A 136,285-nucleotide genomic window follows, 5' to 3' on the forward strand; every position below is an offset into this window, starting at 1 on the left:
AGGTGTGCTGGCCATCCTTGAGGTCTGTGCTCCTCAGTGTACACCAGCCCACGTGTGAACAGGAAATGGGAGGACTGCAAGTCTTAACCCCACAAACCTCTGACCTCCCAGTCATGAAATTTTGAGTCCCCTACAAACAGTTGCCACTTAGGGTGATAAAAATAAGCAGGTGTTCTATGCCCTGACCCTGGAGAAGAAAGGCAATGTGTTGGGACACTATGGGAAGTTGACAGAATTGATTTAGAGATTCTGGAGGAAGTCCCTGGGAAAAGTGGACAAGAGGCCTCAGGTGTGTCAGGTGGACCAGGAAACTGAAGGGCTAACATTCACTTGAGGATCCTCAAGTCTATTTACTTTGCTTAACTTTATTCCTTGCTCACCAGAAAGGTCTTTCTTCTAGATCAGGCTTTCATAGTGAAGGGCACAATAGAAGTCTTCTGTTCCTTGTGGATATTGGTCCTCATTAACCCCTAAGTACCTGACATTCATGTGCAGGTAGCCTTGGCATCTCTAAATCCCCCTCATTGTAGATCTGCTGCTCTTTGGTGTAAGATGTAAGACATAAGACTGCACAGGAATAATTCTTACAGTACACAGATATAAAGCAATAAAGCCCATGAGTTAGTTAGTTGATATATTTATTATGTTAATGAAGTCATCATTATCTTCTTGTAGGCTATTACATTTACAGTCCTCCCTCACTATATCATAGTTCACTTTTTGCGGCTGCACTGTATCGCAGGTTTTAAAAAGCCCGTGATAGATGGAGAAGATAGCGGTGGAGTAGGACAAAGGATTTTGCTTCCCCCTGCGCATGGGGAAAAAAACAGCTGTTCTGCGGAGGAACACAGCAAACAGCCAACAGTGACCCAGCATATAGGAAAATAGCAGAAGTCCAGTAATTGTATCGGACCCTGAATGACCAGACAGTAAGGAGACTGCTGCAGGTCCATAAGGTCTGAGGGAACAGCGCAGAGGGTCGCAGGCCCAGGCTGCAGCCTCTGCTGGCCTGGGCTGGGTCTGCCCCGAACTCTTTGGGAGCCGAGGGCTGGCAGCAAGGTCCTTGGTAGACAGCCATATCATCAGCTCCCCTCCTCCCTCCCCTGCCGGGCACAGATTGAAAAAACATCAGGAGAGATCTGTTTGCTTAAAGTGTCAGAGAGAGGAAAGGGCACAAGGGAAGCAAACAAGGGGGCTTTAATCACCCGTGGAGTCTATGGTCCCTGGCTTGGGAGAATTGCGAGTCGCCCTTGTGTTCTCCCACAACACTGGAAAAGGATGGTGTTCATGCCTGAGGAACCAGGGAAGCCTGGCCAGGATTGGCACCGCACCCCTAGCCCTGGACTATGATTCCTGGGGAAAGCCTGCTCTCAGTGGGGCGCTGGGGAGAGGCGCCGGTCTGTAGGTAGAGTGCTTGTGAGACCGGCTGAGTACACCAAGAAGGGAGAAAGGCCACACCAATCACCCCTCAGACTGCTGCAGCCAGTGACACCAGAAAAAATGGTTTGGCTAGCTGGAAACCAACAAGAGAGTTTTTTTAATAATCTTTCATTTTTTAACTTTATTATTGTTTTATCTTTCAATACTTTTACCCTCTCTCTTCTTATTTCTTGTTTTAGTCCTTCTTTCTTTCTTCCCAAACTTACTGCTTTTTCCTTTCTTCTACTGGCTTTTTTTTTCTTTTCACCCACCCCCCCACAAGAGAGACAAAAAACTTGGAACAGTGAAAAGACCAGAGTTGGACCCAAAAAGGGGGCATTCAAACAGTAGAGACAGAGAGACAAATTTTACTTTGCTATAGCAGAAAAACTATAAGTTACTTCTAATTTGTATTATTTTTTATCATTATTTTTTCATTATTCTTACATCTTTTATTTTAATAGTATTTCTGTATTCCTCCTCTTTCTGTATAGTCTTCTTTGCCTTGGCTGGATATATTGTATCACTTGACAGGTTCCCCCTGTCTCCTCATTCATAGTGTATTACTAATTTACTGTCCCTTACTTCACCTGTGTTCCATTAGCACACTGTTGAAGGTCCAACACTCCCTAATCTTAGTATCTCATAGATTCTGTCATATGATTGTTGCTCTAATATTATTGTAAGTGATAGCTGTTACATACTATTGTAAATACTACATAACACCCCCCCCCAAGATCTTAGCCCACTTCACTGTTGTCTGAACTATAATACTGTAGTGGTTAACTCTATTCTCTCTCACACTACACCTATTTACCATCCTATATTCTCACCTTATCTCAGAATCTGACCTCCCTCAAACTCACTCCTTTCTAAATCAAACTCACAAACCTTCCCTCTCCAATGAGAGCCTTATATTCTTTCCATCGTTTCTAAAAAGGGCTAGTTGGGTTGAAGATTACAGTTATCGCTGTACATAGCCAGGGGATCTCCCATCTCTTCTCTACCGGCTGCTACTGTAAATATCATAGAATACTCTCCAGCTATCATAAACCATTTTGCCTTCCCCTCCAACTGATCACAAAAAAAAAAGAGTAGGTGGAAGCAGTGAACACCAGGATACCCGCTGGAAGAGGAGACCACCCAAAAAAGGAACCACCAACAGATAACAACAGAAGAAGGTGAAGGAGAGAGTGGAAAGCACACAAACCTCAACCGAAGACATATCTCGAAATGCAAATAAACAGTGGAGAAACTACCCAGGGCAAACAACTGAACAAAAGTAAAAGAGAATCCTCAAAACCCTGTACAGGCAGAAGAACTACCTTTAACTCAACCCACCTTCAACAGCACAACAAATTAAAATGGGTAGTGAAGCCATCAGCTTACCAGCTGGTGGGAAGGACCCACAATAAAAAGAACCAGAAACAACAAAACCCCAGAAAAGAACTCAGAGCCAACGTTAAGGACAACCCAAGACCAGGGAGCTGGAGAGATCAAGGAGACTACATCACTGAATCTCACAGGTATTATACCACAGAAGTTCACACCATAAATCCAGGAAGCCAGAACAAATCAATTCAATAAGCAGAAGCTAACAAGAAGAGTCTCACAAATAATGGGAACACAAAGAAACAATCCTCCAATGAAAAAAAAGGAGGAAGTCTCAGAAAGAATGCTAGATGAAATAGAGACAAGTCAACTATCAGATATTGAATTCAAAGCACTGGTTATCAGGAAGTTCAAAGAGCTCACAATGAGCTACCAGAAACTACAGGGGAGCTACAATGAACTCATTGTAAACTATATCCACATAAAAAAAAATAGAAACTATAAGCAAGGGCCAAGAGGAAATGAAGAATACAATTTCAGAGCTGAAGAACACAGTAGAAGGAATCAAAAACAGGATGGATGAAGCAGAAGATCAGATCAGCGAGTTGGAGGACAAAGTAGAAAAAAACTGCCAGAAAAAGCAAGAAAAGGAATAGAGGCTCAGAAAGGATGAAGAGGGATTCATAGAAATGCAAGACGATATGAAACATAATAAAATCCAAATAATAGAGTTACCAGAAGGAGAAAAAGAAGAGCAAGGGATAGAAAATATATTTCAAAAAGTAATGATGGAAAACTTTCCTAATTTGATGAGAGAAAAAGTCACACAAATCCAGGAAACACAGAGAGTCCCAATCAACAGGAACCCAAGGAGGCCCACTTCAAGACACATCATCATCAAAATGGCAAAATTCCAAGACAAAGAGAGACTCTTAAACGCAGCAAGGGGAGAAAAAGGAAGTCACATACAAGGGAGCCCCAGTAAGGTTAGGTGTTGACTTCGCAATGGAAACACTCCAAGCAACATGAGAAGTGCAAGAGATATTTCTAGTAATGAGAACCAGAGGCCTTCAACCAAGGTTACTTTATCTGGCAAGGGTCTCAATCAAGATAAAAGGCCAAATAAAGAGCTTCCAAGACAAAAGAAGTCTAAAAGAATACACCTCCACCAAACCAGCTCCCCCAGAAATACTAAAAGTTCTGCTTTAAGGAAAGAAAGGAAAAGAGGGAGACAATGAGAAGCACAGGTATAAAAATGACAATGAATAAGTACCTCTCAATAATAACTTTAAACGTAAATGGATTAAATGCTCCAATCAAAAGACATAGAATAGCTGAATAGATAATAAAGCATGACCCACACATTTGCCGCCTACAAGAGACCCACCTCAGGACATAAGACCTATAAAGACTAAGAGTGAGGGGCTAGAAACAAATTTTCCAAGCAAACGGCCAGGAAAAAAAAGCCAGGGTAGCAATACTCATATCAGACAAAATAGTCTTCAAAAAAGGGGCCATAAAAAGAGACCCAGAAGGTCACTTCATAATACTCAAGGGAAGAATCCACCAAGAAGACATAAACATTGTAAATATATATGCACCCAACATAGGACCACCCAAATACATAAAGAAAATTTTAGAGGACTTCAAGAAAGATATTGACAGCAACACAATTATACTAGGGGATTTTAATACCCCCCACTGTCAAAAATAGATCTTCCAAACAAAATATCAACAAAGATATTGTGGAATTGAACAACATCCTAGATGAAATGGACTTAACTAATATATATATATAAAACCCTTCATCCCAAAGGAGCTAAATACACATTCTTTTCAAATGTGCAGGGAACATTTTCAAACATAGACCACATGATAGGACACAAAATGAGTCTCAACAAATTTAAGAAAATTTAAATCATCCTGAGCACTTTCTCCAATCACAAGGAACTGAAACTGGAAAACAACCATAAGAGAAAAGACCCAAAACATTCAAAATCATGGAGATTGATCGATTGATTAAACAATGAGTGGGTCAAGAATGAAATTAGAGAAGAAATCAGTTTCTGGAAATAAATGAAAATGCACTAACAACAACCCAAAATTTATGGGACACAGTGAAGGCAGTCCTGAGAGGAAAAATTATAGCAATACAGGCCTACCTAAAAAAGAGTGAAACATTTCAAACAAACAACCTAACCCTATGCATACAAGAACTTGAGGGAAACAACAAAGACAGCCCAGAGCAAGTAGAAGGAAGCAAAAAGCCAAAATCAGAGCAGAATTAAATGACGTAGAGACTAAAAGCACAATTCTTAGAATCAATAAATACAGGAGCTGGGTTTTTTAGAAGATAAACAAAATAGACAAGACTTTTAGGCAGGCTCATCAAGAAAAAAAAGAGAGAGAACCCAAATAAACACGATCAGAAATGAAAGAGGAGAGATTATGACTGGCACCACAGAAATACAAAGGATTGTAAGAAATTACTATGAAGAACTGTATGCCAAGAAATTTGAAAACTTAGGTGAAATGGACAAATTTCTAGAAAAATATAATCTTCCAAAACAAAATGAAGAAGCAGAAAGCCTGAATAGACCAATAACAGCGAATGAAATTGAAGCAGTAATCAAAAATTTCCCATCACACAAAAGGCCTGGAACAGATGGTTTCACAGGAGAATTCTACAAAGCATTTAAGGAAGAGCTAACCCCTATTCTTCACAGGCTATTCCAAAAAATCCCAAACTCTTTTTATGAAGCCAGCATCATCCTAATCCCAAAACAAGATAAAAATACAACAAAGAAAGGAAATTTTAGGCCAATATGGCTGATGAATATAGATGCTAAGATCCTCAATAAAATATTGGCAAATCGCATCCAGCAATACATTAAAAAGATCATACACCATGACCAAGTGGGATTCATCCCAGGGATGCAAGGATGGTTTAATATTCACAAATCAGTAAATGTAATATATCACACAAACAAAAGCAAAGACAAAAATCACATGATCATATCAATAGATGCAGAAAAAGCTTTCGATAAGGTACAACACCCATTTATGATAAAAACACTCAGCAAAGTGAGAATAGAGGGAGCATTTCTCAAAATAATAAAGTCCATATATAAGAGACCTACAGACAACATCATACTCAATGGGCAAAAACTAAAAGCTTTTCCACTGAGATCAGGAACAAGACAAGGTGGTCTGTCCACTTTCACCACTTGTATTCACTATAGTATTGGAAGTTTTAGCCACAGCGATCAGGCAAGAAAAGGAAATAAAAGGCATCCAAATAGGAAAGGAGGAAGCAAAACTGTCACTGTTTGCAGATGACATGATGGTGTACATGGAAAATCCTATAGACTCTACCCAAAAACTGCTCGAACTAATTAATGAATTTGGCAAAACAGCTGGTTACAAAGTCAATATCCAGAAATCAAAGGCATTTTTGTATACCAACAGTGAATCAGCAGAAGCAGAAATAAAGAAAAAATCCCACTTGATATAGCAAAAAGAAAAATAAAATATCTGGGAATAAACCTAACTAAGGAGGTAAAAAACCTGTATGCAGAAAACTACACAGCCCTGAAGAAAGAAATCAAGGAATACACAAACAAATAGAAGCATATACCATGTTCATGGATTGAAAGAATTAACATCATCAAAATGTCCATACTACACAAAGCAATATACAGATTCAATGCAATACCTATTAAAGTACCAATGACATATTTCACAGACATTGAACAAGCACTTCAAAAATTTATATGGAACCATGAACAACCCCGAATAGTAGCTGCAATTTTGAGAAAGAAGAACAAAGTTGGAGGGATCACAGTACCTGATACCAAACTGTATCACAAGGCCACTGTAATCAAAACAGCCTGTTACTGGCATAAAAACAGGCACATAGACCAATGGAACAGAACAGAGAGCCCAGAAATAAACCCAAATCTCTAAGGCCAATTAATGTTCAACAAAAGGGTCAGTGACATAAAATAGCCACTTCAGCAAATGGTGTTGGGAGAAATGGACAGCTACTTGCAAAAAAATGAAACTTGAGCACAGACTTACACCATACACCAAAATAAATTCAAGGTGGATAAAGGACTTAAATATAAGCTGTGACACCATTAAAGTCCTAGAGGAGAACATTGGGAAAAAATCTCAGATATTTCACACTGCAATATTCTTTACTGATATGTCCCCTAGAGCAAGGGACATAAAAGAAAGAATAAACAAATGGGATCTCATCAAAATTAAAAGCTTCTGCATGACTAAAGAAAACAGTATTAAAATAAAAAGAGAGTCACCTGGATGGGAAAACGTACTTACCAATCATACCTCAGACAAGGGTTTAATCTCCAAAATATATAAAGAAATTACATGACTCCACTCTAAGAAGTCAAGCAACCCAATTAAAAAGTGGGAAAAGGACTTGAACAGACATTTTCCAAGGAGGACATACAGAAGATCCAGAGACACATGAAAAGATGCTCAATATCAATAGCTAAGAGAGATGCATATTAAAACCACAATGAGATACCACTTTAAATCAGTCAGAATAGCCATCATAAACAAAGCAACAAACAAGTGTTGGAGAGGTTGTGGAGAAGAGGGGATCCTAATCTATTGGTGGAATTGCAGACTGGCTACAAACACTGTGGAAAACAGTATGGAATCTTCTTGGGAAACTAAAAATAGACCTGCCTTTTGACCCAGCAATTTCACTGCTGGGAACCCTGAAGAACCCTGAAGAACCTGAAATCCCATCCCCACGAACCCCGAAACACCAATCCAAAAGAACCTATGCACCCCAATGTTCATAGCAGCACATTTTACAATAGCCAAGAGTTGAAAGCAACTTAAGTGCCCCTCAGTAAATGAATGGATCAAAAAATTATGGTACATATACACAATGGAATTTCATGCAGCTGAGAGAAAGAAGAGCTACTACCCTTGCAACAACATGGATGGAACTGGAAAGCATTATGCTGAGTGAAATAAGCCATGTGGTGAAAGACAGATACCATATGATCTCACCTTTAACAGGAAGCTAAACAACAAAGCAAACAAGCAAGCAAAATATAACCAAAGACAATAACATAGAGAACAGGGGGATAGTGACCAGAGGGGAGAGGGGAGGGAATTTCAGGGGAAACAGGGAAGGATTTACACTTTTGGATTTTTGGAACAGTCTGTGAAGAAGGGGTTAGCTCTTCCCAAATGCTTTGTAGTCTCCTGTGAATCCATCTGGTCCAGGGTTTTGTGTGATGGGAGTTTTTGATTACTGCTCTGTAATTTTTTGCTGTTATTGGTCTATTCAGGTGTTCTACTTTTTCATTGAGTTTTGGGGAGATTATATTTTAGAAATATGGTCCATTTCCCCTAGGTTCTCAAATTTCTTGGCATTTCTTCATAGTAATTCTCTTACAATCCCTTCTATTTCTGTGGTATCAGTTGTAATCTCTCCTCTTTCATTTCCTGATTGTGTTTATTTGTGTCCTTTTTTCTTGATGAGCTACTTAAAGGCTTGTCTATTTTGTTTATCTTCTCTCAAAGAACCAAGTCTGGATTCATTGATCCTTAGAATTCTGCTTTTGGTTTCTATGTCATTTGATCTGTCTAATCTCCTCGTTATTTTCTTCCTTCTGCTTGCTCTGGGCTGTCTTTGTTGTTGTTCCTCGAGTGTTGCAGGTTGGTGGTTTGTTTGAAATGTTTCTATCTTCTTTAGTTAGGCCAGTATTGCCATAAACTCTCTCAGGACTGCTCTGTCTCATAAGTTTTGGGTTGTTGTGAAATCATTTTCATTTGTTTCCAGAAACGTTTTGATTTCTTCCTAATTTCATTCTTGACCCATTCATTGTTTAATAGCATACCATTCAGTCTCCATGTTTTTGGGTGCTTTTGGGGTTTTTTCTTTGGGGTTGGTTTCTAATTTCAGTCTTGTGGTCAGAGAAGATGCTTGGTATGATTTCACTTTTCTTGGATTTTTTGAAGCTGGTTTTTTGTCCTATCATGTGGTCATCTTTGAAAATGTTCCGTGCATTTGAAAAGAATGTGTATTTAGCTTTGGGATGAAGGGCTCTATATAGAGATAAGTCCATTTCATCCAGGGTGTTGTTTAATGCCACAATATCTTTGTTGATAATTTGTTTGGTAGATCTGTCCATTTTTGAGGGTGGGGTGTTAAAATCCCTACATGATTGTGTTGCTGTCAATATTTTCTTGAAGTCCTCTAAGATTTTCTTGATATATTTGAGTGCCCCCATGTTTGGTCATATACGTTTACAATGGTAATGTTTCTTGGTGGACTCTGCCCTTGAGTATACGAAGTGACTTCTGGGTCTCCCTTTATGGCCTTTCTTTGAAGTCTATTTTGTCTAATATGAGAATTGCTACCCTAGCTTTTTCTTCTTGTCCATTTGCTTGGAAAACTTGTTTCCAGCTTTCACTTTTAGTCTGTGATGGTCTTTTGTCCTGAGGTGGGTGTCGTGTAGGCAGATTGTGTGGGTCATGTTTTTATCCATTAGCTATTCTGTGTCTTTTGATTGGAGTATTTAATCCATTTACATTTAAGTTATTATTGATAGGTACTTATTCATTGCCATTTTTGTACCTGTGTTCCTCTCTGTCTCCCTCTTAACCTTCCTTCCCTTAAAGCAGTCCTTTTAGTATTTCTTGTAGAGCTGGTTTGGTGGAGGCATATTTTTAGACTTTTTTGTCGTGGAAGCTCTTTATTTGGCCATCTATCTTGATTGAGAGCCTTGCTGGGTAAAGTAGCCTTGGTTGTAGTCCTCTGGTTCTCATAACTTGGAATATTTCTTGCCATTCTCTTCTTGTTGAAGTATTTCCATTGAGAAGTCAGTAGCTAACCTTATTGGGGCTCCCTTGTACGTTATTTCTTTTTCTCCCTTGCTGCCTTTAAGATTCTTTCTTTGTCTTGGAATTTTGCCATTTTGATGATGATGTGTCTTGAAGTGGGCCCCCTTGGGTTTCTCTTGATTGGGACTCTCTGTGATTCCTGGATTTGTGAGACTTTTTCTCTTATCAAATTAGGAAAATTTTCTCTCCTTCCTCGTTCAAATATGTTTTCTATCCCTTCTTCTTCTTCTTCTCCTTCTGGTATTCCTATTATTCGGATATTATTATGTTTCATATTGTCTTGCATTTCTCTTAATCCCTCTTCATTCTTTCTGAGCCTCTTTTCATTTTCTTGCTCTTTCTGTGAGATGCTTTCTACCTTGTCCTCCAACTCACTCATCCTATCCTCCACTTCACCTATCCTACTTTGGAAACTTTCTACTGTGTTCTTCAATTCGGAAATTGTATTCTTCATTTCCTCTTGTCCTTGCTGACAGTTTCCATTTCCTTTTTCATGTTGCTGTAGTTTGCAGAGAGATCATTGTAGTTCCCCTGTAGTTTCTGGTAGTTCACTGTGAGCTTTTTGAACTTTGTAATAACCAGTGCTTTGAATTCACTTTCTTTTTTTTATATAAATTTATTTATTTTTTTGAATTGATTATGCTGTTACAGTTGTTCTATTCCCCCCTTCATTCCCCTCCACCCTGCCCCCCCAACCCCACCATTACCCCCCTTTAGTTTATGTCCATGTGTCTCAAGTCCTTTTGGTTCTATATTTCCATACTATTCTTGCCCCCCCATCTATTTTCTATCTACTGTCTATGCTACTTGTTTTCTGTACCTCTCCCCCGCCCTCCTCCCACTCCCCTGTTGCTAACCCTCCTTGAGATCTTCATTTCTATGTTTCCACTCCTGATCTAGCTGTCCTTTTAGTTTGCTTTCATTTTAGGTGTGGTTGTTAATAACTGTGAGTTTGTTGTCCTTTCACTGTTCATGTTTCTTTAACCTTTTTCTTAGATAAGTCCCTTTAACATTTCATATAATAAGGGCTTGGTGATGATGAACTCCTTGAATTTGGTCTTATCTGAGAAGCACCTTTATCTGTCCTTCCGTTCTAAATGAAAGTTTTGCTGGAAGAGCAACTTGGTTGTAGGTCTTTAGATTTCATGACTTGAAATATTTCTTTCCAGCCCCTTCTTGCCTGTAAGGTCTCTTTTGAGAAATCTGCTGACAGCCTGATGGGGACCCTTGTAGGTGATTGTCCCTTAGCTCTTGCTGCTTCCAGGATTCTTTCCTTCATTTTAATTTTGGCTAATGTAATTATGATATGCCTTGGTGTGTTTCTTCTTGAGTCCAACTTTTTTGGTACTCTCTGGGCTTCTTGGATTTCTTTGAAGTCTATTTCCTTTGCCAGATTGGGGAAATTTTCTTTTATTATTTGTTCAAATAGTTTTTCCACTGGTGGTTGTGTCTTTCCCCTTCTGGTACCCCTATAATTCGGATATTGGAGCGTTTATAGATGTCCTGGAGGTTCCTAAGCTTCTCCTCATTTTTCTGAATTCTTATTTCTTCATTCCTTTCTGTTTGATGATTTTTTTCTTCTTCCTTCTGGTCCACTCCATTGATTTGAGTCCCAGTTTTTTTTTCATCTTTATGGTTTTCCTGTGGAATTCCATTCATTTCCCTTAGTTTAGCCTTCATATGTTTCTCTAATTTGTGGCTATTGTCCACCAGATCTGTGAGGAAGCTGATGACCAGTGTTTTAAACTGTGCGTCTGAGAGATTTGCTATTTCTTCGTCATTTAGATTTATCTCTGGGACTTTGAGGTCTCCCTGCGACATTTTTGGTCTGTTCTGGCCCTTTAAGTGGGAGGAGCGGCGCCTTGGATTCCCAGGTCGCTGGGTTGTGACGCTGTATGTGGGGGCGTGGTCAGAGTGGGAAATGGTGCCTTCGCCGCCGGTCCAAGCGCTCACTCCCTCACCCGCGTGCAACCAGGCAACCACAGTCAACTCGCTGCCACCGCCTCCCCACTGACTCCTCCGTAGTCGCTCGGTCGCTCACTAGGTCCAATCCTAGGTTTGGAACCCGTGCGACTGGATTCGCGCATCTGGATTCCGCGCCCGGGTCGATCGAGTCCTCCTTTGTAACTCCTCACCCTACGCCGGTTTCGCCCCTTACCGGTCGGGCCGAAGAATTTGTTGTTAGCGGACTTCCGAAAAGTTCAGTTTTCTGTGTTCTGGTTGTGTTTTCTGATGCTAATATTTAGTTGTCCCTAAACTTGGTTGTATGAGGAGGCACGGCATATCCACCTTAAACCTCCATCTTCGCGGAAGTACCTGAATTCACTTTCTGATAGTTGATCAGCCTCTATTTCATCTAACATTCTTTCTGAAGTTTCTGCTTTTTCTTTCATTTGGGGATTGTTTCTTTGTCTTCCCATTGTTTGAGACTCTTCTTGTTAGTCTCTGCTTCTAAAATTGATCTGTTCTGAAACCCTGGTTTTATGGTGTAAACTTCTGTTGTATGATCCTTGTGAAGTTCAGTGGTGTAGACTCCTTGAATTTTCTTGATGTTCTTCATCTCCACCTACACTCACGCTGGTCCTCGCGCTGGTCCCTGTGTTGGTCGCCTACCACTGCTGAATGTCCCAGCTCTAGTAGTCGCCTCCTCAAGCACCCAGGCCCATTACTACGGCAGCGGCACAGAGGCTGGGAATGTCCCGGCTCCTGTAGCTGGCTCCTCTGCCACCCAGGGCCATCACAGGGGTTTGGAGTGTCCTGGTTTCCGTACCTGACTCCCCAGCATTTAGTCCTGCCTCTATGGCAGTGGCACAGAGGCTTAGAATGTCCCAACTCCCATACCTGATTCCCCAGTGTCCAGTCCCGTCGCTATGGCAGCGGTGCAGGGTCTGAGAACTTCCTGGCTCCCATAGCTGGCTCCTCTGCTGCTTCACAGGGGTTTGGAGAGTCCCGGCCTCCGTACGGACTCCCAAGCGTCCAGTCCTGTCGCTATGGCAGCAACACAGGATCTGAGAACATCCCGGCTCCTGTAGCTGGCTCCTCAGGGCCCAGGCCCGTCTCTATGGCAGCGTCTCAGGGGCCTTTGGTGTCCCAGCTCCTGCAACTGACCCTTCCATTGCCCAGGCCGGTAGCTATGGCATCGGCAGGAGGGCGGAAAATGTCCCCACTCTGGTTCCTGACTCCTCTGTCTCCCAGGACCGTCACAGGGGCTTGGAGTGTCTGGCTCCCGTACCTGACTCCCCAGCTCCCAGGCCTGTTGCTCTGGCGGCAGCACAGTGGCCGCGTGAGATCCAGCTCCAGTAGCTGACTCTGCTGCCGTCTGGTGTTTCAGCGTCGGTCACAATCTCTAGTCTTTTAATTTCGTAAATGCTGGGTAACCGATGGTTTATTGTGCTGTTTCTCTATAGTTCTGCCAGGATTTTCACCCATGAGTACAGGAGCTAGTATCAGCTCCATCTTACTCCATTGCCATCTTCCCAGCGCCCTGAATTTGAATGTATTTTACACTAACTTTTCCTGATACAGTCACCTTGAAAGCAAAAAAGAAAGTTCACAAGATTTTACTGTGTACATTTACTGAGGTAAAAACGTCAATTAAAGCCTTAGAAGTGGAGAAGCACACATGCACCTGGAATCCACTCCATACATTTAACTTTTTAAGGCCAGTCTGCTTTCTGGCCTTTGCCTAATTGGCACACAGCACAAATGTCACCATACACACACACACACACTTACATGCCACTGCTGATGGGACCCTCCGACCAGGGAGTCAGGCACAAAACTACTTTAATAAGAACATTAAAGTTTATGTTTCCAGGTAACTGCCATTCCCTCACAAGCGTTTGGAAAAATTTCCCAGAAACTACCTGAGATGTGATACTGCAACAGAGTGAAGAGTGAAGCAAATATGTGAATACACCTGTCCTCCACTGAGCCTGACATTAAGAGACTTGGGCAGATCTAAACAGTGCTACTCTCCCCATTGAAAATATACATTTGAATAAAGACCAAAAAACCCTGACCAGTGTGACTCAGTTGGTTGGGCATCATCCTGTGAAGCAAAAGGTCACTGGTTAGAGTCCTGGTCAGGGCACATGGTTGTGTGCATGTTCAGTCCCAGCTGGGGCACAGTTGCCTCCAACCAATCTATTTTTTCTCTTACATTGATGTGTCTCTTTCTTTCTTACTCTCTTCCTTCCACTTCCTATGAAAATAAATAAATTCTTTTTTTTAAAAAGACCAAACCAAGGGAATTTGAGAAAAGAATGAAACAGGATTGAAGCTCTGCTGTACACCTCATATGCAACCAAAAATAACTACTTCAAATACATTAGTCATTGTATTTTGGAAACATGCTGCTCAGATTCAGAACCAAGGGGCAATCCATTCAATTTGTTGTGTGCATTCCTCTGAGTCCCTGATCTTCCTTTTCCTCCAGAACACTCATCTATCATCATCTCACTATGCTTCTCCTTGCATTGCATTAAAAAATAGTGCCTTATCATTCTGACATCTGGGTGCAGTGCAGAGGCCAGCAGAGGGGACATGCTGCAGGATGTGCTGAGGTCTGAGGGTGGGGCAGTGGTAGTGCCTAAGGGGTGTGGACAATGAAGGGTGCATTGTCTGTGGAGAACTGAGAAATGATAATAAAATGGAAATAATTCCACTGCCTTTGATTATCCCCATGGTCCAGTGTTCTCAACAGTATCACCAATGACACAGTTCTCTGTGATGGACACTCTGAACAACTGTTGCCTTGACCTGGAGTCTACAGCTCCCACACAACTATCCAGGACACATCCTGACCTCAAGGGTTTGTTGGGGCCCAGGCTTCTCCCACTGAGTGGCTGCAGCATCTCCCAGGCCCTTAGGGCTTACAATGGGGAGACATTGCAATGTCAGACATTGGGAAAGGTCAAAGCCATGGAGACATTGAAAGATTCCTCAGGGGTCTCCAGTGGTTGGAGAGAGAGAGGGAAGAGAGGCAGGGCACAGGGACTGGAGGGCAGGAAAACTCTCTGCACTGTGAGGGCGGGTACCCATCATTGTAAACTTCACTAAGCACATGGAATGTGCAACACAAGTGCAAATGATAATGGGCCACAGGTGGTGCCGATGTGTCAATAGTGGTTCGTCAGTTTGACACATGTCCCTGTCTGGTGGGGCTATAGATGGGGGTAGGCAGGTTGTGCATGGTCATGAGTGGGATGCATGTGGAAGTCTGCACTTGCTGCTCAATATCTCTGTGAACCTAAACTGCTCTAAAAATTGTCTATTAAAAAAGAACAGTAGGATACTGTAAAAAACATTCTCTTCACACAAGGAAAAACTCTCTATAAAAACATATGAGCCCTAGCCAATGTGGCTCAGAGGGTTGGAGGGACATCACATAAACACAAAGGTCCCACGTTTGATTCCTGGTCAGGACATGGGACAATGCAGCCAATCAATGTTGTTTGGTCATATTCAAGTTTTTCACCCTTTCTCTTTCCCTGCCACCTGCTCTCTCTAAATTCAGTATGCACTTCATCAAGTGAGGATTTCTCCAGAGTGAATTGATTTGGGATCATGGACTTGGGCAATGGAGAGGCAATTGCTGGGGGGAGATGGGTGTAAGGGGACCTAAAGGTAATGGGAAAAATACAATAAAATTTTAATTAAAAAATTAGTTGGTGCATTAAACGTTTAAGATAATCTACTAAAGACAACTATTGAAACTGATAAGAATTCCTAACATTAGCTGAACACGTGCTCAGCAGAGAACAAGTGACTCCTCTCCTGTAGCTCAGCTGTTCCCATCACACAAGGTTGTGGGAAAAGCGGGACTGTGGCAACAGAAGCAGTGCCAGCAGCATGATACTGAAATGGACCTGCAGAAATCCACAGTGTGTTCAGGAAAAATTCTGAAACTTTACTTACAGAGCCACACACCTTGTCTTTCAAGAAAACATTTACAGTTTTACAGGTGTCCACTCTTCTCAAATAATTCTACAGACTCAATGCTGCCCCCCTCCAGAGCCATAGTAGGACAGGTGTGCTCTGTTTTGAATTCTAAAGTGTGGTTTGCATAGCTCAAAAATTAGAATGTTTGCATTTTTTTGTTAGTGAGGAGAAGCCTGAGTCTGGGCCTAGACTAGTGGATTCAAGGTCAGCTCGGGGATATTCTATCCATGGGTCTTCAGCTGGTACTGACCCTCTTAGTCCCACTTTCCTCACCTGTAAAGTACAAGTGATATCTTAGTACCAATTTCAGAGGACTTGTGTTGAGATGAATGGATCAATAGAGAAAATGTGCTGCACTCAGTGTCTGGGGATCAGTGTCAGCTCTTACACTTACGTCAGGGAGGAACAAGTGTAAACACTAAGTCACACAGAATAAATCACCTCATTTTCAAATCAAACAGCAGATTGAGTCTAACTGACTCTTCCAACAGGAACGTTTGTTTCTCCTAAGTGATGACAGAGTGTGCTTCTGAATTTGGCTCTGGCCCCACTGAGATTTCTATCAGTTAAGATAAGATCATTATTTCTCAATCACTCCACTTACTGTTTCATGATCACCTCTGAGTCACTGTTACTGTGATGTTAAAACCTAATAAGGGATATTGGAACTCAGGGTAGAGGTGGGTGGCAGGTGGGGATGGGTGTTACTTACCCAGGGCACACAGGGTCTTTGGCCTCTGCCCTCACCAGGATGCACAGGCACACATGTCCCTCCGGTCTCAGGATGGCATCCACGGATAGCCGAGGGTTTTGGTCTTCAAACTGGTAAACACACAACTGGGGGGCGAAAAGTTCTAAGGGACAGGGATATTACTGTGTCTTGTTCCCCACAGCTGGTCAGGGGGGCATTCTCTGTCCCAGACCCAAGGTGCCAGGAGGGGAACTGAGCCAGTGAGAGAGGTGACTCAGACAAAGCAGGGCCACATCCTCTCTTAATTCTGAAAGTTCGTATATGACATTTATTTTGATTTTGAACAACATCTCACACAAAAAAACTGCTATCACTGGGATGATTGGTGACCCCTTAATCTGTGTGACTCTCCCTGCAAGTAGCAATTGGCCTGTTTTCTTGCTCCCACCATGACCTACAGGCAGTGAGGGCTGATGGACACAGGTGTGTTTCACAGGAAGAAAGCAAAGCAGCAGATGTTGAGATTGAACCTGAGCCCTCCTCCCTTCGTCAGTTTCCACAGTCCTATGAAAACAAATTCATGAACACCCTCCTGCTTACACCACTGTGGGTCCCTCTTTCTTCCCAGGTTATTTTCTCACCCAGAATAACCCCTGACCTTTCTCTGGACAATTCAGCTCCCTCCAGGGCTGACTCTTTCACCAGGCAAAACCCAAACAGGGCATTAGGCAATCAATTCTTTTAGGTTCCACAAGAAAAGTATAATTTCTTCAAAAATGACAACCCAAAGTGACTATAGTAATAATGAATGTATATCAATGAATCTTGTGGGGTCTATTGTTAAATTACATTTTATTGATTATGCTATCACAGTTGCCCCATTGTTCCTTTCTCCCCTTTATCCTCCTCTGCCTGGTACCCTATTTCCTCCAGCATTTCCCCCACTTTAGTTCAGGTCCATGAGCCATACATATAAGTTCTTTGGCTTCTCCATTTCCTATGCTAATCTTACTATCCCCCTGTCTATTTTGTACATACCATTTATGCTTCTTAATCCCTGTACCTTTTCCCATTCTCCCTCCTCTCCCCCCTGCTGATTACCCTCCAGGTGATCTTCATTTCTGTGATTTTGTTCCTGCTCTGGTTATTTGCTTAGTTTGTTCTGGGTTTTGGGTTGGTTTTTTTTTTAGGTTCAGTTGTTTACAGTTGTGAGTTTGTTGTCATTTTGCTGTCCATAGTTTTGATCTTCTTCTTTTTCTTATTAAGTCCCATTAACATTTTATATAATAAGAACTTGGTGATGATGAATCCTTTAATCTGACATTATCTGGGAAGCACTTTATCTGTCTGTTGTCAGTGAGAATTTTGCTGGATAGAGTAATCTATGTTGTAGGTCCTTACTTTTCATGACTTTGAATACTTCTTCCCAGTCTCTTTTTTCCTGCAAGATTTCTTTGAGAGATCAGTTGACAGTCTTATGGGAACTCTTTGTAGGTAACTCCCTTTTCTTCCCTTACTGCTTTTAAGGTTCTTTCCTTATCTTTAACCTTGGGCAATGTGTCTTGATGTGGTCCTCTTTGGATCCAAGTTGTTGGATCCAAAGCTTCCAGCACTCTCTGAGCTTCCTGGACTTGTATGTCTATTTCCTTCACTAGACTGAAAAAAAAATTTCTTTCTTTATTTTTTCAAATAAGTTTTAAATTTCTTGCTCCTTCCTCTTCTGGCATCTCTATGATTTGGATGTTGGCACATTTGGAGATGTCCCAGAGTTTTGTGTTCTTTCCTCATTTTTTTTTAATTCTTGTTTCTTCATTCTGCTCTGGTTGATGTTTCCTGCTTCCTTTTGTTCCAAATGATTAAATGAGTCCTGGTTTCTTTATTTCACTGTGGGTTTCCTGTATAGTTTTCTTTATTTCACTTTTGATAGCCTTCACTTCTTTCTTTATTTTGGAGCTGTACTCAATCCTTTCTGTGAACATCTTGATTACTAGTGTTTTGGACTCTGCATGTGATAGGCGCTATCCCCTAGTCATTTAGTTCTATTCCTAGAGTTCAGATGGGTTCTTTAACCTGGCCCATATTTCTTTTTTAAGTATATGTTACTGATTATGCTATTACAGTTTTCCCAATTTTCCTTCTTTATCTCTCCTCTGCCATGTACCCCACAACCCTCCAGCATTTCCCCCCTTAGTTCATGTCCATGAATTGTACACAATAGTTCTTTGCTTCTCTGTTTCCTGTAACATTCTTAGCCTCTTCTCCTCTATTTTATGCCTATCAATTATGCTTCTTATTCCTTATAACACCCCCATTATTCCCCTCCTCATCCCCGCTGAAAACCCTTCATGTCACATGCATTTCTCGAATTCTGTTCCTATTCTACTTGTCTGCTTAGTTCTTGTTCTTTCAGGTTCAGTTGTTAATAGCTGTGAGTTTGTTGTAATTTTAGTGTTCATGGTATTTTATCTTTTGGGGCCTATATGTCTTTCTCTAGGCACACCTGTTATGTTTTAATGGATAGAGCCCTAGGTATTCTCCATGGTGGGGCAACCCACATGGCTGCATTGTGGAGCTGTATGTGGAGGAGTGGACAGAGAGGAAACAATGCCATTTGCTAGTCTTTCACCACTCTGTCACAGGACTGGCAGTTTCTCCCAGTGCCACAGCCCCCACAGGTATTAACAGCCAGAGGCTCTGAGGGTTTATTTTGCCCACTCTGGAACCCAGGGTTGTGCCGTCTGTCTCACTCCTCAATTGTTTCCCCAGTTTATCCACATGCCAGTGTGGCACTGCCTGGTCCACCAGTGGCCACCATGCCATGGGTCCTCAGTGCCCCATATGCTCCTCTCTGTTGCTCCCACCAGTCTAGTTGATTGTTGTTTCTTTGTATCCTTGGTTGTCGGACTTCCATTCAGTTCAATTTTCTGGTAGTTCTGCTTGATCTTTGTTTTTTAATTGGTTGTTTTTTTTTTCTGGTGTGTGAGGAGGTGAAGCATATCTACCTGTGACTCCATCTTGGCCAGAACTTCTATTTTTCTTTATATTGATGCATAAAGAAGAGGCCGAAAGTACGTAAGACTCATTAGGTCATAATAAGGAACGTCCTCCCACTTTTTTTTTCAAGATTTTATTTATTTATCTTTAGGGGAGGAGAGAGGGAGAGAAATACCATGTATGGTTTCTTCTCGTGTGTCCCCTGCTGGGAACTGGCCTGCAACCCAGGCATGTGCCCTGACTGGGAATTGAACCACGATCCTGGTTCACAGGCCTGCGCTCAATCCACTGAGCTATATCAGCCAGGGCCGTCCTCCTACTTCTTCACAGTACCTCTATGTTGGTGTCATTATTAGGCCCACACAAAAGGACCATGTCCCTGTACCCACACCTCACATTTTAATATTTTGCTTATCACACCCCCTACACACACGCTTGTTTGTTATGGACTCATGTTCTCTGCTGAGTCTTGGTGCTTTGAATACACATGCAGAAGTTGCCCTTTGCCCACTGGTTGATGCGGTCCACTTGGAGAGTAGTCCACATGTCTGCACTTGGAGTGGACATGTGGAGGGAGCAACAAAAGGTCTGTGATGGGGAATGAGAAGGAGAAAAATGACTGCAGTTGCTGAAATAGCCATGCTCTCATTGGAGTGGTCACTGGCTTGAAAAGGAGGAGAGGCCTCAGGACTCTGAGCAAAGCAGCTTCAAGGAGCCCCAGAGCAAGAGTACAGAACCAGAGGTGAGTCTCTGGATCAGGTGGCCAGAGAAAAAACCCAACTCCCCAGACTGGGCTCCTGGGCCACGTTGGCCCTACCTGTTTCAGGTCAAGCCTGAGCTGCCCCAGTGCAGTTAGGGGGGCAGTTGATGTGTTCACATGTTTCCCAGGTGCCCATCTTGTCTCTATAGCTGGGGAAGTCAGACAGAGGGCATTGCCTGCATTAATTACAAAAGTTTCTATGTACCATGTTCATTGTGACTACAGCGTCAGCAAATACCAGAGGATTATGTCACTCGAAGGATTGGAAGTAATGTTGGAGATGGGCTCAGGGAAGCACCAGTTCCAGTGCCTGTGCCAAGTGGCAAGCATGTAAGGAGCCAAGGAGGGTGGGGCAATAGGCTCACAAAAATTTGTCCATGGCCAAATATGTCCAATTCATGCCAGTGAAAATGCACCAGGCCAAAAGGAAGCAAAGCACCTAAAAGCTACTGAAATGAACCAGGGAATGAATGTTTTTGTGAAAGGGATCGAAGTAACATGGGGAGGATGGTAAGGTATGAAAGTATCTTTGAGGCACAAGCTGTCCAATGGCACCCTGCCTGATGTCCCCTGGGAAGCTCACCAGTAATTTGTGGAGGCAGGATGAGTGGGGGCACACGCTCCAGGGGGTAAATAAGAGGAAACACAGGAGCCACCACTTGGCTTAGGGTGGCCATCACAGATGCCTAACTGTCCCAGGGGAAAACCCAACATAGTCAGAACTCAAGTGTGAAAAGTGGACATTCAGGCAGGGTTCAGTACCTTGTCAGGGGGAGGCGATGACATTCATTTGCTGTTTGGGGAAAGTTTATCTCATAGGGTTCACTTGTGGGGTGAGAATTGATGGTGAGGATCTTCGTCAGCACTGGGTGGAGGTTTCATGCACGTAGATGATGAGGGTGTTTATTAGCACTGGGTGGAGACCTGGGGTCCAGGACAATGAATACCCAGAGTGGAGCCCAGCCATGATGAGAGGGCACAGCATCAAAGTGAGACCTGCCATGGACCCAGGAACCTGAGAAGGCCACCAACACCAGGACCTGAGAGCCTGAAAGTGCCCAGATGGACCTGGGGGTGGGGGATGAGGGAGGACAGTCATATGCCAGAGTCAGGATCAGTGTTTGGCTGTGGGTGGTGGGGACAGCATGACTTTCAGATTCTCAGCACTTCACCCTTGAGTTCTGTAAAGAATAATTGTGCACCGATGGGTGTGCATGTGCATGTGTGTGAGAAACACATGTGTGATGTGAGCCTCCCCAAAGCCTCCATTCTATTTAATCACCAAGAAACAACTTTTATCTTGCAGATGCTTTATTGAAATGGAAATGTATGTGAGGTTTCAACAAATATCTTGCATCTGTAGACCCAAAGACAAAGAAGGAATGCTAGGCTGCGGCTTCTACTCCTGAACAGTCAGTTTCTGGACAACCTCTGAGCTCACGTGGAAGTTAGTACCGAGCACACCAAAAGCTACTGTATATTTGTTGCTGGAAAACAAAAGCAGAGACATCACTTATACCTCACTTGTTCTTTCCAAGGAACATCCTGAAGAACAAACATGCATTTTCATTGTTTTCCTGGATTGGTCCACATGCACTGACAGGAAGCTGGTGCTGGAAGAGAAGCTGGAAGTATCGCGTTAGTTCTGTCTCAGGTGACCATGAGTGATGACAAAGGCTTCTGGTGCTGTCTAATCTTGTCCCCCCAGGGTTTGTTCCCTTGGTCAGGTTACCTGCATGTTTCTTCCTCTTTGAAATAACATAGTGAATAATATGCTGTGTTTCAGTTTTCAGTACCTCAGTCCAAAAATGAGGGAATGTGAAATTCTGAGTTCCTTCACCTTAGAAGAAGAACCAACAGCCCCATGTCCCCCACCCACAGCTTCTGTGAGCAACAAAACTCTGCAGGTGTGAGCTCCTTATGATTTGTCTACTGAGGATTTAAAGAACATTCCCATCATCTTGAAATAAAGGGGTGAATAATTTAATGATTTTTAAATTATAGTAAACACACATACAAATGTTACTCTTCTACGATTTTCAATGCACAGCTAATTGTGTGAAGAACATTTGGTTGGCAAATGTGCGGCACCCTGTGCCACGGTCTAGCCACAGTGGGTCAAGGGGTCCAACAGGTGAGGGTAGGCGTCGGCGCTGGGTAACAGATGACTTCACGCCTCAAAGGACAGTGAAGCTCTGTTCCATTTACTGCAAGTACAAGCAGATTTTTTTACTTTCATTTTAGGTAGTGACTAACATTTGCAGGTGTATAGCATGATCAGTTAAGCAGAAAAAAATCAATGCAAAGGTAACCAGGAAAAATATGAAAGTTCCCATAGATTCGGTTATAATAAACAAAGATTATTTTGACCAGGAGAGTCATTAATCAGACAATTAGAAGTTGCTGTATGTACAGAATTTGAATGTCTTAATTGTATATTAAAGTTTCTCAGAATTTATCATGGAGCAAAAGGATACACTAGATTGAGTAAAGGTAATAGGAAATTTATTATAAGGCCTTTGTGATGTCTAACTTAGCTATCTATCTTTTTCTGTCTAAAATGTTTCTCTTTGTACTATAAACTGACTCTCTAGTAACTGTTTCTACGTGTTTAGCTTGTAATAGTTAACCAGCCCCTTTTTTAATTTCTTTGCCTGTCCAATTGATGTATATTCTTATTCAAGGTAAAGGAGGGGCTGTTACTTCAACAACTTTTAAACATTCAGGGACTATTTTATTAGAGGGAACTTTGTTCTCTGGTCAAGAAATTATTTTGTACAACTTCACTGGAATTATGTGAATCAATGAACCTGAAATATAAATGTCTAACAATTCCACCACCTTTTGATTACCCAAACAAACATGTAACTTGTTTTTCTTATTTCTGGTACACTATGGCGGTCCTGATCGCCTTAAGTTGCTCAAACCAGGGTAATTTATACAACTTGACATGTTTTCCCTTGTGGTTAGCAATTATATTACCTTGGCTGTTATACTCCCCTGTATAAGGGAGAGGGGAATCTGTGGGGATTTTTCCATCCTTTCAGGCAGTTTCATGGGGAATACTAATGTTTTCCCCTGAACTGTTCCCTCCTCTTTGGTGATTTTCACAGGAATAAATAAGTACAGTACAATGTCCATACTCAGTAGCAAGAGTAAAATAATTAAAATAAAACAGCCAATTGTTAACTCATTTTGGATGCCACGTTCTCCTCCGGGGAGGCGAATTCCTTGAACTCAAATACTCCATGCCCGGACTTTGTCAGACAGCATGGTTGGAAGAGGACGTGGCACACCTGACCTCCAGGACCTTCTCATCCTGCTGACATGCAGCCGCAGACCCTTCCCATCTGCCAACTTCCTCCCCACCTGCCCTGGAAACCACTCTTCAACCTCTGTGTCTATGAGATTGGCTACTCCACAAAGGGTGATATTTGTCTTTTGGTGACTGGCTCACTTTTTTCCTCATAGTAACTCAAGGTTCATACGTGCCATCCCCTGTGTCAGGAATTTCTTAATGATCTGCACTTCCTCTTTGTGCTGTGTGCTGTGGGAGTATATCCAGGTGGTCACCCTCGAATGCTGCAAATGGTATATTAAGGCAGGAAATGAGCACTGGAAAATGAGCACAACATGGGTCATACGTGGAAAGACTGCTGAATGTGAAACTACTGACTTCTGTTTTCTTCTCTCCCACCACCCAGGGGGGGATTCATAGCCATGGTTTCCACGTGTCACTCTGAGGCCTTTAATCCACAATCAAGGAACCCAAGCACTGCTGCTAGCACACCTAGGTTGCTTGACAGTAAACTGAAGGTTGAGGTGTAAGATGGAAGGAATCTCCCTGACAAGCATGACCATCACGTGCTTCAAAAGAGTTGTCACAAACAGGAACTGTGTGTCCTTTCCCACAGCTTAAATGCAGCTAAAGAGATAGCAAAATTACCTGCATCTCTTCAAACTTCTCCAGAGTTTCATCACTTTGATGGAGAAAGGCCTCTTTAAAGAATATTACGGCCTTTTTAGTTTCTTCACCTGGTATGAACTCTTTAACCATACTGAGATATTCAGGTACGCTCACATTACGATCAAGTGTTAGATCGATCACTTTCTCCAGAAGTTCACAGCCAGACCCTGGGTTGAAAGCATGCAAACACAGGCTCAGTGACGGAGGCATGACCCCCGTATAGAGCCTAACTGTGATGCTGTCATCTTACCTCCACACTGGGACACACACTCAGAGAGGCGGTGGGTCAGGTCTGAGTCCTCAGTTCCGAGGAGACTCAACTCAGGACCTGGGATTTTCTTTTAGCCCTAAGGCATTTGCCTCCGTGTCCTTGCTCCTTTCACCACCAGCCCCATATACACAACGCTGACACTAGAGAAATGGGCTGCTCTGCATGGGGACAGGGGAGCTTGGGGAGCAGCAGCACTCGCACAGGGGCCTGAGCACAGCCCTCCTGCAAAGCCCGCACCGTCCCCGTGCTCACCTGCATAGCAGTACAGGGGGAGGGCAGTCAGCATGAGGACTGTCATCAGCTTCATTTTTCAGGCAGCTGCTGTGGGCTGGTCACTCTGGCGTGGCAGGAAGAAAGAGCTCCAGTTGGAGATGATTGTCCAGAACCAAGCCTTTTATTACCCTGGTGGCTGCCCTAATCCCTCCCAGGGATGACAGGATGAGTCACAGGGTAAACCTGGCCCTAGGCCAGGAAGGGACTGAGAGAATCTCTTAGGCCCAGACCACATGCCCTTTGTTCATATATCCTGAGGGGACAGAGTTTTGAAAACCCTCAAAGTCTAGGAACTTCAAATAATGGTGAGGATGTTAGATGAAGTTAACATCAAAATGCTTGCAAAATAATAAGGCAAATGACAACACTGTGAGTCTGTATTGCCATCCCTGTTGCTTTCTTATTGTTGTTGTCCTCATTATGTATTCCCCCTTCCCTATATCTTTCTCCCCAACCCTCTCCTGCTCCTTCTTCATCTTCAGCTCTTCCTCCTCCACCACCACCATCCTCCCCTCCTCTTCTTCCTGCACCCTGCTACTCCTCTTATTTCTCTTTTACCTCTTGAGGGTACAACACACTTCACATTCAGTCTGTTTCTCCTTATTCTCCAAACACTTGGGTTGGGTGCAATACCACATGCTATGGGAAAGGACAGACTCTCCTCTCCCATAGACTCCAATGCAGGTGCCTTTGAAGTAGAATATAGAAACAATTTCTCACCTTCTTTGAAGGCTGTTTTCACAAAACACTCTCATTTAGTTAATTCAATGTTATAAAATTAGTTTTGAATTTAGAATTAAGTTTAGTTTTTGTTAGTTCCTTAGGGTTTTGGGTCCACTGATTCAAAGGATGATGTGAGAAGTACGATCAGAGATCATTGGTGGGGGGGGGGGGGCAGGTAGTGCTGAAAGGTGAGAGGGTTGGAACCGGGGCTCATGCAGCTGTGGATTTGAATCTCAGATGCAGCCCCTAGTCATGATGTGTTCTTGGGCAAGTTACAGTGCTGTTGTCCTGAGCTTCCTTTTCTTCATGTCTGAAATGAGCACACAAGATTCCATGCCTGGCTTTGTAAGGTGGCTGACATTTATGTCAAGAGCCTATCACGGGGCTGAAAACAGAGTTGTTAGGACTAAGTCAGAGGTTCCATTTTCCATTCATCCTTCCACCCATCCATCTATCCATGTATTCATCCATCTATCCATCTATATATCCACACATTCATGTATCCACCCATGCTCCTAACAACCATGAATCTCCTAGGATGGGCCCTATGCTATGTGTCACAGATTCCATTGTGGGAAGAAGTCAAGCAGGACCTTGAACTTATGCAGCTTCCCCCTAATTGGAAGTAATAAACAAGACTGCAATTGGATAGGAGAGAAAGGGAAAGTAACTGTGTCAAGAACAACAAAACGACCACTAGGGCAGCATTCTCTTGGAGGTCCAGGCAGGCTATTGGACTGGAACTTTTTAGCTTGCCTGAGTGAACGGTGAAACAAAAGGGACCTTCTGGGAAGAGTTGTCTAGGCAGAGGGGAGCAAATACAAGGGCCCTGAGTGCAGGAGGCACTTGGCCAGCTGAGGAAAGCAGTTGACATGTCCCTCTTGGTGTCAGTGAGGGACAGGGCAGCCTCCCAGGACAGAAACACCACATCAGTGTAAATAGGGTTGGTATGGAGGGACAAGAGAAACAAAGTTGGAGGAGAGAAAAGAAAAAAAATGGGTGAGAGGTCCTGAGAGATGTGTCAGGGGTCAATGACCTGTATATGCATTTGCTCTGTTGGGATTGTTGGAGACTCATGTCTTTTCATCATTCTCCTGATCCAAAGTCACCAAGAACAATATTGATTTAGGAACAAGCTGGAAATGAAAAGAAAGTTATGTTCTTACATGTGTACTTTCTCCCTGCTGACCATTGGTGGCGATCTTCATTCCAAAGGCAAGGGAAAGACTTTCGTAAGGAAATGGAGCCTGACTGGTTGAACAGGTGATTTTGAGGGCTCTGCCAGGTGCCCAGTGGTTATGGACCTGCCCTCCTGTCTGCTGCAACACCAGACCCTGCCCAGGTTTTGTCCTCAGCAAAAGAAATCACAGGTCATGTACAATGACGTGTGTGTCTTTTCATCCCTGTGTCCTCTTTACAGCACACGGTGACCATTCCTGGTGTGTGAAAGGACTAGGACTATAACTTTGCTCTCAAAAGACTCATTTAAAAGCAAGCATTCTTAAGAAAAAATAGAAGAATCTAAGAGGTGTGAATGCTGGTATTGCTGGCCTGCTGTTTTGTCCTCCCAAAAGTATGTTGACTCAATTGCCCAAATTAAATTCAGAACTGGAGGAGTGAGGTATCCTTTGGTTTCCATGTTGGTATGACATTTACTGATCACCTGCTGTGGCAAACCATGCTGAGAAGGAGAACTACTCAGATTTTACTCTGGATAGCTTGGGTCATGCAAGACAGGTACATGTGCAGTAAGTAGGAATTATATTGATCATGTCCCCAAGGTCATTGAGAACCTGAGATATACTCACACTTATATTTTAGTCATCTCAGGTCTTAGGTTGAATAAAAGTAATGACATTCAGTGAAAGCTATTTTTTCTTAGTGATTCATGCATCAGCACCAAGCCCATAAAAGAGTTCTGAAGATGACATGATACCAGACTTCTGTTCATTGTAAGTTAGTCCTAGAAGTCAGCCCCACAATCTGTGGGCACAACATACTTCATCCTTTTGTTTTTCACTCATTCTCTAAAGCTGGTTCTGCCCCTCACTTCCAGGGCTGACATTAGCCTCCATGATGGTCTTTAGGTGGGAATCACTCCTACTTTCTGATCACACCAAGGTCTAGAAGTTGGGTGGGGTAGTACTTTCCCAGGCCAGAAACTTCAGAAATGGCCCTAGTCTTGGACCCATCTTTATGGCAGCCAGATGTTTACTGATCATGGTACTCTGGCCACTCCTGGACCAGGTGCTTTCCAGGCCTCAGGCCAGTGCTGCTGTGGAGCTGTCTCAGCTGGGTCTCCTCATACAATGGGAATCATTCTGGGGTTGTGCTGAGGCCAGAGTGAGTTACAGTGGGTGATTCCTCACAATGGGCTGGGCAAAGAGCAGGGATTGCCTCCACGCCAGCTGCCAGGGATTAATTTGTAACACTGAGGAAGATGTTCTCACCTGTGGAGGACTGTTTAGACCCCTAGAGACCCCTGAAACTTGCTGCTATTTTACATTCTCTATAAGATTTAGAGATAATCCAATACCGTTAGGAGGAAAACCCCAGAGTTAAAAATAAGCCCTATATTTTGATTCATTCCTATTGATATTTGCCTGACTCTTTCTGGAAGTGTTTTATTAAGGTGTGATTTACCAGTAACTATTGCTTTTGAACATATTCTACCTCCTGGTGCCCTGTTAATTCTTCTCAGAATCTGGCTCCTAGCACGTTGGAAGTGCTACTTACTTGCAAATTTAGCAAAACACACATGGCAAACCATTATAGAGCACTTAGTCAATGCAGGGCTCTGTGACCACCACTTTTAATCTTCACAAAAACCCATTAGGCAGAGTGATGAAGAGGTTATTGGCCAAACTGGGGGGAAATCCAGAAGGTAGAAGAGGTCACAGAAAGGATGGAATGCCAGGACACTAGCACACACCAGGTCTCTGGTGAGCAAAGGAAGATGTGTGGTTTCCAGCCCATGAGGCAGGCATATCATTTCCCCCCATATGAACGCAGTGGGACAGAGAGGCCAAGTAACCTGACCAAGGGCGCAAAGTTAGCGGATGTCAGAGCCACCAAGGAGCCAGGTGTTCTGGCATCAGAGACCCCTCTCAACACTATTGACTGCCTTAGTCTGACCCCTACGGTCCTTCATTTTATGAGTCAGGTGGACTCTTGTGACCCTGACTTGCACAACTGCTCTTGTGGACACCAGGTAGATGTCTGTGCAGGACCCACAGTTTTCTGCTGAGGCCATTGCTCCATCTGAAGTCTTCTCCTCCACTGTCCTTGCCTCAGTCCCTTTAGGTTAAAAGTTCTTGTATATTCTTGATGCCACATCAGAGACAGCCTGCTAATTGTGTCCCATCATGGCCTTGATCTCTGGGGATCTCCTTTCCAAGACCCCATGGCCCTCTGTGTGCACCTTATCCCTATTGAGTGGAACCTTACACACCATGGCTCTTCCCTGCCTGTGAAGCTCCTATAAAGCATGACCTATAGTCTTCTGCTCTTTGTGTGACAAAGGTGATACAGTAGGCATCTAATTAGTTGTTGTATAACCAGTTTTGGGGACAGATTTTGAGATTCTACAAAAAAATTCTGATTATATAACACGTGTCATTATTGGGTGTTTTTAGAAAGAGAAACTCATTTAAAATAGAAACTTGAATAAAGGCAAGATTCCCACCCAAGTCTAAGCCTGGGCACCAGCCTGACATCTTGGCACTAACACCACGTTCTTTGTGTTTCTGGAGAGATCTGTGAACTCAGCCACCACAGGCAGGGCCAGGTGAGGAGAGAAGAAGTTGGAGCCCTGACATTCAGGGACTGGGCCACCTCATCTCTTCTGTTCCCCACAGGTAAACATTCACTTGGTCCAACCTATCCCGGATCCATCCAATAATTGGGACAAGAAACTGGATTTGGAAGGTGATTCAGGATCAGGTGTCACCTGTAGCTATTCTTCTTGGCTCAGGCACCAAAACCTGATCTTTACACAAGTTGACATTTCTACAAAATGTGTGGTTTAAATATTTAATCTGCACACACTCATGACATTCACTGGTTTGTTAGATTTCTACACCAAATCTTCTCTGCTCAGTTATTTATTTTTCCCTCTGCTTATGCTCACATATTTTTGCTCACTGAAGGCCTCCGAAGTGTGCCCTTCTGGTCCTTATGAGCATTAATATAGAGAATACGGAAGATCTAACAATTCATTTCTGTACTGCTAGAAGCACATTTCTCTACTGGAGTGGATCTTTTCACTCCTTGCGTCCATCCCTGGTCCATGTCCAGAGATATATTGGTGTCCCCACAGGGTGGGTGTTGTGCTATTGGCATCAAGTGGGTGAGACCAGGTGTGCCGCTAAACAACCTGCGATGTTCAGGGATTCCATTACAAAGAGACTCTTCAAGTCCAATGGCACTAAAGCCATGGTGGAGACTCCCAGTGATAGAGAAATCTCCACTGACTTTGTGGCCAAAGATGAGGAGTATGAGGGGCCCTCAGTGAACACTCAGTGGACAGTGAGTGGAACCATAGGGAAAACTGATACCTCAGCCCTGTCAATACCTATGGCTAATACCATAACTATGAAAAATTAACTCCTGTTGTTTTAAGCTCCCCAGCTTGTGGTAGTTTGTTACAGCAGCTGTAGGAAACGAATACACAAAACCATCTCTTACCTTAACCTCCCTTCTCGTCACCTCGATCTGTTTCATTTTCCTCCCAGCAATTACTACTTGTCCTCTGGTGGGTCCAGCACCATTCTTGTATCCTCCCCCTGCTGGACCTCAAATCCCATCAGAGTCATCCCTAGGTCTGTCTCATCCACTCCTACATTTCCAGTGCCTTGCACCACAGCTGACACACAACATAGATAAATACATGAGTTAATTAGCTACTTAAATGGTGTTCTTTCCTTCCATATTTCTTATCATTATTGTCTCCAGGCAACCATAAAAAGAAGAAGAAGAAAATTCTTCTCCTCTGACGTCCTTTTAACAAATACAGCATGTGTGGTGCATGGTAAATTCCAAGTTGACCTGAGATGATTTGTAGCATCTTAACCTGTTTTTGCCAAACTTTATCTCCACAAATTTCAATCCCATCCTTCCCTGCTACTTGTGTCTTACAACTTTCTTTAACTTTTAACATTTTCACTTTAAAGATAATGATATAGGAGCACTGTTCTCAAAAGGAAATATTGAGAAAGAACTTCTAGTGAGAAGCACTAGACGCCTCTCCAATCTGGTCCACATGTGCTGCCCATGTGTGGCCTGCAGCTTCTTTCAGTGCATCTCCTGGTGTTGAGTGTGGGGATATATTTTACTCCTCTCTGTGGATTCATTTTTAAACACTTATGTTCTGTCCTGTGTTGACCAGATTGCATGCCTCGTTGTTCTTCATCTAAGCCTTTTTGGAGAGCATATTCTCCCCTGCCTTCTGAAAGGATCATTGGTGAGAAAACTTTTGAAGACTTGCAAGTCTGAAACATATTTATATTCATGCTTAAAGGCTAGCTGACTGTCTAAGAATTCTAGTTGTATACAATTATAGGTCAGAGCCTCTGAATTTTCAGTATTACTTTGCATTTTTCAGTCTTGTGTTGATTCAATCGCTATTGTACACCATTTCCTATGACTTAGTGTTTCTGATACAGATGGATCTGTAAGAGACCTGGCTAGAAGAAGGGGCTGAGTGAGGAAGGATTTGCAGGAAACACCATCAGTGGAAAGCGTGAAGCCACTAGTGTGGCATGTGACAGATTTCCTGCCCCACAGGCTGAGACTTGATGAGAAGGAGACCCTGCCTGGAGTCGGCAGAGGCTGGACATGGTGTCTCATGGAGGCAAAAGCCTTCCTCCTAATCCTTTCTAAAATATGGTGGCAGAGGAAAGTGATGACCTGCCAGTCTCGCTTGGGGAAAGGATGGAATTGGATGGGTGAGCAGAATCCTTCCAGACTTCTCAAAATTTTTGGTCCAGAGATGTAAAACAAGATGAGTAGAAACACACAGGTTTTCTTCCACTTGCTCGCTGTGTTGAGAGGTTGGAGTTGTTGTGGATCAATGGGCACTGCAATTCATGTGGCCAGGGAACAGGACCCATCCCCTGTCCCCAGTGCAGGAAGGGGAAGCTGAGCTGGTGACTGATGCTGCACTGTCCTAATCCTCTGGTTCCACCGATGTGCCAGCAAGCTGACAGCCAGAGGGATGGGGCACAGGTGCTGAGCCTAGGGGCACCAAGTGGAAGGAAGGGCAGTGCACTGCATGCAGGATGCTGACTACCTGCAGACTCCAGGAGAAGCCTGAGGCCCAAAAGTGAAGGGGAAAGAAGCCAAGTGGCCTGGATGATTGTGCAGTGGCCACCTCCAGTCTCCCAAATGACAGTATTTTTTCTGAAGATTGCTATTCGTGTACTTTTTAATTTTGTTTTTTATTGTTGTTCAAGTACAATTTTCAGCCTTTTCCCACCACCTCAGCCCTTCTTACCTCCTACACCTATTTCCACTGCCCCCTTGTTATTGTCCATGTGTCCTTTATAATTAATCCTGCAAACCCTTCACCCTTTTCCCTCTTTATTCCCTCTACTCTCCCCTCTGGTCACTGTCAGCCTATTCTCAGTTTCAATGTCTTTTGTTATATTTTGCTTGCTTGTGTGTTTTGTTGACAGTTTCCAGTTAAAGGTGAGTTCATATGGTATTTGTCTTTCACCACCTGGCTTATTTCACTTAGCATAATTTTCTCAAGTTCCACCCATGCTGTCACAAAGGGTAGGAGCTCCTTCTTTCTTTCTGCTGCATAGAATTCCATTGTGTAAATGTACCATAGTTTTTTTTTATCCATTCATTTACTGACAGGCACCTAGGTTGCTTCTAGCACTTGGCTATTGTAAATCATGCTGCTATGAATATTGGGGTTCATAGGTTCTTTTGGATTGGTGTTTCAGAGTTCTTAGGATATAATCGTAGCAGTAGAATTGCCGGGTCAAAAAGCAGTTCCCTTTTTAGTTTTCTGAGGAAATTCCATACCGTTTTACATAGTGATTGCACCAGTCTGCAATCCCATCAACCATGCACTAGAGTTCCCTTTTCTCCACAACCTCTCCAATACTTGCTGTTTGTTGCTTTGTTTATGATGACTATTTTGACTGGTGTGAAGTGGTATCTCATTGTGGTTTTAATTTGCATCTCTCTGGAGGCTAGTGATACTGAGCATCTTTCCATATGTCTCTGGACCCTCTCTATGTCCTGCTTGGAGGAGTGTCTATTTAAGTTCTTTGCCCATTTTCGAGAACTTCCGCCAAGATAGAGGCGTAGGTGGAAGCACTGCACCTTCTCACACAACCAAGTTTAAAAACAACAAAGTTTTAGCAACAAAAATGCAGCCAAACCACAGAAAATTGAACTACATGGAAGTCTGACACCAACAAACCCTTAAGCCAAACCGGTAAGAGGGGCAGAGCCAGGAGTAGAGCGGGGTCAGGCAGGAAAGATCCACCGAACCTACCCGGGCGCACAACCCAGGTGTGCAAGTAGCCATGGGCGGATCCCAGGTGTGGAGTAGCGGGCGAACCCACTGAGGGCTAACCAAAGTCACACAGTTGAGCGCAGATAAACCAGTAAAGGAGTGAAGCGGTGAGACAGACTGTGCAGGCCCCAGTGGCAGAAAGTGGCAGAGGGGACCACCATTGTCCTTCTCTGGCCCCGCCCCCACATAAAGCATCATAAACCAGCCACCTGGGTGGCCCTGCCCTGGTGAACACCCCCTCGTACGTAACAGGCACGAACAGATCAAAACATGGCTCAAGAACAACTCAGAGCCCCAGAGCCCATAAATCTAAGTGATGAAGAAATAGCCAAACTTTCAGATGCACAGTTCAAAACACTGGTGATCAGGATGCTCACAGAACTGGTTGATTATAGTCACAAATTAGAGGAACATATGAAGGCTAAACTAATTGAAATGAAGGGAAACGCACAGGAAACCAATAGTGATGGAAAGGAAACTGGGGCTCAAATCAAAGGAGTGAATCAGAAAGAGGAAAAAAATGACCAAACAGAAAAGGATGAAGAAACAGGAATTCAAAAAAATGAGGAGAGGCTTAGGAACCTCCAGGACATCTTGAAACGTTCCCACATCTGAATTATAGGGGTACCAGAAGGGGAAGAGGAACAGCAACAAGTGGAAGACTTATTTGAACAAATAATAAAGGAGAACTTCCCCAATCTGGCAAAGGCAATAGACTGCCAGGAAATCCAGGAAGCTCAGAGAGTCCCAAAGAAGTTGGACCCAAGAAGGAACACAGCGAGACACATCATAATTACATTAGCCAAGATTAAAATGAAGAAGAGAATCCTAGAAACAGCAAGAGATAAGGAGACAGTCACCTACAAAGGAGTCCCCATCAGACTGTCAGCAGATTTCTCAAAAGAGACCTTACAGGCAAGAAGGGGCTGGAAAGAAATATTCCAAGTCATGAAATCCAAAGACCTACATCCAAGATTGCTCTATCCAGCAAAGCTTTCATTTAGAATGGAAGGACAGATAAAGTGCTTCTCAGATAAGATCAAATTCAAGGAGTTCATCATCACCAAGCCCTTATTATATGAAATGTTAAAAGGACTTATCTAAGAAGAAGAAGATAAAAAACATAAAAACTGAAAGGACAGCAAACTCAGTTATTAAGAACCATACCTAAAACAAAAACAAAGAGGACAGTTAGATCAGGAGCAAAACCATAGAAATGAAGATCACATGGAGGGTTAGCAACAGGGGAGTGGGAGAAGGAGAAGGGGGGAGAAGGTACAGGAAATAAGTAGCATAGATGGTAGGTAGAAAATACATGGGGGGATGGCAAGAATAGTATGGGAAATATAGAATCTAAAGAACTTGAGACAGGTGGTCATAAACTAAAGGGGGAGAATGGGGGGAGGGGTGTACAGGGGGGAGGGGAATAAAGGGGGGAAATAGAACTGTAATGGCATAATCAACAAAATATATTTAAAAAATAAAACTTAGAAAAGGGAAACAAAAGTTCTTTGCCCATTTTCTAATTGGGTTGCTTGTCTTCCTGGAATGGAGTCGTATGAGTTCCTTATGTATTTTGGAGATCAAACCCTTGTCTGAGGTATCATCAGCAAATATGTTTTTCCATATGGTTGGTTCTCTTTTCATTTTAATGCTGTTTTCTTTAGCCATGCAGAAGCTTTCAATTTTGATGAGATCCCACTTGTTTATTCTTTCCTTTATATTCATTGTTCTAGGGGACATATCAGTAAAAATATTGCTGCATGGAATATCTGAGATTTTCCGGCCTGTGTCCTCTTCTATGACTTTTATGGTGTCATGACTTATATTTAAGTCTTTTATCCACCTTAAATTTATTTTCATTTAGGGTGCAAGTTAGTGACTGAGGTTTTTTTTTTTTTTCATGTAGCTGTCTAGGTCTCCCAACCCCATTTGTTGAAGAGGCTATTTTTGCTCCATTTTCTGCTGCTGCCCCCTTTGTCAAATATTAATTGACCATAGAGATTGGGTTTATTTCTGGGGTCTCTATTTTTTTCCATTAGTCCATGTGTCTGTTCTTATGCCAGTACCAAGCTGTTTTGATTACAGTGACCTTGTGATACAGTTTGATATCAGGTATTGTGATCCCTCCTGCTTTGCTCTTCTTTCTCAAAATTGCTGCAGCTATTTGCAGTGCTCTATGGTCCCATATAAATTTTTGAAGTGTTTGTTCTATGTCTGTGAAATATGCTATTGGTACTTTAATAGGTATTGTGTTGAATCTATAAATTGCTTTGGGAAGTATGGACATTTTGATGATGTTAATTCTTCTGATTCATGAACACGATACATATTTCCATTTACTTGTGTCTTTCTTAACTTCTTTCTTCAGTGTTGTGTAGTTTTCTGAGTATAGGTCTTTTACCCCTTGGTTAGGTTTATTCCTAAGTATTTCGTTTTTCTTTTTGCTCTATTAAATGGCATTTTTGCTGATTTCTGTTTCTGGTATTTCATTGCTGTTATACAAAAGTGCCCTTGATTTCGGAATATTGACTTTGTATTCCACTGTTTTGCCAAATTCATTTATTAGGTTGAGCAGTTTTTTGGTGGAGTCTATACGATTTTCTATGTACACTATCATTTCATCTGCAAACAATGACAGTTTTGTTTCTTCTTTTTCAATTTGAATGCCTTTTATTTCCTATTCTTGTCTAATTGCTGTGACTAAGACTTCCAATACTATGTTGAATAGAAGTGGTGAAAGTGGACAACCTTGTCTTGTTCCTGATCTTCATGGGAAAGTTTTAGTTTTTGCCCATTGAGTATGATGTTGGCTGTAGGTCTCTCATATATGGCCTTTATTATATTGAAGAATTGTCTCTGTATTCCACTTTGCTGAGTGTTTTTATCATGAATGGGTGTTGTACCTTATCAAAAAGCTTTTTCCGAATCTATTGATGTGATCATGTGATTTTTGTCTTTGCTTTTGTTTATGTGATATATTACATTTATTGACTCGTGAATATTGTACCATCCCAAAGGATGGTATTTTTAAATGGAAGAAGGAACTCAGGGTGCACCTTGTCTCCATCTGGCAGTGTATGGTAGAGTTTTCTTTGGGTACTCTAGAGGAAATAGGCCCTGAGGTGGAAGCTTGTCATTCTTTCAAAATTGTACAGCTTTTGAATAAATGACCTCTTCCCGTTTTCACCAAACCTCTGCCTCTAGATTTTCACCTAGATGGTGGCAGCATACAGCAGAACTCCTGTTAATATTCAGTGACATTTCTTCTTGAAAGAGTCATTTTTCTTTAGGGTGATATAGCAAAAAGTCACAAAAATGTGTGGGAAGTGAGTGAGCTACTCCATTTCATATTTTTCACTGTGAGGAAATTTTCTTAATACATTTATAGGTGCCTTACTTCCTACCACAATCGCTCTCATTTCTGAATTTTTTTAGTTGGACTTGTTTTTCTTTTCTCTCATATTCTTATCTTTTATATAAATGAACCCAGACAAGCCGGTGTCATGCTACCTGTCACCTACCAGTCCCAGTAACAGAGACAGTGATTGAATCTCTATGGACAGATGCCAATGAACTGAGAAGATGGTACATTTGCTACCCTAACAGACTATATTAAATTCCACTTTCAAGCAATCCTTTTAATAAGAAAAAAGTATAATTAAAGGGATTGAAACTCAGGGGGAAAGTTCATCAGATATAAAGCTGCAGCATTCTTTCATTTGTGTCTTGGGCAGGGGGCATCTTGCCCTGGAGCACAATGGCTCAGATACCATCTTCATTGCTTGCAGTCCTCCTGAGGCACAACAGTGCAATTTCTTATGGTCTCCTGAAGTTGAGGTGGATCCTATCTTCAGTTCCTATAATCAATAGCTTTTTACATACATTGATTGTTAAGCTTATGAACTAACATCTCAAACTAAGATTTTTCAACTTTTGAGTTTCCCATCATATATACTTGTACATGCTTTTGCTGCCCAATTTTTCTTTGTCTTCCAAATCCATTAATGACATTTTCTTGCTGTCATATTTTTAACTTTTCCAGAACACCTTGTTTTAATGTAAGTGTTTATTAACCATGAGACAAAAACAGATAGATCACTGTAATATGATCTTTCTGAAGACCCACGAGAGAAAGTTCTGTCTGGACCAGAGAGCTTGGAACAGACTTAAAGGAGTATGTGTTATGGGGGTTAAGGGCAGAAAACTGTACTTGAACAATAATTAAATTTTTTTTAAAAAGGAGCATGTGTTGATTAAAATCTTCTTTGGCTCTCTCTTCCTCACCTCTCCAAGGCTCTTCTCTCCCAACTCTCCAAGGCCAAGGTCGGGAGACCAGGGTAAGAAGCCAGACGAGGTTGAGAGGCAAGCTGATGGCCATAACCTCAACTGCCATAACCCTGCCAGCCTCATCTGCAAAGACGGAAAGGAATATATAAACTTTAGTGTTTGGCTTGCAGACCAGAAAACCAGACACTACAAGATTGAAATCACAGTAATTTAAGCAACATCCACAGCAGTGACTGCCCCATGTTATTTGAAAGGTATCTCATAGGTGTTAGCTGTCCTTTCAAGATTCAAGATCAACAAGCGGCAATTGACTGGCTTCTTGGATTAGCTGTTAGACTTAAATATGGACATAATGCTGAATAATACAAAGACTCAGTATCTGAAAATACAAAGGAGACTGATGGTGCAACTAAAAATGTGAAACCACTCATCATTTTGCATGTAGATACTTCTGATTTTAAGGCCAACATAACAACGTTGGCTGACCTTCAGATTCTAAGTCATCAAGATCACCTAGAAATGCTGAAGGCCACATGCTGTTCTGTCCAGGGTCACCTGAAACATGTGGCAGTTACTAAAGCAAACTAGACAACAGAAGCATTGATTGCCTGTTGCTTTACAGGAGCACAGCCTTAGTTTGACACAAGAGATGTGGTTCTTGACAAAATCGAGATCAAATTCTGCGATTGTTGCAAATAGAAGAGATCAGAGAGACACAGACCAGAATTGTTGCAGCCACTGTAGCTGTTCAAGCAATTGCTGCTGATCCAAAGACAGACCAGAGCCTGGGGAAAGTTGCAAGGTGAACACTTTAGGATTCCAGCCTCTCACTGACCCAGCACAATTGGGAACCACGTATGCCCTGGCATGTGTTTGGAAATCAAACTTCACACTTGCAAGGAAAGTATCCCAGAAAACTGACTATGTTTTAGAGATTTACCATCCTTGCTTTTTCTTTAACAAACACTGGGAAAGTTCTTTCTTGTCTCCTCATCTCTCCCAATCTTTATGCCCTAATATGTTAGAAGGGAAGGTTAGTGTCTGGGAGAGAAAAGGTGGAATTAAAGCAGAGAGAGGAAAAAGTGTTTGTTTGCACCCAAGGTGAAGTTTGAGGATCACACAGGCCTGAATACACTAATTTCTCAGTGGAGATATGAATCTCATGTCATTGAAGTGGAGAGCCACTGAACATTTGCATGAAGTAAGCTTGTATGACAAAGCACAGCTTTGGATTTTGTTGCAGAGCGAAAGATGGTGCAGAAAGCAGATGTTTGAGGAGCAGAGTGTAGGCAGGGAGGATAACGTGTTTCCAAGGGAACAGTTAGGATGCTTGTTTCTGGGGAATTAGGGAGGACTGGAGGAAGGAAGAGATACCAAGTGTGGTGAGCAATGCAAGTGTACAGAGAGCAAAGAGTTTCCTGAAGGCTGAGCCCTGAGATTCACTACAAAGTGAGAAGTGGGCAGAAAACAAATTACCCTGGGTCTTCCCAGCATGGAAACACAGCAATGAGTGAGGCAGGCTGTCTGAGCTTCTAATGGGGATGGAATGGCAGTGGGACTGCAGCTTGGGAACCATGTGACATGTCAGGGAGGTGGCAGTTCCCTCAGCAAAGCCTAGGGCCAGGATCCCTTGGAGTGATTTTGACCCTTCACCCTGCTTTTCTCTCTTGGCCATATGACTGGGCATTTGTGCAGGGATGAACGATGGCTCCTGAGCTAGCATTCTCTCTGGGATTTTTCCCTTAGGCCACCATGGTCACTGGATCATGTGTCTCTAGAATGTACTATGGACACCACCCAATGGCTACTTCATGATGAGAACCACCACAACTCCAGGGAGAGACTCTTAAACAAAAACAAGACAGGTAGAGAAGTGTAGGCAAGTACTTTATTGCAGCAAGACGTTGAAACCTTCACATTTTTAAGGGATAACCAGGCCATCCTTGAATGACAGAGGCTCTCGTGTATAGGATATTTAAAGTCTATTTGTTACACACAGCAAATACATTTTTCTGAAAGAGAAAAAGAGAGACAGGAATGTCAGTCATGCTGCCCCTGGAGATGACACATTCACAGGGACTTCTGTTCACACCAACATGTGAAGGACATTGCACACAGCAAAGGCACATGAAACCACCAGGCAGGAGAGCCAAGCAGGTGGGGAATTCAATAGTCCTTTTGCAGCCATGACAAACCATGCAGGACAAGGAAGAACATGTTCAGGCCCAACAGATAAACCCTGAGTGACCAAGGCTTGGGACTTGGGTGTTGAATGGAGACAGGAGAGGGTCAAGGGTTGGGCCTAACAGCCCAAGGTTTCCTTCCTCCAAATTCCAGGACCTAGGGCTTTACATTTTCACTGCAAAGCGGACACAGGGTGAGGAAACAGGATGGGGAAGGGAGGAGATGTGGGACATTCAGCTTGCAGATGTCCTGTCTTCTGTGTGGAAATCAATCTGATAGCACATGGACATTCCCACATGGAGCATCCAGCTAGTGTGAGAATTTGTGCCAAAACCCAACCTCATTCCAGGGGTGGACCAGCTGAGAAATTATTGTAAATATCTGATTTCTTCCCCAACACACAACAGAAGTGTCTCTGCTCCAGGCAAGGCTGCAGAGGATGTAACAGGAAGGGTCTCTGCCCCCTGCCTATGATAGGTGAGAGCTGGGGAAGTGGGGCAGAGGGACAGGAAAGGGCAAGCTCTGTGAGAGCTGGCAGAGCCCCCACCCAGGCACAACTCTATTCTGACAGAGGGTCTGGGCCAGCACCACCCCCACCCACTATCTCCCCTCCAACACTCCCCACCCTCCCTGAGACTCCACAGGGACTGTGCCAATGGGCTAGAGAACAGGCCCTTCAACCTCTGAAACCTCCCAGGCAGGGAGGCAGCAGTCTCTGCACTCCAGCATCACCACCTGGGGCCTGCGTGTCCTCCCCTGGACATTGAGGATACAGGTGCCCAAATAGGTGGCTTGAGAAGGAGGAACATGCTGCATGTACTGTGCAGCCTTAGTCTAGCTCAGCAGGTGTCATATCATCATCTACCCTGTGGCCACAGGCCACTGTGTCAGAGGTGAGAAGAGGTGCAGGCACCTCCCCTCATTCCGTGCCCACAATGCAGCACCATGATCCCCCTCTTGGCCATGCGGCTGAGCAGAAACCCCTACAGAGGAAGGAGGAACAATTTACCAGAGCACTGAAAACTTTCATTCTGCCCTTTAAGGGCATAAGATCTATCCATTTCTTCACTTTTATCTTGGCCTCAGCAGCTTCTCTAGATGGAAGAAATTTCTGAATATGGATATTGTAGAGCTCTTCAGGTTCCAAAAAGAAGCTTCTAAGTTCAGACGCAAAAGCTGGACAGACTCTTGCATTTGCTGGAGCAGAAGAAATACAATTGATTTAAGGAAGTCACTTTCCCTCCATGGCCCTCTGACCTTAGACAGGGACACCAGGGCCATTATGATCCCATCCATAATGGGACAAATAACAATGTAAAACCCTAGAAGTCATGACATGCTCAAATCACAGAGCAGCAGCAGACCTGGTCCTATAAAACAGGTTCACTGAGCCCCAGTCAGCAGTTCTCCTGTGTGAGTACATGCACGCATTTCCAAAACTCTCCTGCTTTGCTGAAACTCACTTTCCCTGGATTTCAGAAATCAAGGTTTGGCCTGTCCTTACAGTGACATATTCTTTGGTCTTGGACATCAGGGGAGAAAAGCTCTTAGTAATCAGTCTTTCCAGCAGAGTGGGAGACGACAATCTCACAGAGATCAGAACATGGAACAAGTCTGGAGAGGAGCAGGGACAACAATGGAATGTTGACAGATGCTCTTTTGAGAGCAAATTAAACAGTAGAATTATGTCATTGGGTGAAGACAGCTAAGAAGCTTAGAAAGGAATCTGAGGCTTACACACAAACCACAGCTAGCTCTTCTGAGAGGTGGCTACTGGGGCCTTCATTTGGCTCCATGGAGATTGTGCTGAGACCTGAAGTCACCACTCTTCCTGGTCTGGATTTTCCATCCCACACCTCACTCTGCCCCCATGTCTTTACAAATACCTGCAGCAGGGCATGTGCAGCAGGGCATGGGGAAAGAGGAGGAGTTCAGAAAGTCAGAGGATAGAGTCAAAAACACTTGGGTCAGAGTTGAGGGCAAGACGATACACTAAAGTACTGTTGGATGAGTGACTAGAAAACACCTAGAATCGCAGCCAGTGTGCCCTAAGATTGGACTGGTTCTTCCAATCCTGGGAAGACTCTCAGAAAAGGAGCAGGGCGTGTGAGGGTGCGTATTGAGTGAGGGTGCTCCTGACTGATTCCTGAGAGATCCAGACCACGATGGCTCTTCTTGAAGTGAGAACTCTCCTAAAACCCTCCCATCTTGAACATTCTGTGAGTCTGAAAGACAGAGTTTGAGAGCTGTGGAATCAACTGGCACCAAAGTCTCTGGGAAGAAGAATGACTGATGAGACCCAGAGCTGGCCCCTGACACTCTTTTTCTCACTCCACAGGCAGAGCTACTCTTGCTGGTGGCTTTGAAAACAAAGAATGAGAGGAGACTTGGGAGGTTGAGCATTTGTTCAAGTCACAGTGCTGCTGAGTGACAGAGCTGTGATGCACATCCAAATCTTATTGCGTCCTGCTGCTTCTCAACATAGATCCTAGATGAGAAGTGAGGCTTCAGATGAGAAGCTCTTCAAAATGGCCTGGAAGGGTTTTATGGAAAGTTCTAAGGTATTGGGAATTGATACAGGAGCCCTCAGCATTCAGGAGCCTGGTCCACAAGTAGAGGGGCTGGTTTAGATTCTGATTCATTCACCGCTCCTCCCCAAATAAGTTACCTACTTCATAGAAGGTTAATTATCTGGGCTGGTGGTAGTCTGATTAGGAGTGATACTTACCCTCATAGCAGGAAAGGGCCAGAGTAACCAGCAGGACACACAGGGAAAGTCTCATGGTTGATGTTGCTTTGAGTTCAGCTTTAGCAAACAAGGAGCAGTTAGCAGCTGGACTCAGCAGCCTGAGGAGCCCAGGACTATTTGTACCCAGTGAGCCTCACAGGTCCTGCCCACTCTGATGTGGCAGGACACAAGGCCTGCCTTCCAGCCCTCCCTTCCTCACTGAGGCCTGATGCCAACCATCATGGGCACAGCCCCAGTGACTTGGTCAACCATAGACATTGCTGGCACCATGGACATCTCCTTTCTGGAAAAAAGCAAGGATGGAATTTTATAAAACTATAATCAGTTGATTGGTGTGTGTTCCCCAAAGGTTAGCTTCTTAACTGGAGTTTTAGAAATGTACTATCAGTTGATTGAAGGGAGCCTCCTTAGAATTTAGCTCCTTAATTGTGTGCAGCAACTGGTTTTACTCATCTGTTTCAGCCTAGTGCCTGGCACAGAGAAGAGATAAGATGGAAATAAGATACACAGCTTTGGGTGCATCTTCAGTGCAAAAGGATGCCTGCTAGACGAGGGTCACTTTGGGCAGTTGAGGGAGAAAGGTCAGTGGCGTGTGGACACTTGTGAAGATATCAGTGATTTGGGTCATGAGAGATCACTGTGCCAAGAGGAAGACTACCTCCACAGCTCTGACCCTCTGACTCTAATCTAATGTTTGTAAAATGGTGTACCAAGAATTCCATCAAATCAAGCAGAAAACCGTCCTTACGGATGGTTCCCTTCTCAGTAAGCAGGGTGGCACCTGATGGGTCCTGAGGGTCTCAGCAGCAGCAGTGCCCATAGGGCCCATCCTTCTGTCCCCAGCCATGCACAGACACCCTGTGGAAGGCTGGGGGCACGGACCATTCTGAGGAAAAACATTAGGAAGCAGCCTTAGTACAGAGGAGCATGCTTGAGAGCCTCTCAGAAGAGATAGGATTTGACATGAAGTGGTGTTGGGAGGAGGGATTTCGTGGGAACAGCATGAGGGAAGACCAGACACCATGAACCAGGTGGCTGGTAGGGAACACAGAAACCTGTACATGATACCCTGAAACACCAGTGCACAGTGGGACAGGGACAGCCTTGTGACTGGAGACAGGCTATGGCAGGTCAAGCAGAGGGCCTCAGTGCCCTGGCTGCCCTGGGGAGTGAAGGGTGGCTGAGTGGACACCATCCCAATTGCTCCAGTGTTTTCCCTGTGGGGCAACACTGGGATTTCTCTTGGCTGCTGGGAAAGCCAAATTGTACTGGCACTCTGGCGGACAGTGTGGCTGTTTCTTGTAAATTAAGCATCCTCTGACCCCACTGCCCAGCAATTGCACTCTGTGGGTACAAAGTAAACCACAGGGAAGGCCATGCCTGTCTGGAAATAAGGGTAGATTGGAGCACTGTGTACATTCTGCCCCATCTTCTGTGAACATAAAACTAAAGACAGTAAGGCGTCCTATCCAGATGGCAGTGTAGGCAGACACAGCTCACCACTCTGAACAACTACATTCTAATTACAATTAAAATGTAGAACAACCATCACTCAGAACCATCAGAAATCAAGTCAAATGGATGTCTGACAACTACGGAATTAAAGAAACCACATCTATTCAGACCCATAGGAGGGACACAGACACAGATTGGTCTGGTCTCTCTGCCAGGTGTGGTGGATAAAATTTCAGGAGGCATATTTCCAAAGCGAGCAGGTGCACGCCACACAAGACCCCCAGCCCAAGGTTCCAGGGTGAGGAACATAATTGCCCACCTGTTCTGGCTGAGGAAACCATTGGCAATTGAGTCAGTGGAAGAAACTGATGGAGCCCCAAGCATTTCCTATTAAAGAACCCACACATGGACTCACCTACACAGGCTTACTCCCTCTGAGCTCCAGAGCCAGGGAGGCAGCTTGGAGGGCACCAGAGGCATGCTGAGAGAGGCTTGAGTGTCTGGCATTGGAGCAAGCAGAGGCCAGTGTCCCTTTTCTGAGCCCTCCCCACACAGAGCCATGGAGCCGGCAGGCTGGTGCCATATTTGAGACTCCATCACCCTGGCCAACACTGTTTGAATGGCCTTGGAGATCCCCAGAGATTCTGCTCACCAACTTATGGGCCAACCTAAGCTGCCTTTCCATATGACAAACTGGTCTTGATTCATGCTTCACAACTTCCTAAATTCTATCAAACAAGCAACCACTGGCTTCAGTGAGCTCCAGGCCAAGCTAGCAGCAGCCACATTAGCTTCACAGCTTGGCTTTGACTGGGAATCTGAAAGCCCAGCACAAGGAGCAGCCTTCTCAGATTGCTTTATAGCTTATGAAGGACGGCCATTCCTAAGGATTGGGGATGACCTTGGGCTGCACCACCTGGGGGACTCAAGGGCCAGAGCACTCAGTGAACAGCTACAGAACACTTTACAGCACTGCTACCCTGCCACTCACACTTGATACTCCACAGAGGGCAGAGATTGGTGAGGTGGTCACAGCCAATCCTTGCAGCTAACTGCCCTGGGTAAATCCCTCCCATTGATCTGCCAACAGCAACCATGGCTCAACTACAAGAGGAGGGTGTACTCAGCCTACACAAAGGGTGCACCTCTAATACCCAGCTTGGGTGATAGGGGAGGCTGTGCCACTGGACCCTACAGGATACCTACTACATTACGGCACACTACCAAGACACTGAGTCCAAAAAATTCTACCTAATACATAGGGACAAACACAATGAGGCTGCCAAAATGAGGAGACAAAGAAATATGACCCAAATGAAAGAACAGACCAAAACTCCAGAAAAAGAGCTAAACAACACTAAGATAAGCAATCTCTCAGATGAAGAGTTCAAAACACAGGTTATAAGGATGCTCAAGGAACTTAGTGAGAACATCAGAGCATAGAAAAGAGCCAGCCAGAAACAAAGGATTCACTAACTGAAATAAAGAACAATTTACAGGCAAACAACAGTAGAGTGGATAAAGCTGACAATCAAGTCAAGGATTTGGAACATAGGGATGCAAAAAAAAAAAAACAACCAATCACAACAACAAGAAGAAAAAAAATTCCAAAAAAGTGAGGGTAGTATAAGCAGCTTCTAGGACAACCTCAAGAGGTGCAACATTTGCACCATAGATATGCCTGAAGAAGAGAAAGAGCAAGAAATTGAAAATCTATTTGAAAAAATAATGAAAGAAAACATCCCTAATTTGGTGAAAGAAATAGACATACAAGTCCAGGAAACACAGAGAGTCCCAATCAAGTTGGACTCAAACAGAACCACACCAAGACATATCATAATTAACATGCTAAAGATTAAAGATAAAGAGAGAATCTTACAAGCAGCAAAAGAAAAGAGAGTTACCTCCAAAGGAGTTCCCATAAGACTGTCAGCAGATTTCTCAAAGGGATTTTGCAGGAAAAAGGGGGCTGGCAAGAAATATTCAAAGTCATGAGAAGCAAGGACCTACAACCAAGATTACTCTATCCAGCAAAGTTATAATTTAGAATGGAAGAGCAGATAAAGTGCTTCCCAGACAAGGTAAAGCTAAAGGAGTTCATCATCACCAACTGATCATTACATGAAATGTTAAGGGATTTATTTAAGAAAAAGAAGAAGATCAAAACCATGAACATTAAAATGACAACAAACTCACAACTATCAACATCTGAATATAAAAAATAAAAACATAAACAAAAACACACTAAGCAAACAACCAATGCAGGAACAGAATCATAGGTATGGGTATCATTTGGAGGGTTATCAGCTGGGACAGGAAAGGGGAGAGAAAAGAGGAAATGTTTCAGGGATTAAGAAGCATAGTTAGGAGGAACAAAATAGACAGGAGGAGGTTAAAAATAGTATAGAAAAGAGAGAAGCCAAAGAACTTACACTCATGACCTATGGACATGAACTAAGTGGGGTGGTAGAGATTGCTGGAGGGAAGGGGGCAAAGATACAAAATTGGAACAGCGTAATCAATAAAATGTACTTTTTTAAAGACTAGTAAAAAACGAAGGCCAACATCCTGTCAGCATCATTGTGTTTTTTTTTTTTCAAACAGGAGAAAAAAACAGACAAAAACAAATTAATGAATTGGTCATGGTATGTAGATAGTTGAATGACTCTCGGAGAAATCTATAACCTACTGAGAAAAACTATGAGAATAAATGAAAGTTTTTGATGGAGCTGAATGCAGGGCAGTTTGCGAACCACCCTCTCTTCCCATAAACCTTTCCCACCCTCTGACACATTGGAGATAAGGGCACAACTTGCAACAGGAACTCCAGCAGCAACTAGAATACACTGAAGTTCACACAGTTCAAACAGGCAAAGCTTGAAAGATAATGTCATGATATTTCCTAACAGATGTAACAAGGAATCTGAAAACACCAAGGCACACACACCTTGTGGCTGGAGAAATATTAGAAAATGTAAAGTCAACTATTCCAAAATTACTGTAGAGTTTCAATCCAGTCCACTTGAGAATCTTACTCTGAAAGATGTACACATTGTTTTGAACTCTGCAGGGCTGTTTGGATCTTTCAAATTTAAAATATATTAAGTTACTGAGTTGTGCAGAAGAGCTCTGTTTTTGAGCCTACCTGGTTTCAAGCTCAGTTGTGGAACTTTCTACTTGTGGGGTCTTTGGCAAATTGCTGGTGCCCAGCCTCAGTTTCCTCATTTGTACATGAAGGCTGAAAGCAAACAATTTATATGAGGATAAATAATTAACTCAGGAACAATGTTCAGCACAGTAACTGGCAGTAAAAGTCAGGTGTTCCAATTATGCAACAAAAAGGAAAAATGTTAGCGCAAAGTCGAACAGAATAACCAACTCATCCCTGAAGACAAATATCACACTGAATCTAATCAACTTTGCCAAGGAGCAGTGTTGATTTATCCTAAACGCTAATTGATTGTGCTTGTGAATTTGGCTGGCCTTCCAGTGGAATTTTTCTTAGTTAAATAAGATCATCACATTTCAATCACTTCATATCCTGTTTTATGATCACATTTAACTGACTGTTATTGTTCTTTTTAATCCTTAGTAGTGTGTATTGAAGCTAAGAGTACAGGAGGGTGGTGGGTGGGGTGGGTACTCTATCCCAAGACACACAGAATCCCTGGAACATGGTCCTCAGCAGGATGCACTGGTGACAGGTGTCCTTCAGCAGTGGTGGAAATGCCAGGGCTCCTGCAGCTCTCTGTGTCTAACTGGGGAACAGGAACATGGGGGGATGGAAATATTGGAGACATCATCACTTCTGGATCATGATGTCCTTGTGTACTTTAAGATACAATTCATGTATCATCTGGTACATGACCGGTTGTCATGTGCCACCTCCCCTATAGGCATAAACATTCTTGTTCCCTTTTACCAAGACAGATGATGTACCCATCATCTGTCAGATCCTCAATGGAATTGACAGCATGTACAAATCCAGATTCCAAAGAGCTCAGTGTAAGCAGTATTTTCTATGTCCTAACCCTAGAGAAGAAAGGCACTATGTTGGGACACTCATGGGATATTGAAGGAATTGGTTTAGGGGTTCTAGAGAAACTCTCTAGGAAAAGAAGCCAGAAGACCTCTGGGTGTGTCAGATGGCCCAGGAAACTATTGGCTAACACTCACTAGAGGATCCTCAAGACAATGGACTTCGCTTAACTTTATCCCCTGCTCACCAGAAAGAACTTTCCTCTTGAACAGGCTTTTTATAAAAGCCTGTGAAGGGGACAATAGAAGTCTTCTGTTCCTTGTGGATATTGGTCCTCATTAATCCCCAAGCATCTGACATTCATGTGCTTGCAGCCTTGGCACCTTCTGTAAATCCCTGTCATTGTAGATCTGCCATTCTTTGGAGTAAGATGTAAGACATGAGACTGTACTGGAATACTTCTTTAAATATATTTTATTGATTATGCTATTACAGTTGTCCCATTTTTCTCTCCTTTATTCCCCTCTGCCCTGTACCTTCCCTCCCACCCAGATCGTCCACCACTTAGTTCATGTCCATGAACTTATACATATAAGTTCTTTGGCTTCTACATTTCTTCTTTTTTAATATAACAGACAATATTTTTATTTAGTTATTTTTCAAGTACAGTTTTCTTTTTCTCCCATCCCAGCCCACCCCCTCAGTGCTCCTCATCTCCCTCCCATTTCCACCCCCCTTAGTTGTTGTCCCTGTATCTTTTATACTTGTTCCTCTAAATCCCATTTTTCTCCCAAAATTCCCTCCCCTCTCCCCTCTGGTTGCTGTCCCCCTGTTCTCTATTTCAGTGTCTTTGTTTTTATTCTGCTTGCTTGTTTGTTTTGTTGTTTAGCTTCCTGTTAAAGATGAGATTATATGGTATTTGTCTTTAAACACCTGGCCTATTTCACTCAGCATAATGCTTTCCAGTTCCATCCATGTTGTTGCAAAAGGTAGTAGCTCCTTCTTTCTCTCTGCAGCATAGAATTCCATTGTGTATATGTACCACAATTTTTGGATCCATTCATTTACTGATGGGCACCTGGGTTGCTTCCAACTCTTGGCTATTGTAAATTGTGCTGCTATGAACATTGTGGTGCATAGGTTCTTTGATACTGATGTTTTAGGATTCTTAGGATATAATCCTAGCAGCGGAATTGCTGGGTCAAAAGGCAGGTCGATTTTTATTTTTCTGAGAAAATTCCATACTGTTTTCCATAATGGTTGTACCAGTCTGCAATCCCACCAACAGTGAACTAAGGTCCCCTTTTCCCCACACCCTCTCCAACATTTGTTGTTTGTTGTTTTGTTTATGATAGCCATCCTTGACCGGTGGCTTCTACATTTCTTATACTGTACTTAACCTCGACCCTGTCTATTTTGTACCTACCATTTATGCTTTTTATTCCCTGTACCGTTTCCCCCATCCCAACCCCACTGATACCCCTCCCCACTGATAACCTTCCATGTGATCTTCATTTCTGTTATTTCTGTTCTAGTTGTTTACTTAGTTCATTTTTGTTTTTTAGGTTCAGTTGTTGATAGTTGTGAGCTTGTAGTCATTTTACTGTTTATATTTTTATCTTCTTATTTTCCTCAGATAAGCCCCTACAACATTTCATGCAATAAGGGCTTGGTGATGATGGTCTCCTTTAACTTGACTTTATCTGGGAAGTGCTTTATCTGCCCTTCCATTCTAAATGATAGCTTTGCTGCATAGAGTTTCTTGGATGTAGGTCCTTGCCTTTCATGAATTGGGATACTTTTTTCCAGCCCCTTCTTGCTTGTAAGCTTTCCTTTGAGAAATCAGCTAATAGTCTTATGGGAACTCCTTCGGAGATAACAGTCTCCTTTTCTTTTGCTGCTTTTAAGATTCTCTCCTGGTCTTTCTTCTTGGGTTATGTAATTAATATGAGCCTTGGTGTGCTCTTTCCTAGGTCCAACTTCTTTGAGACTCTCTGAGCTTCCTGGACTTTCTGAAAGTCTCTTTCCTTTGCCAGATTGGGGAAGGTCTCCTCCATTATTTTTTCAAATAACTTCCATTTCTTGGTCTTCCTCTCCTCCTCCTGGCACCCCTATGATTCTGATGTTGGAACATTGAAAGTTGTTCCAGAGGTTCCTAAGCCTCTCTTCATTTTTTAAAATTCTTTCTTCATTCTGTTCTGGCTGAATGCTTATTTCTTCCTTCTGCTCCAAAGCATTGATTTGAGTCCCAGTTTCCTTCCCTTCACTGTTGGTTCCTTGTATATTGTCCTTTATTTCACGTTTCATAGCCTTCACTTTTTCCTCTATTTTGTGACCATACTCATCCATTTCTGTGAGCATCCTGATTACCAGTAATTTGAACTCTGCATCTGACAGGTTGGCTATATCTTCGTTGCTTAGTTGTGTTTTTTCTTGAGCTTCAATCATTTTAATCATTTGGGCCATATTATTTTGTCTCGGGACCTATGTTCTGTAGGAAGTGGAAGAGCCTTAGGTATTTGGCAGGGTGGGGCAACCCAGGTTGCTGCATTGTGGCACTGTATGTCAGGGAGGGGTCCAAGAGGGAACAATGCCACTTACTCAGCTCTCGGCCTGCTTTCAGTCCCTTCCTTCCCTACCAACCAGCAAATTGGGTCCTTCTGGTGCTGATTCCAAGAGAGTGGTATTGTGTACTCCTAGGCTCCTGTGGGTCTCTCCAACAAACTCTCCTGTGAGGCTGAGAGCTTCTTCCACCACCACAACCTTCACTGGTTTTTTCAGTCAGAGGTTTTGAGACTTTATTTCCCAGGGCTGGAACCCTGAGTTGTGTGGTCTGTCTCACTCCCTAGTTTTTGCTACTGGGGTAGCCACATGCAAATGTGGGACCACCAGGTTTGCCATCCACACCTCGCCAGGTCCTCCAGCTGCCACTTTGCCTAGTGTCCTCTGTGCCCCAGCTGCCCATCTTTACCTCTCCTGCCGGTTTGACTGAATGTTTCTTTAACTCCTGGGTTGTCAGACTTCCATACAGTTCAATTTTCAACAGTTATGGTTGTTTTTTGTTTTTAAATCTGTTGTTGTCCTTCTTTTGGTAGTGTGAGGAAGCACAGTGTATCAACCTACACCTCTGTTTTGACTGGAAGGTTTGTATAAGAATATTTCTTACCCAACATTGCCCAGTACACAGGTATTGGTCAATAAAGCTCATGTGTTGGTTAGTTGATGTATTTATTATACTAATGAAGTCATTGGCATCTTGTTGTAGGCTATTATCTTTACCTGTTATGAACTTCTCTACATGTCAAACAAATGGCCTCCATCAGCCTGAAAAGTAAAACCAAGAGTCTGTAGATTAGGTCAGTGTCTGCCAGAGTAGGTGTGTGTGCATCTCAAAATGTGGGTATGTTTACTGTGTCACATTCCAGTGACTGGTCCCACTGTTCACCTCCAATCCACCTCCCAACCCCATGCAATCTGGCTCCTGCACCAACCATTTCAATGAAATTCCTCACCTCTTACATGTCAATCTTTAATCATTTCCAATATTGTGTATTGTAAGAGATAGAAGTCTTGTTTTCTCTCTTGCTGATGGTTAGTAGCCATGTCTGACCCATAAATATAGTCTGTCAACTACTGAGTTTTACCACCGTTTACACCATAAATTATGTTCTCTATGTGTATGCATCCATTTAAATTTCAATATCTGCTATGGCAAGTAACCACTCTGTGTTCTCCCTAAACATGTTGGCCATTCTCAGACATAAATTCTGCCATGTGAATTTTTAAATACTTGTATCCGGTTCCCCATTAATCTTCAGTGACATTCAGGCTAAAAGTACATTTGATTTATATATTGATTTTGGAAAGATTGACATTTTTAGAATTAATCTTCCATACACAATATATATTACCTTACTCATTAGATTTGTTCTTAGGTATTTAATGTTTTTGTCACTTTTGCCAGTAACACTTCTTCTATTTCTAATTTTCACTGTATCTTACAGGATACACAAGCTGTTATATTTTTATATATTGAGCATGTATTCAGCCACACAAATGTATCTCCTCATATTATTATAATACTCTTAGTGGTTCTCTGTGAGCCTGTCTCATGTCTCCTAGTGAAAAATCATGTTGTCAGCAAGTGGAAAAACTTAATCTCATCTTTGGAAAGATTTACAATTGTTTTATTCTTATTTTAGTGTGACACTTAGAATTTGCAGACCCATGTTGACTAATACTGGGTTCATAAGATGTTTCCCCCCTGTGATAATAGAAGCACTTTTAGCATTCATCCAGTGTTCTACAGTGATGTTGGCTGTTGACTTTGAAAATTGATTTTATTTGTTGTAAACATTTTTCTTCTATTGCTACTTTCTTTAGAATTTGTACTAAGAAAGTTCACCAGGATTTCCTCCTTGGAGTTTGATGGAAGGAATACCAAGTGGCATCCATTGGTTCCAGGCCTTGGGAAAATTCCTGTGTTTACTCCCTTACCCACAGAAATGCCTGATGTTCACACAGACTACATAGACTTCAGAAAGAAACCCTGTGAAGTCTAGAGACTTCAGGGCTCTGGCAGTGGAGAGACTATTGGAGACACTTGTTGCACAGGTTACAACTGGTGAACACCAATAGGAAGGGGCCCTCTAATGAGAAGAGAGGCCATTCCAAGAAGGTCCAGGTTTTGGCTACATCTGAGGAAACAAGCAAGTGAGAATTTTGGGGGAATAAGATGAAATTACAAAGGAGAGTCAGTTCTCAAGGAGAAGGTCTGGCTGCTACAAATTATTGAAAAACAAGATGATTTAATGTAGAGGGCTGTGTGGGAATTTGCAGATAACCCCTCTTCTTCTGTGACCTGGGCAATATAGTTCAGGCAGCTCATCTTTGCTCTCAACTGTTACCTGGCTGCTTGTTGTGGATCACATGACAGGTGTCTACAAATTGCTTGTTCAGCTGAAATGTGTAGAAGATGGTAGCTTGAAACTGAGGAATGATGGGGCTGAACAAGACTTGGAAATACATCCTCTTTCTGTATAGGCTTCTTAGTCTTGAGTGGTTATATTGTATTATTAGACAGGCTCCCCCTGTTCTTTCCTCCACAGTGCTTTGCTAATCCTCTATACTCCATGCCACATGTTTTCCTTTAGCACACTACCTAAAGCTCTATACCCCCTACTCAGACAGATCACATAGAGTTTGTTATATGATTGCTGCTCTAATATTACTGTAAATAATAGCTGATCTATACAACAGTAAATACTTCACAACACATCCCCTGGACTTTGGCCCATTGTACAGGTCCCTGAATTCTATTACTGTAGTGATTAACTCTATTTGCTCACACACTACACCTATTTACTGTTCTTTACACTCACCTTACCTCAAACTCTGACTGTCTGCAACCTCACTGCTTTCTAGTTCCAACTAACAAGATTTCCCTCCCCAACAAGAGGCTTATCTTTTGTCCATCCTTTTATAAGAGTGGCAAGTTGTGTTGAAGAATACAGTTAACACTATATATAGCCTAAAGATCACCTATCTCCTCTCTACCGGCTGACTGTAAATATCATAAAATACTCTTCTGCAGTCGTAAACCATTTTGCCTCCCCCTCCAACTGATTACACATATACAATAAAAGGAGTAGGTGGAAACAGAGAACATCAACATACCTGAAGGAGTCTGCACCACTGAAATTCACAAGTATTATACCACAGAAGTTCACACCATAAACCCAGGGAGTCAGAACAGATCAATTTTAGAAGCTGAGGCTAACAAGAAGAGTCTCACAAAGAATGGGAAGATAAAGAAACAATCCCCAAATGAAAAAAAAAGCAGAAATTTCAGAAAGAATGTTAGATGAAATAGAAGCTAATCAATGATCAGATAGTGAATTCAAAGCACTGGTTATCACAAAGTTCAAAGAGCTCAAAATGAGCTATTAGAAACTACAGGGGAGCTACAATGATCTCACCGCAAACTATATCAACATGAAAAAGAAAATAGAAACTATCAGCCAGGAACAAGAGGAAATGAAGAATACAATTTCCAAATTGAAGAACACAGTAGAAAGTTTCAAAAGTAGAATTGATGAGGCAGAGGATCAGATTAGCGAGTTGGAGGACAAAGTAGAAAACACACAGAAAGAGCAGGAAAATGAAAAGAAGCTCAGAAAGAATAAAGAGGGATTAAGAGAAATGCAAGATAATATGAAACGTAATAATATCCAAATAATAGGAATACCAGAAGGAGAAGAAGAAGAACAAGGGATAGAAAATGTATTTGAAAGAGTAATGAGAGAAAATTTCCCTAATTTCATGAGAGAAAGTCACACAAATCCAGGAATCACAGAGACTCCCAATAAGAGGAACCCAAGAAGGCCCACTTCAAGACACATCATCATTAAAATGGCAAAATTCCAAGCCAAAGAGAGAATCTTAAAGGCAGCTAGGGAGAAAAAAGAAGTAACATACAAGGGAGTCCCAATAAGGTTAGCTACTGACTTCTCAATGGAAATACTTCAAGCAAAAAGAGAATGGCAAGAAATATTCCAAGTAATGAGAACCAGAGGCCTACAACCAAGACTACTTTACCCAGCCAGGTTCTCAATCAAGATAAAAGGCCAAATAAAGAGCTTCCAAGACAAAAGAAGATTAAAAATATGCCTCCACCAAACCAGTCCTACAAGAAATACTAAAAGTACTGCTTTAAAAAAAGGAAGGAAAAGTAAGAGGCAGAAAGGAACACAGGTACAAAAATGGCAATGAATAAGTACCTATCAATAATAATCTGAAATGTAAATGGATTAAATGCTCAAATCAAAAGACACAGAATAGCTGAATGGATAAGAAAGCATGATCCTCACACATGCTGCCTACGAGAGACCCACCTCAGGACAAAAGATCACCACAGACTAAAGGTGAAAGGCTGGAAACAAATTTTCCAAGCAAACGGACAAGAAAGAAAAACTAGGGTACCAATTCTCATATCAGACAAAATAGACTTCAAAAAGAGGGCCATTAAGAGAGACCCAGAAGGTCACTTCAGTATACTCAAGGAAAGAATCCACCAAGAAGACATTAACATCATAAATATATATGCACCAAACACAGGGGCACCCAAATATATCAAGAAAATCTTAAAGTACTTCAAGAAAGATATTGACAGCAACACAATTATAGTAGGGGATTTTAACACCCCCACTATCAAAAATGGACAGATCTACCAAACAAAATATCAACAAAGATATTGTGGCGTTAAACAACACCCTAGATGAAAGGGACTTAACTGATATATATAGAGCCCTTCATCCCAAAGAAGCTAAATACACATTCTTTTCAAATGCACATGGAATATTTTCAAAAATAGACCACATGATAGGACACAAAAGAGCCTCAACAAATTCAAGAAAATTGAAATCATACCAAGCATTTTCTCTCACCACAAGGGACTGAAATTGGAAACCAACCCCAAAGGAAAAAACCCAAAGCACCCAAAATCATGGAGACTGAATGGTATGCTATTAAACGAATGGGTCAAGAATGAAATTAGGGAAGAAATCAAAACGTTTCTGGAAACAAATGAAAACGAACTCACAACAACCCAAAACTTATGGGACACAGCAAAGGCAGTCCTGAGAGGGAAGTTTATAGCAGTACGGGCCTACCTAAAGAAGATAGAAACATTTCAAACAAACAACCTAACCCTACACCTGCAAGAACTCAGGGAACAACAACAAAGACAGCCCAGAGCAAGTAGAAGGAAGGAAATAACCAAGATCAAGGCAGAACTAAATGACACAGAGACTAAAAGCACAATCCTAAAGATCAATGAATCCAGGAGTTGGTTCTTTGAAAAGATAAACAAAATGGACAAGCCTTTAAGTAGGCTCATTAAGAAAAGAAGAGAGAGGACTCAAACACAATCAGAAATGAAAGAGAAGACTTCCGCCAAGATGGAGGTTTAGGTGGATGTGCCGTGCCTCCTCACACAACCAAGTTTAGGGACAACTAAATATTAGCATCAGAAAACACAACCAGAACACGGAAAACTGAACTTTTCGGAAGTCCGCTAACAACAAATTCTTCAGCCCGACCGGTAAGGGGCGAAACCGGCGTCTGGTGAGGAGCTGCAAGGGAGGGCTCGGTCGGACCCGGGCGCGGAATCCAGACGCGCGAATCCAGACGCACGGTTTCCAAACCCAGGATTGGACCTAGTGAGCGACCGAGCAACCCACCGGGTGAGCGACTGCAGAGGAGACAGTGGGGAGGCGGTGCAGCGAGTTGACTGCGGTTGCCTAATTGCGCGCGAGCAAGGGAGTGGGCGGTTGGACCTGCGGCAGCGGCGATAGAGGGCGCCGCCATTTCCCCGCTCTGACCACGCCCCCACATACAGCGTCACAACCCAGCGACCTGGGAGCCCAAGGCGCAGTTTCTCACATTTAAAGGGCCAGAACAGACCAAAAATGTCGCAGGGAGACCTCAAAGCCCAAGAGATAAATCTAAGCGACGAAGAAATAGCAAAACTCTCAGACGCACAGTTTAAAACACTGGTCATCAGCTTCCTCACAGATCTGGTTGATTATAGCCACAAATTAGAGAAACATATGAAGGCTAAATTAAGGGAAATGAATGGAATTCCACAGGAAACCCATAGAGATGAAAAGGAAACTGGGACTCAAATCAATGGAGTGGACCAGAAGAAAGCAAATAATGGCCAAACAGAAAAGAGTCAAGAAGCAAGAATTCAAAGAAATGAGGAGAGTCTTAGGAACCTCCAGGACATCTTTAAATGCTCCAATATCCGAATTATAGGGGTGCCAGAAGGGGGAAACACACAACCACCAGTGGAAAAACTATTTGAACAAATAATAAAAGAAAATTTCCCCAATCTGGCAAAGGAAATAGACTTCCAAGAAATCCAAGAAGCCCAGAGAGTACCAAAAAAGTTGGACTCAAGAAGAAACACACCAAGGCATATCATAATTACATTAGCCAAAATTAAACTGAAGGAGAGAATCCTGGAAGCAGCAAGAGCTAAGGGGACAATCACCTACAAAGGAGTCCCCATCAGACTGTCAGCAGATTTCTCAAAAGAGACCTTACAGGCAAGAAGGGGCTGGAAAGAAATATTCCAAATCATGAAATCTAAAGACCTACAACCAAGATTGCTCTACCCAGCAAAACTTTCATTTAGAATGGAAGGACAGATAAGGTGCTTCTCAGATAAGATCAAATTCAAGGAGTTCATCATCACCAAGCCCTTATTATATGAAATGTTAAAGGGACTTATCGAAGAAAAAGAAGTTAAAGAAATATGAACAGTGAAAGAACAACAAGCTCACAGTTATTAACAACCACACCTAAAACGAAAGCAAACTAAAAGAACAGCTAGATCAGGAGTGGAAATATAGAAATGAAGATCTCAAGGAGGGTTAGCAACAGGGGAGTGGGAGGAGGAGATGGGGGGAGAAGGTACAGAAAATAAGTAGCATAGACAGTAGATAGAAAATAGATGGGGGGGGCAAGAATAGCATGGGAAATATAGAACCTAAAGGACTTGAGACACATGGACATAAACTAAAGGGGGGTAATGGTGGGATTGGGGGGGCAGGGTGGAGGGGAATGAAGGGGGGAATAGAACAACTGTAAGAGCATAATCAATTTTAAAAAATAAATAAATTTAAAAAAAAAAGAAATGAAAGAGGAGAGATTACAACTGATACCACAGAAATAAAAGGGATTGTAAGAAATTACTATGGAACTTCCGCCAAGATGGAGGCATAGGTGGATGTGCGGTGCCTTCTCACACAACCAAGTTTAGAGACAATTAAATATCAGCAACAGAAAACACAGCCAGAACACGGAAAATTGAACTTTTCAGAAGTCCGTTAACAACAAATTCTTCAGCCTGACTGGTAAGGGGCGAAACCAGCGGCTGGTGAAGCGGGATTGCACAGGAGGTCTCGGTGAGCCGGACTCAGGTGCGGAATCCAGGCGCAAGGTTGGACCTAGTGAGCGACCAAGCGAGCCACCAGGTGAGCGACCGCAGGGGAGACAGCGGGGAGCGGTGCTGCGTGTTGACTGTGGTTGCGCATTTGTGCGCAGGCGGACAGGCGAGGGAGTGGGCAGTTGGACCTGGGCCCGGTGGGTCACCGCGGCAAGCGGCAGTGGAGGGCGCCGCCATTTCCCTGCTCTGACCCCACCTCCACATGCAGCGTCATAACACAGCGACTCTGAGGGGCCCGGCCCAGGTGAACCACCTAATCCGCTGATCCTCACCCAGCTGTGACAAACAGTAGAGGGGGTCGCCATTTCCCCGCTCTGACCACTCCCCCACATACAGCATCACAACCCAGCGACCTGGGAGTCCAAGGCACCGTTTCTCACACTTAAAAGGCCAGAACAGACCAAAAATGTCGCCAGATCTCAAAGCCCCAGAGCCATAGATCTAAGCGATGAAGAAATAGCAAAACTCTCAGACGCACAGTTTAAAACACTGGTCATCAGGATCCTCACAGAACTGGTTGATTATACCTACAAATTAGACAAATATATGAAGGCGAAACTAATTGAAATGAATGGAATTGCACAGGACACCAATACCAACGAAAAGGCAACTGGGACTCAAATCAATGGAGTGGACCAGAAGAAAGCAAATAATGGCCAAACAGAAAAGAGTCAGGAAGCAAGAATTCAAAGAAATGAGGAGAGTCTTAGGAACCTCCAGGACATCTTTAAATGCTCCAACATCCGAATTATAGGGGTACCAGAAGGGGGAAAGGCACAGCCACCAGTGGAAAACTTATTTGAACAAATAATGAAGGAGAACTTCCCCAATCTGGCAAAGGAAATAGACTTCCGGGAAATCCAGGAAGCTCAGAGAGTCCCAAAGAAGTTGGACCCAAGAAGGAACACACCAAGGCACATCATAATTACATTAGCCAAAATTAAAATGAAGGAGAGAATCCTAGAAGCAGCAAGAGCTAAGGGGACAGTCACCTACAAAGGAGTCCCCATCAGACTGTCAGCAGATTTCTCAAAAGAGACCTTACAGGCAAGAAGGGGCTGGAAAGAGGTATTCCAAGTCATGAAATCCAAAGACCTACAACTAAGATTGCTCTATCCAGCAAAACTTTCATTTAGAATGGAAGGACAGATAAGGTGCTTCTCAGATAAGATCAAATTCAAGGAGTTCATCATCACCAAGCCCTTATTATATGAAATGTTAAAGGGACTTATCGAAGAAAAAGAAGTTAAAGAAACATGAACAGTGAAAGGACAACAAACTCACAGTTATTAACAACCACACCTAAAACAAAAGCAAACTAAAAGGACAGCTAGATCAGGAGTGGAAACATAGAAGTGAAGATCTCAAGGAGGGTTAGCAACAGGGGAGTGGGAGGAGGAGATGGGGGGAGAAGGTACAGAAAATAAGTAGCATAGACAGTAGATAGAAAATAGATGGGGGGCAAGAATAGCATGGGCAATATAGAATCTAAAGGACTTGAGACACATGGTCATAAACTAAAGGGAGGTAATGGTGGGGATGGGGGGTAGGGTGGAGGGGAATGAAGGGGGGAATAGAACAACTGTAACAGCATAATCAATTTAAAAAAATAAAAATAAAAATAAAGAAAAATAACTATATAAAATTTTAGCCCTAGCTGGTGTAGCTCAGTGGATTGAGCACGGGCCAATCGAACATGATCACAGTTCGATTCCCAGTCAGGGCACATGCCTGGGTTGCAGGCCAGTTCCCAGCAGGGGATACAGGAGAGGCAACCATACATTGATGTTTCTCTTCCTCTCTCCTTCCCTTCCCCTCTGAAGATAAATAAAAAGACTTGGGAATACAAGTATAGAGCCCAGGGACTTCATGTGGATACACCTAACATCATGGTGCTAAAATGCAACAAGAACTGAAAGATGTGGGCCATCATTATCGGGGGGGGGGGGGGGGGCACATACAGATCGATGTTTGTCTTTCACATCACTATTTCTCCCCCTCTTTTCTCTCTCCATTTCCATCACTCTAATAAGTAAGTAAGTAAGTAAGTAAATAAATAAATAAGTAAATAAATAAATAAATATTTTTAGAAAAGAAGTATGCACTCAATTTTGCAATAGATAAAGTGATTAAGAAGAACACAGACCTGCATAGATAGCTTTGCAAACTCTCACGGACCCCTGGTCAGATTCACTGCTGGAAACCAATATTCCCTTGTTAATAGTGACTGGTGCTGCAAAGAATGGAAATGAGAATGAAGTTAAAGACATTGCCCAAGTTTTCTGGAAACCCGCCAACAAATTGTCTCAGGTCACCAACTTGGCTTGTTGAATTTCACACAATGAAGAAGATATCAAACTTTTTCAGATGTCTGCAAGCCCGCTAGAAGCCCTCTGTCCTCAGGTTATCAATGTTGCATTGGCTGTAGCAGTAAAGCCACAGAGTAAACAGTCCAGGAGTTGTGGATATTTAGAAAGAACAGTGGGAAAAAAAAACAGTCCATGTTCTTACAGATGTTGCTAATGATGTTATCTCCATTGATGACTTCCTGGATGCCTCAGAGAGTCACATATTGGAAGATGTGAACAAATGTTTCATTGTTCCCCAAGAGAAATATGTGGATGGGCTGGACCACACAGCTGGCACCACCGGAGGCCAAGCAGCCCAGGTCATTCTTGCAATCACCTCAGCCATGGACAACTACTAGCCAGGGAACCACACAGAGAAAGTGCTGAAAGCTACCATGACTTCTCTCCAAAGTCATGCTGCATTTTACCTAGCAGATGGATGACCAGCCTGTAGCTGGCCCAAAAGCCTGGGCCATCATGGCTCAGCCTCCCCAAGAGCAAAAAGGAAACACTGTGGGATGGGTGGCAGCTTCCAGGAAGAAAAGAACCACCTGGATGCTGAGTGTTCAAAAGGGACAACAGTGATAACAACACAATTGTGGAGCCCAGGCAGATGAGTGGGATTACGGTGAAGGTGAGGGACTTTGCCCAAGGTCTGGGACACTCAAAAATATATCGACTGTGAAGCACTGCCAAAAAAACTGCTCAGGCAATTTTCAGGATGGACAAAGGTCGCCACATCACCCCAGACCATTGCCCATACTCAGCCTGCAAGCAGGACCTGCTGGCCTCCCTGTAGGGTATTGCCCTCTACCATCTGCAATGGCTCAACGTCTGCAGCAAGGTCATGGCAAGGTGCAGAACAATGGTGAGGAGCTCATCATCTCTGGGGTAGACAGTGCCATGTCCTTCACTGGGACTGCCAAGAACTTGATAAACATCAGGGCAGACAGTGAAGGCATCCTATGTCAGCTCCACCAAATACCAGGTCTCCCAGTATGGCTTTGTCCAATCTGCAGGTTGTGTCATGGAAGATGAAGGCACCTGAGAAAATGTCCTGGTGAAGACAGAGAAATAGGACAAGACACAGGCCAAGATTAAATGGGCATCTCCGAAGATGCAGGTGAAGCCTGTGCAGGCCCTTAGAGAATTCAGAACCATAAACAGCATCTAAGGCTGCACTAGCCAGCTGTCCCAAGCAGTCAGGGCACTTTGGATCATTCACAGTCTTCACGTGAATGTTTTTGCTGAATAGAGCACTGAAGTCAGACTGCACAGATTTTTAAACCTGGCCCAGTGAGGAATTTTGCAAGGGCACACTTGTGTTTTAGTCAATCACAAATACCCTCAGAATTCAGGGACATATTTCTAGCTATATTTTTAATAAGCTTAAATAAAAATAAAAATGTCATAACCAAACAGAATCCCACATTAACTTGTAAATAATGCTCTTGGCCAAGTGTGATGCTCATTGAATTAGTGTGGAATCCGGATTTGAACTATGAGGAGAGCAGACTCACCCTGAATTCAGGGAGGGGCCTTTTACCAGCCCCGCATCCTAGCATTTTGGCTGCTATTCAGTGACCAAACTGAGTCAGGGAAAGCAAAGTGGGTATCTCAGGAAGCTGTCCCCAGAGGAAGAATGTCCCTAGAAGCAGTTCTGAGAGGGAGAAACCCAGGAAACTCAGTAAAACATAATCTGTCATGAAGAAAACTGATTACACTCTTTATGACAGAAATGAGAATTTTTTTATTAATTTTATTTAGTTATTTTTCAAGTACAGTTTTTTTTGTCTATTTCTCCCATCCCAGCCTCCCCCGCCCCTTGCTCCCCACCTCCCTCCCATTTCCACCCCCCTTAGTTCTCCTCCCTGTGTCCTTCCTATTTGTTCCTCCAAACACCTCCCCCTTTTTCCCCTTAACTTCTCTTCATTCTCCCCTCTGGTCACTATCCCCTTGTTCTCTATTTCAGTGTCTTTGTTTTTTTTTTTCTGCTTGCTTGTTTGTTTTGTGGTTTAGCTTCCTGTTAAAGGTGAGATCATATGGTATTTGTCTTTCAGCACCTGGCCTATTTCACTCAGCATAATGCTTTCCAGTTCCATCCATGTTGTTGCAAAAGGTAGTAGCTCCTTCTTTCTCTCTGCTGCATAGAATTCCATTGTGTATATGTACCACAATTTTTGGATCCATTCATTTACTGATGGGCACCTAGGTTGCTTCCAACTCTTGGCTACTGTAAATTGTGCTGCTATGAACATTGTGGTGCATAGGTTCTTTGATATTGATGTTTTAGGATTCTTAGGATATAATCCTAGCAGTGGAATTGCTGGGTCAAAAGGCAGGTCGATTTTTATTTTTCTGAGAAAATTCCATACTGTTTTCCATAATGGTTGTACCAGTCTGAAATCCCACCAACAGTGAACTAAGGACTCCCTTTCCCCACAACCTCTCCAACATTTGTTGTTTGTTGCTTTGTTTATGATAGCTATCCTGACTGGTGTAAAGTGGTATCTCATTGTGGTTTTCATTTGCATCTCTCTGATAGCTAATGATATTGAGCATCTCTTCATGTGACTCTGGATGTTCTGTATGTCCTCCTTGGAGAAGTGTCTGTTCAAGTCCTTTTCCCATTTTTTAATTGGGTTGGGTGTCTTCTTAGAGTGGAGTCTTGTAAGTTCTTTGTACATTTTGGAGATTAAACCTTTGTCTGAGGTATCATTGGCAAATATGTTTCCCATACAGTTGGTTGTCTTGCTAATTTAATACTGTTTTCTTTAGCCACGCAGAAGCTTTTTATTTTGATGAGATCCCATTTGTTTATTCTTTCCTTTACATTGCTTGCTCTAGGGGACGACATATCAGTAAAAAAGTTGCTGCGTGAAATATCTGAGATTTTCTTGCGAATGTTCTCCCCTAGGACTTTAATGGTGTCACGACTTATATTTAAGTCTTTTATCCATCTTGAATTTATTTTGGTATATGGTGTAAGTTGGTGCTCAAGTTTCATTTTTTTGCACGTAGCTGTCCAGTTCTCCCAGCACCATTTGTTGAAGAGGCTATCTTTACACCATTTTATGTTACTGCCCCCTTTGTCAAATATTAATTGACTGTAGAGAGTTGGGTTGATTTCTGGGCTCTCTGTTCTGTTCCATTGGTCTATGTGCCTGTTTTTATGCCAGTACCAGGCTGTTTTGATTACAGTGGACTTGCAATACAGTTTGATATCAGGTATTGTGATCCCTCCTACTTTTGTCTTCTTTCTCAAAAGTGCAGCTGCTATTCTGGGTCGTTTATGGTTCCATATAAATTTTTGAAGTGTTTGTTCTATGTCTGTGAAATATGCCATTGGTACTTTAATAGGTATTGCATTGAATCTGTATATTGCTTTGGGTAGTATGGACATTTTGATTATGTTAATTCTTCCAATCCATGAACAAGGTATATGTTTCCATCTGTTTGTGTCTTCCCTGATTTCTTTCTTCAGGGCTGTGTAGTTTTCTGCATACAGGTTTTTTACCTCCTTAGTTAGGTTTATTCCCAGATATTTTATTTTTCTTTTTGCTATATTAAATGGGATTTTTTCCTTGATTTCTGCTTCTGCTGATTCATTGTTGGTATACAAAAATGCCTTTGATTTCTAGAAATGAGAATTTTAATGCATGGGTACAATTACTAACATACGTTCCACTGCATGACGTATCAGCCAAGTTACCTTTGTTCTGGTGGCTATGTTGCAATGCCATAGACAGAACATTCTGTTTACCCTTTCTGCAGCCTCAAACACAGATACAACATTGATCTTCCTTCTAATAACTGCAGTGTTTCCTGCCTGGGCTTACAATGGAGCCTAACAGAAGAGTGTTTGCTTAGGCAGTAATTGAGACCTTACTTTATTTGTGACTAAAAAGTGATTACTATAGCAACAAAGTATGCTTTTACAGTCTTCTTTAAATTTTATGGATTTGAATGTATTTTACACTAACTTTTCCTGATACAGGAAGCAAAAAAGAAAGTTCACAAGATTTTACTGTGTACATTTACTGAAGTAAAAACGTTAATTAAAGCCTTAGAAGTGGAGAAGCACACATGCACCTGGAATCCACTCCATACATTTAACTTTTTAAGGCCAGTCTGCTCTCTGGCCTTTGCCTAATTAGCACACAGCACAAATGTCACCATACACACACACACTTACATGCCACTGCTGATGGGACCCTCCGACTCAGGGTGTCTGGGACAAAACTACTTTAATAAGAACATTAAGGTTTGTTTCCAGGTCACTGCCATCTTCTCACAAGTGTCTGGTGGAATTTTCCAGAAACTACCTAAGATGTGATATTGCAACAGAGTGAAGGGTGAATCAAATACGTGATGCACCTGTCTTCCACTGAGCCAGACATTAAATGACTTGGGCAGATGTAAACATTGCTACTCTCCCCACTGAGAAGAGACATTTGAGTAAAGACCAAAGAACTAAGGGAATTTGAGCACAGGGCAGGACAGGTGTGCTCTGTTTTCAGTTCCAAAGTGTGGTCTGCATGACTCAAAATGAGAACGTTTGCATTTCTTTGTTAGTGGAGAGGAACCTGAATTTGGGCCCAGACTAGTGGATTCAAGGTCAGCTCTGCAATTTTCTACCCTTGGGTCTTCAGCTGGTACTGACCCTCTTAGTCCCACTTTCCTCACCTGTAAAGTACAAGTGATATCTTAGTACCAATTTCAGAGGACTTGTGTTGAGATGAATGGATCAATAGAGAAAATGTGCTGCACTCAGTGTCTGGGGATCAATGTCAGCTCTTACACTTACATCAGGGAGGAACAAGTGTAAACACTAAGTCACACAGAATAAATCACCTCATTTCCAAGTCAAACAGAAGATTGAGTTTAACTGACTCTTCCAACAGGAATGTTTGTTTCTCTAAGTGCTGACAGAGTGTGCTTCTGAATTTGGCTCTGGCCCCACTGAGATTTCTATCAGTTAAGATAAGATCATTATTTCTCAATCACTCCACTTACTGTTTCATGATCACCTCTGAGTCACTGTTACTGTGATGTTAAAACCCTAATAAGGGATATTGGAACTCAGGGTAGAGGAGGGTGGCAAGTGGGGATGGGTGTTACTTACCCAGAGCACACAGGGTCTTTGGACTCTGTCCTCAGCAGGATGCACAGGCACATGTGTCCCTGAGGTCTCAGGATGGCATCCCAGGAGTTGTGTAGGTCTTCACAAACTGGTAGACACATACCAGAGGGATGAAAACTTCTGCAGAACAGGGACCTTGATGAGCTAATTAATGTAGCATCTCATCTTCAAGACTATTTATTTTTAAGTTAATTAAATTTGTTTATCATGTTCTGGGAAAAAATGCTACCAGCTATAACTCTTGTAATGATCAGATAAATGGTTTCCAACTGGCTGAAAATAAGAATAGTCTGTAGAGGAAGCTTTTGCAACATTGTCTGCCAGTGTACATCATAAGTTTGACTCAATCAAACTCATACAGAAAACTGGAACAAAAGAATAAAAGGAAGGAAGAAGAAGAATTAAAAGAGTAAGAAGAAAAAGAAGAAGGAGAAAAAGAAGAAGGGTACTCTGTGGGTCACCGTCACTGGGCCAGAGAGGATCTCTCCTGCCTCCATCCCAGAGTTGTCTGTCCTACTCACCTTTCTGTTGCTGGAGCTGACGGCCCCTGACTTCCACATCCCAGGCCCACCTCCAGGTGCCTTCTTGTTAGCATCTGCATGGAAGGCTCTGGTGGGAGACTGAAGCTGGGAAGAGGGCAGGCACATGTGAGTGTTCTCAGCTTTGACATCGCCTCCTGCAGGGGTCACAGGAGTGGTGCGTGTGGTACCCACAGCAGCCCAGGGAGGCCGTGCAGCTGCCGTGGCTTTGTGGGCAGGCTTCCGGGTTCTCACTCAGTCAGCCCAGTCCCAAGAGCAGCAGCCTCAGCTTCCCCTGCAGCCATGGGGCCTGGGCAACAGCACTTGTCTTTCTCTCTTGCACTTCTAGAAACTGCCTTCCGGCCATCTGCAGTCAACAGGCAGCCTGTGTAGTCTCTTTTTCGCTTCTCCAGCCCTGCAAACACCTTTATTACCAACTCCTTGGTGAGCTAGCTCCCTGTTCAATAAACCTTCAGCGTTTTCCATTTTCCTTATTGGACACCAGCTGATAAACACCAGGGAAGACTGCTTATGGCTAACATGATTGTATGCACAGAAATGCATAACTTGTAGAGTCACAAACTGAAGAGAGGAGCTCCATCCTGGACAGGACTGTCGGTCACACTGACTGCCAGCTAAAGGGTAAAATTAAAGTGCCACATGTGGAAAAACCCCAATGTTTTACATTATCTGAACCAATACTCTTGACATCTTCAAAAGCATGAAATCAAGCACCATTACCAGTACTTCAGAAACTGTGCTAATCTGTGGCTCATTTGATAATTGACACAATATAACATTTTGTGATGCAGTGTCCTTTTGTCATTTCAGTGTCATCAGCTGACCTGTAACTTATTGCTCCTACAGAAGTCAGTTGTACAACCTTTGACTTCTGTCTTCTATGGTGAAATGCCGCGTCCTGAGCAAACCCAGGGAACAGGAGAGAGGCAGCTGCCCAGTGCTGGTCATGTGCTTCTCCTCTCATCCTTCCCTCCTTTCAGCGTTAACAATTATTCACGTCCCACCCTGACCCTCCATTCCTCCTTTGCACAAAAATCTGCTCACTCTGAAGGAGTTTTCTCCAGCACATGCTTGGGCTTCTCTTCCTCCAGACTTATTTCTCAGTGGACTTCATCCTACCTGCTCTCTATCTATGTGAACAACACTTCTAACCAAATGTTGTCAGTTTCCTTTCCCACCACACTATTGGGTTCACTGTTTTATTCTTTCTCTGTGTTAATATCATACTGCGGTTTTTTGGTGGGAGGGAGAATTCGCAGGGGGATGGCAGAGAGCAAACCCATGGTGGGTCAGTGTTAGCCGTTGCATCCAGAAACGCAGCTGAAAGCCTCCTCCTGGTGACTGATGGAAGGCTGCCAGTGCTCAGGGAGAACCCGGACTCTACAGGAAATGGAGCCCTCCCCTACAGGTTCAGGCCTCATAGTTGTGCTCAGCCTGAGCACGTTTCACTGGACATTTCCTTCTGTGTGCCAGTTCTGCGGGTGACCTGCCTGTGCCACTCCTCACTCTACCATCAAGTTAAAAGATCCATCGCAGGAAAAATGAGAATGCACAAAGGAAATCAGTGAAATTAATGGAATAATAAACATTTGAAGTAATAACGCATGAGAAAATTCCAAAATTATGGAAGACACCCAGCACCAGGTGAAGGTGCCCTACAAACCTCCACTTCTGCCTGTGATTGCATAGCTTGTGTGAGAGCAACACCTCCTCCAAGGACAGGGGCAAAATCTAGACGAAACACCAAAGTCAGAGTGCTGAAAGTGTCGCTGAGCAACCAGGCAGCATGGACTTGAGGGGTCAAGATTCAAGAAAAGCGGGCAGCCAGAGAGAGAAGGGGGCACACCACCCTGAACCACATCTCCCCCTCCAGCACCTGCCTGGGTCCAGGAGGACATGGCACAGGATGTTGAGAAGCCAAGCCTGTGAGGTGAGGAAAGCCACTGTGAAGGCAAAGGTAACGCTAGTGATTTCCACTGAATAGACTTACAGAATCAGACGTGTGTGATGAGTTTAAAAGTGTAGGGAGACCCACCCTGGCACCTTATGAGTAAAATCACGTGGGATTCTGCTTGAAGATTTATTGATTCTGTGCCTTTTTTGGATGTGCTCTTCACCATGTATGTGTTAGAAGAAAACCGCTTCCTCTGCAGCAAGGTGTAACCAAATTTTTTCAATCCCATGTCCTATTAGTCACCAACCCTCATTAAAAAGTAAGTTTGGGCCCTGGTTGGGTAGCTCGGTTGATTAGAGTGTTGTCTCTGTATGCCAAGGTTGTCGGTTCAATTCCCAGTCAGGACACATATAAGAATCAACCAATGAATGCATAGATAAGTGGAATAACAAATTGATGTCTCTCTCTCACTCTCTCTCAAAAATCAATCAATAAAACTCTTTTTAAAAATTTGGGTTGGTCTTTTTTGGGGAATGGTTTATCAATCTGCTACTCCTCCGTTTTTCTCGTTTCTCAAGGTGAATAGCCACCTACCCAGTGAGCGGTCACATGACCAAGAGGTGTGCATCAGGAAGTGTGCATGGCAGTTAGAAAGAGAAAAGAAAATGTTGACTGTAACTAATATTAGAAATAATGAGTATCTCCCTCTGGAGAAGGTGTCCTTTATGGACACCATGAATGCCTGACCACATGGTAAACATAATTTTAAAAAACTTTAATAGGGGCCTTCCAGCCAAGATGGAGGTGTAGGTGGAAACATTGTGCCTCCTCACACAACCAAATTTAAAGACAACAAAGTTATAGTAACAACAACACAACTAAAACACGGAAAACTGAACTGAACTGAAGTTTGACAACAAGGAACCATTCATCCAGACCAGTAAGAGGGGTGGAGTCAGTGGCTGGTGGAGCAGGGTCATGCAGGAAGAAGCGGCCGGACTGAACTGACCCAGGCACACAAGAGGCCATTGGCAGATCCCAGGCATGGGGTGGCAACAGGTGGACCCAGTGGGGGTGCAAGGTGGCTGGCTGACTGCGGTCACACATTTGTGCACAGATAAACCAGGCAAAGGAGCGAGCAGTGAGACAGACCGTGTAGGATAGGACCCCAGGGACAGGAATTAAAGCCTAAAAGCACAAGTTGGAAAAACTCTCAGGGTCAAGGTGCTGGGAGAAGCTCCCAGGCTCACAGAGAGTTTCTTGGAGAGACCCACAGGGTCCTGGAGGGTACACAGTGTACACACCAAGGAGCCGGCACCGGTTTGCTTACGGGAAGCAGCAGAGGGGACCAAAATCCGAGAGAGAGCAGAAAAAAAAAAACACCATTGCCCCTCTCTGACCCTGCCTCACATACAGCGTCACAACCCAGCGACTTGGGTTGCCCTGACCTGGTGAACACCCAAGGCTCTGCACTTCATACCCAACAGGTGCAAAGAGTCCAAAACATTATAGCTCAAACGGAAGAACAAATCAAAGTCCCAGAGCCAACACTTTTAAGCGACCAAGAGATAGCCAACCTATCAGAGGCACAGTTCAAAACACTGGTCACAGTGACCAGAGGGGAGAGGGAAGGGAATTTAAGGGGAAAAGGGGAGGGATTTGGAGAAGCAAATATGGAGGACACAGGGATAAGAACTGGCGGGGGGGGGGGGCGGAAATGGGAGGGAGGTGGGAGCACAGGGTGGGGGGGGGGCTGGGATGGGAGAAACAGGCAAAAAACTGTACTTGAAAAATAACTAGAGGACTTCCGCTAAGATGGAGGCATAGGTGGATGTGCGGTGCCTTCTCACACAACCAAGTTTAGAGACAACTAAATATCAGCAACAGAAAACACAGCCAGAACACGAAAAATTGAACTTTTCGGAAGTCCGTTAACAACAAATTCTTCAGCCTGACCGGTAAGGGGCGAAACCAGTGGCTGGTGAAGCGGGATTGCACAGGAGGTCTCGGTCAGCCGGACTCAGGCGCGGAATCCATACGCGCGGAATCCAGGCACAGGGTTGGACCTAGTGAGCGACCAAGCGAGTGACCAGGCAAGTGACCGCGGGGGAGACAGCGGGGGAGCGGTACTGCGTGTTGTCTGTGGTCGCGCATTTGTGCGCGGGCGGACAGGCGAGGGAGTGGGCAGTTGGACCTGGGCCCGGTGCGTCCCCACGGCAAGCAGCAGTGGAGGGCGCCGCCATTTCCCTGCTCTGACCCCACCTCCACATGCAGCGTCATAACACAGCGACTCTGAGGGACCCAGCCCAGGTGAACCACCTAAGATGCTGATCCTCACCCAGCTGTGACAAACAGTAGAGGGGGTCGCCATTTCCCCGCTCTGACCACTCCCCCACATACAGCATCACAACCCAGTGACCTGGGAGTCCAAGGCACCGTTTCTCACACTTAAAGGGCCAGAACAGACCAAAAATGTCGCCAGATCTCAAAGCCCCAGAGCCCATAGATCTAAGCGATGAAGAAATAGCAAAACTCTCAGACGCACAGTTTAAAACACTGGTCATCAGGATCCTCACAGAACTGGTTGATTATACCGACAAATTAGACAAATATATGAAGGCGAAACTAATTGAAATGAATGGAATTGCACAGAACACCAATACCAACGAAAAGGCAACTGGGACTCAAATCAATGGAGTGGACCAGAAGAAACCAAATAATGGCCAAACAGAAAAGAGTCAAGAAGCAAGAATTCAAAGAAATGAGGAGAGTCTTAGGAACCTCCAGGACATCTTTAAATGCTCCAACATCCGAATTATAGGGGTACCAGAAGGGGGAAAGGCACAGCCACCAGTGGAAAACTTATTTGAACAAATAATGAAGGAGAATTTCCCCAATCTGGCAAAGGAAATAGACTTCCGGGAAATCCAGGAAGCTCAGAGAGTCCCAAAGAAGTTGGACCCAAGAAGGAACACACCAAGGCACATCATAATTACATTAGCCAAAATTAAAATGAAGGAGAGAATCCTAGAAGCAGCAAGAGCTAAGGGGACAGTCACCTACAAAGGAGTCCCCATCAGACTGTCAGCAGATTTCTCAAAAGAGACCTTACAGGCAAGAAGGGGCTGGAAAGAAGTATTCCAAGTCATGAAATCCAAAGACCTACAACTAAGATTGCTCTATCCAGCAAAACTTTCATTTAGAATGGAAGGACAGATAAAGTGCTTCTCAGATAAGATCAAACTCAAGGAGTTCATCATCACCAAGCCCTTATTATATGAAATGTTAAAGGGACTTATCGAAGAAAAAGAAGTTAAAGAAACATGAACAGTGAAAGGACAACAAACTCACAGTTATTAACAACCACACCTAAAACAAAAGCAAACTAAAAGGACAGCTAGATCAGGAGCGGAAACATAGAAATGAAGATCTCAAGGAGGGTTAGCAGCAGGGGAGTGGGAGGAGGAGATGGGGGGAGAAGGTACAGAAAATAAGTAGCATAGACAGTAGATAGAAAATAGATGGGGGGGCAAGAATAGCATGGGAAATATAGAATCTAAAGGAATTGAGACACATGGTCATAAACTAAAGGGGGGTAATGGTGGGGATGGGGGGTAGGGTGGAGGGGAATGAAAGGGGGAATAGAACAACTGTAACAGCATAATCAATAAAAAAATTAAAAAAAGAAAAATAACTAAATAAAATTATTGAGAGAAAAAAATAAAAAATAAATAAAAACACTGGTGATCAGGATGTTCATGGAACTGGCTGATTTTAGTCACAGATTAGAGGAACAAGTGAAGGCTAAACTAATTGAAATGAAGGGAAACGCACAGGAAACCAATAGTGATGGAAAGGAAACTGGAACTCAAATCAAGGGAGTGGACCAGAAGGAAGATAAAAATGACCAAACAGAAAAGAATGAAGAAACAGGAATTCAAAAAAATGAGGAGAGGCTTAGGAACCTCCAGGACATCTTTAAATGTTCCAACATCTGAATTATAGGGATACCAGAAGGGGAAGAGAAACAGCAACAAGTGGAAAACTTGTTTGAACAAATAATAAAGGAGAACTTCCCCAATCTGGCAAAGGAAACAGACTTCCAGGAAATCCAGGAAGCTCAGAGAGTCCCAAAGAAGTTGGACCCAAGAAGGAACACACCAAGACACATCATAATTACATTAGCCAAGATTAAAATGAAGAAGAGAATCCTAGAAACAGCAAGAGATAAGGAGACAGTCACCTACAAAGGAGTCCCCATCAGACTGTCAGCAGATTTCTCAAAAGAGACCTTACAGGCAAGAAGGGGCTGGAAAGAGGTATTCCAAGTCATGAAATCCAAAGACCTACAACCAAGATTGCTCTATCCAGCAAAGCTTTCATTTAGAATGGAAGGACAGATAAAGTGCTTCTCAGATAAGTTCAAATTCAAGGAGTTCATCATCACCAAGCCCTTATTATATGAAATGTTAAAAGGACTTATTTAAGAAGAAGAAGATAAAAAACATAAAAACTGAAAGGACAGCAAACTCACAGTTATTAAGAACCATACCTAAAACAAAAGCAAACTAAGAGGACAGCTAGATCAGGAGCAGAACCATAGAAATGGAGATCACATGGAGGGTTAGCAACAGGGGAGTCAGAGGAGGAGAAGTGGGGAGAAGGTACAGAAAACAAGTAGCATAGGCGGTTGGTAGAAAACAGACAGGGGGAGGGCAAGAATAGTATTGGAAATATATAATCTAAAGAACTTGTGACATGTGGACAAATTAAGGGAGGGAATGGTGGGGGAGGGGTGTGCAGGGTGGAGGGGAATGAAGGGGGGGAAATGGGACAACTGTAATGGCATAATCAATAAAATATATTAAACAGAAAAAAACCCTTTAATAGTTGGATTCCAATGGAAGACTCTGTACCACCCACAGTAAATATGTCCCAGTGACAGATCAACTGTTTAGTGCATTAAAGTGTCCACATTTTTACCAAGTTATGGCTGTCCTGCTCTTAAACATGAGCCAGTTTTGTATGTAACCCCTACACCATGTTCCTTTCATAAAGGTTCATTCTGAAGCACACTGAAAACTCATTCACTACTCCACATAAAAACAGACATAATTTGAAAGAAACAAAAAAGGAAGGAAAATTAGCAACTAAAGAGCTAAAAACTTAAAGACATCCCTTGGCCTCTCATAGTGTTAGTGGACAGATGTTTGACTTCAGTTTCCTTAAAGGAGGAGAGCTTTTGATACCCCCAACTCTCCACTGAGACCCATGGATGGCCATGGCTTTAGGGTAAGGAGAGGGACCAGCCATAACAAACCCTGAAGCCTGGATATAAGTGTGTGAAAGCTCAAGTGGAGCTCCATCCTTGTGATAATGAAGACAGGTGCTTTCCTAAAGGGCAAGATGGCTTTTATTGTCTCATCGTTAATGATCATGAACCCTCTGAGCATCAGGTCTCAGGTTGAAGCCTCACCTCCCTTGTAGGTGATATCATAAAGTCACTGCAAAAAAGTTTTTGATGAATCTACTTATGTCTGAAAGTGGGCTTGCCTCGGTGATCTGGAGATACTTGCTAGGTCAGAGGTGGACCAATCAAGGGTTGCTGTTATGTAAGAAAAATCACTATCTAATATGGTCTTTATTCTGTGCTGTCTAGCTGGGAATCAATAGCACAGAGAGGAAAAGCCAAGAAACCAACAAGTCCCCTGGCCATGAACTGTGTTTGAATTTTCTGATCTATTTTTTCCATTGACCCTCACAACAAAGAAGTGTTAATGTGTGTCAAGGTGGTCATATGACCTGTCCAGCATCATAGAGCAAGGCAGTGGCACTATCAGGATTCTGACCCAGGCATGTCTCACTTCAATGCTAGAGTCAATTCCTGCTGGGCCAGTTCTTGGAAGGTTCTTATTAGCCTGTGAGAACAGTGTCAAGCTTCTGGCCATGAAGCAGAAGAGAAGGCCACAATTCTCACTCAGCCTAGCATGGGCTTGGACGTTAGGAGTAGGAGGAGCATGTTCTGAGGCCCTGGAATCCTCCAGACCAGACCTTGATGGTGCTTTGACAGTGTTGTCTGGTGTTTTGCTAGAACATACCTAGAGAAAACAATGCAAGAGACAGGCTCGCATGGTGGTCACTCCTATTGCAGCAGGACCAAGGATTGGGAACATCCATGCACGTTCATCTACTTCTTCAAGATGACGCCCTTGTTTGTAGAGCACACCAAGGGCATTGGAAGTGATCGGTGCTTCAGAGAAGGTAAATGCCACGTTGACTGACACTATTTGTACAGGCTCAGGACCAGTTCCTTCCAGCCCAAGGCCTGGGTTCCTTGAATCCACCCGCGGGAATCCTCTCCAGAAGTGTCTTCAAACTGTCTTTAGGTATACCTTATTCCATTCCCTTATGTGTCCCTTCCCTGGAAAACAGCAGCAAGGATCAGAGCCCCACTTTTTGTTGATCATCTAGGAAAAAAAAGAGTAGTTACTGAGAGAGAGAGGTGAACCATTCCAGGTAGAAAGTGCTACTTCTCCATCTCTCCCAGCAGAGCTACTGAGCCCACACTCTGATTCTGTTCACTCACCCTGTGTGAGCATGTGCACTGTGTTGTCAGATACATTTTAGTAAAATCATTGTGGTTTGAATGAACAGGAAGCTGTTTGTTTGGAAGGGAAGGATGACAGGTCTTTCATGAAATGCTCTCCCTCTCAGCCAGGCAAACACTCAGGAGGGAGGAGAATATGCATCAATGCTCCACTGAGCCTCAAATACAGTGATAAAGAAGTGGTTTCTTTAGTCCATCCACATCCCCAAGTCCCAGCCACAGGCATGGTGCTGAACCCTGGGACTCCCAAGGCACATGTTAGGGAAATCTGAAGGTTGCCTTCTTCTCAGAGTAGGTCCCCCCACACCAGCAACCCCGGCACCCACCGCCTGGGAACTGGTCTGAAGGGCAACTTCTAGGACCTCTACTCAGATCTACAGATGAAGAAGTCCAGGGGTGGGCCCAACAAGCTGTCCTATCAGACCTGCAGGTGATGCGGAGAATCACAGCCTTTTAGCATCTCACCTATGTTGGCTGTTGGTCTCTGGAATAATTTTCAACACATATTCATGCAAAAACTAAAGAGAAGTGTATGACTAGATTCTGGAGGGTCCCTTCACCTGAAATTCTGCTCTTCCTTCCTAAACCTTCTGTAGGAACATTTGCATTAGGGAAAACACAGAGGGTGCAGAGGCTACCATGACTCTTGCCAAAGCAGTTACCCAGCATTCACTGTCACTCAGCCGACTAAGCTGCTCACAACCCAGGTGGAGCTAGAAAGAGTCTGTACTGATGTACTGAGGCCTGCAGTGTCCACAGTGTTATGGATGAGACGAGACAAATTCACACAGACTACAGAAGTCCTGTGGGAAAAAAAGGGATGGCATGGCCGTTCTCTAAGTGAGAGAGGACCCCAACCCCTGCCTGGACAGGCTTTTATTGCTTTTCTGGTCACATTATATCAAGAATGGTCCTCATTTACTATGCACAGGTTCGCTTTAGACGGTTACCTCTATCAGTAAACAAAGGAGAGGATGTTGCTAATTATATCACAGAAGAAGGATATTTGCAAATGAAAAGGGAAAAGTGGTTGAACTGGTTACAGTCATCCTTGGGAGGTTTAGCACAGATTTTAGGAAGTTACTTTAAAGATATGCAGTAAACATTTGCTGCCTCAATTCAGGGTGAGGGAGTTTTAGCAAAAAGCAAGTCTCAAAGCAGCCTAGTTACAATGTGGGCCTGATTCCCCACGGGAAAAACCTATCTGTGGGCGTGGGTCCTGTGTGCTAGACCTCCCTTTCCAATCGCCTTTCCGAGTGGAAGCTGGGCTACATTTCCCATGACACAGAGCAGTCTCCTATACTGTTAGCCTACCTGAGGGAGACAGGAAAAGCCTCGTGGGGCAGGTCACAAGCTAGGGCCTAATAAGAAGTGTCAGATAGGCAAGGGGGTGGGCTGCAGTTAGGAGTGGGGCTGGCACACATGGATGGGTCCTACAGAAACAAGAGAGCCTACCTAGATGAACTCTTTCATGCAGCTTCACTCCGACCAGGAGGTGACCATTACCAATTCTATTCCTGGAATGTAGTAGGATAGTTACATGCACCATCGTGCTAATGGGGTGGTGGGGGACATGGAGATTCTGACCAGCAGTGACTTTTAAAGAGCAAAACAGTTTTTAATTTTGATTTTTTTCTTCTACTTTTATCCTCACCCAAGGACATGCTTACTGATTTTAGAGAGAGGGAAGGGGAGGGAGACAGAAGCATCAATGTGAGAAGCATTGATCAGTTGCCTCTACTACACCAGCTGGAGGTTGAACCCGAAACCTAGGTATGCGTTCTGAACAGGAATCAAACACATGACTTTTCTGTGTGTAGAATGACACTCCCACCAACTGGGCCACAAAGCCAGGGCTAGTTCATACTTCTTTGACATGTGCCAAACATAAAAACACAAAGATTTTGTCTTGTGTTCTTCTAGCAGTTTTCTCTTTCTAGCTTTTACATTTAGTCCTATGATCCATCATGAATTAAATCTGATACAAGTTCTGGCAGAAGTAATGCCCACATGAGTGTGGTTCATAGGGTGCATGAAAGCCTTGCCTGAGATGGACAGCAATTGGAACATTCCACTTAAAATGTCACATGGTGTGCTTGAGTGTGATGTTATGTTAGAGAATTACATGCTTACAATTTTGTAATAAAAAAGGGGAGTTTTTTGTGCCAAACCCTTTATATGGTGGAGCTGGAGACTTTTTTATAGCCATTGTTCCAGGACAATTTGTTGAAAACTTACCCTTCCTACACTAGATTGCCTTTCCACCTGTGTGAGAAGCCAAGTGACCATATGTACATAGTTCTGTTTGTGGACTCTAGTTCCTTGGACCTATTTGTCCATCTTTATATCAATGCTCTACTATCCGGACGGCTGTAGCTTGGAAGTGTTCAAGTCATGCCATGTTGCCCCTCCCAATTTGGTCTTGTTTTCAAAACTGTTTTTGGTTATTGTAGGTTCTTTGCAGTTAAATATAAATTTTGAAACCAGATTTTTCATAAACTAACCCCCCTGAAAAAAAGCCTATTTGGTCTTTGACTGACATTGCATTGTGTTAACTATAAATCCATTTGGAGGAAACGACATCTTAAGAGTGCTGCTTCCAACCCATGCACAGTATGTGTGCCGTTTAGGTCTTCATTAATTTTTTCTCAGCAGTGTTTTAGAGTTTCTGCTGCACAGGTCTTTCACATCTTTTATCAAGTTTATCCCTGAGAGTTTGATAATTTTGGACATTAATGTAAATTGCATTGTATAACTTCTGATTGTGCAAGATGAGTCTATAGAAACACAATTAATTCCTGTGTATTGATCTTATACCCTGCAACCATGCTGAACGTACTTCTTAAGCCTTTGGTAGACACTGTCGGATTTTCTACAAGTCATCTCTGAATGTAGTTTGAATTCCTCCTTTCTGGTGCCTTTTCCTTTTTGCCCCACTGCACCAGCTAGAACCCCCTGTAAACTCTTTGGAAGCAGTGACAGTGGACATCCTTGCGTGGGACCTGTTAGGACAAGTACACTCAGACACGTGATGTTTGCTGGAGATTTTCTTTTTGTAAATGTGCCTTAACAAACCAAGGAAATTCCCTTTAAATTCTAACTTGCTTAGAGCCCTTATCATAAATTAGTGATGAATTGTCAAATGCACCTTCAGCATCCATTAATCACGTATCAATATGGTGAGTCATATTCATACACTTTCAAGTACTAAACCTACACTTTTTTGATGAACTGTATTTGGTTAGAGTACATTATCCCTTTTCACATAGAATCATATGTTGGCTTGGATGTGCTAATATTTTATTTAAAAATTGTATGCCTAGGTTCATGAGGAATAGTTGTCCAGTTTTCCTTTCTTACAGTGCCTTTGGCTGGTCTGGAGATCACAATGCCAGCCTCATAGATGGAGTGGGAAGACACTCCTCTCGTTTCCTGGGAGGGGTACTGTAGGACTGACATTACTTCTTCCTTGGACAGATGATAACATTTGCCACTAGAGGGATTTAGGCCTAGAGTATTCTTTGTGAGATTTTAAACTACAAATTCAATTTCTTTCACAAACAGGGCCATTTAGGTTGTCTATTTCTTCTTGAGTGCACTAAGAGATTTTGTATCTTCCTGAGAATTTGTGTTCATTTTATCCAAATTTTCAAATTTATTGCCGTAAGTTGTTTATTTTTATAGAAACTGTAGTGGTGTTACTTCTGTCATTCTTGGCATTGGTCATTTCTTTCTCTTTTTCTCCTGATCTGTCTAGATAGAGGTATACGAATTGCTTTCGAGCTTCTCAAAGAACCAACTTTTGGTCTAATTAATTTTTTCTATTGCTTTTTCCTTTCCAGTATCATTGATTTCTACTCTCCCTTTGTTATTTCCCTTCTTCTGCTATTTTTATTTGCTCTTTTTAAGTAAAAACTGGGACACTGATTTGAACTGTTTTTCTTAACTTATCACCTAGTGCTGTAATTTTCCCTCTAAGTACTGCTTTCATTGTATCACAAGACGCAAGGCTAACACAAAAACCAACTGTATGTCTGTTTCTGCAATAGTATTAAGAAAATACTTAGCTCTAAATCCAACTTGGACAGGGTCTGTATGCTGACGCATGCAACACTGATGCAAGAAACCAAAAACTGAAATAAATGAAGTCACGCCATGTTCATGGTTTAGAAGATTCACCATCATAAATATGTGAATTTTCCCCAAAACTATCTATAGATTTAATGCAATTCCAGTTAAAATCCCAGCAGGGCTTTTGTATAGATAAGCTGATTCTAAAATGTATATAGGAAGGCAAAATTGATAGAAAAGCCAAAATAATTTAAAAGAATAAAATTGTAGGAATCACACTACCAGATTTTTAAGATTACACAAAAAGCTACAATAAGGTCAAAAAAGCTACAAGGTCGGAAAACCCTGACCATGTGGTATTGGTAAAAAGACTCACAGATCAATGGAAGAGAATTCAAAGTCAAGAAATAAGTCCATACTAAAATGGCTAATTGATTCTTGACAAAGATACAAGAAAAATTCAGTGGAAAAGAATCTTTTGAACAAGTAGTCCTGGAACAACTAGACATCCATCCACATGCTTCAAAAACATAAACCCCACACTTAAAAAAATGAACTCAAAACAGATCATAAATCTAAACTTAATGTTAAACTACAAAACATTTGGAAGAAAATCTTCAAGAATTGAGGCTAGACAAAGATATCTTAGACATGACACCAAAAGGCACAATTCATATTTTAAAAAATTGGTAAAGGGAACTTCAAAGAAAAATCGTCACTCTATGAAAAACCGTTAAGTGAGTGAAGAGACAGGCCACAGACTAGGAGAAAATCTTCCAAACCACATCACTGTCAACGGACTTGTATCCGTACCACATAGACTCTAAGTTCAACAGTAAGAAAACTACCCAGTTTAAAAATGAACCAAAAAATTTTAAAAAGAAAAAAAGGCGAAAAAAAAAAACAAAATTAAAATGAGCAGAATTGAACAGACACTACATCAAAGAAGATACACAGATGTCAAATAAGCACATGAAAAGATATTCACCATCATTCCATTAGGGAAATATAAATTAAAACCAAGGTGAGATTTCGCTACACATCTATTAAGATGGCTAAAATGAGAAATACTGACAATTCCAAGTGCTTGTGAAGACGCAGAACAACTAGAACTCTTTGCCAAGTAATGACTTTTTCTCAGACACACTATATAAATGTGCTTACAAGAAGTACCATTTTGACATTGTGACTTTAGGTAAAGATGCTCATCAATTGAGTCAACACAGGTTTCCAGGGACAGGACACAAGGGACAAACTTGAACTGTGCACCATTTTTGAGTGACGTGTAAAATGTTTTTGTTGGCATGGGTGGAATCTAGATTTCAGCCTACCATATGTTCACCATATCCTCATTTCTTTAAAGCACTCTTGAATTTAGCCTGTATTTTGTCCTAAAGTAGAAGTCGGAAACCTTTCCCTGTAAAGGGTCATAGGAAATACTTCCAGCTTTGCAGGCCTTATGGCCTCTGTTGCAACTACTTAACTCTGCACTCAGCAGAGCAGCCAATGGGCATCTGATCCTGTTGAATGGGTTTTAATAAAGTTATGCAGAAACTGGCTGTAGCTTGACTGGGCCCACTGACACAATCCAGGGGCCGGAGCAGCAGAGACCAAGGGGCTGGCAGCTTCCGGGCAGGACCAGGGCCAGCTTCCATTAGCACTGAGCATTTAGTTAGCAGCTGCCTGGTTTTACTGGAGAAACATCTCAACTGCTTGCAAGCATTTGCCCCAAGGTAGTTTGGAGAGACATCTCCTTTCTAACCATCCTTTTCTAATCCTGCTTAAGCAGCTCAACCCGTCACCATCTGCAGCAAGGGGCTGAGGGCCTGCCCTAATGGCAGAGCTGTGTCAAGAGCCCAGTTCTCCAGACCACTGAAGTCCCAGCCCCTTTACGAACAGGAAGCTCCCCAGAAAAACAGCAAGTATCTTCACCAGGCTGATCATGAGAGTAGCAGAAATGTTTCTTGGGGTCACCGGGGGATGGCATCATCATCTCTGCAGGTGGGGCCCAGGTAACCTTGAAGCACACCCCAGGTCAAAGCAATAGTGCCTTGCTCCTCCAGCCCGTCTGGTGGCCTGAGATACCCCACAGGGCCAGGGTCTAGGGCCTGCCAAGGCCCCTGGGCTTCACAAAAGCCACAGTAGGCTTGAAGGAATAGACTTTATTAACCCAGCTCTCAAACACTAGAAGCTAAAATTGTAACAACCCATCAGTATTTACAGAGTGCCACCTGTAGGCCAGGCAGGGCTGGGCCTGGCACTTCCCCAAACACCCACTGAGCAGGCCAGGGCCACTTCCTACCTGCAGCACACAGAGAACGTTTATGTTTATGTACATGTGACTAAAACCACAGCAACGGACTAGCATGCAGGAGGACACCAGACCAACAGAAAGATGGACAGACAGACACAGACAGGAGGCTGTGAGTGCCCAGGGGGCTAGCGGGCCTGCCTCAGCACTTCTTCAGGCTGTAGGTCAGGCTGCCAGGGACCCTGGTGCCCTGCAGGGGTGGCGAGTGCCAGACAGCAGAGCTGGTGCGCTTGTGGTAGCGAGGCTTGCTCTTCTTGAAGATGTCCTCCAGGTCCAGCTGGAGGATGGTCCCAAAGAGCTCGAGCACATTCGGGGGGTGATAGTACTGGTGGATGATGGCCTGGCTGAGCTGGGTGCCTGCAGGGGAACCGAGGGCCACATCACTGTCTTAAGGCTCCCTGTGAGCCCCACCCAGAGCCTTTGTCACCCTCTCCCTGCTGGCACGTCCCCACCTGCTGCCGTGCCAGCTCCTCTGAACTCTGCTCCTCCCACCCCACCAGCAAATACTGACAATGCTCTCACTGCACATTCCTACTGCCCCCACCTGGCAGCAGGGTCTGAACCGAGGTCCTCAGGAGCTCAGAGAGCTGGGCACTCAGCTGAGCCCACACAGCCTGTTCTCCTTATCCCCGCACCCACCTGGCAGCCAGGTTCTCTGTTCTCCCTGTTTTATATTGGTGAGATTTGCACAAAGGCACATAGCTAGGAACTGGCAGAGCTGGAGTTTTAAGCCAAGTTTAGCTCCAGAACTTAGGCCCATGATATGCCACCCTGGACTGCAGTGATCGGCTCTTTATCTCATCAGCCAGCCACACCCGCCCTGAGGCAGGGAGGACGGGGACAGAGAGGGCCTCTGGGCTGAGGCTGTGGGTGGCATGCCCCTGCCAACAGGGAGAATCGGGTGGAACGTACAGCCATCTTGCTCTGTACCAGGCCTTCCGTGTACTCACTTCATCCTCAATGACCCTTCTCAGCTGGGTCCTATTAGCATGCCCATTTCACAGATAAGAAAACTGAGCTGGCAAAGGTCAACTACAGTTAGGTGGCTTTGCCAGTCCCCTGGCTCCCTGGCCACGCTGACACCTCCCAGTGAGTTGATGCTGGTAGTTAAGGAGACTCATTCAGCGTCTGGTTGCTGCAGGCTTCAAATGAGGTAACACTCGTAAGAGCAAGTTATCTTCGGCAGAGCACTGGCCCCTGGGGAGCGAGACTACAGCCCACCCTGACCCCCGGTCCTGCGAACTCTGTGAGGCACCCACTGTATACTGGCCCCACTCCACTGCCCGCAGGCATCACACCCAGGCCTAGGGCCACAGGCACGCTCACCCCTGCTCCCAGCTAGATGCTGGGGGCCTGTAAATTTCAGGGTCAAATCTCACTCAAGGGCCCTGCTGCCACTGTAGGGCTTTCCTGCCTCCCCCAGCTGGCCGGAGCCCCCGGCCCGAGCTCTCAGTGCACTGCTAAGCCCCGGCATCCCTGAGCTCTGTTCCCACCCCAGGCTCCTCGTGTGGATCCAAGTCTCATCTGGCCTTCTGGGCAGGACTCCAAGGAGGGGCCACTGTCCCCTGAGCGCGTCCCAAGGCCCAGAGCCGGCCTGTCAGGCCGCCACACCAAGTGTCTAGCCCATGCATACGACAGCCTCCCAACCCCTGTGTGCTCCAAGCCACTCCCTCCAGGGACAAGCAAGGTCACAAGCAAGGTCACAAGCAAGGACCCAGGTGTCCAGGGAGCCCTGGACCCTGCTTACCTCTGGCCCAGGCAGGAATGGGCTTCCGGGGATGGGCCTCGTCATCAGTGGAGTCGTCGCTATTCAGATCCATCCCGTAGTTATCCGGGTTGATCTTGGGGGGGCCCCTGGGCCCCTGTGGCGTCATTTGATATGAGGTACAAGCTGGAGACTGGAAAGGGTAAGGCGTCAGCTGCCCCTCCCCGCATTCCTGCCTCTGCTGCTGCCAAGCATTGGGGGCTCAGGCCACCTCCCCTCACTTCACAGGAAAAATCAAAAGGCTTGGTTGGGTCCCTTAAAAAAGTCACACCACGCACACAACTCCATATTTTCCTTTCTCATGTCACACTCGGTCGCAAACACATGCCCAGGTCAGCAGCCTGCTGTGAACAGCGACCTGGAACGCCACCACGAACCCCATCGTTCTCAACGTGAACATCGCTGGACGTGGACGTCCAGCTACCTCCCAACTTCCCCACAACTCCACCCACGCTGCACCGCAAACCCTTCCACACGGGACATTCTCTTCATAGAGCAGTAAACTGCAAGTCACCGAAACGCGTGTCCACAGGCACTGGCTAAGGAAATTCTGGAACTAGCTGGTACACAACTGCCAAAATTGGGAGGTTCACAAGTGCTGAAATAGATAACTGTCTACAATGTACTAAAAGAAAGGAGGAGGGCCCTGGCTGGTGTAGCTCAGTGGATTGAGTGCGGGCCTGCGAACCAGACAATCGCGGTTTGATTCCCAGTCAGGGCACATGCCTGGGTTGCAGACCAGTTCCCTACAGGCCAGTTCCCAGCAGGGGATGCACAAAAGGCAACCATACATTGATGTTTCTCTCCCTCTCTCCTTCCCTTCCCCTCTAAAGATAAATAAATAAAATATTTAAAAAAAAAAAAAAAAAAAAGAAAGGAGGAGGATGAGCTGCCAAGTGCTGTGTATATTACGGAGTCAAGGTGTGTCCCACACATTCCTGTGTTTCTTCCCACCCTTCAACACCACGGTGTCAGGAGGCGGGCCTTTGGGAGGTGCTCAGGTCAGAGGGCAGAGCCCTCCTGAACGGGATCAGTGTCCTTAAAAAGGACACCCCAGAGAGCTCCATCTCCCCTTCCACCGGGTGAGGACACAGCGAGAAGACAGCTGTATGTGAACCAGGGAAAGGGCTCCCAAAAGACATCAAATCTGCTGGCACCTTGACCTCGCAGTTGCCAGTCTTGGATAGTTTGCTTACGCCACCTAGTCGATGGCACTTTGTTAAAGCAGCCTGAACAGACGAGGACAGTAAGTGCAGGCTGCGTCCACCTATACTCTCCGTGTGCAAAATGTTTACATGTGTAAAAATATACATATATACACCAGAATTTTCATCTGAGGTACCTTTCACTTTATACCCCTTTATAAAGTTTAGGTTCTTTTTTTTGTTTGTTTATAACAAATTCTATTTTGAGAATAAGAAAGAATATACCTATGAAAATCAGTAAAAACTACTAGGCCAACTGTATCCTTCCTTCTTCTTATGGTCCCTGGATATGATGTGCACCTCCAGGTGCAGGAAGAGAATAAGCAGCGCTGGGGCCGCTCTCTGCTCTGGTGCCCAAGCCTCACCTGCACGTCCATGGTTGTGTTCAGGCCTCTGCTGGCCGCTGCAGCCTCCTTGGCTTTCTTCTCCTGCTCTTCCTGTAGGCGCCGCTGCTCTTCCTGGGACCAGCAGCCAGCAGGTGTTAGAGACCACGGGAACATGCTCTCCCCAACCCCAGGCCAACCCCACACAGCCAGGCAAACAAGGCGGCCCCTGCCCCAGGAGCCACTAGGTTAGGGCTCCCTGATCCCAAAGTCCTGCACACCAACTCCCGTACCTTTTTCTTCTTCTCCTCCAGTTCCCTCTGTAGCTTCTCCTTCTGGAGCCGCAGGGCCTTCTCCCTCTCCTGCAGCTCCCTGGAAACCAAGCAAGACCCTGTCAGGGCAGGAAGCTGAGCCCTGGCTCTGTTCCCATCCCTCGCAGGCCCACCCACACTGGCCGTAGAACACGGAATGGCAGAACAGGCACAGCAGCCAAGAGCCCAGAGCAGCACCTATGCCAAAAGGGCTGGCAAGTTCTCATCCAGGGTGCAGGGGCACTCAGCTTTAGAGCGTGCCGAATTTGGCCCCCATGCTTCCACACAACTTAGGTCTCAGCTCCAGTCTTTTCTGTTATACAGTGACGACCGTAACTGCTCTCCTCCAGAGTGACCAGGACAGTCAGAGGGGATAGGCCGAGTTATCCCCTCTATGGCCTGCAGGGTAGACACTGGGCTCCAAGCCTGGCGTGGGCTTTGGGGCCACCGCCACTAACTAGCTTGTGACTTGAGCAAGTCATGTAACCTCCCGGCCGGTTTCCTCTCTGGGAAGTGGGGCTGCCGGTTCCTACGCCGCAGGGGCCTTCAGTGAGGATTCACGGAGGCAGCGTGTGAAGCGTGTAGCTCAGGACCCACCAAAGCTGCCGACCATTAGGACCATCACACCGTCACCCCCTCCAAGCGCATGGCATTGCCTGGCACACATGCGATTCACACATCTGTCACCCACCCACCCTCTGTCCCCCGCCCAGACCCCTGTCTCCGACTCTGCCACAAAACAAGGACAGCTTTGTGCCCATCAAGAAGCACAGAGGGATGGCCCTGATGCAGTCAGCCCTCCGACTTCCGCTCCCCCCTTTCCACTGGGCCAGCAGCCACCCAAAGATGGACACGGGAGGTGCTGCCTTCTGCTCCCCAGGAGGTGGAGGTGGCAGAGAGGCAGTCACCAGGCGGGTGCTTGGGTGTTCCCACCTGTCCTTACACACACCTGGGCACAGTTCTCCACATCTGCACACACGTGGGTTCATATAGGCATGGACCCCAACCATCCTGCCCAACAGTGACTGGGGCTTGTCCTCCCTGGCATGCCCAGGACCCCACCAAACCAAGCTGAGGGTGAGCCCCAGATAAAGATTCAGAGAACTCAACATGGAGATCCTGCCTGCTGCACAGAGGCCCCTGACTCTGAGAACTGCAAGACCAGAAATGCTGGGATGTGAGGTGGGGGTGAGGATCTGCATCCTCATCAGCACAGAGGAGGCACATTTAGTGGGCAGGGGCCAAGGACACTGACAGTCCCGCAGTGCTCCGAAGAACTCCTGTATAAGGCCCATGCAGGCCCTGGTGAGAAATACTGGCTAACCCCACAGCGGCACGCCCCCATCCCTGCCCTGTCGGCAGAGGACACAGAGGACCAAAGGGGGCACCACACCGGATGGAGGCAGAACTGAGAGTCCCAGGTGACCTGGCCCATCGTATCTTCGCCCTCCCCAGGCCAGCACGCCACATTCGGGTGTGGGCCTCTGCTGGGGGTCTGGGTTTGGAGCCAAGGAGGTGTGTCCCTCCTTTGCAAACACCAAGCGAAAGTGGGAGCTGCTTCTAGAGGACGGCTGCACCTCTCCAGCCCTCGGGGCTCCCTCACCGCTCGGCCTGGAGCCGCTCCTGCTCCCGCTGCTCTGCCAGCCTCTTGGCCTCTGCTGCCTTTCGCAGCCGCTCCTGCTCCTCCTCCTTTTTCTTTTGCAGCAGCTCCTGGTGTCGCCGCTCTTCCTCCTCCTGTGAACACAGAGCGAGGTCAGGGCCTCAGATCAGGCCGGGGCTGGGGGATGGCAGGAGGCTGCTCCCTCTGTGCAGCCCAGGCCCCCTGAAGCATCAGAGACTATCAGGGGCTGAGCCAGGGTCACCCTACACCAGGTGCCACAGAATCACCACCACCTGCCTGAAAAGGCATCTTGTGACAACTTCTTAGGGTACGGACTGAACCCAAATGCACTTGCAGTGTGACACTGTGCTGCCACTCAGCCCTCTGGCCTTGGTTTCCTCATGGAGCAAATGGGAGCAACGGTAACACCTAACATACTTGGAACTGTGCCTGGCACACAGTAAACACTAAGTGAAGTTTAGCCATTAACAGCACAAGCCCCCGAGACAGACGCGTGCTCCCTGAGCCGGAAGATCGACGGCTCCGAGGGAGAGGCAGGCCCTCCCTCGTGGAGGCAGAACTGCTCCCCCCTGCGACAGCCCAGTCAGGTGGACTCTGCCGCCACCTGGAGGACCCAAAGCACTGAGAGGTCCAGTAACCTGTCCAAGGTCACGCAGCCAATAACAAGCAGAGCTGAGAGTGGAAGTCAGGGCTGAGAGCGAGTCCGTGTGTGTAACCCTCTGGCAAAACGGAGAGCAGGTCACTGTCACCATCCCCACCTCCAAGGCACTTGTTGAAACTCCTCAGGGCTTGAAGCCACAAGGTCCACCAGGATGAACCCAACAAAGCGGGGTCTGCTCGGCAGTGGCTGGGGCAGCCTGTCCCGCCCCCCTGCTTCCTGGGTGCCCAAGCCCGTCCACCTGCGCCCACACCTGCTGCAGCCACTTCAGCCTCCGCGCCTCCTCCTCCTGCTTCCTGCGCACCTCCATCTCCTCCATCTTCTTGGCTGCTGCCTTTTTCTTGGCCTTCTCCTCTGCCAGTCGCTCCTCCTTGGCCTGCAGAGCCCACCCACATGTGCTCATGAGAGCCGCCCTCCTCCCTCAGTACCACCGGGTGGGCTCCAGAGCTGGGACAGGTACCCCATTCCCCCGCAAACCCAGCCCTGCTCAGGAGCATGAGCCCACCCACTGGCAGAGGGCTGCTGCTTGGTCCACAGCAGAGACCGTCCACCCTCAGCTGGGCTCAGAACCAACTGCAGGACCCCTGAATGGACAGGAGAGGGGCCCCGGGTGTCAAACCCATAACTTCCTGAGGGATACAGTCCTCACCCTCGGGCCACCAAGTGTCAGCGGCTTGGGGCCCAGCAGGGAACAGCCCCTGAAACCTGGCTGCCCACCAGCCCCCGGCTCGCACCTTCTCACTCTTCTCATCCAGCTGAGCAAACTTCTGCTCGATCTGCTTCTTCTTCTCCTCCTTCATCTGCTCCACCCGCTCCCGGGCCTGCATCACCTTGCGGAGGCGCTCCTCGCGCTTCCTGTGAGCACAAGGCGATCAGGGGGAGCCTGCGGCAGTCTGGGGTGACCCGGGGCTGGAGGCTGGGCCACTTACAGCTTCACCTCCTCCAGCCGCCGCCGCTTGTCCTCCTCTACCTTCTGCCTGCGCAGCTGCTCTGCCTCCTCCTTCCGCCGCAGGTTCTCCAGGCGCTGCCGCTCCTTCTCCTGGGTGGGAGTGGGGAGTGAGCAGGGACAGCCCAGTGCCGGGCCAGGGGCATGGCTGGCCCCACACGGTCCACCAGGCCCACAGCCTTCAGCCAGATGGCCAGCAACATCAGACTGCTTCTTGGGGCAGAGTCACCCCCAAAGACCCTCCATTCCCACCCTGATTGAGGACTGGGCCTTCCATCTTTCTTCTCCGGGGACCCTAAGGCCTCCCAAGGGCCTGCATCACAAATGTCCTCAACTCAGCCCTGCCCAATGTGGGCAGGACAAACGCTAGCTTCCCAACTGGACAGACGCTCCCATGATGACTGCGTACACACGCATTTGAAAGGAGAATAAAGAACAAGAATGGGAATTTATTGCTACGCTTCATGACTTTCTTACTCTGTGTGTGAGAGTAACGAGCAGTCACAAACATTCTTAAGACGACTGGAAAAATGGAAAACCTCACAAAGTAAAGGTTCTAAAGAACAAAGTAGAAATTTTAGAATGAAAAATACAATAACTGAAATAAATTCAGAGGACGAGTCCAAGAGATGGTGGAGAAGACAGACGTCGGTAACACATGAAGATAAACTAGTAACATGTACCCAGTCTAAACACAGAGAAAAGACACTGAAGAGAAATTAATAGCACCTGAGGCAATTGTGAGATGACACCAAGGCCTGTCATTTGTGCCATTGTCACCCCACAGTGGGAAGAGTGCAATGCAGGGCAAAAACTGTGGGAAAATAATGGCTCAGAAATACTCCAAATTTGCTAAAAAATATAAATTTACAGATTCAAGGTCATCAGAACCCAAACAGTATGAACCTAAGGAAACCCATGCCCGACCACATCATAATCACACTGTTGAAAACTTAATACAAAGGGGAAAGTCCTCAGAAGCAGCCACGGAAAGAGACACATTACCTAGGGGTTCGGGGGGGAGTGGAACAACGACTTGAAGGACCAAAAACCTCTCACCAGAAACTGTGGAGCCAAAAGAAAGTGTCAAGTGCTGAGAGGAAAGAGCTGTTAACCCAGAACTCTATCTGCACCAGTGAGGACGGCCCTCGGAAACGAGACGCAGTGGTTTTCTCAAACGAAGAGGAACGACAGACTGTGTTGCCAGCGGACTCCTTCCCAAACAGTTGCTACAGGAAGTTCTTCGGACAAAAAGAAAGTGTACCGGGACAAGCGAAACATCAAAAATGAAAGAACAGAAATGACAAATGTCTGGGTAAGTATCAATAGACTCTTCTCTCGAGTTCTTCACCATGTTCGACAGTGGAAAGCAAAAATTGCAACACTGTCTGACGAGGTAGCCAAAATACGAAGATGCCGCGTGTGAGGTGGGGGTAGCGCACGGGGGGGGGGGGGGGGGGGGGGGGGGTCCCCATCGCGACCGAAGCGACACCCATTCCACAACAGTTGTGAAAGTCCAGCATGTGATGCCTAGAGGGACCCACAGAAGAACTGCGAGATGCAAGAGTCAAAGTGACAATGAAAAAATTAAAATGGAATACTAAAATGTTCAACTGAACACTTACAAAGTATAGATTTTGCTGTATAATTTTCAACATAAACTTCACTGTAGTCTTTTAACATAAAAGTGATTTGTTTTTTTAAGACAGAAAGAAATAAAAGAAAAGAGAGATGGCCAGGAGCCATAGGGGCAGAGCTGAGTGCAGGAAGGACCTGGGGGACGCTGGCCTTCGGGAAGCTCCCATGGCGGGAGGAGGTGGTCTTTGGCCTGCTCCCGCTCCCCGACAGCCCAGACCCCAAGAGGACCAGCAGGAGGCTGGGCCTCCACCCACTACACCCACCTGCTCTTCTGTGAGAAAAGCACCGTGGAAGAGAAAGCCAAGTGGCCCAGAGGGCACCCACCACCATGTCTTCCTGCCCCAAGGACCCAACAGACTCCTGCTTTCAACAGGGCTTGGCAAAACAGGTTTTCGGCCCCCAACTTGAGTGCTGAACTTCCCCAGCACAGGTCAGAGAACTGACCCTGCTGCACTGCGAATTTCATAGAACATAAGAACTATCTGTGCCACAGAACGTGCTTCCTCTTTGCCACAACCAGTAAAGGCGGCTGGCTTGTCCCTGCACCCCAGAGGCTACCGTCAAGGCCAACGCAGAAGGTGGGACGAACCCAAAGCTTGTGCAGCCCTTTCTGCCTCCAGGGGCTTCACCCAGCAGTCTCCCTGTGCGCGAAGCCCCATGCTGGATGCTTGAAACCCTTACTCTCTGGTTCATCCCATCTGTATGAGGGGCCCAGGAAACACATGCCCAAGGGTTAGGAAACCAGTCCAAGGTCCCAAGGCCCATATGACCTACCAAGGCTCCCTGAGGACTGTCTTACCCACCCCTCAAAAATGCCCTGGGCAGGGACCTGGGCTCCCTAAAGCAGGAAAAGGATGGACCTGTCAGTCATCCCCATAAGCCCTGCCCGGCTCCGACCTGTCTCAATGGGGCACAGGAGTTCCCTGTAGGGTGAAAAAATCTGAGTATGATTCACAGCTGTGGGCCCAGATGCCTAGCAGGCGCCTGGCAGAAAAACAAGCACATAAGGCTTCCCAGCCTACTGACTGGCATGTTGGAAGGTAAGCCGTTGCCGTGGCCACCCAGAGGGGACCAGCCTCCTTGCAGAGAGGCAAGTTCAGGTCCCACCTGACTGTTGCTGGGAAGCCCTTGATCTGCCAGGCCCCGGGGCAGTGCTGCCGAGGCCTTCCGCCTCCCGGTGGAGGCAGAAACCATCCTGTAGGCCCTCAGAGCACCAGGGAGAACTTGAGGAATGAAGCAGCTGCAGCCTTGCAACTCAGGAGCCCCCAGAGAGCCAGGACCACAGGCCCAGCAGATCCCGGCTCTCTGTGGCTCCTTGCTCATGGCTGGCGGTCCAGCTTAGCTCTGAGGTGTCTGAGAAGAGGACAGCTTCTGTGGCCTCCCTTCTAGAGGCCACTGCTGACAGTCCACCCTCAGTCACCTGCCTGGCCTTCAACCACCCATTGCTCTGCCCTCCCCTTATGGCGGTAGCTCGGGTGTGTGACCCAGTAAATCCCAGCTTCTGACCTGGGCAAAAGCTACAGGTCACACACCCTTTGCTTCCTTCTAGCTCAGGGAGGCTCCGAGACTCCTGCTGCTAGTAGCAGAAGCAAAGGCAGAGGGGCAGGGAGGAGGCCTGGCCTAGCACAGCCAACGCCTCCAGCTACCACCCAGCGCCTCTGGTCCACCTCCCACCTCCCTCACGGCTCCCGCTCAGTATGTTAGTGCCACTACAGGTGCTGTCAGTTCTGCAAGGGTGGCTACAGCAGCTAAGTGCCAGGTGGAGCAAGGTTACAAGGACAGAAAAAGGTTTTACTTACAACGAAGCTGCACTGTGGAGGAGAGGAGACAAGGAAGAAGCCAAGAGTTAATGCAAGGCCAGGGGATGCCCTAGAAAGCTGGCCAGGTTCCCACTGTGCCAGCAAGTCTGCGCCCTCATCTCACCCAGCCCTCATCCCTAATGAGAGAGAGCGTCACAGGTGTGTCCCTCACCTTAACGCTCAAGGTGCTGGGGGTGTGGGGCAAGTGGACAGGGTCAGAGCCTGCTAGGCCACTTCTTCAACTGCATGGACCTGGGGCCAAGACCCAGGGGTCACGCTGAGTGGGCTAAGCCTCTAGGCCATAACACAGAGCCCAAGAGGTCAGGACAGACCCCAGATGTCGAGGCAGCCTGTGGCCGGAGAGGCCTGAGCTGGCCTTTGACCAGTGCCAGGTCACACCTGCCTGGGCCCAGATGCATGCTGCTCTCAGCAGCCCTGGGGACCTCCGGGAGCCTCCAGCCATGCTGCCCAACCTTAGCCAAGCTCAGCCTGGGGCATGGGCTCCCTCACCTTGGGGTCCATGCGCAGGGGAGTGTTGCGCTTAATGAAGGACTTCATGACACTGCTGCGGGAGGCCGAGGTCGGGGTCATGAGCATCTGGTTCCTCTGCACAGTGTGCAGGAAAGTCCGCAGAGGCCGTACCACCTGCAGGCGGGGAACAGGGTCAGGGCCACGGGCAGGGCAGAGGCACCAAGGGAGGGCAGGTGCCTGCTCACCTTGCTGGCTGGACAGGGCGGAGAAGGGGTCTTGTTCCGGGGGGGCTGCAGCTCCTCATCCTCCAGGGGCTGCTCTTCGTCTTCCAGCTCACTCACGGCCTTCTTGTAGCTGCGCTTCCTCCTGCAGGAGCGCAGGGGGCAGTAGCGTCAAGGGGCTGCCCCAGGGAGCCCCCTCTAGAGTCTGAGCCACACCCCATGAAAGGGCACCCCTATGAGGAAAACTGGGACCAGAGCACGGGCCTCACTGCTAGAGAGGTGGGGTCTCCCTGACTGAGAAAGGGAAGGGACCAGCCTGAGGCCATGTGACCGGGAGGACACAAAAGGATGGGGTCCAGGATCTGGTCACTCACTCCCAGGCCAGGCTCACCCTGCAGCATCATGCTGCCTCCTTCATTATGCCAGAGCACCAGGCCCCACTCCTGTTGGGAGGAAAAGGAGGCCCCTGACCACCCTCCCCAAGAGAGGACTGGAGTTGCATGTCCCTCTGGGCCCTTTGGCATAGTGGCTTACACACCTCTTCCCAAACACAAACCTGACACTCTGGGGTGGCTCCTTGGGGTCATCCGCTGGACCAGTTCTGGCCTCTGTGAAGACAGCCATTTCAGTGAGGGCACAGGCAGCAGGGGACGGTGCCCCCTGGTGGCAGCTGTGGCAGAGGCAAGTGTGGCGAAGCAAGGCTCTCCTCTGAGCAGATCCCAAGTGGCCAGAGGCAGAAACATCAGCCTTAGCACCGACTGGCCTTGGCAGATCTGTGGCCATGCCGAGTCCAGCATGCACCCCCAGCACACGGACCTCTTACCCCCACGCCTCTGTGACAAGAACTGCAGGACAGTCCCAAGGGGGCCCTAACCATGACCTAGTCACCGCTAAGAGAAAGGCAGGGGAGTGTGTGTGTGGTGGGGGAGGGACATCTTTCAGGAGTGGAAGTCTATGGAACAAACCCCTTGACCAGCTTTGAAATCCAACCCCTCCTGACCCTTTCGGCTGGAGCCCATGGGATGGGATGGGGGGCGGGGGAAGAAGGGCAGCATTGCAGGGGCTCCTCGGCAGGGTCCACATGGGGGTACAGGACCAGTACATTTTGTTTCACTGCCAGGAGAAAATACTAATCTCTCCCCTGCCCTCTGACACCCTTCATTCTACAGGGTCCTTATTCCAAGGGACTACGGGGCTGGCAGGGCCAATGTCCCTGACCTGTGTTCAGAGGGGACGCTGTGCTCAAGACTTAACAACTACAGTGCTCTTCCCACCAGGGGGACGGGAGCTGGACCCCAGGGCGCCTCTGGCAGACTGGGGGTGCTGGAGCCCAGAACCTGCAGCTCTCCCACTCTCTGCAGACAGGAGACCCACAAAGGTAAGAAAGAGCCAGTGACCAAGGACAAAGCAAGACCCCAACACACAGCTCCTCCTGCTGCCCCCTCAAGTGGAGCTCAAGGCCATGCACCAGTTCCAGACCTTCCCTCCACCTCTCCTTGTTCCCTGCACCAGCCAGCCATGGCCACTCACACAGGCACTTGGCAGCAGCTCCAGCCAAAGGCAGGAGATGAAACCTGCAGACTCAAAGGAGACCTACACACCATGGGTCTCATTTACTTTCATCCTGTCAGCCTGGAAAATGCGATTCCTTCTCCCTAGAGAAAGTCAGGGCGAACCACCAAGGCCCGTGTGACTCTGGGCATCTGCATACGCCAGGTCAGGAACGCTCACCTTGCTGCCCTACGGAGGGCGTTTCCTGGCCACCAGCCACGGGCTGTAAGTGAGGTGTGCTAATGGCAACCTTGTTGGCACCGTGGGGCGACAATGTACTTCCTTCATTCTTGGGGACCTGGGCAAAGAACCGAGACTTTAGGGCTCTGGACCTGGGACTCAGCACAGAGCACAAGCCCCAAGGTCCTCCAGCCCTGCCCTCCCTGGCCTGCCGCCTTACCTCCGGCTTGGCCTCCTCCACAGGCTCGGCCTCCTTGCTGGGGTCCTCCTTAGTGCTGAAAGCAGAGCAGAAGATGCCATGGGACCCACCGAACCTAAATCGTCCCCATAGGAGCTCCACCCCCAACCCTGGCCTAGGTTGCAAACCCGCAGCCCCAGACAGGACAACAGCCAGAGCAAGTGGCTCCCTGGAGCGTCTGCTCCCTGGGTCACTGAGAAATGTCCTCTTCTGAATTTGGCTTCATCTCACCCCCATCAAGGCCTCAATTCAGGATATGAGCCCTTTCCCAGCTCTCCCTCAACCCCTTGGCCTAGACGGGCCACGGCTCTTTTGAGACCTGCTCCCGTTCACCATGGGGCCAGCAAAGCCAGCAGCTCTGCCCAGTCACCCCGTGTCGCCATCCCAAGCACTGACTCTTGCAAAGCAAGGGTCTGGACTGTAGGCCAGGGAGCGCTGGCCCAGAGCAGTGCTGGGGTGTGCTCCCAGAGCAGGGAGCAGCCAAAGCCCTATGCCGTCCCCGTTCTACCCACCCAGATTTGAATATGGCTCCTCGTGGCTGCCCTGGCTCGTCCCCAGGCCTTTGATCTGACAGCATATGGACCCCATGTCCCAGGATAGGCCGGGGCAGGTAGGTGACACTGACAAGCGATGTAGGGAGACTTAACACTGTGCCACTTGCTGCCTGGTTAGACTGGGGCGGGGGCAGGGCTGCCTCAGTGGGCAGTCCCTGCAGGAGGGAAATGCTTCCATTCTGGGGGCACACCTGGACCACTTGACCCCAGTGTGTCCTGCCCAACCCTGGGAAGGTCCCCAAGCCCTGGAACTGAACTCACCTGACTTTCTGGGGCACCTCAACATTCAGGAGCCTCTCCAGGTAACTGTGACCTGGGGGAGAAACAAAGGAACAAAAGATAAGCTGGGAAACTGGCCAGGGGCCACTCAAAGGGGCCCTGGGAACCAGGCTGGTGGGGGCTTGGCCGCTTCTAGTCTGAAGGCAGACCCTCTCAGAGACCCCTTCCTCCACCAGACAGACCCTCTCCACACAGGACAGAAATGTCCAGTTCCACTTAAGAATGTCTGTGATGCAAGTAGAGACTAACCACTTTCTTAAATTTAAGCTGAAGTGTGTATCTTTCTAAGGCTGCGTGATGAGACAGGAAGCAGGAGGGATGCCCAGGTCTCTGTGAAAAGCACTGCCGTGGGAGTTCCCAGCTGAACTAGCCGCTCTCCTCACGGAACACCTTTTAACTGAAGGAACAACCGACAAGCCGTGGTTATTCAAGCTTGGGTATTTGGCAGACATTTTCTTAAAAATGAACAAGGTGACACAATCACTTGAAAAAAGCAACAGTATTTGTGGCCAACAATAAACAATGGAGCCCTGGCCAGCGTGGCTCAGTTGGTTGGGCATTGTCCCACAAACTGAAAGGTCACCAGTTCGATTCCCAGTGGGGGCATTAGCCTGGTTTGCAGGCTCTGAGCTCTGCCCCCAGTCAGGGTGCTGCCAAGGCAGCCAATCAATGTTTCTCACATCGATGTTTCTCTCCCTCTCTTTCCCCCTCCCCTCTCTCTAAAGTAAAGTGAAAACATTAAAAATAAGTAATTGGGTGGAGGGGGTGCCAAAAATAGAATTTTGGAACACAGGTACCCACCACCATGAACTTCATAGCTTCCTAACCCCTAAAGATTTTTCTGATGAGACCAGAACTGCCTCCCTCCTTACCCTCTTCCTCCCTCCCACCTCGGGGTGCAGAGAAGTCAGACAGGCCTGGCTCAGGCCTGCAAGTCGAATGACAGGGCTGAAGGGGAGAAGCCCCGAAACGGCTTCAGTGCCGGGAATCTGGATTCAGATCCCAAAGCAAGAGGGGTCTCTAGAGCCTCTCCTACCCTCCCTCTGGAGCACCAGGCTCGCCTGCCCCTGGGGCCTCTTCCCAGGGCTAGAGCCAGGCCTGAGGAAATCTCCAAGGCAGGTCAGAACAACCTGGGTCCTCCTGAAGATCTAAAAACAGACAGTGGGTCAGACCACGCATGTACATCTGCCCCAGATTTAGTATGCTGAGCCCCAGGGCCCAAAGCAAGCCCACCCCCCCAAGTGGGGAAGGGAAGAAACCCAGCAAGGTGAGGTGCCCTCACCTGCCTGCCTGAGCCTCACCCCGGGGCTCACCACCAGGTGTCCTCAGCAAGTGGCTGCAGGACTGGAAGAGACTAAACACGTGGGCTCAATCCCCAGCCTCTCAGTTCATAGACTCAGCAACTGCACTACACCTCAGTCTCTCCCTCTGTGAAGTGGGGAAACCCTAACAGGCTAACAGATGCTGCAGGGACCAAATGAGATGACCTTGAGTGTTATAAGTCTTCAAGTGCTGGGCAGGTATCGACCATAATTTTAATGCACATTAATGTAAAACCTGGCCATCTCCTCCATCAGTCCCACTCCCCCTCTGTACTCTGGCTGGACCCTTATAGAAGCCTCCTACCTGGTCTCCCTGCCTCCTTCTCTCCCTCCGTCTTAGTCAGCTTTTGTACAGTGCCAGGAAGCTCCCAACAGCCATCAAGGGCCACACACCCCCCATTAAAGGGATCGGGCCCAAGCCCCTGTGTGGCCCATGAGCCCCAGACACCCCAGCACTTGCCATCTCATGCCTCAGGGTTTTCCCACCAGCTGTTCCCCCTGCCAGGGATACTGTCCCCCACATTTCCTCCAGGAAGCCGGCCCTGACTTACAGCTGCCTGTCCTCCTCCGCAGCTCCCACAGGGACAACGCTCTTCTGAATTGGAGTCCGATGGTGACAGAACAGCTAACATTACAGAGCCCTCTGTACATGGCAAACACCGTTCTTAACGCCCAGTGTGGGTTAACTGAAGAGAAAACAACCTTTTTGGACAATGCTATTGTCACTCCAGTTGACAGATGAGGAACTGAGGCCCATGAAGGAAGTTCCTGTAACCTGCCCAAGGTTGCCGGCGGGAGGGTGACTGGCTGAGCTGCCACTCAAACCCAGTTACCTGCCCTTCCAGGAGGAGGTGGCTGTGACCAGCATCCACATCCCCGCTCCTCTGTGCTCCACACTAAGCAGCTCCACCGCCAGGAGCGGCCCGCAAAGGTGGTGAACCTAAGGGAGCCGCTACAGGAGGGAAGGAGGCACGCTGCCCTGGGGAAAAGGCCCAGGTCTCAGCCTGGGGAAGGCACGTACCATAGGGACCTCGATTTTCTCACCTAAAAAACAACAGGGCTGGCCGAGACCTGCACTGTCCACTACAGTTAACACTCGCTAAGTGTGGCTACTTAAATCTAAATTAAGCGAAATGTAATCAAAGAAAAAATTCAGTTCCTCAATCACACCAGCTGCATTTTGTGGCTAGCAGATGTGGGACATTTACATCATCACCGAAAGCTCCATGGACAGCTCCTTGTAGAGTATTAGATCGTGACCCAGAGCCCCTCCGGCCAAACTGGGCACCCAGGGTCCCCCACAGCATCCCACCCGCCACCGTTGAGCCCCCAGACTCACAGATGATGCGGGCAGAGGCAGCTGGCTCTTTGGTGGCCTTCTTGGCGATTCTTCTGCTTGACCTGCGATTGGCGCTCTCTGGTTTTACAACCAGGGAGTGTGTTTGGGCCAGAGCATTCTGCGGATCCGGGGAGGCCGGGGCAAGCAGGCTGCGCCGCACTGACTGCCGGTCCACACGGGAGCCCACAGATGTGGAGAAGTTATCCGGCAGGATGGGAGCCAGCACCCGCTGCTGCCACGGGGAGGCTGGAGAGGCAGGTGAGTCCGGGGGGCCTGGGGAGGTCCGTGCAATCCTAAGCTTAGAGGCGGACCGGCCTGCTTTGAGCCCTTGGCCCTTGGGATCCTGGGGCGTAGCCATCAGAGAGCTCACGGCAACAGACTCCAGTCTCCCAGCCTCTGACTTCTTGGGTGTCGATTCCTCGTCTGATATCACAGTGACCAGAGATGCTGGAGCTGCGGCTGCAGCCAGAGCTGGGGACGGAGCCTGGGCAGAACTGAGCTGGCTGAGGCGCTCATCAGCAGTGCAGCGCTCGCCGGCACCTATCTCCACCACGGGCACCAGCTGGCCCTGGGTGACACTATTCTTGGGCTTCCTGGTCAGCACTGTGGGAGACTCTGGGGTGGGCGAAGCAGCAGCCCTGGTGGCTGCCGCAGCTGCAGCCGCAGCCGCAGCACGGGTCACCCGCCGTGGGACAGAGCCATTCTCCCCTGCCACAACAGCCAGTTGTTCCACCTTGTCCTTGCTGCGCAGGCGCCGGGAGCTCAGCTGGCTGCTCCGAGTCTTTCTGCGGGACAACCTGCCAAAGACAGCAGAGCAGAAGCTGAGCGGACTCAGCAGGGCAGGGAGGCACCCCAAAATTTGAGCAGGGGTACCAGTTTCCCCAGCAGCCACCAACTCAGGTACAATATAAAGTGGAGGGCTTGGAGCAGAAGACCAGGGCTCTAGAGTTCAGGCTCCGCCACCCCTACCATGAGACCCCGGCTGCTCCTCTCCGAGCCTTTCTCTTCCCCCCTGCACACTGTGGCTAATGCCAGGCCTCACCGAACTGCCGGGAAGAACACAGTCACAGAAACTTCCTGCTAGCTGAGCTCACGCTGTGCCGAGCACCCTGGACAGGCTTTGCTCACGTTATCACTTAACCCACAAGCTGGCCCTGAGAAGCGGGGAGTGTTTTCACTTTATTCGTTGTATTTTTTAAAAGATTTTACTTGTTAATTTTTGGAGAGAGGGACAGGTGGGGAGAAGAGAGAAACAGAAATATCTATCAGTTGCCTCTCACCGGTGCTCTGACCAGGGACCTGGCCTGCAACTCGAGCTCATGCCCCAACTGGGAATCAAACCAGCAACCCTTCAGTTTGTGAGACGACATGCAAGCCACTGAGCCACACCAGTCAGGGCCAGGACCATTCTCACTTTAGCTTTAAAGGAACTGAGGCTCAGAGAGGTAGAAAATTAACAAAAGGGCATACAGCTAGTAAGGAGCAGCGCTGGGGTCTGTGCGCAGGACCTCCTGACTCCAAGACCCAGCCTTCTTTGCTCATGGTCTGCAGCCCAGTCATGTCCATGAGCATCTTAACAAGCAGAGCACAGGGGCTGAGCAATGGACCCCTAGTCCACAACTCTGGGGGTTCTCACCCAAGCACAAGGTTGGATTCTTTCTCTTCCCACCTCTGGAAACCCTTCCCAGCCTCGAGGCCCAGATCAAACACCTGTATTGACACACATATGCACACACGCTCTGGACCCCACAGTCCTAGGTCACACTTTGTTTCCTGCGACATTTTGCCCCTCCCCACAGCCCCCAAGGCACCACTGCCATTCCTGCAGGCCTCTGCTCCCAGTTCACTCTGGAATCACACTCCCCGGTAGGCACCAAGTCCCCAGACCCTGCCTGCAGGCCCCCGGCTCTCCCACCTTTTCCGGATGGGGTCTCTGTTTTCATCCTGAACATAAGAAATTCGCTTCTTCTTCCGTCGGTTCTTCTGAGAGGGTGTTTTGGGCATTAGCTCAGGCTCTTTGCTGAATTCTCTGTTCGATACAAGAAGGGTGATATTTGTGGCTGCCTGGGAACCACTGGCCCCCTCCTCCACCCGGCCCAGCCCCTGCCCATTTCCTGGCAGTGACAGGCCAAGCTGGGGTGAGTAGCATCAAAAGAGTGCTCCAAGGCCATGTGCAAGTCCCCTGCGAGGCCTTTGTGGCTTCCTCCCAGGGTCGAGGCAGGGAGCAAGTCTGCCAGGCAAGCGTGCGCGGCCCCCTCCTCTGAGTCCCAGCCCAACACCTCTCCTTCTTCTTCCTGTCATACTGTGCTGGGCCCCTAGCACACGGGGCACTCAGGAGAAACCCCAGCAGCCTGTCTGTCTTGTCTGTCCAGTGAGGAAGTGGCCACTATGTCTCCAAGGTGGTAGCAGCCAGGCAGCCCCTAGGCAGCCCCTGGCACCTCCTGCCGCACGCCCCTGTCCTCACCTGGTGAACATGCGCTTGGCCTCCTCCTCGATCTCCTCCAGCCACACCATGTCCTTATTGTCCACGTTGCAGACAAACTCCAAGAGCTTCTGGTCACAAAGCTCCAGCAGGTGAATGTGCCCTGGGGCTGTCGTCCCCATGGTGGCTCTATCTGATGAAAAACAAAGGCAAGAGGCACTGGGGCTCAGCGCTGGGGACTGAGCCCCCCCCCCCCCCCAGGGGAAGAGCCTACTAGGCCACAGCCCCCACCCCCCAATCACCACAAGACACCAAGTGCCTGGATCAGGGCCCCTCCCTACTCACAGCCATTCCTCAGAGACACAGAATTCCAAACGCCAATCCATTTGTCTCATTTTTGCCAAAAGAAGGACCGTCCCACTTACACTCTTCAAAGGCTTTACCTCTACCCAACCCACAGCACTGTGTCCCCACACCTCCAAGGCGATCCTGCTATCAACAGTCCTCCTTACCAATGTGCTTGGTGGGGGAGGGTTGAAAATGACAAGGCATGGCCAACTGCCTTCCTAGGTCAGGGAGAGACCAGGACCACCAAAGGACCCCTGTCTACCTGCCCAGACACAGCCCTGCTCTTCCTCCCAGTGGGTGAGCAAAGACTTAGACACAGCCAGCCCGAGCTACAAGTGAGCTGACCCCCAGGCCTCAGGCCAAAGAACATCGAATCCAACTGCCTCTCCAAGAAGCCAGTGAATGGAAGAGGTTCTGCATTCCAAAGGAGTTGGTAAGAAAGTAGGGGCAGAGACTTCTCCTCTCCAAAAGGCCCATGACCCTAGAGCTGAAATTGTCCTAGAAATGGATGAAGAAGCATCAAGGGAGCAGATAAGCAATGTCTTATTTTTAAGAAAATTTGTGTAGAAATATTAGACGGGGGGAAATACAACATCGGTTTTGTTTTGATTTCTCAAAAACTAGCAGCACAGGTATCCTCCTTAAGACTGGATTATATTGTCACCACTGAAGTCCCAGGCAAGGAGGAAGTGTTCCATGCAGTCATAGGGAGCAGGGGCTCAGTAAAATATTCCAACTGTGTGAATGACAGAAAGAATAAGTGAAGGGGTGATGGTCATAGGTAACAGACTACATGTCTCATGACATGGCAATGAGCCAGCACCCCAACCTGTACCTTCAAAACCAAGAACCATGCAAAGCTCAGCCTCCCGCCTAGAAGGAGGGGCTAGGCAGGTCACCCCTTAACACCTGACAGAGTGTGACACCAGGTCAGGCGGCAGCCTCGTGGTATCTGCTTTCCAGGGCACACAGCCTTTGTTTCTCAGACAAGCTCTGCCCTCTGTTTGGAACCTTCTGTCTTCTATTTTGTACAGCTCTCTCCTCATTACTTGGATCTCAGCACCTCAGGGAGGATCTGACCACCAGCCACAGCCCCACCCATCAATTTTCAGTTCTCTGCATGGCACTTGGGTGACTGTGTATCTGTTTGCTTATTGCCTGCCTCTGCCCACTAAACATTAGGGGGCAAGCCCCTGTCTTTCTTGCTAATCACTGAAAGCTCAGAGCCCAGCACAGTGCCCAGCATGAAAGAAACACTTGTTGAACGAATTAATCCACCCATCAACTCTACACCATAAAATAAACATCCTACAGGTTTTCTTCCCACCCACCCCACCCTGCACAGGGACACCAAATAAGTCCATTCTACACAGGTTAGGGCACGCCATACTCATCCGAAGCTTCTGCTCCTAAATGCCGAGAGCAGCACTAATCAGGGGAGGGCCAAACGGGCAGGATTGCAGAAGCTTTGCAGAAACAGCTCTGCAGCCAGCCAGTCACGGGCATGGCCTCTCCACCGCCATCCCTCTGGCTCTCTCCAGCCCCTCTGCTCCAGAGCTCAGCCCCAGCTAAGTGCAAAATCCCAGTTCTAGGCCAGGGGAGAGAAAATCATTTAAGGAAGCCAAAACCAAAACAAAGGTTTGCAGAAAAACAACCAACTAGCTTTTCTTTTTCCTTTAAGTATTTGTTCAAAGTGGCAAAGTAGGTGACAGCTCCCTTCACGGAGTGCAAAAAAGTTTGGGGTCCTTCCCCAGGGAAGTTTGTTTATAACCCCAACTTTAAAAAAGGGTCACCATAAGTTAGAACCAAGGCGATCCCGAGAAAGGAGGAATCAGTGTATGAATGAGGCTCTTGGGAAGAGCAGCAGAAACATCTTCAGCCTGTGTCAAAACCTGTGCACAAACCCAGAGCACCCAACAACCCACCGGGAGAGAACAGAGGTCATCTTTCTCTCCCAATACTTTGAATACCAGACTAGAGGCCCCACTGCTCTCTTTCACAACGCCTGTTCTTTTGAGGGTGTGGGAAGTTGGGGACCTCACCCTCTACCACCCTTCAGTGACGAATGATCATAATAGCGGCTCCATTTACGGGAGTCCTGCTCCAGGCCCAGGTCAGGCACTATGTCATTGAATTCTCACCTCAACCTCAAGGATACCCATGTGTGGATGAAGAAACCGAAGCTAAGAGTAGTTAACACAACCACCCTGGGGCCTGGATTTAGAGTGTGCCGGATTTAAAGTGTGCTGGATTTAAAGTCTTAAACAAGCTGTGCCGCCTACATGATTTCAGCCTCTGAAAGGCAGGCGTCAGGTTTGGGCTCTGGGCACCCCCAAAGAAGGCCACGGTGGCTGGACGGGACTGAACCGCTGACAGCGAAGGTGCCTGGGGTGTGACAAGGGCGGCATTGGCATCCGGAAATGGTTAGTTTAAAATGTTGCTCAGCTGGAGGCGGAAGTGTTGAGCGAAGGTTAACTGTACAGAAATGCCATCTGGCATGACTCCATCACACAACCCGGTCCGTGTGCGCTTGCTCTGCGTCCAAGTCAACAAACGGCCTCGCGGGCTCACAACAAGGGTGGTAGGCACTGGGAGGTTACTTTCTCGGAACCTGGTGACCTACGTGGAAGGTGGGGGGGTTATCTCAGGCCCCAGGACCAAGGAAGGTCACTTCACCATGTTAAAGAGGTGACCCATCCATTCCCGGGCGGACAGGGGACAGAGGGTCACACCCCCAGCCCGAAGTAGGAAGGAGGGCTTACAAATCGCTAGCCACCCCACACCCCCGCCGGCCACCCACGCGCACTCACTCGGTTGCACCACGTCTACTAAGCGCTGCTCCGATCCAAGTCCGGCGGCCTCCCTAGAAGAGCCCCCTGCCCTCCCAGACCCTCAGCTCCCGAACTCTGACGCTCACGGTTACTGGGAAGCAGTGGGGCCAGGTAGCGCGGGCCAAACCTACGATTTTCAAAACTGAAGGCTAGACCAATCCCTTACAACTTTGTCTGGGCGGCTGCGAAACTCTAAGCCAATCATATAAAAGAAAGTGCCCTTCAGGCTACCTATTGGCTACATGGATTAGCAGTCTACGGGACTAATAGGCAGGGAAAGGAAGCGTTGAAACTTTAACAAGTTCAGCTTCCGGGAGCCCGGATCTGCACCCTAAAGAGGAAGTCGCCCCTTGGAGGGGCTATGCGTGCGCAGGACCTCACACGCCGGAACTACAGGCCCCAGAGTGCACTGCGAAGGCCCTGCGGTGCGTGGGAGGTTTTACGTTGCCGTTTCATCATCCACAGTTGTCTCCTTTGCACGATAACGTACTTCCGACCTCTGTCACTTTTAAGAAGTACAAAAAAAAAAAAAAAAAAAAAGGCTTTCTGAGTTTGTGTAAAGTCCTCCGTCACCTCTGGGGCAGCAGCAATCCGAATCCCACCTATAATGGCTCCGAGAGTCTCTTTGAAGTAGTGGTTCTCTGTTGGGGCGATTTTATGCCCGCGCCACCCCCACCCCATATTTGGCAATGCAAAAATACGTCCTGTTGAGGGGAGGGAGTTGGTACTGGCATTTAGTGGGTGAGGCCAGCCAAGCTGCTGAATACCCACCCTTCTGTGCATAGTGCAGCCCGCAAGGTAAAGAATTACCGGGCTCAAAATGCCAGTATCACTGCTGTTGAGAAACTGCTTCAGATAGTAACTTGATGAGTCAGGATTGTTATCACGTGTCAAAGCAGTTAAATCTGGAAAAGTCATTTGGACACCTATGTTCATTGCAGCATTATTTGTGATAGCCAAGAGGTCGAAGCAAAGGTCCATCAATAGGTGAATGGGGAAAGAAAAAGTCATTTTTTAATCAAACTATTTGGGTTTCATTGTCGTCACTGAGGTGTAGGGTTTATTTATACCAGGTTCCTATGAAAATAATACAATAATAATTAATAATACAAGAATAAATTCTGTTTTGAATACAACTGTAAACCTACTTTTGGCCCACCCTATATATATTTTGGATATTGACCCCTTATCGAATAGGTTTGCAATTATTTTCTCCCATTCTGTAGATTCCGTTTTTCACTCTGTTGATTCTTTGCTGTGCAGAAGTTCTGAAGTTGGTTGTGTAGTCCTGTTTGCTTATTTTTATTTTGTTACCTGTACTCCTAGTGCCATAGCTAAGAAATCATTGCCATGACCTACACGAAGGAGCTTTCCCCCTATGTTTTCTTTTAGGAGTTTTAGTTTCAGGTTTTATATGTAAGTCTTTAATCCATTTTGAGTTAATTTTTGTGAGTGGTGTAAGAAGACAGATACCCAGTTTTCCCAACACCACTGATTAAAAAGACTGTCCTTTCCCCATTGTTTATTGTTGGTACCCCCATCAAAGATTAGTTGACTGTATATACATAGGTTTAATTCTGGGCTCTCTATTCTGTTCCATTGGTCCATATGTCTGTTTTTATGACAGTGCCATGCTTTTGAATTACTGTGGCCTTGTAATATATTTGGAATCAGGAAGTATGATGCTTCCAACTTCATTTTTCTTGGGTAAGATTGCTTTGACTATTTGGGGTCTTTTGAGGTTCCATATGAGTTTTAGGGTTCTTTTTCTAGTTCTGTAGAGAATTCCATGAGGATTTAGGTGGGGATTGCGTTGAATCTGAAGATGGCTTAGGGCAGTAAGGACATGTTATCAATATTGTTTTCCAATCCAAGAGCACAGGATGTCTTTCCACTCATTTGTGTCTTCTTTAGTTCTCATCATTAATGTTTATGACTTTTCAGTGTTTAAGTCTTTCACCTCTTTGGTTAAGTTTATTCCTAAGTATTTTATTCTTTTTGTTGCTATTGTGAATGGTATTGTTTTCTTCATTTCCTTTTCAGATTGTTCATTGCTTGTGTATAGAAATGGAACTGATTTTTGTATGTTGGTTTTGTATCCTGAAATTTTACTGAATTGGTTTACTAGTTCCAACAGGGATTTTTGTTGTTGTTGTTGTTGTTGTTATTATTGTTGGGTCTCTAGGGATTTCTACATGTATTATCATGTCATCTGAAGAGATGAAATTACTTGAATGCCTTTTATTGCTTTGTGTTGTCGAATTGCTCTGGATAGGACTTCCATTACTATGTTGAAAAGTAGCGGCAAGAGTGGGTGGGCATCCTTGCCTTGTTCTGAATCTTGGATGGAAAGCTTTCAGTTTTTCCCCATTGCTTTTGACATTAGCTGTGGGCTAATGTCACAGAGTCCTGTGGGAACTCCGCAGATAAACAGCTGGCAGTGCTCGTGCCATCTGTTGTTCATTCACCTAGAGCCAAGGAAAACCACTAAAAATCATGTGACTTGTTTTTCAATCAACTACTACATTAGTTTCCTGGGGCTGCTGTAACAAATTATAACATCCTTGGTGGCCTAAATAAACTGAAATGAATTCTCTCCTGTTTCTGGAGGCCAGAAACTCAAAGTCAAGGTGTCAGCAGGGCACCCTGCCACTGGAGGCCCTCAGGGAGAGTCTGTGCTTGTCCAGCTTCTGGTGGCCACTGACTCCCTTGGCTTGTGGTCATGTCGTGCCCATCTCTGCCTCCACCTTCTCATCTTCTCTTGTTTCCATACAAGTGTCTCCTCTGTGTGCATCATAAGGACACATGTCATTGGAGTTAGGACTCACTCAGGTAAGCCAGGAAGATGGTGTCTCAAGATCCTGAACTGGATTATATCCGCAAAGAAAGACCCTTTTCCCAAATAAGATCCCATTGAGAGGTTCCGGGGGGTGTATATGTAGATGGACTGGGCATTTTGGCCTGGCATAGGACTACTGATGTTGCTCCTAATGACGTCAACTTCTTGAGCAACTGTTCTCACTAAAAGACTAATATTTTTAAACAAGTTTGTTTTCTCTGGACACATTGCTTTGCTGCAACTAAACAGGATATTGTTAACTCACTCACATTAGTTTTCCTTGCTTGGTTAACAAAAGAGGCACTAGGAAACTCACTTGGGTTGCAGGCAAATTTTCATTTTCGTAAAGAAAGTCTGCTGTGATGAGATACAATGTCTTACATTTTCTATTTTTTCTAATCACTGTGGATCATTGGGCATACTCCAATCATACGCTTGGTCTGAAATAGTGCTGAGGAGCACTGCATTCATTCAGCACAGCTGCTGTCGTTCGTTACCTCACAGACAATGCTTTGCTGTCTGATTAAAGAACAAACTAATTCACACTTTGCTGTGTCCTAAAAGCACAAAATTCTAGCCCTGGCTGGTGTGGCTTAGTGGATTGAGTGCTGGCCTGTGAACTGAAGGGTCATTGGTTCGATTTCCAGTTAGAGCCTAGGTTGCAGGCCAGGTCCTCAGCATAGGATGTGCGAGAGGCAACCGATCAATGTATCTCTCACACATTGATGTTTCTCTCCCTCTATTGCTCCCCCACCTACCCTCTCTCTAAAAATAAAGAAAGAAAATATTTTTTTTTAAATACAACATTCTAAATTAACTTTTCTTGTTTGGGCACGATGGGTATAAATTGGCAATTTTTAAAAATGTGGTACAGTTATATGTGAGGCACTTGAAATGCTGTTGAGTTATGCATCACTGTGACTTGTGCTGTGCCAAGCGGCAGTGCGAAGGAATACTGAAGTCAGCAGTGACAGTGTGGCTGGTGGTCTGCACGTCTTAAGGTTTTTATGGTGCCCTTGGGGGTGGTCTTTGTACATCAAAAAGGTGATTTAGAAGTGATTGTTTTCTTAAAATATTTAATTTATTAAAGTTAGACCCTTAACTCTTGATTCTTCCTAAAGTTTTTAAAATTTCATTTTACATGTTGTCTATGATGGGAGGGCTAATTTTGTACTAGTATCAGAACAGCTGGTAGCAGAAGTTCTCTGTTCTGTTTTATTTGGTGGGCGGGGCAGCAGGGAGTGCCATGTGTTAAAATCTGAAAGACTCACTCTTTCTTCTTGTTGCCCTATGATAATGATGGCTGAGAAATTCTGATACCAACTAAAACCATGCAGAAAGACGGCTGTTAAAAGTGCCTGTCCATCAACTCGCAGTGAAGAATAAAATCACTGAACTAAAATCCTTCTGTGAATAGGTCTGTGTGGTCTCCTTCATAAGCAGGGCATCGAGTGAATTCATAATAGAACCTCTTTTATTGAGGATTTAGCATGAGGAATCACTGTATGGAGTAGCCAGAATTAGCCTGGATATAATTAAGTGGGTTCCCTATGCACCACAGAAGGTTTTCCTGTGAATGGAATCAGCATGGAGGGGTGGATGGATGGATGGATGGATGGATGGATGGATGGCAGGCATCAAGCCATGATAGACTGATGCATCCAGCTTTTAACAGGAAGACTCTTGCCAGTGGGATCAGAAATACAAGAGGTATGCCGTAGTCCCTGTATCCATCACCACCTAAGAGAGGACCTTTCCTTTGGAACAGGGAATACTTGAAGTTTGCTGTCCGAGACTTCTTCTTTCCTCTACAGCCCTTGGATAAGAGGCATTTGCTGCTCTGACTTTCTTTTGCGTTGCTTGGTGACTGCACACCTTCACTCTAATGCCTTATAAGTGATCTCGGGGTTACTCACAGGTGACAATCCCATTTTTCTCTTTTCAAGGTTTGCAAGGAGCACCTCTCTGCAGCTCCAAGGATTGGAGGTGGTAGAGCACGTTAATCGTCCACAGCATTCTAAGTCTCTGTTCTATTGTAGAGTCTTGTCTGGCTTCTTTGCACCCTTGTGGTACAGCAGCAGTCTTTTCTGCCCCTGGCTGAAGGAGACATTGAATAAGGAACTCCTACACAGAACAAGTACTTGGACTGCGTTCCTTCCACCTCATAACTCTGAGGTTCTAAGCTCACGTGGTCCTTTTCACATTCTGAAAGTTCACAGTTGTTGGCAGCCTTGAAGAAATGGCAACTTCATTTGGTTCTGCAAAATCAAAGTGTGATTGACAGCTGGAAGGTGTTCTCGACAGATAAAGCGCCACAGAGCCTCTGTTAGTTTGCTAGGGCTGCTGTAGCAAAGTGCCACAAACAGAGTGGCCTAAATGACAGAAGTGTTGTCTCACGGTTCTGGAGAAGAGGAGTCGGAGAGCCAGGTGTCGGCCAGACTGGTCCCTTTGGAGCAGCTGTGAGGGAGAACCTGTTCCAGGCCTCCATCCTGGCTTCTGGGGGTTTGCTGGCAACTCGGGCACATCCCATGGTGCCGTGGCATTCTCCCTGTGTGCTTACCTCATCAGGCCACATGGCTGTGTCTGAGGTGTCCTCCCGCAGCCAAAGTTCCCGACACAGGGTGGTGGCGTCTTTTTTGCCTGCCGCAGGTGAAGCGGTTCCAGCCCTCGGGGAATCTGCAGAAATGGGCGGAGTCCGGCCACCTAGGGTGCTGCAGTGCGATGCATCCGGATGGGCTCGGACTGGGGACAGATGGCCTTGGACCCCAGTGAATGATTTTGAGCTTCAAGACCCCCATCTTCAATGTAAAAGAAGTGAAAAGGTTGGCTTTTTACGGCCCCTCCCGTTCTAACCGTGAGTTCTTGCAGCAGCTGGGAAATCCTGTGTCAGTCTCTGAATTTGGGGGTGAGCCCTATGCTATGTCCACTAGGGGGCAGTAACTGTCTGCGTTTGGATCCACGGCCCTAAGAAAAGCCTCACCTTAACTAGATGTCAGGTTTTTTTTTAAAAAATGGTGTAGGGGTGAGATAAAGAATCTCTTCTTAGGTTTCCCCTAAACACCAAGCAAGCTATTCTGGACTAATAACTTGTAAGTTAAGTCCATTTTGGCAATAAGCAAAAGATGAGTGTTTTGCTGCTTTGTGCATCAGTCTAAATTTCCCCAGACTTGACCCTTTTTCCCCATGAAAAACCATCACTTTTTCCTACTATATTGAACTTGGAGATCATTGACTTAAATCACAGAATTTCAGACCCAGAAGGGCTTTTTGCAGTTGAGGAAACAGGCCGGAGCGGTAAGTGGCTAACTCAAGTGAAAGGCCACACCAGGACAAGAAATAACCAAAGTCAGTTTCTCGGCTCAGTGATGAGCACAGTCTCAGAAGTTCCCGTCGGTCTGCTGTTCTGCTCTCAATTCTGTCTGGCCAGTGACCTCTGCTCCCTTGCAGTGGTTCTAACTGAACATGACGCTTAGGAGGCCGGCTTTCTTTTTTTTATGTAGACTCCATGGTTTAGAGCATTTTTTGGTACAAAGCAAAATTAAATGGAAGGTACAGAGATTTCCCATGTACCTCCCCCCCTCCACATGCATAGCCTTCGCTGTTATCAACATCGATCACCAGAGTGGTACATTTGTTACAACTGATGGGCTCGTGCTGATACCTCATTATCACCCAGAGTCCACAGCTTACGGTAGGGTTCACTCGTGGCATTGTACTCTCTATAATTTAGATAAATGTACAATGATATGTATCTACCACAACAGCATCACACAGAGAACTAGTTTCACTGCCCTGAGAATCCTCTGTGCTCTATCTATTCATCCCTCCTGCCCCCCAACATCTGGCAACTACTGATCTTTTTACTGTCTCCAAAGTTTTACCTATTTCAGAATGTCATATAGTTGGATCCAGACAGTATATAGACTCTTCAGATTGGCTTCTTTCACCTCGTAAATGCACTTAAGTTCCCTTCACGTCTTTTCACAGCTTGACAGCTCCTTTCTTCTTAGTGTTGAATAATGTTCCCCAGTCTGGATGGAGCACAGTTTATGTATCCATTCACCTACTGAAGGGTAGCGTGGCTGCTCCCAGGGGGTTGACTTTCTGAATGTGCAAAGACACATTATTCAAAACCTTCCTCCTCAGAGAGAAATGCAATTAAATCTCATTGTAAAGGAGGGAGAAACGTTTCTCTACCCTCAAGGTTCTTCTGGCCAGTCTAATAGTCAAATAGATAAGAGGCAGATTAGCCAGAGAAAAGGACCGAATTCAATTACATATGGGTACCAATCTGTATGGGAATGCCACAGGCAGGAGACAGACAGTGTCCAAACAGGAGAGATTCAAAGACAGAAAGGGAAAATGAGGGACGTATGAGCCCATGGGCTACAGAAGGGAGAGGCTGCCTTGGGGCTTCAGAGGGGAGGAAGGTCACTGAAGGACAACAAGAAGAGCAGATTTCAATAATTAGACGTTTGTCCTGCCCTATAGACTGGTCATAAAAGTTATGTCTGGCGATAGCTCTTAGTATGGGCCAGGCTCCCTAATTTAAATTCTTTATGGGAGAGACAGTTTTCTCATGAGACTACAGAGTCTTAGTTGTCTCCAGTTCAAGTTATTTCACCGGCCAAAGTGGTACATCTTGGGATGAGTCATTCTGAACCCCTACATCATTAAATCAATTATCTCAAATTAAATCTCTGGCTAAATCCACTATAATGGTGGTTCTCTGGACTTTGGGATTTCACAAAACAAGAAAATTAACAAAAATGTTTGGGTATCTGTATTAGGTTAATGTTACTGGGTTTTTTTTTATTTTTTGTACACCTTTACTTTAAACCTATCACTTTTTATGATGCTACTATTTTAAAAGAAGAGACATTTCAATTCAAAAGTAAAGAGTTCACAATCTCAGAATATGTCACAGTGAGATAATTTCAAAAAATTCCTTTTTGAAAAACTCTTGCATTGTTCTTATGGCTCTCGTTTTGTACAAATCAGTAAAATCCTTGTCGCCCACTGAATCCAGCCTACGGATCATCCCGGGAACCACTGCTGTAAGGAACTAGCCAAAGCAACACAAGTTCCTTCACAGAAGACCCCTTCTGCCCATGAATGGCTCCCTTCAAGAGATGGAGGAGGCTGAAGATTTCCAAGCTGGGTAAGAAAACAGCGAGGGAAGGGAAGTAACATCTTTTCAAGCCGAACCTCTAAGGCACTTCCTAGGAGAACATTTGTAACTCCTGTCCCTGTACGATCAAGCACTCTTCAGGCCCAAAATGCAGTGGAAGTAGAAAGGGATGGGGAAGGTGTAGAGAATGTTACCCTCTGTGGACACAAACCCGCTGAACCTGGGAGGTGGAAGCTAAGTCAGAGGCGGATGGTTGGGGACTGCAGCTGTGTGGGCCCAGGAGCAAATGCTGAAGGAAGAGGGTAAGGATCCCAAAAGAGAAACCGAGAAACCAGAGTCCCTGCTTTCGTTTACTCAGTGGCTTTTTGGCAAAGAGCCTACTCCCATCTAGTTTTAACAGGACACCATATGGTTCTTGGCGTTATCCATTCGGATATGCTGCGACTTCTTTTAAAACAGTATTCCGGTTTTAAAGAACCACAAGTTTGTCACCGCAATTCGCGCACTTCACTTTAGCTGTGTCTTACATCATGTTGTCTGAGAAAAGACACTTAAAAAAAAAAAGGCAAACACCCCACCTTAGCCCTTGGTGGGATTTACTGGGTCGATACAACATAGGGTATGAGTCCTATGATATTTTTGGTCATGAGGCTGTACCTGTGTTCTGTTTGATTGATGCTGTTGCATTTTGCTGTCTCTTATAATACTCTCTCTTCTGTTAGTCAGGTAAAAATCAATCTAGCACTCTTCCTGGATAGCAGGGGCATTCAGGGCAACCCAGAGCCCTGGCACTGTGTGCTCCTAACCTACAGAGAAGCAGGAAACCATGGCTGCTGGAAATGTAGAGAGGTTCTTGCCACAGCCTCTCTCCTGAACTTGAAATTATGCCCCAAACGGGGAAGATGTTGAAAGAAGAAGAAGAGTCATTTAGGATTATACAATCTAATCCTAAACAACTTTTTAGCTCTTTTTGCTATTAAACCTCCGATAGCTTAATATAGTTTTCCCCAAAGATAAGTTCACGAGGGTAGGCTGTAAGGCAATTAGGAATGTTCTAGAATCCTTCGGGAGTCCATCATGGACAGTTCTACTGTCCCTGCAACTTAGACTCTCATCCCCTTAAGTAAGGGATGAGACGTTTGACCACTAGTCTTTTACATAATTCAAGCACTTTTTAATATAAAATAGAAACTAAAAGGAAATACTAAAATAATACTTCCTCATTACAGAAACTTGGGGGCAAACAGAGGTAGAAGTTGATTGGCAGGCCCTCGGCACCTGACTAAACCACCACCTTGTTTCTTCATGTTGCTGACCCTTCCTGTGCCATTGTCTAGAAGCAGGTGCCCGCATGGTGTCCGAACAGCCTTGTGTTCTCTGGTCACCCTTGTGTGTGTACATGTCACCACGCCATGAGTCTCACTTCCACTGGCTACGAACTTCCTTCTTGCGGGGGGCCCACTGCAGTTCAGTACACCCTAGGGTGCGAGGACAAGAAGGCTTTTGTTGTAGCTGCTGTTACCCACTGGGAATCTATGAGAGTGTGAATTTGCCGTTACGGTGCCGATGGAGCCATCGTCATGCTGCAAGGTCCTTATTAGTTGAACAGATACGAAGAGTAGCTTGTGTCTAGTATACATTTCTTTGATCCCCAGCAAAGTTGAACACTCTTTTGTATTCTTTCGATTGGACCTTGTATTTTGGTGATGTCCTGGTTAGGTCTTTTAGGCAGAACCAACTGCAGTGACACTTCCCGTCCATGGCCATTTAGAGACCGGCAGTTCAAGGGGAGCGTTCCGCAGAGAGAGCGAGGGAGGGGGCTGCAGTACTTACCTGTAATTATCAAACGCACCATTTGAAATGCAGTTATAAAGGGACACGATGTTGTTTTAAAGTGGAAGACTAGAACTCTTGCCCCTCCCCATTTGTTCCCAGCGCAGTTTTAACTTGGTTCAGCACTTCGGTTTGACATTCAACTCGTCTACCCGTGAACTGAACTGGTTAGTTTTTTGTCTGCTTCCTCCTGTGGCCAGTGAGGATGAGAAAGCTGCTCCATGTGAGGTTATTCATTGAGGGCCCCTTGAAATAAAGATTCACACATTCCAAGATTCTGAAGTATAATCTTAGAACCTTTTCTACTCCTGTTAAAATGCCCCACCTCCAGCTGAGGGGCTAACCCAAATGAATCACTTCTTTAAAATTACCACTTAAAAGTCTCTAATGATAATTGACAACTGAGTTGTATAAGCCTTGCCTCACTGACATTAATCTCAGTATCTCCAATAAGCAGAAACCCTGCCTTATACTTCTGAAACTCTTAGAACATCTTACCTGCTTTTTAGCGCATAGGTAAGAACACATACATCTTTATAAACCTGACAAATTCCCGGTGGTCAATTGACATTTGAGGACTAACTCATTGGTCAATATTCAGGCTCCTTTCATTTGGTGTTTCTGTATATTTTGAAAGCCTGGGCTTATGAGAGCGGTGGATCCTGGAATTTTAGGAGAAGTCAAGTGAATGGTGAATCTCTCTCTTTAAGCTAAGGGTGAGCTTAGAGTCCATATAGGAGCCAGTTGGGGTGTACAGACCCATAAACATTGCCAGTGTCCTTGTCCAGTGATACGAGGGAGTGAAGCACATTCGACAGAAGTAATGCATGTAAATGGAGAGGCAGGAGGTCAGAGATGGTGGGGAGGAACCCCACTACTTGAGTTGTAGGCACGTCCCCCAGTCATCCAAAGCTCTGAGCAGGGGTTTCATTATCACTTAATTGGCGTAATGATACCCTGTGTTTTCAAAGATGTGAAGCAGGAACTCTCTTACTGGAAGGACCTTAGTTACCATCACTTTACAGAACACGACCAATAGTCAGTGTAGCTGATGATGCACTACTCTTGGTTTAACCTTAGCAGAGACTTCCTCAATCCTGGCTGCATGTTAGAGCCACCTGGAGGACTTGGTCTTTTTAATCCAGATGTCTCAGCTCCACCCCCAAAGATTAAGAGTTCAATTTTGGGAAAAGGACCAGAATTTTTTTTTTTCCCCAAAACTCCCAAGGCTCTTTTGTCCTTGTCTCTACTTTCTGGGAGTTGCCCTCAATTTTTATTCCAACCCTCTTTTTGAGTTTCTAGTTCTACCACCATATTTTAATACGACATGTTTAGCATTACGCAACATGAGTTCCTCCTAGGTGGCCTTTGCTGCTGTTGTTGTTTCAAGTCATTAGAGACCTTCTCTAAAGCCAGCTGTTAAAGGCCAAGGTCTCTTTGCAAACCAGGCCACCTCCGCCCCTCAGCTCCCAGTCTTCCCTCCTGGTCTGCTGGGCTCTGCAGTCCCTTCCCACCTCCCCCAGGGTTTCAGTTGGAGATATCAGAACACTCTGGCCTGCAGTCCTTCAGTCGACCTTTCTGTAACTGATTTCTCCCTGTGGACCAGTGGGAGCAAAGCTTCAGGTTAATGTCAAAAGGACTGTAATCCCTGCTCCACTCAGAACCCTCCTGTTCCTGTGCCCAGAGGAGTCAGGAAGTATAGGGTATCAGGGCCTGCGTCCTAATCAAGGTCAAAGGGAAGTTCTTCATTAGCACTGTGCTCAGGACTTTTCCTAGGCTTTGCTAGGCAAAATCAAAAGAAAAAAGGCAACATGCTGTCACGTTCCCCATGCCAGGAAGCCCGTGGGAAAGAATCGGAGGTATCGGGGTCCCCTGTCAGAGGTGGGCTTTCTGTGCAGCAGTGCAAACTGCCAAGACAGCCCCAGTGCTTTCTACTTTCCACGGAATCTGAGGGCCAGTCCCACAGCGTGACACACAAAACACAAACCCAGAAACCTTCCAGAAGTGGGCAGTGGTGACGGTCGCACGATATTATGAGTGTACTGAATGCAACCAAATTGTACACCTAACAATGGTTTCAATGGTAAGTTTATGTGAATTTCATCACAATTTTTTTAAAGGAAGAAACTCAGCTGCTTGCTTCTAAAACCTAAGATCCATTCTTGAGTCTCTCCTTTACTTAACCTCACTCGATCAATCTGTCAGGAAGTCTCGTCATCTCTTCCTGCAGAAGACTTCTGAAATCATCTCCACAGCCACACCCTGTTCCAAGCCACCATTGTCCCCTTTGATGACCTCAGCAGTAACCTCCTCACTCCTGACTCCTCTCTTTGACGGGCCCTTCCCCTTCTGCATTTCTCTCTCAGAAGACAGATGATAAGTTAGCTCATGTCAAAAGCATTGTTTGAAATTTAATGGCTTCTTCTGGCTCTTGGGATACAAGCCACGCTTCCTATCTGGACCCTAGGCCCACTTCAATCCACTTCTTCAGCCTCATCTCCTACTACTTTCTTACTTGCTGTCCATGATCCAGCCAGTCGAACCATCTTGCTGCTCCTTGAACATGCTAAGCTTGTTCCCACCTACTTTGCTCTTGCTGTTTCCTCTGCGAGGCCCCTGCGTGCTGGCTCCTTCCTGCCATTCAGACCATGGCCTCATTTCACCTCTGCAGAAAGGTGTCACTCCATCGCATGCCCCTGTTGCATTTTCCTTATAGCCTTTATCATTCTTGTTTATTTGCCTAATAGAGTATTGTCTATCTCCTCCCCCTGAAATCAGGAAAGTCAGTGTTCATGCTGCCTGTCACTACCAGAACCAATAAGTAGAGACAAGGATTGAATGAATCTTAATGGCTACTTTATTCAGATACCAGCAATCTGAGAAGACAGTGGGTTATGTAGCCTAAAAGTCATCTTAATGTCTCATCTCAAGCCAACCTTTTCATAAGAAGAAGGAAACAGTAGGTAAGGAGTTTGGGGAAAAGGTTAATCAGATAAGAGTTGCAGTCCAACAGTGATTTTTCCTATTATTTATCTACTGACCAGCAATTTTTAAACAGATGTTATTTATTTTTAGAGAAAGAGGAAGGGAGGGAGAAGGAGAGAAAGAGAACATCAATGTGCAAGGGAAACATCCATTGGTTGCCTCTTGCACACCCGCAACCAGGGACCTGGTCTGCAACCCAGGCATGTGCCCAGACCAGGAAGTGAACCAGTGACCTTTCAGTTCATGGGATGATGCTTAGCACACTGAGCCACACCAGTCAGGGCTCAACAATTCTTTATCTTCATCACTGGATGTTCCCTCCCTGAAACACAATGCCTCAGACCCTCTGGGACACAAAGGTTGAGTTGCTTGTTGACCTCTTGAGTCACACAAGTCATGTATTCCTTCCTGTTCCTGGAAAAAGAACTTTCCACATGCATCAATCGCTTAAGCCCATCCGCTCTAACTAGAGGTAAAATCTTTAGCTCTTTAGTCACCCTATCACGCCTAGAACGGAAACTCCACAAAGAGCAGAGATTGCACTGCTGTATTCCCAGCACCTGGAACGATGCCTGACACACGGTAGGTGGAGAACAAGAATGCCTGAGTGAATGAATGAAAAATTAAAGTGCATTTCTGAAACCTCAGGAACCTCACTGGCAGTGAGTTGAAAGCTGCCCTCCTCAAAAGACGTGTCGGTGCCAGAACCTGGGATTGTGACCTTATTTGGAAAAACAGCCTTTACAATATAATTAAGTTAAGGATTTTGAGATGATATCATCCCAAATAAGAACACAGAACTGGAGAACACACAGGCACACATGAAGACAGAGGCAGAAACTGGAGTGTGCTGCCGCAAACCAAGGAACGCCTGCAGCCACCAGAATCTGGGAGAAGCAAAGAAGGATCCTCCCATGTGGAGCCTTAGCAGCTGGGCTCTGCCAACACCTCGATTTCAGATTTATGGCCTCCAGAACTGTGAGACAACATGTTCCTGTTGTTGGAAGGGACCCAGTTTGTGGTATTTGCTACGACAGCCCCAGGACAAAAAAATGGCAGCCCTGGGACAATAACACACGCCCCTGATTCTTTTGAACTTTGTTGGCATGCATTAATCGTGTGCTTACTTGGATGCTGAATTAGGCACATAAACCAGGATGTGCTTACCTCCCACGTGTTCGTCATATTTCACCACCTGAGAGCCAGGGGAAGGAATGTATTGTTCTACTTCTTGGTGTCGCCCACAGCAGCTTGTAGAGTGTTAAGGGCAGGCACTCAGCAAGTAGGCATTTGAGGAGGTTCAGAATAAGTCATCCCAAGATGTATTCTGTGTGTGGTATGCAGATTACTTTGACCTAAAGGTATTTTAGCTTTAGGCTCAAGAGAAACTTCTACCCCTCCCTTTAACTACCTCAAACAACTTGAATTAAGGACCTTGCCCATAGTGAGAGATTACCAGATAATTTCTTTTGACCTATTTACAGGGCAAGACGAACTCACCTCTGTTCTTTTCACCATCCTGCAATGACCCTTTGAAGCCCCCAAGATGCATTATCTCATCCCTGGCTGAGGATGTCTTACATGTCTCAATTCCCCTTTCTATCTCTGCACCTCTTGGGCAGGTAGAGTCTCTAACTCTCATGTAAGCAGGGTTCCCAAACATATGTTCATGTTCAATTTGTTTATTTTCTTGTGCCAACCTCTCTCCTGACTATTTGATTATTAGACCAGCCAGCAGAACCTTGAAAACAGAGGGAAGTTTTCTCCTCCCACACACACTGACTGAACAGTGGAGAACAATGGTAGGCTCACTGCTCAGACAGAGGTCACAAAGCAGTGACAGGGGTATTTGAGGGATCCAGGGGACTTTGCCACCTGTAAAAGCCCTGAGGTGATACAGCCTGGGACATAATTTTCGTCCTGTCCACACCCATCTGCAGTCCATCGAACCCAGTCTCGAGCTCCTATCACCTCAGTCCCCCCTGAGCTTGACAACTGTGGAAAAGGTCTGCAAGCCTTGTGCTCTGACTGGTCCTTGTAGCATTGTCAAAATGACCGAGTGCTCGGAGGGGAACTGCCAAGATGGCGGAACTAACCGGCTTTGCTCTCACTTCCTCCTGTGCTCCATCTGTTGGTGCACACCCAAGTCTGGTGGTGTGCACCAGGGCCTTCCCACACAAAGGAGGGAGGGAGGGTGGAAGAGAAAAGTCAAGGGGGAAAAACAGCCCACAAGAAAGCAGGAGAAACAGCAGGCTCAAGGGAAAAGCAATGACCTCACTGCTTCTGGGCAAAGAAGATTGTACTCTGTCCTTTTTGGGCACCAAAGGAAGAGAGAACCCCTTAGTACTTAGGTGAGAGCCAGCGGCTGTGTTATTGGATAACAGGCACTTATTTGCCTTTCTCTAAGGCCACACCTCTGCTTTTCTTTCCTTTTTTGACTGTGGGTTTTTCCACTTTATCTTTCCTGCCCAGGCTTCACTGAGGAGCTTTGTGCTCCTTTGCAGCAAGGCTCTTCTCACCTGTTGAAGAGAAGAGACTCTGTAAATGCTCCACAGTGTACACGGGATGACAGAAGGCAACGGGATACCGCCTCTGCTCCCACCTGTGCCTGTTTGTGGGCAGAGGGCAGGGACCATTGACCTTCCTGCACTGGGCCAGTGGAGGGCCTGTGTGGCCCGGACAGAGACAGTAGGAGGTCTCTCTATTGCCATTTTTCTTTGCTGCCTTTTAACGATTTTTCCCCCACTTTCTTTCCAAATGCAGAGGGCACAAATTTATAAGAAGGAGCAAAAATTTATGTGAAGCAAAGAGTAAGGATAAAGAAAGGCAAAGAGCCACGGGAGATAGAAAAGGGGCACATCTATGGTAAGAACACCAGGCTTACAGAAGAATCAGGTAACAAAGTCGACACAAGCAAGAGAGAGAGAAGTTCTCTCCAAGTCATGTAAGGAAGATCAGTCAGTAAGCAAATTAGGGGGGTGAGCACCTTCTGTACAGTTAAGACTAAGGGTGGATTTCCTCAACTGCAGGCACTAAAGATTGAAAGTGGCCACCAAGATCCATGGACTTGAACTTGAAAGGAGAGTCATAACTCGTAAATTATAATCTGAGAAGTGAGAGAGGGGGAACACGTGTGATTGGGTCGCGTGCCCGCACACACACACAGGCCTGCCTGTGCACACGCTTTGTGTTAGAATGAATCTACCTGGGCCTTGGTTTGTCTCATGGGAGGCTTCTGAGTGGATCATGATGGGGTCAAAGACAGGACGGGCAAGCAACACTGGAAGGGGTGGCCTTAGTGTGGTGGAACTGGACTGGCCTTGGGTAAATTCTTAAAATCATTTTTTACATTTCATTCACTCATCTTTAGGGGGAAAGGGAAGGAGAGAGGGAGAGAAATATCAATGTATGGTTGCCTCTTTTGCATCTCCTGCTGGGAACTGGCCTGCAATCCAGGCCTGTGCCCTGACTGGGAATCGAACCACAGTCATTTGGTTCGCAGGCCCACCACTCAATCCACTGAGCTACACTAGCCAGGGCTTCTTAAAATCATTTTTTGTCAAATAAAACAAAAGTACACACCCCAAAATAAAATGAATTTAAAAATAAAATACAGCACAGTTAGAGAAAATCATGCAAAACAAATGTATGGCTTTCATAAGTTCCTGTAAGGTGAACACCTTTGTAGCCACTACCCAGATCTAAGAGTAGAGCTCTTCCCCGAAGTCCCTTCTGGGTCCACCCCTCCCACCCCATTCAAGCCGCTCCCTCCCCCAAACAGTAGTGACCCCTGACTTCCACAGGAATTACACACTTGAGCTTTTTCTAGTTGTACCCCCCCGGGCGTGCACACCAGACACTCTGGTTTATTTAGTCTTGTTTGTGTTTAACTGGGTGCATCTTTTAGGCCTCCCTCCTGTCTGGATCTCCCCTGGAGCTTTCCCTTCCCTCCAGTTTCTCTGTGGTAGACCTGCAGAGTTTCCCGCAGGTGGGATTTGCTGGTCACACTCCCCGAGGGCTGGGAAAGGCCCCTGCAACCATTTGAGAGGATGGTGGGAATGCATAATGGAAAAGACTCCTGTGCAGGAATCAGAGTGTTTTCCCAGCTCCAACTGTAACTGGGAAAGGATATGGCTCAGCTGGGGGACGTCCCGTGCAGTGGTCACAGGGCCAGGGGCCAAGGAGTCCATCAGAGCGGTGACCCATTCCTGTTTCCTCATCTACACAAAGGACACAGCCATTTACACAGGACACACTCCTGTCACAGGGTCATGGTAGGGGTTCCATGAGGAAAGCCCTTTTTGCTGCTCCTGTTGCAGAATAAGCATTTTCTGCTGCTATTATGACCGTTTACTCTCCCTGCTATTATTAGAATCACTTTGGGCATATCAGTTCACCTCTGCACACGTCAGGTTGGTCTTTCCAAAGAATCAGCCCTTTCCTGTGGCTGATCAGCCCTCACCCTGTGTTTTTTCCATGGTTAAAAACACATGCCTTTAAAAATACGTCTTAATAAGTTGACATATGTGTCTGCTTTTCTTCCTACAAAGCTTCTCCTCTTCTCCCTTGGCTTCGGCCCTTGACCGCGTTTCAGACAAGTGAGTCAGCTGAGGCGGGGCCGGTAAATTGCTGGAACCGGACCTGTGTTAGTCTTCCTCAGGGGAGGGGGTCGGGGCAGGGGCTCACTTTGGATCTCGCCAAGCACTGGCTGAAGTAACTTTAAAATGTGCCCTCCCTTCCCCATGGGTCTGTTTTGAGATCCAAAGGAGATGATAACATCTTCAAATCTCTTGGAAAGTGGAAGCACTGGCCAAGGGCTGGCTGGGGCTGTTTTTGTGCATTTCTTCCTCACGGGACCTGTCCTCCTGCCTGACTGGTGGCTGTGCGAGGCCTAGAACCCGGGCACGATCCCCCAGTGCCGGGGTAAAAAGCACGCCTGGCAGACTGCCCATCCATGTCTCATGTCTGGTAACTCCTTCAATTAAAAGCAATTGAAACTATTGTCTGGCGAGAGGAAACCCTGCCGCCACCTCCACTCAGCAGTGAGGGAAGAACCTCTGTCAGGCAAGGGGGGGGGGGATGGAGCAGGTGGAGACTCAGAGCTCAGCAGGGCACCGCCAGGAGGCGGAGGGATGGCAAAGGAGCCATCCGGGCAGAGGGACCCACTCGAGCAACTTGATCTCTCTTTTGTGAAATTGCACTTTCTGCTTTAGAAACATTCAGACTCGCACACAAGTAGAGAGGATAGGATGATGCCACCCGGAGTCATCCATTACCGACCTTGTACCCTGGAGGCTGTGGAAGATGAGACTGAGAGGACTCGGTGATTGATTAGGTGGTAGGGGAGCTGGGACGATGAGAAGGGAAAGGAGGGCGAAAGAGGAGGACGGAATCCAGAATGACCCTGGGCCTCTGGGCTGGGTCGAGCAGAGAATGTAGGGAGTCGGGCCGGCCTGGAGGAGGACGATGAGCTGGGTGAGCAGAGGCTCACTGGAGCGTTGGCCTGTGCCGACACCTCACTGACATCTACCAAACCAAGAAGCAGAGCGCCAGGCGCTCTCTGAGCCCCTGCAGGAGTGGTCCAGCCCGAGGGAGCTGGTGCAGCAGCTGGTTTGTTCCCCTACTAGGCCTTACAGGCTCATTTTGCTCCCTGAGGGTTTCTGAAAATGAAAAATAACCACCTAGACTTTTTCCCAGAAAAAGAGAGTTTTAGCATATAAACAGAAGGAAGCAAGAGAGGGTTCTAGAAAGAAATCAGGTGATGCAACAAGGCTCAGTTCCACCTTGCAGGCAGCTGCCCAGGTTCTACCCTAGGGGGTCTCTTCTTTTTTAAAATAAATTTTTTAATTTAAATTTTATTTTAGAGAGAGGAGAAGGGAGGGAGAAAGAAAGGGAGGGAAACAATGATGTGAGGGAGAAACATTGTTTGGTTGCCTTCTGCCTTCTGCAGGAGCGCTGATGGGGGCAGAGCACAGAGCCAGCAACGCAGGCATGTGCCCTGACCAGGAATCAAACTGGCGACCTTTGCAGGACGACAGCCAACCCACTGAGCCACCCGGGGTCTCTTCTGGAAGCACGGAACCAGCTGTACCTTGCAGCTGCCCACATTCTTCCTCTGCTGGGAATACACCAGGAGTGTGCCCTGTAGGTCAGGCTGACCTGTAGACGGGGCTGGGGAGCAGGCTCCTCCTCAGCCCAAACAGGGAATGTTTGTCTCATTTTATGTCAGGGTAGCATTACCTGTTCTCCTTGAGTACGCAGAGTTCCTGCTTCTCCCCTGGTTGTAACCAGCGATGTTATCACCCTGGTCCGCTGATCCTGATAATTCTAAAGTGACTTCCTTATTGCAATTCTCAAAATTATGGGCAACACCAAGGGTGCTCTTGGAGTCTCTGGTTTTATAAGCCTTAGGAGGGTGAATAACTCTGTGATATAGAGCTGAATCACCGAAGCTGTGTTCATTACCTAAAAAGCCCTCAGTCACTCTGGCCAGGCGTACGCTGTTGCATACTTTTCTTCACCTTCTAGCCAAAAAGCAACACAAACACATAACTTGGTTAAACTTCTACCAGCCTTCTAACCCAGCTCAGCCTTTCTAGCCTCCCTTTTTCCTTCTCCAGAATCTCAACAGTCAACTAATTGGACCGTTTGACCTTTTTTTATTAGTTAATTATCTCTGGGTGTTGCAACTTATCTGGAGAACAGGGAGGAGAAGTGCCAAGAACTCACGTGGAGTAGGAGCAGTGCCTCCAGCCCTATCTCGGGGCACAGGTGGCTGTAACAACCGCTAATGTGGCAGGAGGAGAGATACGAGAGGCTTATTCTTTGTTAAGCAACAGTAAGGTGTGTTCTGGGCTTCCATTCTAGGGAGGGCCCAAGCCTGGGAGCCTCTCGCTTCGCTCCCTCGGGCACAGCCTGGGTGCCAGTTACTCCGAAAGCCTCTCCACCCCATCTGGTCCGGCTCAGCCACTTGATTAACGGCCTCTTTCTCAGTGTCCTGCCTGTGGGCTCGTTGGCGGGGCCCTGGGTTGCCTTGGCACCACAGTGAGGAAGGAATCTGCCCTGCTGCTCTCCCCCGTAGGTGCCTGGCCATGCACGCAGCTCCTCCTTCGTCCTCCAATGCCCACTCAATGGCTGTGATGGGACTACAGCAGAGATGGAACGCACAGATGAGGGCTGCCTGCAATTCACTGAGGAAACAGACTTAGGGTGTGTATCACCTTGATTATGAACTCGTATGAAGTGGGGCCACTGAGTTGCCTCTTGGGGGAGCCTGGGGGTGACACCAGCCAGGGAAGGACTGACAGTGGGCAGGCTGTTTGAACCGTGCTCACTGGGTTAGGGGAGGGGACCTCAGCAGGAATGGGGTACAGGATGTGCAAGGGGGTGAGCGTGGAAGTTCCAGGTGGCCGAAGCCGGCAGAGGCCAAGGCCTGGCTTGGGCAGCTTGGCCACAGCTCCCACCACTCTCATGCGACTCCTGCAGTGGCCTTCTCCACTTTCTGGTCTCCTCACCTCCTCTCTTGTTCCCTAAAAATCCACTCTCAGCAGCCAAAGCATCCTTTTAAAACAGAGCTCAGGCCTGTCAGCACCCCGCTTCACACCCTGCCCCCACTGGAATTCGATTCCAGTTAGAATGGAATCCAAACTCCCCACCATGACTCAAGGCCCAATGTGACTCCCTGCTCTGGGCTGCCCGGCCCCACCTCCCTGGCTCACCCCGATGAGCACCCAGCCTGACAACGGCACCCTTCACCACACCTTCTGGAATGAGAGGGCTCAGGTCCCACGGGGACCTCAGGAAGGTCACTGTCTCTGTGAAGCCAGAGCCCACAGACTCATTTGTCTGAGAAGATGAAATTTCCCTTTTCTACGTGCTGCCTTTAAGAGCTGGCATCGCCTAGGGAGGCTCAAGATGAGCAAACCCCACACCCAGCCAGGTTGCTTCTGCAGAAGCACTTGTGCGCATGCACCAGGGAGATCAGGAAGCGTCCCTCAGCCAACCACAGCGGACCTGCCAAGTCCCGCTCGCAATCCCTCTTTGTAAGGCTTTGGAGCTAGAAACTCGTTTTCCATTTTTTTAATGCCTTTTCCATTTTTAAAGTACTTAAAAATTCATTTGTAAATAAAGAAGACTGCAACAGAGACCATATATGGCCACAAAGCCTAAAATTTTAACTATCTGCTTGTTTATGGAAAAAGTCTGTCGGCCCCGGATATGTAGGAATGATTACACAAGGTTGTTTGTAATAACAAAAAGCTGGAAACGTGAACGATCCATTAATAGTTTGTTCATATAATGAGTGTTACACAGCAATGGAAGTGAACGAACTGTAGCTGCATATAATTTGGATGATTCTCAAGTACTATGCTGAGCAAATCAATCAGCACACACACACACAATGCAAGTAGGAAGATTGCAGTCACATCAAGATCAAAAACAAACACACATCTAATTTAGGGAGGCACGTGTGGATGGTAAGCTGCGGAGAGAAGTAGAAAATCAAGTGTTCTAACCACGAAAGCTGTGGTCACCTCCGGGGCCGAGGGCAGCGGTGGTGACCAGGCAGAGGCGTGTGGAGGTCTTGAGCAGTGTTTATTTTCTGACCTTGGTGAAGGTTATGTTGGTTTTCCCAGAATAACGCATTTTTACCTGCGCATCTATATTTCATACATGTCATCTCTGAGTAAGGCTGTTTGGGTTAGCTGTGGCTACAACAATGCTGCGTAACAAACCACCCCAACATTCAGTGACATAAAACCACAAGCCTGTGCTCTCACAGTTGAGGGGGTCAGCGGGGCCCATGGCTCTGCTCTACCGTGGTGGTTCTTACTTAGGGCTGCACGTTGGCTGGGGCACTTTGCTCCACGGGTGTTCATTTCCACCCGGAGTCAGGAGGCTGCAGCTACGTAGGGGCGGCTGCTCCCATGGCGACATCAGAGGTTCAACCTGGGCACACTATCACTTTCACCTCATCGGCCAAAGAAAGTCACACGGCCAAACCCACATCAAGGGTTGGGGGTGTATACACTGCCACAGTGAGGCAGAGGGGTGAAGACAGTGGAGGTGGAGCCAATAATGCAAGTCTATTTCTCCCAATAAAAGTATTGGTTAGGCCCTGGCTGGCGTGCCTTAGTTGGTTGGAGCGTCCTCCCATAACTGAAGGACTGTGGGTTCAATTCCTGGTCAGGGCATATACCTGGGTTGCAGGTTCAGGCCCCAGTTGGGACACATCGATCCCTGGTCCCAGCACCTGTGGGAGGCAGCTGACTGATGCTTCTCTCTCACACTGATGTTTCTCCCTTCCTCTCTCTCTAAAAGCAATGAAAAAATGTCCTGAGGTGAGGATTTTTTACAATATTAGTTAGGAAGAAAACTGAGGTGACTTTGGGGTGTTGGGGTTCAGAACAAATCACCCTAAAATGTGCCTTCGAGGTATGTGGATAGTTTTGAGCTAAAGGCAACTACAGCTGTGAACTCAAGAGAAACTTAATGCCCCTCCCTCAACCACCTACAAGAACTTGAATTAGGGGCCCTGCCCATAAGAGAAGATGGCCTCTTCTGACCTCTCTATTTACTAAACAACTGCTCTCATCATTCTGCAATGACCCTTTGAAACCCCGAGCCACCTTGCTTAACCCCAGCTCAGAATGTCTTATATACACATGTCCTCCTGTCTCTGAACCTCTTGTGCATGTGAAGGTCAGTCTCTCACGTATATGGGGTTCCCATACATATGTTTCTTTTCTCTTGCTAATCTGTCTCATGTCTAATTATTAGACTAGCTGAAAGAAGCTTGAGGGTAAAGGAATGTTTCTCCCTCCATCGCAGGGGTGTCCAGCTAGGAGAAATTCTAATCCAGAGCTCAAAAAGATCACAGACATAGACCAGAGCTTGGCTCTTCTGCATTTAGGTAGCAACTGATGCCCCACAGTGAGTTGTCTGGGGACAGTATCCCCAGCAGGAGCCAGAATATCACAAATGTGAGTTGGACTCAAAAAGATAATCAAGTACAGGGGATTTAGACAGGGACCAGCAGAGGGAAAGCAGGAGAGGGCAAGGAAGGAGAGACTTTGAAACCCAACAAGGCCAATGCTGCTGGCAGGGTCGAGTGTGAAAACTGTGCTGGGTTTTGCTTTGGGAGGATCACGTTAGAGAAAGGCATTTGGCAACTCTGTAGGGCCCACATCCCATCTGCAGTGGGCTGAGCCCATATGGTGCCTTTCCCATAATGAGAGATGGCCTCTTCTGACCTCTCTATTTAGTAAACACCTGCTCTTGTCATTCTGCAATGACCCTCTGAAGTCCCCAAGCTGCCTCACTTAATCCCTAGTGTAGGATGTCTTATATGCCCATATTATGGGTTGAGACAAAACAGGCCCCTTCTTTCTACCAGTGGCTAGAAAGAGAACCCCATGGCTGCCCAGCGGTGGTTCTCGACCGGTTTCCTCGCTCCGTTCTACACCAGGTGTGTGCCTCACAGTGACAGCAGCTGCAATGTTCACCATGGGGTGACTTTCAGCTGACGTCAACTTCCTCCTATCTCCTTTTAACACACATTGATTGATATATGAAAAAAGAAAAGGACAGAGAGGAGTTGGCTAGGAAAGGATGCTATACCCAGGGAGGATGTTGTGTTGCCTATAAATAGAAGAGTTTGGGTTTCTTCCATTCACAAAGGTGAACTCATGGTCAGTGCCCTTGAGGAACCTACTCATTGTCTGTAGAGGAAGGGCTGCAAAGACCTGCCAGGAAACCGAGGCAGGGCATCGGCAGAGCCGACTCAGCAGCCATCTGCAGTGATGGCACTGAGGAAGGAGTGGCTAATTCTGACCGGAAAATGCAGAGAAGGGCAGGTGTACCAGGGAACAGGCCTTGAGGGAGTGGGCTTAGCCGGAGAGCCAAGAGGAGAGGCATCGAGTGGGGGCCAGCAGGGCACGGAGTGTCTTACTTAATGTGTAGGGAGAAGGTGGCCATTGGGGCTGAAAGACAATGTGGGGCTCCGTAACGGGGGACACGTAATGCTGGGGGTGTCTGTGCTTCGTCTCTGCAGGCAGTGGGAGGCCACTGTGGGTGTTTGAGGATGAGGGCGGCATGACCAAACTCCATTTTAGAAGATATCTGGCAACGAGGTGCAAAATGAATTAGCTGTCAGGAACCCAAGGAGGAATTATCGGGGGCGGTTGCTATGGGAATGGAAGCTCTTTGCAAACTGTGAAACACAGTAAAACCTGCAGGTGGGAAGTTTGACTAGGGAGTCCTTTGAATGAGCATGTCCTTGTCCTCTCCGGCAAGGGGACAGTGTTCTATTTTCTCTGGAGGGGAATGGAGTGGGCTAATTTTACATCTCCCCACCTCCCCAGCCTCCTTGTGTGCAAAGGTAGAAAGCGATAATAAGACTAGTCTGGGCCCAGAGCTGGGCTGTGAGCTGGGGGCTGGAAGCTGTGTCTCAGGTCACGAAGAAGCAGAAATCTGCCTGTCTTCCTACTGTGACTCACTTCTGCCAGGAGTTGTCACTCTGACAAGGCTCACTTGGTCAAGGTTGGTGAACCTCTAAATGAGACTTGCACGCCAGCTCGAGGCACAGACCTAGGTTCTCCAGGAAAACGGCGCTCATGCCGAATGCTCTGTCTGGGAGACCCCATTCCAAACCCTCAAGATGAGCCAGTTTCACTGGCCTTTGGGGGTCCTTTTAAATTGCCCCTCTCAGCTTGACTTTTTGTTGTTGTTTTTACCAAGAAACAGTTGAAATATCAAACTATACATCTTGATTGGGAAGTTCAGATAATATGGTCTCCATAGCTATGGGGCAAGTCATTCAACACGGTAAGTCCTCAGTTTCCTATCTGTAAGAGGACTTGGACACATGGTGGCTGAGTCCTCTCCTGCTGTGACGGCCCCAGACCGGTGGCCCTGGACACCAGATGCAGGGTTGGAGTCCTGACTCCATGCTAACTGAGTAAGCAGGCAAGCTACTTTACCTCTCTGTGCCTCGGTTTCCTCCTCTGAAAAACAGCGGTGATCATTGAACCTAACCCACAGGCTGCTGGAAAGACTGAGTAAGTGCAGGTGAAGTGCTCCGAAGAACATCTGGCACACACAGAGTGCTCAGAAAGGCTCAGTTCTGTCACAGCCAAATGGTAGAAAGGACCAGGTGTCTGCCCTGGATGACTGAATAAACAAAATATAGTCTGTACATACAGCAGAACATAGTTCAGCCTTTAAAAAGCAGGGAATTCTGACGCGTGCTACAACATGGATGGGCTTCGAACCCAGTGTGCTCAGTGAGATAAGCCAGGCACGAAAGGACAGAGACTGTGTGATTCCGCTTACCTGAGGGTCCTAGAGAAGTCACATCCAGAGACAGAAAGTAGAACGGTGGCTGTCTGCTGGGGCTGGGGGAGGGGTTGGGGACTCACTGTGCAATGGGGACCGAGTTTCTACTTTATTTTATTTTTCAGAGTTTCCATTTTGGAAGATGGAAAAAGTTCTGGAGGTGGATGGTGGTGGGGGTAGCAGGGCAACGGGAAGGTATTTAATGCTTTAATGGTACAGTGAAATGTTGAAAATTGTAAATTTTATGTTATACATTTTTTACCACAACTTGAAAAAAGAAGTGCTTACTGTCACCTTTAGTCTCAGCTATCTAGAAGTTTTCTCTGGAGAGGAGAGCCCCAAACGATCCGACAATTACTGTCAGCCCCATGACTCTGGCAGGTAGAGCTCAAATATGGCTTCCTCTCGTGCCCTCTCAGTTATGGTAAGTTACGGTTTCCCCTTCAAATACGACCCTATGTGTGCCGCACCCCAGAGAAGTATGGAACAGCCTAGAAGGGAGAGCAGGAGGAAAAGAAGTAAGAGGTCCCAGATTCTGCAGGACCCCCGGCTGCAGCTCCTGGCCCTCAAGACGCACCCAGTGGGAGTGAAAGCAGTGGGTTCTTGTGGGGCCCCTCAGAGTAGCGCCAGGCAGATGGCAGGTCCCGGAGAAGCGATGCTAAGGCTCCGGTGAGTACGGAATTTGACGGCTTTGGGGTCCCATCTGGGCCTTCAGCACAGCCACTTCAACGGGGCACCCACGGGACGTGAGGACCAGCCAGCCTGGGCCTGGGGCAGACGATTGTCACTTGTAACCTGTCCCAGTGGAATATGCCCAGGACAAGGGCCTCCCCTGGCTTCTGCGGGAGGACTCCCTCTTCATGCCGTTTAATGAATCCTTACTGATTATGTCCTCTAAGCAGGACTCCAAAGGGGGTTGCTGCTCAACCCTGGGGAGCTTCACCGATGCTGATGTTGCACCAGCTCCCAGAGATTCTGGGTTCAGTGACCGGGACTGGGATCTTTAAAGATTTTATTTATTTATTTATTATTTATCTTTAGAGAAAGGGGAATGGAGGGAGAAAGAGGGAGAGAAGCACTGATATGCAAGAGATACATAAATCAGTTGCCTCTTGCACGCCCCCAAATGAGGACCCACCCCACAACCCAGGCATGGGAATCAAACCAGCAACCTTTCGGTTCGCAGGCTGGCACTCAGTCCACAGGGACACACCAGCCAGGGTGAGATGGGGATCTTTGAAAGCTCTCCGGGTAGCTGCAATGTGCAACTGAGGCTGACCCCCGCTGCACTAAGTTCGGACAGGAGGACTGTGGCCTCTGGAAGCGAAGGAGGAGCTGCTGCAGAGGCGCCTCCAGAAGAGCCAAGGCAGCGACTGGCTCCCTAAGGCTCAGTCTGGTGCCCGGGGGCTGTGTCTCGTGGGCAGGGCCACTGGCCTGAAGCTGATTCGGCCTTTGCACACCCACGGACACCAAGGCCCGCCTTGCGTGTTGAGGACGCGATTTTGTGAAATATACAGTGAAAGAAATGGTTGCTTTTCTGCCAGTCACGCTGTCTAGGCTCTTCCCTTTGACTTGCCTCGTAAGGCCAGAGAGGGGTGTGACCCAAACAAAGCCTGTCACGTCCTGTCCTGTGGGTGTCTGCTGACTGCAGAAGGCTCCTGCTGACTCAGGCTCGTCCGCAGTAGTAATGACACCTTCCCATGGGTTTCTTCCCTCAGAGAGGTCTGCTGTCTCTTCTGTTTTGAAATCCACCCTGGCAAGGCGCTGACTCACTTCCCCCAGGTCACCGGGAAGAGTGCTGCTGCTCCAGGGCCCACAAACCCTGCGGGCGCCTCCCCTTCTAGAGTTCATGGACTGGGTGGAAACTTCCAGACTCCACAGCAAGGGCCTGCAGTTCTAACTTCAACTCTCCCACTGTTGGGCGGTGGGGAGGGGTGGGGGTTGAATGGGCAGCTCGGTGGCACTTGGGGCTTGAGTTCTCTGTGGGAAAGGAGATGTGTCGTTCGCCCGAATTCAGACCTTTCAGGAGACGGCCGGAATGTTTCTGGTGCTTGTGCAGATGCAAATGCCCTGCCGGGTGACTCCGACACTAACCAGCTTTTGTGCCACCATTCAGGACACGTCCGTCACCAGAACCAGTTCTAGGCTCCTGCAAGGCAGGTCTGGACACTGCCTCCTTTTATTTTTTAAGACTTTGGTTACTTAGAGAAGTTTTAGGTTTACAGCAAAATTGAGAGGGACGTACAGAGATCTCCCAAACACCCCCTGCCCCCCGCCATGCACAGCTTTCCCCCATTACCAACGTCACCCATCAGAATGGTACAGCTTCACCTATGACGAACCTGCACCGACACATCATAATCCCTTCCGGCTCCTAATTTCCCTCTGGGTCCACTCCTGGTGGTGCACATTCTACAGGGTGGGGCCAAAGTAGATTTACAGTTGTAAGTATGAAAAATAATGTCATAATTAATAGATAATAATGGAGGAGTAAACTGTTCCACACTCTCACGACTGTAAACCTACTTTGGCCCCACCCCAAATGGGTTTGGTCAAACATGTCGTGGTGTGTGTCCACCATCGTGGTGTCACACAGAGTCGTCCCACTGTCCTAAAAACCCTCTGTGCTCATAGCACCTCCCTATTTACCACCAGTAACATAGGAGCGTACAGCTCCCCATCCCTAACCCACGTGGCATTATTCAATGTAAACATTTTGGCCAAATAGGTGAAAAGGAATACCTCATTGGCTTAATTTGCAATTGCCTTATAACCAGTAAACATCTCTCAACTTACTTGTTTAGTCCTTTAGCTTCCTTGTTCTGAAAATGACCCATTCATACTTTCTGCCCATTTTTCCACTAGGACCTTCTCTCTGGCTGGCTGATGTGCACAGGTTCCTGTGTATTTAAGACATTAGTCTCCTTTTGGCCTCAGATGTCGCCATACCTTTCCCTAACTGTTGCCCGCTCATTCTATTATATTGCGCCCTTTGTTTGGAGGGATCGCATGCGTGCCAAGCCTCACGCCAAACTGTGTGCTTTTGAAGTTTTTTCTAGAAAGGGCTTCTTCGCCTCCAGTTCACAGAGATGTTACCTGCAGCTTTTTTCCTATTACCTTCAAGGGCGTCTTTCACAGGTGGGACCACAGTCCACCTACCAGAGGGTTTGTGAATGGTGCTGCTCCAGGCCCAGCCTCGTTTGTCCTGGCTCGCTCTCCTCCCTGGGTCTTCGCATCGGCTCTCTGAGCCACAGGAGGAAACTAAGGACAAGGAAGGTCGCAATGCTAGCAAGAAACAGAACCCAAATCTGATTTCGTTTCTTCAGATGTCAAACTGCTAGACGGTAGAACAGATCTCCAAGGCAGGGGAGCAATTAGGCTGGGATCCCAGGGCGTAATCCCCCCAGAGCAGGCACTGTGAACGGATGAGGCTCTGGGCTCCGAAATGCTGTGGGTCCCCAGGAAGGGCCACACCCAATGCCCCAGCTTCAGTAGGCAGCCCACACATGCAGCTGACTCAAAAGTAGCTTCTCCTCCCTCATTGTAGGGCCTCCTTCTGCTGCCTGGGTTTATGAACTCTAATAAATCATAATTATGACTACCATAGAGTGAACACTTTCTATGCACCAGGCACTATTCTAAGGTCTTAATGTGTATGCTCTCATTTGATATTTATAACAACCTTATGAGGTGCATACAATCATTGCACCCATTTCGCAGATCGTAAAATTGAGGCCGAGGTTCTGCTAGTAGCAGAGCAGATACATGGACCCAGGCCAGTAGAGCATGGAGTCTGCATGTCAACCACCACGTCATACTGTCCCTTGTAAGGTACATTACACTCCTGTCCAGATCACATGCAACTATCAGAAATAATATAATACAGCCCTGGCTGGTGTGGCTCAGTGGATTGAGTGCCGGCCTGCAAACCGAAAGTTTGCTAGTTCCATTCCCAATCAGAGCACATGCCTCCGTTGCAGGTTCGGTCCCTGAGAGTCAACTGATGTTTCTCTCCCTCTCCTTCTCCCTCCCTTCCCCTCTCTCTAAAAATAAATAAATAAAAATCTTTAAAAAAGAAGAGTGGGAGTGGGGGGCCAGGAGTTTACAATCAGAATGAACAGCACATGCAAAGGGTGGTCCAAGGGGTGTGGTTTGGCTAAAACATTAAAGGGAGTTGAGAATTAGTGGGGGCCAGACCCCATGGGCCTGCGTGCCACGCAGAGTGTGGATTTTACCTGAAACAGGTGAGAGGGCAATAAGCCTGAGAAGGAACATGGCCCTGCCACTCCCGGGAGGTTGCTCAGCCTCTTTGCTCCTGTTTCACCTGTGAAACCAACAGAATACCCCCTAGACCTGTTGAGAGAATTCGGGTAAGGTAAGGAGGTCGACATTGCCTGGGACACTGATGACACTCACTCAACCCCAACCTTCCTCCTGTTACTGTCATCACTGAAGGCTTTCACCCCCAGGGGAGGTGACAGTGCTGGGGGCAGGGAGGGAGAGGATGTGCAGCTCCAGGGACCGCTGGACAGATCCTTTCTGGCCTGGCTGTTCAGAATGTTCCAGAAAAGGCAGGAGGTAAATGATGGGAACTTCCCAGCTGCTCGGCCTCCCAGGGAGTTGTGAAAGAACCGAACCCGCACTTTCCCAGAGGCCAGACTCCCAGCCTTCTGAGCTCTGCCCCCTTCACCACCCTGTTCATCGTGGCACGGCCAGCAGCAGGAAGCCAGCAGCAGGAAGCCGGCTGCAGGTCAGCAGGGCCTAGGAACTTGGATCCTTCCTTTGACTCTGCATTGCTCAAGGCGGGATCTTCCTCTGATTCACCTTTGTTTCCTTGTACCCCCCCCCCCACCTGATACCATACCTGACTGCTGGGAAGCCTCGTGATCTTGAGCAGCTCTCAGCCCTGCAGGGGTTCGGGATTCCTTTCCCAAGACCTGCCAGGTTGGAAGTTCCCAGAATGCCATCTGCCCCTCAGCACCCAGGGTCACTGTGTTTCTGAGAAGAAGCCCAGAGGCCAGGGCTCTCGGGGACAGCCAGTTCCCAGGGAGCACAGGCTGTTCCCGTCACTCTGTGGGACAGCCTGTCAGTGGTCCCTCACCCACCCGCCTGGGCCAATGGATGAAACACTGTAACAAAACAGGACAAGAAGTCCATCTGTGGGACATACAAATAGGAAGGAAACCTGCCCCTTTATGGAAAAATCCCCATTCTTCCACCCCTGGCCTGGGCGCACAAGGCTGCAACCAGTGAAACCAAGGCTCCTGACAAACCTTGATTAACTTCAGTTTGAATCCTACCTCTAGAGAGTCACCTCTCTTTCTGTGTGCATGTGTGCGTGCGTGTCCCTCAGAGATCTAGCTCCCCCTCGCCTTCGAGACAGCAGAAGACAGTAGCCGGGACCTGACTAATAATCACAGGGTCCAGGCCTCTGGCTGGCCAAACAGAACATCTTGACCTGACTTATTCTAGTTCCTCAGACGTAAGGTGGAACAACCCCCTGGCTATTTTCCCATGAAACCAGACAGAGGGACACTAGGACAGACCTTGGAACTGTACTCAAGACATGAAAAAACGACCCTGACCGGTGTGACTCGGTGGAGCAACATCCCCCAGAGCAAAAGGTCGCTGATTCAATTCCCCGTCAGGGCACAGGCCTGGGTTGCAGGTTTGGTCCCCAGTCAGGGCTTGTACAAGAGACAACCAACGGCCGTTTCTCTCACACATTGATGTTTCTCTCCCTCTCTTTCTCCCTCCCTTCCCCACTCTCTAAAAATAAAATAAATACAATCTTTGAAGGAAAAAAAACACCCGAAGAAATGAGTCACTACCCTCATCTTACCTCCAACCAATGAGCTCACAGCATGACCCTGAATCCCTAACCCATGACGTGTTGTGATTTTGCCCTATGTAATCTGTAACCTACACGCCATCAGGAAGTCTGGGCTTTTGAGCAGTAGCTCCCGTTCCCGTTCTCTCGGACGGCACCGTTCGCAATAAAACAGTCAATATTTCTCCACGGCAATTCTCAGCGTTCAGTGTCTGGCTCTGCCAGCGCTGGGTGGACGAACTCTTTCTTCTGTAACAACTTTCTTCTGGGACTCTTTCTTCTGTCCCACCCTGGTTTCCTCCAGAGCGTGGCCTGTAGTGGACAGAGTTTCTCTCAGCTACCCACCCCACGCCCTGGGGGAGAACCAGAGAAATGGAGTTGGGTCTCCCAGAGTTATCTGCAGAAGAGGACTGTAAATTCAGCCCTGTGGTCCTGTCCCTAACTAGGGCCAGCCCGCCCTCACCCCCCTGACAGTTCCCCTTCATTAGAAGAAAACCCGATTCTTCCTGGCACTCTCTCCAAGCCAGGGTCTTAGATGCTGATATCACTTCCCACCCCTGCCCTTAAATGAGGCACCAGTGCACAGTGGCTAGACCGCAGGCTCTCGAGTCAGACAGACATGGGTTTAAGTCTCAGCTCTGCCACTTACTATGTGGCCTGGAGCAAGTTGCCCGACCCGAATGCAAAGTGGGCCTTTGGAGGGGAAAAAAAAATGAAATAATGGGTGTATTGCAGTTAGCACAGAGTTGGGTGTGTGGGAAGCAAATGTCAGTCATTATTATTACCATTCACTTTTTAGGGTTTTATTTGAAAAATAATCACTTCAGTAAAACTGACCCTTTCTGGTGTACAATCCTTTGAATTAGCACACGTATAGATTCATGTAACTGTCACCATAATCAGAACATACAAGAGTTTCATTATCTCTGAGACTCCCTGGAGCTCACCCTTCCCTGCTCATCACCCCTGGCAACCACTCATCTGCTGCCCTTCCCCTCGGTTTTGTCCTCAAGAACGTCACAGAAATGGAAGCTTAGTGATAACCTTTTTTTTAAAAATATTTTATTTATTTGTCTTTAGAGGGGAAGGGAAGGAGAGAGGGAGAGAAACATCAATGTATGGTTGCCTTTCGTGCATCCCCTGCTGGGAACTAGCCTGCAGGAAACTGGTCTGCAACCTAGGCATGTGCCCTGACTGGGAATCGAACCGCGATTGTCTGGTTCGCAGGCCCGTGCTCAATCCACTGAGCTACACCAGCCAGGGTGATAACCTTTTAAGACTGGCTTCTTTTACCCAGTGTAATGCCTTTTGAGATTCATCCGAGTCGTTGTGGGTGTAGGTGGTTCCCCCTTTGTCATTGCCCCGGAGTACACAAGGAGGGACTCCCAAAATGCAATTATATTCTGGAACACGAGTTCCTTGTAGGACAGACTTGCCTGCTAGGTGAGCGTTCCAGGATCCCATCTGTATCTGTGTACCAGCGGGCGCTGTTGTGAGGGGCTGTGTTTAGCTTCAGTGAATTTTTTGGATTCTTTCAACACATTTGCCCATTTCATGACGGGTGACTTCTGACCGCACCTGCCCACACCACGCTGAGCATTCCACAGTTTTTGACCAAAAACGGCATGACCCCTGTGCCCCACCCTCCCTATTTACCCAATCTTACCTCAAATGAAACTTTGTTTGTTTGCCCGGGTGAAAAAAAGTCCTCAAAGGGAAACATGTCGCCCATGTGGAAGAGGTGAATCCAAAAAATGGCTAAGCCCTAAAAGGCATCAAAATCAACAGGGTGAAAAACTGGTTTTGAGAAGTGGAAAAAAATGCCTCGATAGGTATATTGCATCAGCTGGAAAGTACTCTGGAGGTGAGTGAAGTTTGAACATGAAAGAATAAATACACAACTTTTCATACATAAATTCCAGGGTTTGTTGGGTCCCCTCACGTGGTGAACGCCACTTGCTCATCATCCCAGCCACCTGTCCGAGTCAGAGAAGCACAAACCGGCTCTACACGGTCTTGGCCGGGAAGTCACTTTCCCGGTGGGGAAGCTGGTGGCCCCCACCTTTCATCAGTTGCTGTCACCCCCCGCCATAAGCCTTCTAGCAGAAAAGGCTCTGCATCCAGCTGTGTGGTTTGAGGGAGAGAAAAAGATGAGGTCCCCAGAATGGGAGCAAACGAAAGACCCCAAAGGACTGGCGGATAATGTCTGGGGAGCATCACTCTGAGCCTGGACCCCTTGCACTCCAGAACCTCCAAGTGCAGCCAGCTGGCCAGGCAGAGTCGGGCAGCCAGTTCTCCCTTTGCCTCCCCACACAACAGTCACAGGACACAAAGGGCGGGTGCCTGTGGGTGGGAAGGATTATTTCAGAGAGTGAGGGGGTGATTGGGCAGGAGAGCGGGCCTGAATACCATCCTTCTTGGCACTTTTCTTTCTCCAGATTGGTTGGAAGGCACAGTCCAGCTGCTGCCTTGACTCTTGTTCAAAAATTACTATCAATGGGCAGGTCCTTTCTCAGCTCTGTTAGAGAACAGACACCACACCGCTTCCGAGTTGTCCAGGAATTGGCTTTTTGCCTCGGTCCCTCTGAGACCTCCCAGACCCTCAGGGGCCACATCGTACAGTGGCACTGACAGGAAGCCCAGTTCTGTTGTCCGTTGAGGGGCTTCTGAACTTTGGCTCAGGGGAAATAAACTTGTTCTGGGTCGGAGGACAGAGCTAGCTGTGGGGAGGGGCTGTGGCCAGCTGGCCTGGGTGTCCTGGCTGGTGCTGAAGTCAAGCTTTCACTTCCTCTGGAAATCCCACGCACTCGGCTCTGAGCTTTCTGCAATGCGTGTGTCCCAATTTTCCTGGGGGTTTTGGTTCACCAGTTTTCTGAGCCGTGGGTCAAGGGTAGTAAGATTACACACAAAGAGCTTTCCGACCCAGGAGAGC

At 46.5% G+C, this 136,285-nt stretch overlaps 2 protein-coding genes and 2 pseudogenes across 4 annotated transcripts; 2 read left to right on the forward strand and 2 right to left on the reverse strand.

Annotated features, from left to right (window-relative positions):
• Positions 1-21,367: 21,367 nt before the first annotated feature.
• LOC128626543 (mammaglobin-B-like) lies at positions 21,368-24,615 on the reverse strand. Its single transcript, XM_053659257.1, has 3 exons — positions 24,521-24,615; positions 23,977-24,164; positions 21,368-21,517 (listed from the first exon to the last, which is right to left on the reverse strand). Exons 1-3 carry the CDS (start codon positions 24,573-24,575, stop codon positions 21,479-21,481), a joined length of 282 nt encoding a protein of 93 aa, XP_053515232.1. The 5' UTR covers positions 24,576-24,615; the 3' UTR covers positions 21,368-21,478.
• Positions 24,616-29,644: 5,029 nt separating this feature from the next.
• Positions 29,645-37,891, forward strand: LOC128626485 (RNA transcription, translation and transport factor protein-like; annotated as a pseudogene).
• A 5,149-nt stretch (positions 37,892-43,040) lies between these two features.
• LOC119043722 (catenin alpha-1-like) lies at positions 43,041-60,986 on the forward strand (annotated as a pseudogene).
• Positions 60,987-78,129: 17,143 nt separating this feature from the next.
• INCENP (inner centromere protein) lies at positions 78,130-121,667 on the reverse strand. 3 transcript variants are annotated; one of them, XM_053659165.1, is made up of 19 exons: positions 121,428-121,667; positions 99,263-99,413; positions 98,714-98,827; positions 96,799-97,595; positions 94,120-94,171; positions 93,287-93,341; positions 93,067-93,184; positions 91,892-91,943; positions 91,360-91,480; positions 91,154-91,288; positions 90,644-90,655; positions 87,190-87,299; positions 86,995-87,115; positions 86,514-86,636; positions 85,585-85,715; positions 83,964-84,042; positions 83,713-83,805; positions 82,125-82,275; positions 78,130-80,734 (listed from the first exon to the last, which is right to left on the reverse strand). In XM_053659165.1, the coding sequence occupies exons 2-19, from the start codon at positions 99,400-99,402 to the stop codon at positions 80,520-80,522; spliced, it is 2,619 nt and encodes an 872-aa protein (XP_053515140.1). In that variant the 5' UTR covers positions 99,403-99,413; positions 121,428-121,667; the 3' UTR covers positions 78,130-80,519. The 3 variants fall into 3 exon arrangements, with proteins under 3 accessions (XP_053515140.1, XP_036993607.2, XP_036993608.2); XM_037137712.2 differs by lacking the exon at positions 121,428-121,667 and adding an exon at positions 102,379-102,524; XM_037137713.2 differs by lacking the exons at positions 90,644-90,655; positions 121,428-121,667 and adding an exon at positions 102,379-102,524.
• Positions 121,668-136,285: the final 14,618 nt, after the last annotated feature.

This window comes from Artibeus jamaicensis, unplaced genomic scaffold (genome assembly GCF_021234435.1).
Source record: "Artibeus jamaicensis isolate MK-2021 breed Jamaican fruit bat unplaced genomic scaffold, CSHL_Jam_final scaffold_614, whole genome shotgun sequence".
NCBI classification, from domain to species: Eukaryota; Metazoa; Chordata; class Mammalia; order Chiroptera; family Phyllostomidae; genus Artibeus; species Artibeus jamaicensis.

Coding starts and splice junctions, on each gene's coding strand:
- LOC128626543 (XM_053659257.1), bottom strand. CDS start 24,575: ATGAAGCTGATGACAGTCCTCATGCTGACTGCCCTCCCCCTGTACTGC. Junction 24,165..24,520: donor CCCCCTGTACTGCTATGCAG/GTGAGCACGGGG, acceptor CTTTCAACCCAG/GGTCTGGCTGTGAACTTCTG. Junction 21,518..23,976: donor AGAAGTTTGAAGAGATGCAG/GTAATTTTGCTA, acceptor TTTGTTTTCCAG/CAACAAATATACAGTAGCTT.
- INCENP (XM_053659165.1), bottom strand. CDS start 99,402: ATGGGGACGACAGCCCCAGGGCACATTCACCTGCTGGAGCTTTGTGAC. Junction 93,342..94,119: donor GAGGTGCCCCAGAAAGTCAG/GTGAGTTCAGTT, acceptor CTCTGCTTTCAG/CACTAAGGAGGACCCCAGCA. Junction 84,043..85,584: donor GAGCGGCTCCAGGCCGAGCG/GTGAGGGAGCCC, acceptor CTTGGTTTCCAG/GGAGCTGCAGGAGAGGGAGA.